This window comes from Eleutherodactylus coqui, chromosome 8 (assembly GCF_035609145.1).
Source record: "Eleutherodactylus coqui strain aEleCoq1 chromosome 8, aEleCoq1.hap1, whole genome shotgun sequence".
Taxonomy (NCBI): domain Eukaryota; kingdom Metazoa; phylum Chordata; class Amphibia; order Anura; family Eleutherodactylidae; genus Eleutherodactylus; species Eleutherodactylus coqui.
In genome coordinates this window covers 9,036,950-9,181,128 of record NC_089844.1, presented here as the reverse complement: position 1 = coordinate 9,181,128, position 144,179 = coordinate 9,036,950, and positions in this window count along the sequence as shown.

Here is a 144,179-nt window from a genome sequence, read left to right as displayed (position 1 = left end):
GTTCACTATACCCAACCAACGTCCCGATGAGAAGGTACTCTTTGGGCGTGTGCTCCACAGCGGCTCTAGTGGAATGGTTCAAAAATTATGTATTTTGGCTGAACAGACATTGTGTGGTACGTTAAAAAAAGTGTGCCCACAGCATGTGGACCCGGCAGCAGCGTGGTACTTTGCACCATGTGTTCAGTGGAGCGGATGTGACCAGGCCTTCTTTCACCAATACAGCCGGCAGGGGTTGGTTTAACACCTCTACGGCATTCCGATGCCACCGATACAACTGGAGGAGAACGCTCTGCAACTGAAGGGAGTGGGGATTCCAACACAGCTAAATCAGAGTCTAATAAGCCAACACCTCACATTCTGCTCTGGCCTGAAGTGATACTTCACCACCACCTCCCCAGGTCACTTCACCAACACTAGCTAATAGTCCTGACCTGCTGCATCACACCTACCAGTGACCAGTCTCATGTTGGCTTCACACAGGGTGAAAAAAAAATCAACCTCCTAATAGCATTTCTCCAAAGGTCCACGTGAGCAACACGTAGCATCCGCCCCTGTGATCTTATGTTGGTTAAGGCTAAATAACCAAGGTTCTCCGTCAAGGCATCTTAGACTGTTCTTCTCTTGTATCATATGGGACAGGACACAGTTGAACTAACGCACTTGGGAACCACTGCAGTCCACAACATAATATTGGTCCCTATTACATAATATTGTGCCTGTGTAGTGGTCCGGGGGGTCCTCCAGGGTAGCCACACAGTCATCAGTCCTGAAGCACCTGACTATGTGCTCCTGCGGAGACATAGAAGGTGTTGTACATGAGAAAGACCTTGTCTTTCCCCATTCTTCACGGGCCTAAGCTATCGGCCTGGCAAGCAGCTTACTGCTGATTGGCTGTTTGTCATTCTATCCCTGATTGGTAGAGGGGGAAGGATGAGATTCCAGAGTGAGAAAATGGGCAGGGCAAGGCAGGATGGGAGGAGGGGTTTGGAGAGAGTGCAAGAGTTAAGACAGGAAGTGAAGGAGGAGTTAGAGGAAGTAGTGAGGAGGTTGTCGGAGGAGGAGCACGTGAGAGGAGGTGTTCAGTAGTGCTGCAGAGGATTAACGTTGTCCGGAGTAGGAAGCATGGCTATACAAGCTCCAAAACAAGCGCAGTGTGCGGAAAGATTAGGACCAATCTACACAACCGTGAGATGAATGAGCCCCTGCTAAAAGTAAAATCAGGGAAAGTGAGGAGGCTCACTTCTAATTAACTTCACCAACTGCATAGTAATCTTCTTGAAATCAACCCTCAGATAACTAGGACTGTGGGAATTCTTACTGAGTAACCTTTAAATGCAAAGAGAGAGAGCGTTGAAGTTAAAACTGTACTTTCAATGCAATGCCTCTTCATTACTGATGAACTGTACATGTTTTTGAGTGTTACACAAAGCTGCAGCAAACTGTGTACCTCCAGTTTGCAAGCAAAGCTAAAAAGACTTGTGTCACTTATATCTTGTTCCACAACTGGAGTTCATTAAGAAAGAGGTACTGGCATCACGTGACAAACCAACATTGATAATTGCTACCCGTAGTAAACCCTTTGTCACTGCACGTGGAGCCAGACTCTTTGCCGCCATTGCAGGGAGAGATCGCAGAGCCACCCATGACATCCATCTTGTTTCTCCGTGGTCTCCCCCACCTTGGCTCACCTTCGTGTGGCCACCGCACCAAGTGGGATAATCCGCTAAAGTTTTATTTCCCAAAGTTCTTCTGCAAAGAAGGAAATACAGAAAATGAATATTCAGTGTTGCATAAGAGGAGAGCAGCAGTCCTGTGTTCCCTCCACTACACTCGCAGAGCTGCGCGACTATTTCTTCTGGTCATCCGGCTCTCTGGCTTTCCTGAGAACAGATTTGGATGAGAAATGGTTGCTAAGGAATTTTAAAAGGGATGTAACGATTGTGGTTGTGGCCGCACCGGACTCTGGTGCCTGAAGGCGTCCAAGGACTTCCCTGCTAGATGAGAAGACCCCAGTATTAGGTGCTCACAGGTGTATTTTATGTCTGTATTAGGTCCATAGTTTTTACAGACGTAGCACGGACAGCGAGCAGCACCGCGGTGTGCAGCGGTGTATTCAGATGTGCAATATTACAGCCGTATTTTACATACATAAACCACAGCTTGTCCTGTCTTGATGCATATTCAGGTGTATTCATATTTCAGGTGTATTTACTGCGTTTTTTATGAATGTTGCTAGGAAACGGTGGGATAAAAGTGACATCAATTGGGCCGTCTTGCATTTTTATTTTTTGCACGTGTGAAAAATACAATGAATACTGATGCAACACGGATGTAAATGCGCCTAATAGACGCAAAAACGCACATCGACCGGTAGCGAAAATGAGGCATTTTTCAAAGACCCAAACTGCAAATGCCCGTGTGCATAAGGCCTTATACGTGGCACGTGGTCGGCGAACGCAGAGCTCTTACAAGCGCTGCATTGGAGTCCAGGCATTTTCAGAAATCATAGTAACATAGTATGTAAGGCCGAATGAAGACAATGTGCATGTAGTTCAGCCTGATTCAACCCCCTTGTTGATCCAGAGAAAAGCAAAAAACCCAAGAGGCAGAAGCCAATTAGTCCTTTTGGGGAAAAAAATTCTTCCCGACTCCCTAATGGCAATCAGACTGTTCCCTGGATCAACCCCTAATAGTTCTCACCTGTCTGTAAGACCCAAATCACCAACCCGCTAAAATGTTTATCCTGTAATATCCTTCCGCTCTAGAAAGACATCAAGTCCCTCTTAAACTACTTTATGGCAAACACCCCGAAACAGCTGTCTGTATATGGGCTGTGGTTTGGTTTCCTATTCCTCATTGTTTTACAGACTTGTTAAAAAGTCGTATATTCATTTGAAGGAATGCTGCCATCCAATAGGTGGCGCTGCAGAGGTATTGTTCCATCGTCCTTATTTGCATAAGTCCCCTACAGGTACATAAAAAATATTTAAAGAGCATAAAATTAGTGTTAGAAAATTAAAAAAAAAATGAAAAAATAGCGTTAAAAGTTTTGCGCACCGTCCTCTATTTGTATAAAAAATAATAAAAACCCCACATATTTGGAAACATCGTATCTGTAACAAACTGTACAATAGATTACACACACTATTTATCCTGCATGACTAAAACTGTAGATGAAATCTCTAAAAAAACAGGCAAAAAGCTTATTTTTCTTTGTTTTGCCTTAAAACAAAAATCAAAACACTCTGGGATTTGGAATGCAATGATGTGGAAAAAATAATATTTTCCAAATAAGGGGCTTTATTGTGCAAAAGTGGAAAAATCTAAAAAAAAAAATGTTGGTATTGTAATAATCTGCTGACCCACAAATAACATGTATCACGTCAATTGTGCTGCCTGATTAATGCTGTGAAAAAGGCATCATTGAAATGTCTTCTCTTCCTCCTCCAAAGTAATAAAATGTATTCTACACGTTCTATGTGCCCAAAAGATGGCGCTAATAAAAACTAGGGTTTGTCCACTTTTAATTTGCTATTCTAAGGGCGCCTACCCACTGGCGTTGCTGATTTTCGTGCGTGAAAAACGCAGCGTTTTTCACGTGCTTTCCGCGCCATTTTCGCGGCGTTTTTCGCGCCTTTTTCGCGGCGTTTTTCGTTAATTTCCATTGACAATCATGGGTGCATTAAGAGAAAAATAAGGAGACATATGCAACTGACAGTTCCTATGTGAAAAACTGCAACGAAACGAAAAAAAAAACACAAATGGACAAGAACACATTCTATGCTAATTGCTCTTCAGAAAAAACGCAAAACGCAATTTAGCATCGAAGGAAAAAAAATCGCCAGTGGGTAGGCACCCTAATAATGCGCTGCGTGTTTGCAGAGAAACGGTTCCGTGTTTTTCTTTCCCACATGCTTCCTGGGTTTCGATACGGATAAGCGGATTTCCCTTTTTTCTTTCTGTGCCCGCCACAAAATTTATAAATAAAGAATTTATACAAAAAAGAAAGAAAAAAAACTACACTTCACCCGGCAAAAAAACACCTCTTATACGGCCGTGTTGACAAAGGAAATAAAAAAGTTATGGCTTTAGAAAAGTGTAGATGAAAATCCCCCCAAAATGGTTGCATCCTTTGGGCCTAAGCAGGCTGCGTCCTTAAGCAATTAATGGGCACCTATCATTGTCGGTGTTGTGAACTGGAAAAGAGGCACTACATAGCACTGTTTAGTTATGGGGACCGGTAATATAATAACCGGCCCTAGGGGTTAATCTGAGTCAGTTTACACAATGGATGCAGCTAACCTAGCAACCAGTTAGGACGTTTTTATCCAGCTGCACAAGATAGAAAAAATGCCCAGACTCAGATGATGCAGGTAGCCTAGCAACCAGATAGGCTGTGATTGGCTGCAGAAAAACTGGTCAGGTGACAGAGGTTATAAGGAGCGGTACAATGGTTGCAGGAGGCAGTTAAGAGAGGAGATTAGAAACCGATAAGTATGATTAGATGATCGAGAGAAGAGAGATGAGGAAGAAGAAGAAAAAGTGGTGCCAGATTCAAGTAGACAACAGAGAGGGGAGAAGCCAGTGAGAAAGAAGTGAGGGAAAGAGCAGAACAAGCAGGAGCAAGAGAAGGAGAGAAACAAGAGAAGAAAGAGAGAAAGCGAGAAAGCAGAGAAACAGGGAGAAACAAGAGAAAAATCAGAGAAACAGTGAGTAACAGAGAAGGAGAGGCAGCTGTGACAGTGAGTGGAGGAACAATAAAAGAGATGTAAATATGAAGAGGGATGAGGAAGAAGAAGTGCCAGAGTAAAGTGGACAACAGAGGAGAGAAGCCAGTGAGAGAGAAGTGAGAGAAAGAGCAGAACAAGCAGGAGCAAGAGAAGGAGAGAAACAAGAGAAGGAAGAGAGAAAGCAGAGCAACAGGGAGAAACAAGAGAAAAATCAGAGAAACAGTGAGTAACAGAGAAGGAGAGGCAGCTGTGACAATGAGTAGAGGAACAATAAATGAGATGTAAATATGAAGAGGGATGGAGAAAAGAAATCCAGAGTAACCTCTAGGATATGAATATGCTAGACACGAGTATCATTAATGTGGCAAATTGTAAATCATGTATTGTTCACTGTGTGTGTTGAAGAGAATGAGCTCACCTCCCTGCCTTATTGAATAATACCGTGTTTACTATAAGGTAAGCAAAATATCTGACTCCGTGTGTTATTCCACACCTCACCACTCACAACTACAAATTGTGCCCAAGGGCACCGGCATCAGAACAAGACAAAAAACAAATCACAATCATCCCACTAAATAAGCCCACCATATTGGAAATCTGATGCCCCTTTGGGGACCCCAGTTCTATAACGGGGTTCAATGAAAAGCAAAGCTGGTACTGGATGAGACAAAGTGGCTGGAGGGCGGAAGATGCTTTGTTCAGTTACCAACTACCTCCTCCTTTTGCTGCGCCTCAACGTCTCTTCCCTTTGAACTTTCATCCAACATGTCACCATTTTTAACTCTTCGACAGCCGCATCCTACCCCCAGAAGCAGACACGCTGCCCCTAGAAGGTGATTTTCTGTCATTTTCTCAGCACATAACGCTCCAGAGCTATGATAATCGCACACTACTTTATAGACCTCGTCTTTCCGGAGGGTAGTATTACATGGTAACATTTTCTCAAGTGCCTTCCTTGTCTCGAATATAATCACTTCATACATTTTTCAACCTGGAACATCATCTGCAGTAAATGCGTATGTCAGAGGATAATTGTGAAGCTTCAGATACATTATGTGTAAAGGGAGACAGAAATCTTCCATTAGACCATGAGACAAAACATTGTTATTTCAGGTCAGTTGTTTTACATTCCCTCGTGTCAATCAATGAACTGAAGAGGGTTCACCAAGGCAAATCGGATGAGCAGAACTGAAAGAGAGATGGAACTGGTGAAACTGCTGATCATAAGCAGTGAGAAGAATGGATGTGTAACATTGTAGATAATGATGTATTCTCATTTGAGAAAAGTGGAGCTCCCTCTCCCCATTATGGGGCAAACGTGTGCGGCCCTAGTGCCCAGTACTTCCTTCCTTTCTATACTTTTTCCATGACCCAATAGCAAAGACCATGTAACCAAATATGACTGAGCCCCTCTGAGCCCCTCTTTTCACAGGCACGTTCTGTACGTTTTGCAGTTGCAGCTGCGCAGCACTTGTGTGAATATCGCCTATGTAACTGCAGCCTAAAAGTGATCCTCAGGTGTCGGAAAAAAATGGGGGAGTTGCATCAGCTGCCATCTATCCTCTGCACCGTTGTCCTTTGGATCTGATAGTTACAGGTCCTATTTTTGATCTTCCAACATGGCCATCTCAGTCTTCTGCACTGGGTATTAGCAGTCCAAGGCACCTAACTCTGCTTCCTGATTATCCAGTGCCGATCATGTGAGCAGCTCTGGCCATTCAGAGAGCAGATGCATTGCATCAATAGTTTAACAGGGTATCGATGCACAGTTTGCATTAGGTAGTTAGGAGATTACAATGGCCATCTTGGAAGACAGAACATGGAGCCTGGAATTGGCAGACTAGAGGAACAATGGCACCGAAGATGACAACGCTGACATAACTGCCCCTTCTGCTCCTTGGACAGAATTTTGTCCAGAGACCAGTGCTTTGCTTTAAGTGAAACTTGTCTAGCAGTGAACCAAATGGCACAATGGTTATCACTGCGGTTATGAGCTGGCATTTACATGTATCTTGAGATTTAGGACTTCATGTTTATCTTATATGATAAAATACATACAGTAGAGTAGGAGCTAGTAAATATCTATATACAGGGAGCATGAAAACTCCATCTAATGTGACAGCTTCAGTAAAGGGGTTGTACCAGTCAATAGACTGATCACGTATCCATAAATCCAATTTCAATCCAATACTATCAGTTCAGTCCTCTCTAGGCTACTCAATTCTCTATGACTGTTTTGAATTGGCTGATGTCCATTCCCATGTTCTTCTTGATGGTGTCCAGCCAACGTGTCTTTCGTCTTCCCTGTTTCCTTTTACTACTGACCATTTCAAGTAGCGTCTCTTTTTCCAGTGAATTCGTCCTCATCACATGTCCTAAGTAATTCAGTCTCCGTCTCGTGATTAAAGGGGTTGTCCCGCGAAAGCAAGTGGGGTTATACTCTTCTGTATGGCCATATTAATGCACTTTGTAATATACATCATGCATTAAATATGAGCCATACAGAAGTTATATACTCACCTTCCCTGCGCTGGCGTCCCCGTCTCCATGGTGCTGTCTAATTTCAGCGTCTAATCGCCCAATTAGACGCACTTGCGCAGAAGGGTCTTCTCCCTTCTGGTCGGTCCGGGCACGAGCGGTGTTCTGGCTCCGCCCCCTTCTACGCGTCATCACGTAGATCCGCCCCGTCAAGTGTGCCGATTCCAGCCAATCAGGAGGCTGGAATCGTCAATGGACCGCACAGAGCCCACGGTGCACCATGGGAGAAGACCGGCGGTGCATCGTGGGTGAAGATTCCGGAGGCCATCTTGGAGGAAAAGAAGGAAGAAATTGCAGACAGGGGATTCGGGTAAGTAAAATTTTTTTTTTTAATTTCAACACATCCCTTGGGTTTGTCCTGCGCTGAATGGGGGGCCTATGCAAAAAAAAAAAACAAAAACCCGTTTCGTCGTGGGACAACCCCTTTAACCTCCGTTTGATGGTGACTGAGACGGTGCTAATCAATGCTTTATCTCAGCTGGCAAGCTGTCACTATGGGGATCCCAAGAAATGTAAAACTGTTAAATACTTCAATCTCCTTATTGTTAACCTTTATGTGGACATCCTTGTTGCCGGCAGTCAGGATCTTTGTCTTCTTGATGTTCAGGTAAAGTCCCATCTTCTCACTTTCTTCTTCTAGCCTCAAGATCAGCATCTTCAGATGCTTTGCTGTCTCTGCTACCACAGTTGTATCATCTGCGTCCAATACCGTTCACTGACTCCCACTAGATCCACACTCACTTGTCCATTTCTCTTTTGATGCTGTCCAGCTTTGCAATGCTCATCCCTCTCACGTTCCATGTTCCAATTGATCGTACCATTATTTGCAGCTCAGGTGACCCTTTTCACCATGGACAACATCAGCAATTGGGATTGTCCTGGCTACTTTGGGTTCTTCTTCGCTCTTCCCCAATAGTGTTATTAATGCTGTTCCAAAGATAAGCTAACGCTTGTACTCAGCTATTTTTATCAGTCCCATTGAAATGATTGGAGGGGTGCTACACACATGTGACTGCCTCTCTACCCAATCTCTTCCTCACTGCAGGGGTGTAATGAGCCAGTACAGAGAAGAGGGGGATATGGCACCCCTACTTTCGTTACTGGAAGAGGTGTCAGTGGTGAGATCCTCATTGATCAGACTATCACCTATCCAATGTCTATTTTGGTAGAAGCCCTGTAATTAATTAGCATAGGAGTATGCCTATAAAGGATGCTGAAAGGTATATTCATACCTCCCAGCTTTACACTGAAGGAAAGAGGGCCAGGTAAGGTGGTGAGTGAAGTACCCTGCGGGACTTTTTCTAAGCCCTGTCCCCAACCAGTTTTCATCCCCGGCCACACCCAATCCCCACCATTGATCATGCCAAATCAGAAGGTGTTTTTAGGGGTTTATCAATACATTCCATACTAGAGTAATTAAAGGATGCACTTGAAATGGCCACAATATTTCACATTGCAAAAAAAGGATCCCCTGTAGTAATAAATAGCCATAATGTCCCCTGTAGTAATATATAACCACACTGTCCCCCATAGTCATAATAGGCCATACTATCCCCCTATAGTAAAATATAGCCATAATGTCACCTTGTAATAACAAAGAGCCATAACATCCACTTGTAGGAATATATATCCATATTGTCCCCCTGTAATAACATATGGCCATTCTGCCCCCCTGTTGGATATATAGCCATAATGTCCCTTTGTACCCATAATGCCCACCATAGTAGAATAATAAACGTCCTGTTCTCCCCCACGGTCCCACAACACGTTCTGGGCTCTTCCAGCTGATATCCTGCAGACCAACACAGGTGACATGATTGCATCATCGCGTCACATAGAAGGACTGGGCGGCAAAGCGGAGAGCCCATTGGTAGCGGGACAACAAGAGGCATGCTATGTTACCTCTGCTTGTGGGCTCATTAGTGGATGCTTCAGGCAAAGTCCCGGTTGCAGGCGCCTAGGGGGCATACAGGGAGGAGGTTATCGGCCTTGACCACATGACTCCGGACTTTGTTGCCTTCGGATTCAACTTTATTAAATTTCATTGCGCATCCGCACACTTCAAGGATGATGCCCAATCCCAAGAGACTTCCCTTCTTATCCCCTCCTCACACTCGATGAGAGGATAAGTCACGGCTCTGCTCCGCCTGCTGCATATTAGAAGTAACAGTAGTATTAACTCAAAAAACAATAAAACAACAATGAAACATCCTTAGAGGAAGATATCGGCACTGGAGCCATCAAGTCACCCATATAAAAAGCTCTCCCAATGGCGTTCCTGCGATATCCTGCTACACCTTCAACTGGCTGTGCTACTGAATGTGTGGGAAGGGTTTGGGGAGAATGGCTGTAAAGCAAAAACTCAAAAAATCAATTTGTTTTTTGTACTTTTTGAATATACTTAATACTTCAGAATGGAAAGTTTTCCAGGACTTCTACTATCCTCGGAATTTCATAAACAGTTGATGAGTGGGGGTCCACCACTCGGTATCCTCACCAATCCGCTGGTTCCCGGCACTGTTACCAGCGCAGACAGCGCTGTGCGTACTGCAGTGGCCCAGTTTGGTACTGCAGGTACAGCTAGCATTAAATTCAATACAATAGCACCTCAGGCCATCTACCAGGTCTACAGATTGGTAGATGTGAAAATCAAGGACACAAAACATTCTTCTGTCATTTTGTCTCATATACCCCTAGTGTTGACTACGGCAGAATAAAACTCTTTGGGTCTCATTTTCTAAAGCTGCCAGTAACATGTCCTTGTTGTCCAGAGCAACCAATCACAGCGCAGCTTTCATCTTGCCTCAGCAGCTTAAGAAATGAGAGCTGTGCTTTGGTCGCTAGGGGCAACACGGACATCTTACTGCCAGACATTTCTGCTAAATTAAACTTTTTGAGTTTCTGTTTCCATTGATATGAAATTTCTGTATCTGAGTGTCATTAAACGGAGTTCTGAGGGTTTCACATCAGGAGGATCATCTGTAATAATGGCGTACTTCTAGGCAAGACAAGTTTAATGCTCGGGGACAGCCAGCTTCTGTACACGATGAGTTTCACTGCTTGGACATTATGTATTGTGCCTCTCAATAGGTGCTTAGAGCAAAACAATGTTCTGAAGATCGTTAAAGAGCCTGCGGTCCACAGAAACGTGTCCCATCGAAAACACCTGACGATTCCCATAATTCTAGTAATTCTGCACATAATTGTAGTGAAACGGCTGCTCTGCAAAAGACAAATAACGCGCTAAGAATCTGTGTTTTGTGGATTGAAAATACTTAGATTTTCCAAGAATAAAGTTGTGTTTGAAATCTACGGATAGATATAGTAGAGCTGAGTTTGTCTGAGTTCTGTGTTTTAACTTAAAGAGGTTGTTCCACAGGAAGTGCTACAAGCCTGATTTGTGAAGGTCCTACCACGGAGTACCCTACTGACCCGAGAACGGGGACAGTGAACTGCATACTGGTCACACGGGCAGACATAACCTGCCTACAAGCAGGGCTATCACCCTGATAAGGACGACCCCGTGCTGGAACCTAGGGACTTACCTATCTTTGGATGGCAAATGATCCACAACAGGACAGGACGCAGCTCACACCAACTCACAGAACAGGACTGTTCACACCTGCACAGACACTGAACATGTCGCTGTTCACACCAACACACTAGGGATTGTATGCAACACAGAACAGGACTGTTCATACCTAATATCTGGCCACCTGCGCAAACCCAAAGAACATACTACTGTTTACACCAACACCCCAGGGACTTGCACACAGGATAGAACAGGACTGTTCATAAACCTTGTCTGGCACCTACACAGACCCAATAAACAGGGCACTGTTCACACACATGTCCAGCCACCTGCACAGACACACACCACACATCATGCATAAACACAAAACCCTAGGGTGACAGAGAAACCCAACACAGAAACCCCACTCAGAGCTCACATGCATGCAGATAAACCATTGCTAGTGCAAGTGTCCTTACACCAAGGGGAAAGAGTCAGACACCATACTGGCATACAGGGAACAGCGTCAGTCATCACCCATCTGACACACACATAAGACATCAGACGTCTGGAAGCCACACCTGTAAAAGGGAAGGGGAATGGGGGTCTGCACAAGATGCAAACAAGGACTACAGGTGTCCAGACTGTCCTTAGGGAAGTTGAAAGCCACTATAATAATAATAATCTGTATAGCGCCAACTTATTCCGCAGCACTTTGAGGCATGGGAGAACCCAGACAATACAAAAATTAACAATGTGAGATACAATCAATTTGAAACAAATGGGGTACAGGAGGTACAAGGGGGGGGGGGGAGAGCGAGGCATGGGGAACACAGGCAGTAGGGTATTTTATGTGGAAATCATTTATTAGAAAGCAAACCGGGTGGGGTGGTAAGGAGGTGCAGGAGTAGATGTCGTATGTGATAGGCAGGCTTGAAGGTGTGGGGAGCCATAGGGAGGGGCGGGGGACTAGGTCAGGGGATTTGGTATGCCTCCCTGAAGAGGTGCGTTTTTAAGGCACATGTGAAATTTCGTGCATCAGGAATTGTCTGGATGCCTTGGGGTAGAGCATTCCAGAGGATGGGTGCTGCTCTTGTGAAGTCTTGTAGACGAGCATGTGAGGTTCGTCTTAGAGGGGTGTTTAGTCTGAGTGTGTTAGCGGATCGGAGTGAGCGGGCTGGGTGGTGTACGGACAGGAAGGAGGCAATGTATGGTGGTGCAGCGCCATGCAGAGCTTTGTGGGTGAGGAGGTTAAATTTAGTTCTGCAGTGGATGGGCAGCCAATGCGGGGACTGACATAGTGCAGAGGTGTCTAAATAATGACTGGATAGAAAAATGAGTCTAGCAGCCACATTTAGTATGGATTGGAGCGGAGCGAGTGTGGTGCGGAGGAGGCCAATGAATAGCGAGTTGCAGTAGTTGAGTCAGGAGTGGATGAGGGTGACCACAAGTATCTTTAGCGTGTCCGTGGTTAGGAACTACTGTATTTTAGCAATATTCCTGAGGTGCATGTAGCATGTTTGGGCCAGAGACTGGATGTGGGGGGTAAAGGAGAGGTCAGAGTTCTTGTGACCCCAAGGCATCAGGCATGCCATCTGGGGGTTATGATGGTGCCAGACACTGTAATAGAGATTTTGAGGGGAGGTCGGTTGGAAGGCGGAAAGACGGGAAGGTCAGTTTTAGAGAGGTTAAGTTTGAGACTGAGACACTACAGACTAGACATGCATAACACAAGCAGAGAGTGGGAGTAACACAGAAGGCAGAACATGAATGAAATGACCACCATTCTCTGGAAAGAGAAGATGGTATTTATGTGTAGCAGACCAGGGAGGTTGGGTGGAGAATGCCACACCCAGCCAGCTCAATTATCCCTCACCTGTGAAGGTGTGCTCATGGAAACCTGTAGAACCACAGTTCCCAGCTGCACAACCTAATACCCACCCTGTGGTGTAGTGAATACCTTCTGCGAGGAAAATCAGGTGGCACCAATCTTCTCACGGCTTTTTTCAAACTCCTGTGCTCTGCTGCAGACTTTGAAAAGCCAACGAAGAGGAAAAAATTCCCCTCATTCAGTTGCAACTATGGCCGGCGGCACTGAGCGTAGTTGCACCTACAGTAATGTGCTATAGCCCTAAGACCGCCATTTCAAAGTCTGGTCTTAATTCTATTTCCATGGTGGCACAATGTGCCTAATATATGGAGGGGCACATCTCAGGGAGTCACACTAAGTACTCAGAAATCTACACTACTAGTTACTCGTGTAGACTTCTGGTATAATCACCATAAGGGCGCATTCAGACGACCGTATATCGGCCGGGTATTCGGCGTCTCTCTCTGCAGGGGGAGGAGGCTGGAAGAGCCTGGAGCAGTGCTCTGAGCTCCCGCCCCCTCTCCGCCCCCTCTTCGCCCCTCTGCACTATTTGCAATGAGAGGAGGCAGAACGGGGGCAGAGCTAAGTTTCGGAAATTAGCTCCGCCCCCGTACGGCCTCTCAACAATGGCGTTCAAGTTTGCCATGGCCTATTATCGCTAATAATAACAATAATGCATTGCAATACAGAAGTACTGCAATGTGATCGCAGGTTCAAGTCCCTTGCAGAGATGTAAAAAAATGTTTCAAAAAACGTTATAAAGTTGTAATAAAAAAAGAAAATTTTTTGTGCACTTTCCCCCTATTTATTGAAAAAAATCCATACATGCTTTGTATTGTCACATCTGTAATGACTTGTATCATAAATTGAGCACACTATGACAAAAACCGTAACCCCCCCACCTCCCCTAAAAAACAAAGCCAAAATGCTTATTTTGTTCATTCTGCCCTTCAAAAAAGTGCTCAAATAAGCCATATGCACCCCAAAATGGTACCAATAAGAACTACAGTATGTCACGCAAAAACAAGCCCTCATGCAGCCATGTTGACGGAAAAATAAAACAGGTTATGGCTTTTGAAAAGTGTAGATGAAAATCCCCCCCAAAATCGTTGTGTCCTTAGGTGCAGGTTATTTTAGTGGTGCTATGGTTTATCGCCGCCTCCTGCTAAGTCGACATTGGCTGAACAGCTCTTTTGTTTAATGTCACATTTGCAGGAATTTTGCACCTTCAGAATTCAGAAAAAATTAAGTAACTAAAAAGCCCATAAAAAAATGAAGTAGATGCCAGAATAAGCACATGAGGTGCGGGCTGCACGTTACTCCGGGACTTCTGTTCCTTGATGTTTGTCTCATTATCTGAAATGTACAACTCTCATCAGGAGTGTTCGCAGCATTCTGGTTAATAACGTTATCACTTCATTTATTTTACTGCTGCCGGTGGAGTGCGACACAATAAAGCGAAGTCTAACCTGCTCTTCACATGACATAATGACACCCTCTGGGGATTAACGGACCCGCTGCTCCTCTCACCGAGCTCTTACTGAATCATAGCCGGACTCTTACCTACATCAATGGCTCATTGCCTAAATGAATTTATTTCTATTTTGTTTGCCGGGGAAAGAATTACTTTCATAGAGGGCGATTACCGCCGCGTAGATGTGTGCAGATAGTGATTGTAATTATGGAAAGTGCTTTCACTCGCTCAGTAAAGATCCCCTAAGTAATGTGGAAACCATTTTAAGGCCATAAACACAACTGGCGGTGTACCGGGAAGCTGCAGAGTCGTCCGCGTTCTATTCAGAATTCTAGATGTCATCATATTAATTACAAGGTCTTAGTGGGCTTAATTTAGTTTTTTTTTGTTTTCTAGTAGCGCCTGATGCGCAGATATTAACCTTTAAGGCCTCTTTTCAAGACTCCAGATCACCAACAGCAATGTTCTCCCACTCGGCATTCTTTCAGTAGGCCTTGAGGGTGCCACTAATATCACAGGGTCCGCAACCTCTTGACATAGAGTGGGCTCCGGGACCTGTATCCAGATATCCGCTATAGGTCCGATAATGTTCTCATGTGCAGTTTTGCATTAATGTGGATAGTGGCTTGTGTAGGAACATAGCAAGAGTCTCAGCTAATATGCTACCTCCAAATTTCTGAGGTTTGCATAAAGAAACGTTGCTAAACAAGAGATGCAAAGTCTGTTTGCGAAATGTCAGACCCTTATTGATAAGATTGCTTCCACACGGTCCTGATTCATACCCAATGTCAGTCTTTGGTTGAACTTGAAGGCAGCAGTGGAACAAACAATGGAGGAAGAAGCCTAGTTGTGAGAGATTCTGAGGGCTAACCAGAGAAGCACGGATCCCAATGGCAGCAAGGACACATGCTGGTAGTCACAGACATCCTAAAGGGAAAAAAAAGGCAATTGACTAGACAGCAAAGGGGTAACCTGTTCATACAGTACAGCCTCTTTTGCAGATGAAGGTTTTTCAGGACAAAGGTGGTACCAATAGGCCTTATACATCACCAAACAGGTAGCCTAAACTGTACTCTTGCCTGGCATATACTACACCCTAATCATGTCCTTGCACACCTTTTATAGTCTGTGTAGTGACCTGGCCTGGCACTACAGAATAAAAGTACTTTACCTGCAAGTTAAGAGCAACTGGTCTAACTGCCAGTTCATTTAACAAAATGTAGTTAGGCTGGACTTCATGTAAAAAGAAGAGGTAGTCAGGAAACTAAAGTGTTAAGGTTGTTTAGGCACTGTCGTAAATCAGTTAAAACTGTGACAAGCCCCTGGAGTGAGGGGAAAAGGTGGGTGTTCTGGTTCATTTTGTATTGCCCACTTCGAAATTGATAACAGTGTTAGAAGATGGTAGAGAAGTGCAGTACATAGGGAGTATGGAGTGAGACAGTGAAGAGGTCACTCGGAGGGGAAAGGAGCGAAGATGTACATGAAGGAAGTGGATGTAGAGGAAGGAAATGTAAAGACCCAGCTTCTTCCTTCTCCTCTGCCCTGCTGTAATTAGAGACACGCTATGTAAACTTTCAAGAAATCCTCATAAATTACCCCGATGCTGAGAGAGACTGTTGTTTTTCCAAACCTGATGTCCGTTTAAGCCAGCTCTGCTTTCTACCAGACGACAACTTCAGACCAGAAGTAGAGAATCTTCATAGAAGTGTGTGAGTACTAAAGAACACTTGAGCACAATGTTTCAGGAATGGCAAAACTGTTAGTGGGGTTTATAAGGGATATTTTTGTCAGTTCTTTCATTATAGCTCTTCTTTAGCTTAGATGCTGTCTGCTTAAAGTTTGTTTATCTGTGTGTAAAGTGTTACAGTATATATGTTGTATATGCAATTTCTGGAACTTAATAATAATACAGATAACCACGGGTCTAAAAGTAAATGGTGTGCCTGTCATTTACATACATACGCGTGTTAGTCTTATTTCGCTACCAAATGCTAATAATCCAGGCACTGGCGTCATGATCACCAAATTCCATTAGTCATCCAGATCCTGTTATATACCTTCAATGAGGCACAATATTATAATGAGCGTGCTGCACTTTATGCCATTGTGACATGGCTCCTCACCCACATCTTAGAAACCGCTCAGAGAGTGCAGGCCTCTTCCCACTTGTTGCCCGTTGCATATGTACTGGGTGTCCTGACATTACACTTGACACCCTCCAGCCAATGGGAATGACACAACAGCAAAGTATGCAGGCCATAGAAAAATATATCGACCAGTAAAGGTCACCATTACACCAGCATCAGAGGACAAACAACCAAATAGAACAACACTCCCTAGGGTTTATAACTTCCCTAGGGTTCATTACCGCATGTGCTCTGAGAAGATAAAGCCCTCTACATATACATAAAAAAAATCAATGATCATTATAAGACTTGTATCATGCATTGATCATCAGTTTTCCCCTTTGCAGGCACCATTTCTAATTGTCAATTTGTAATGTACAGACATTTCTAGAATTTTCCAAGTGATCTATGTATGCCTTGTGCCTACATATTATCAGTGTCTCCTATGTGAGTGAATTTGATGTGTATTGCATAGCTGCAGCACTGAATGGCTTATGGTCATGTGACGTTGGTTGATATATGTGTTTGCAAGGTGCATGAGAGCAGTCTGTTTTTGAGTCTCTTCTCGGAGTGGAGAGTAGAGTCTGGCTGCACACAGACACCTTCAGTCTGTGTGTGGGGAAGATAGAAGAGGCCGAGTGAATGCCTTGTGTGTTACGTTCGTGTGGGCAAGTGAGCACCAGGCCCACATGAACATTACCGGAGATGGGAACTGCCAACGGGATCCAAACACTCACCCTGCATACCAGCACACATAACAGATGGAAATGCAATGAAAGTATGAGGTATTGGTTCGTGGATTGGCCAAGTCACTTAAGCCCACAAGACACTGCAATGCTCCTTGTTGTCTTGCGGGTCCCTACATTAGCAAGACAACTGACTCCAAGCTGCAGGGAGAATGGCAGAACCCTACCTGTAAGCAAGGCAATAGCCTCGATAAAGACGCCCCCACACTGGAACCTCAGACCTGACTATCCCTAAAGAAGTAATACACAGAACCAGACAGAACTGGCACACAGACAGAGCCAGACAGAGCTGGCAGCAGACAGATGTATGACAGAGCGGAGACAAACTGACATGAAAGTGACAGAAAATAAACATAAGAACAGATGTAGATATGTAGGAAGCCTCATACAGGACAGAAGGTCAAGAAACAGACCCAAGATAGAGGGGCAGACAGCTATAGCAAGCATGCAGGAAAACCAAACCAACCAGGCAGTGGGCGGATATTTATCTGTAAACAGACCGGTGGTGATTGGTTAGAAGGAGAACACCACACCCAGCCAGCTTAAACATTCCACACCTGTGGGGCTGTGCTGCTAGAAACCTATGTGGTACAACAGATCCCAGCCAGCACAACCCTTACGGTACCTCTCCCTTAAAGAGGGGCCTCTGGGGATACAGGTGCCTAACAGTGTGTGTGACCTGGGCACAGTCTACCCAGGCCTCTTTGCTAAGGACTAGGAGAACCGCAAGTGTGCGAGAATCCACTGTGCAGCGCTGAGTGTCCATTCTTAAAGGGGTTGTCCCGCGCCGAAACGGGTTTTTTTTTTTTTTTTAACCCCCCCCCCCCCGTTCGGCGCGAGACAACCCCGATGCAGGTGTTAAAAAAACAACCCGCACAGCGCTTACCTGAATCCCGGCGGTCCGGCGTCTTCATACTTACCTGCTGAAGATGGCCGCCGGGATCCTCTGTCTCCGTGGACCGCAGGGCTTCTGTGCGGTCCATTGCCGATTCCAGCCTCCTGATTGGCTGGAATCGGCACGTGACGGGGCGGAGCTACACGGAGCCGGCATTCTGCACCAGCGGCCCCATAGAAGACTGCAGAAGACCCGAACTGCGCAAGCGCGGTTAATTTGGCCATCGGAGGGCGAAAATTAGTCGGCTCCATGGGAACGAGGACGCCAGCAACGGAGCAGGTAAGTATAAAACTTTTTATAACTTCTGTATGGCTCATAATTAATGCACAATGTACATTACAAAGTGCATTATTATGGCCATACAGAAGTGTATAGACCCACTTGTTGCCGCGGGACAACCCCTTTAAGTGAGAGTGTTGACCGGTAGAGAGCTGGAGAGAGAGAAAGAGAGTGGCCGGGAGCAGAACCCCACAGATAACTTGGACTGTGGATTCGTCTGTCATTCTGTGATTCCTGCCTGTCACACCACTAATTTTCCTGCACCGGTGTCCTGACGGTGGATGTAATTTGTTGTGGATGGTTTCAAGTTATTCTCCAAGTAAACGGGCTTTACTGATCATTCCTGGTTCAACCTTAAAACATTAACATTAACTGTGCGTGTGGACTCTTCATTTACACCCAATGAATTCACCGCAGAAAACAGAACAGTGGTGTCACACGAGACAAGGACTTACGGTGTTCCACAGTTTGGGTTACCCTTTGAATAGCCTGGCCTCGGTTCCTTGGACGGGTCCCCACTCTACCCTCAGGGTGGGAGATGTTAGAGCCCCATGACATGGCCCAAACTCTACCCCGCTGAGGGCCCACTCCTCCGATGCTGAAAATTCTCTCAGAGCTGGTGGGTGTAGACTGCTGCTATGATGTCTCCATACACTGCACACATGGGAGAGCAGGATCTCTTCTATATCTCTGAGCTGATGGGTGTAGACTGCTGCTATGATGTCTCCATACACTGTACACATAGGAGAGCAGGATCTCTTCTCTATCTCTAAGCTGGTGGGTGTAGACTGCTGCTATGATGTCTCCATACACTGTACACATAGGGCACAAGGATCTCTTCTCTATCTCTGAGCTGGTGGGTGTAGACTGCTGCTATAATGTCTCCATACACTGCATACATAGGAGAGCAGGATCTCTTCTCTATCTCTGAGCTGGTGGGTGTAGACTGCTGCTATGATGTCTCCATACACTGTACACATAGGAGAGCAGGATCTCTTCTCTCTCTCTGAGCTGGTGGGTGTAGACTGCTGCTATGATGTCTCCATACACTGTACACATAGGGCACAAGGATCTCTTCTCTATCTCTGAGCTGGTGGGTGTAGACTGCTGCTATGATGTCTCCATACACTACACATATAGAAGAGCAGGATCTATTCTCTATCTCTGAGATGGGTGTAAACATATGTGACAATCAGAGAGCAAATATGCTCTCTGATTGATAGGAGGGGATAACATGAACAAAAATATTCATATCACCCCTTTGCTGACAGGGGGGATATACAGGAGGATCACAGAGCTATTCTGCTGCCGTTGGTCTCCCCTCCCCCACCCTCTCGGCTCCGCACACACTGAATGAAAACTGCTAGCTATAAATTCAGTATTCCTGACTCCACTTCACATGGCTGTAGCTTCGGTTCTGTATGGGATATTGACCAGAATGTTGGCTTTAAAATGACACCAAAAGCTTGTTGATCTCTCTTATTAAACTGGGGCTATCGTGAAATATTAAAAATAGAATACGCTCCATTCACCCAAAACTGTAATGTCCTTTTCCTGCAGAGCTCCGCCTAAACTGCTGGGGGTTAATGTAACGTATCATGTTAACGTCTGCTACATTTGTCCATTCAATCTGATTTCATCTTAAAATTGGATTCAGATGTATCAAAGTGACACAAATCAGTAGCAAAGAAGAAGTGGCATGGACCTAAGGTGTGAGGCTGCAGAGGTGGAGTAGGTAGAGGAGGCGGAGCTACTGTATCAGGTGCGGTGAGGGGGGGGGGCATCCACTTTGTGTCACAATTGTGTTTGTGCTCATGAAAATAAAGTATGTGAACCTGTAACTCGGAGCTGTGGGCAGGCACTGCAGTACGTCCTCCCACGGTGACCGTATAGTGGTGGGACCTCCATGTTCGGCCCCATTGACGCCCGTCTCTTGCCTCGTCCCTTTAGAATTTCATTACATTCTGATACAAATTGAAAATGCCATTCCTTCCGCAGGAAGAAACATCTTATTATTCGCTGCTCATTATGTGCGTCGGCCTCGGGACATACAATACACAACAGCGGCAAACACGGAAAAGTTATTAAAGCCGGGACTAGTCAGCGGCCGCGGTTTTCTTACATTTGGCATCTAATGATTGTAAGAATCTTCAGAGCAGCGCAGAAAATTAAAACGCGTCTTTCAGGATCTGAATTCGTCTTCTGTGAAATGCATTTGACTTTTTCTGTTATTGCTATGGATTGCAGTCGGCGTTACATCCTCGCCGACTCCTGTTCGCTGCATTGTACTCGCACAGAAAGGAAGAAGCCGCGTGGGGGAATCAATACGAACACAATGTAGCTTCTGACCGCCGGATACAAAATCATTCCCTGTGTGATTCTTTTAAATATTGCCTTTAGTTCCAGCTGGATGTATCACAGGGGAACAATACGTGTTTCTGTTATATTAACCTCTTCACGACCACCAAATGCATATAATCGTACAGCGGGCCTGAAGTGCGCATGGAGGGGCTGGGAGCAGCGACCGCTCCGTACCCAGCAGCTATCAGCAGTTTCTGACAGCCACAATTAACTGCTGTCATCAGAGTTAGCTCTGATTGTGACAGCTAACTGTCTAGAAGTCGCTGTCAAAGTTGACCCTGCAGCTAAACAGTTGGTGGGAGGGCGGCCCCTCTGTGCACCTGATCAACACCCCCCACAGTGCTATCGGAGGGTGTGAGGGGCTTCTACGGCAGCCCATAACCTACTGAAGGCCCCCAGGGCTGCACGCACAGGCACCTATCAATCTTTGCCCGAGTCATGGATGAATAGGCTACATAAAGAAGTTGCTATAAACTGCAATATTGAAGTACTGCAGTATATAGTACAAGCAAACAAATGATCATATGTTCCAGGCCTCTGTGGGAACGAAAGAAAAAATGTAAGTTATTAACAGTTAAAAAAAATAAAGAATATTAAAAATTCAACAATCCCCTTATCCTGTTTTCCCTTTCAAAAATCTCAACAATTGAAAAAAAAAAACTAAACATGTATTTAAAATCTCAGTGAAAGTCTCAGCTGGTGAAATATCACAATTTTTATACTGCACAGTGAAGGCCGTGAAAAAAAAAAGACGGAATGCCAGAATTGCAATTTTATGTTTTTTGCATCCTGAAGCATTGGATTCCGATGTATTCGTTCAGATGACCGATTATTAGCTCCGTATAAATGATGTGCCGCATAGGTCTTGCTCTATCCTTCGACTGATATAGGCTGGTGGCGCCCTTAGGCTTCTATTGGAGGGGGAGGGAGTTTAACAACGGACAACGCTGCAAAAACACGACCCGTGCCTCTGTTTAGGCATTAGAAGTAATTCGGAGGATGTATGCCGAACGAGGGAATTCTGTGCTGTGCCATATATAAATATATACTAGCTGATATACGCGCTAGAATTGAATAATCGAGTTGGGACCCATTAACTTTTCCTATTTATGACATAATCAATGCTTGTGCCAAATTTTAAGTTTCTATGACATCGGGAAGTGAGAGATTTAGATTATGTACATAAAATTTCAACGCTAATTCTTTTGTGCATAGAATTGAATAATCGAGTTGGGACCCATTAGCTTTTCCTTTTTATGACATAATCAATGCTTGTGCCAAATTTCTAATGTTTCTACGACATCAGAAAGTGGGAGAATCAGTCAGTGAGTCAGTGAGGGCTTTGGTCTTTATATATATAGATATGCTGCAGCGGGCGTGTAAATAGAAGAAAAAACGGTAATTAAGCTTGGGACTTTATCCACGCAATCTTCGGCTGCGATGCGGCCAGCGTGAAAATCATGTGCGCTCGTGTAAACCAGCCTTAACGTAAACCTTACTGGAGTGAAATAGGTTGTTTTAGTTGATGTTCAGAAAAGTCTATTTGTGGTATAATATGGCGCCTCTTCCTCCGTGTGTCATCTGCTGCGCCATTCTGTACCTGCCTCGCTGCCCCACCCGGGACACTGATCTTGCTCTAGAAACAAAGAAAACGTGAAACTCAACGAGAGGAAACTCAAGATGAAGAGAGCCGGGATGCGCTTGGCTTTGGAGATGTCCCGCATGAATTAAACGCTCGCTATCAGCTGCGCGCTTTACAAAGGATACCGTTTGCCGATCGTATACTGAGGCGCGGCTGCGGCCGGGGCCGGCGGGGAAGCTGCTCTCCAGCCGCCATATATTGGGGCGTGATAAGAATGTAACGTTCATTGACAAAACATTTGATTACAACATTTTCTGTCTAAAACCGGTTACCATAGAAACGTAATATCAAGCAGTAAAGAAGCTCGGCGGCCGGCGGTGACGAACGGCGATGGAAGTAAATGGGTTTAGGCGGATGTGAACGTGTTACATTAGATTAATTGAGTTATTTGCCTGTTTAGAGGGATCCGATTGCCGCGCCACAATGTAACGTTACTTGTCACTTGTTTGGCAACAATAGTTCTATATCCAGAATGAATGACATCTGAATCCGCGTCATTAAATATGATTACTGCTAAAATATCCGTCTAGATGACACGGCGGGGAGATTGACGGGCAAATCGCAGGAAGGGAAGCGTTAGAATTAATAGGCTATTAATAATCGCTCATTACACGAATAGCACCGCCGCCTTCTCTGCTCTTCATCATTTGCTTCTATATATATCGTAAAACGACTGCTTTATTTACAATCACCTTCAGTTCTCTACTCCACTCACATTCCAAGCTGCGCTGTGACTCCTGCTGCTTGCAGACCACAGTTACCACCGCACTCATTACTCAGCACTGACTGTATGGCGGCAAACATGGGAGACCCTATTACTGCACCTCCACCAGCCTGACAGGAAGGGGTCAGCGACTCATGCTGCTTGTGCCAAATTCTAACCCCCCCTCCATCAGCATGGAGTAACATAAATCTGGCCACATCTGACCAGGAGATGTTTTCCCGCTGCTCAGTGATACAAGTTTTGCGCTCTTTTGCCCGCTGGAGTCTTCCTGTTCCTCTTACACACAATGGCGCAGGAACTGGTCGCCCGCTGTTATACCATCCGTGCGGAGGAACGGCGAGTTGTGCATTCGGACACGTTAGTTGGAGCTCCAGCGTTGTATTTAGCTGACTGTGCAGCCTGTTTATCAGAACGATTCCTGACATCCTCCTCCGACCCCTTTCAGTGATGAGTTGTTTCCGTCTGCAAGATCCCCTTTCGCTGGATGTTTTCCCTCGATCGCGCCATTCTCAGTATACTCTCTGCACCGTTACACTAGAACTCCCCGCGGTTGGCGGTGAGACCCCGGCTAGTCCAGCACCGATGACCGGCCTCGTTAGAAGTCGCTCCGATCGCTGGATTTTCCCATCTAACGTGGATTCCCATTCTATCTGATCGAGTGCTGCACTGCAGGGATAATTTTCCTGCAGGAACGTGTGAAGTGTGAGAGAACCAGCGGTTCTAATAAAGGAGCCGAGGGCCATAGTAAAGGGACGGTTCACTGTGCATACCTGTAAACAGTATATTAATTGGCTGTGATGATGTCATTAAATCTGGTTGGCACAACTATTAGTTTTGCTTTAAGCTGATGATGTCACAATGTGTATTTATAAGCTGCGCTTTGCAGCAATCGGTCACAATAGTGTTTACTGTAAGGACCGGTTTGGCTCCGGTGTCACGGCTCCTTCTACAGCCCTGGATTGTGCCGTTGTCCGTCTAGTCTGTACTCCGTTATGATGATGTGTATTCAGGTACGTCCTCACAAGCAGCGCTCTCTGTGAAGAATCTTCAGTACAATGCAGTATTGATATGTTGACACCTTCATACTTTTTTCTTAAGAAATGCGGATCAATAATTCCCTCTGGCGTCTGATTTTCGCCGCCTCCATACAGAACCTTTCATTGCGCACAATTCAAAAATTAACTACAAACTTTTCTAATATAAAACTTTATCGACATAAACGCTGCAGACGTAACACCTCATCATTTGTGGAACTTCCATTAAATGCGATGAACGAAAACTTCTTGCTGAAAGCAGGGGCGCCCCGAGCCTTTATACTGCTTGAGGCGAAGCGTGAACCGCCACCCTCCCCCCACCCCCCAACAAAGCCCAACACATTTTACAGGCATTGAAAGCACCAATACACAAGATATCCAACACATAGCTGAAGCGGATATATTATTTATAGTGACGCCCACAGTGGCAACTTTAGTTATAGTGACCCCCATACTGCCCTCCATAGTGACCCCCATACTGCCCTCCATAGTGACCCCCCTCATTGGTCCTCAGTATTATAGTAACCCCCTAAGTGGCTATAGTAGTAATAGTGTCCCCAGTAGTCATAGTGACCCCGTCAGAAGTCCCAGTATTAATAATGACCCCGTAGTGGCCACAGTAGTCATAGTGACCCCGTCAGAAGTCCCAGTATTAATAATGACCCCGTAGTGGCCACAGTAGTCATAGTGACCCCGTCAGGAGTCCCAGTATTAATAATGACCCCCATAGTGGCCACAGTAGTCATAGTGACCCCGTCAGGAGTCCCAGTATTAATAATGACCCCCGTAGTGGCAACAGTAGTCATAGTGACCCCGTCAGGAGTCCCAGTATTAATAATGACCCCCGTAGTGGCAACAGTAGTCATAGTGACCCCGTCAGGAGTCCCAGTATTAATAATGACCCCCGTAGTGGCCACAGTAGTCATAGTGACCCCGTCAGAAGTCCCAGTATTAATAATGACCCCCGTAGTGGCCACAGTAGTCATAGTGACCCCGTCAGAAGTCCCAGTATTAATAATGACCCCCGTAGTGGCCACAGTAGTCATAGTGACCCCATCAGGAGTCCCAGTATTAATAATGACCCCCGTAGTGGCCACAGTAGTCATAGTGACCCCGTCAGGAGTCCCAATATTAATAATGACCCCCGTAGTGGCCACAGTAGTCATAGTGACCCCGTCAGGAGTCCCAGTATTAATAATGACCCCCGTAGTGGCCACAGTAGTCATAGTGACCCCGTCAGGAGTCCCAGTATTAATAATGACCCCCGTAGTGGCCACAGTAGTCATAGTGACTTTGAAGCATGGGATTTTCAGCAGTATGAAAATTCGATGAATGAGTTCAAGAGGAACTGGGGAAACCGGCTGAACTGGATGGTCAGATGTGGTTTTCAGCCTTACATACTAAGTTACTAGGAGATCTGGAAACAATATGGTGTTTATTGAAAGCAGTGCATCCTTCCACGGGCAAAATGTCAGAGCCGACGCTCCGTGCTGCAGCGTCACCGGCGCGGGTAAGTGAAATTATCCCCCAAAACACATTGGGACTTGTCTGAGATGACGGAGTAATAGTGACCTGTCGGTGGTCCTAGTATTAATAGTAACACTGTTAGTGGCCTCAGTGATAATAGTGACCCCCACAGTAATCCCAGTATTACTAGTATCTCTGTTAGTGGTCCCAGCAGTAATAGTAACTCCCATAGTGGCTCCAGTAATCTTAGTCAGTGCTTCCAGTAGTAATAGTAATGCCCCTGGGTGGCTCCAGCAGTAATAGTGTAGTGACCCAGAAGGGCTCTACAAAACACTGTTGTAACATAATGGTTGGTGCAGACGGGGACCTCGTACCCTTAGGCCTTATTCACATAACCGTATATATGTAGTGGCGCAGTACAACGGGGCCCCTCCATAAATGTACGCATGCATTTGTCTTATCAGTGTCTTCTGTGTTGCAAGAATTGTGTGTATTGCCTAGCTGCAACACTGAAAGGGTTAGCTGTCAAGTATGAGCTGACTGTCTGGAAAATGTATCCATTTGTTTGACATGTGGCCTTGTGAAATATGTGTGTGCAAGGCAGTTCTGAGTTGAAAGTGTTCTGTTCTGGACCTGCAGCAGAGAGGTCATCAGGAGTTCCACACAGGGACCTTCAACCTGTGTGATTCAGAATGGAAGAGGCAGAGAGAATAGCCTAACGACTGTCAGGGACTACTACCCCCCAAGAGTTCGTCAGCATGAACCTGACCGTGAGTGTGGACTGGGGGAGATTAGGAGAGAGAAGAGAGTGTAGTACCGGTAGGGTTGCCACCTTTGTAATGAAAAAATACCGGCCGTGGTGAAAAAAGGGGGCGTGGCTTATCACAGCATTTTTCCCCTCCTGTATCTCCTGAATCCCGTCCAGCGGCTGTTGACATGTGTGGGATCCCGTCTAGCGTGTTTTCACACATAGATGACGCTTAGTTTGAATCACACGTCATCTACTCGCGAGAACACGCTGTAGACGCTCGCATTGCATACAATCTACACATATATAATTATATACATGAGATACCCAGGTTATCCCAGCATGGTCCATATCACTATATACAGGAGATATACAGTACCTCCCCTGTATATAGTGATGCTGATGTAAGGTAGATATGTCCTGTATGTAATTATATGTACAGCTAGTATAATGTATACCACCTAAACATATAAGATTACATTAAGTACATGGTGCATACCTCGTACCGCATGTACTGCTCCTCCGCTCTCATCCTCGGGTCACGACACTGTCACTGCAGGGCCGGCCGGACGGACATGCACGCTGACCCCCACACATTACACATCACACACATCACACACACACACACACACAAATCCATTACATCCATCCTGACCCCACACATCATGCACACAACTCCACTACATCCATCCTGACCCCCACACACATCACACACACAACTCCACTACATCCATCCTGACCCCCACACACATCACACACACAAATCCATTACATCCATCCTGACCCCACACATCATGCACACAACTCCACTACATCTATCCTGGCCCCCACACACAACTCCACTACATCCATCCTGACCCCCACACACACACAGCTCCGCTACATCCATCCTGACCCCCACACACATCACACACACAACTCTGCTACATCAATCCTGACCACCACAAACATCACACACAGCTCCGCTACATCAATCCTGACCCCCACACACATCACACACACAGCTCCGCTACATCAATCCTGACCCCCACACACATCACACACACAGCTCCACTACATCAATCCTGACCCCCACACACATCACACACAGCTCCGCTACATCAATCCTGAACCCCACACACATCACACACACAGCTCCACTCACTCACTTAATCCATTCATCCAGAACCCCACAGCTCCAACACAGCTGCACTACATATATACATACACACACACAGCTGCAGAGTCCTACATTTACTTAGCCCCCCCTGGTCATGTGATCCCTGACTCGTCCCACACAGGGTATCACATGACATGACATCATCGGAGGCCCTGGAAGCTGTTGGCTCTGCAGGTCTCTGTTTTCCCTCCCGGAGGAGAGTTAACCGACACTAGGGGGCAGTGCAGGCTCTGAAAATACCGGCCAGTAATAGGGCCGGTAAAAAAAAAATACCGACACAGCCTGACAGGAAAAATACTGGCCAGGCCGGTGGATTACCGGCCAGGTGGCAGCCTTAGGTACCGGGTCAGGGCCTACAGATAGCTGTGGCTTCTCCTCATGTCTCGTGAGTTCTCCCTGTCGCACTGCCTGTCCAGGAAATTGCTGAACTCTATTTGCTGCTAAAGTTGAGTAAAACGACCGGTCACCTGTCCGTTTCCGGAGGCCGTGTCTTAAAAAGTACTGTGTGTGTGGATCTACTCCGACATCCAGGAATTCCCCCACGGAATCTGCGTGAGAGAGGATTTATTCCACCATCTAGAAATTCCCCCCTGTAGAAGAAACGGTGGCGTCACCCGTGACAAAAGAGACTGAGCCAATCCAATAGTGGGTTTCCCCCATTTAATTGGGTTTTCCACTCGGCCCTTGGACGTGTCACCAGCTGCCTCCAGGTGGGAGACGGTAGAGCCCTGTGACGAGGCCCAATCTCTACCCCGCTGTCTCCTAGGCCGCGGCCTGCTTCTTAGACGCTGCATATACGCCGCTATATAGCTGCACTCAAAAAACGGCCGACAAATCGCTACCATCTGAAGGCTTGGATTCCAATGTATTCATTTGGATTAGCAATTTTTAGCTACGTAAAAAAAAAAAACACATCAGCAAAAATAAATAATCGCGGCCGATTTTATATGGTGCTCGAAAAGATAGGATTTGCCCAATCTTTTGCCAAGATATGCTGGAAGTGTCCATAGACTTCTATGGGAGTTTAGCTGCGTCCAACACTGGGAAACAAAGTCTGCTTCTGCTATTTAAAGGGTTTTTTTTTTTTTTTCAATAGCCCCCCCGTTCGGCGCGAGACAAACCCGATGCAGGGGTTAAAAAAAAAAAAGTTTAGTACTTACCCGAATCCCCGCGCTGCGGCGACTTCTTCCTTACCTTACTAAGATGGCCGCCGGGATCTTCACCCACGATGCACCGCGGGTCTTCTCCCATGGTGCACCGTGGGCTCTGTGCGGTCCATTGCCGATTCCAGCCTCCTGATTGGCTGGAATCGGCACACGTGACGGGGCGGAGCTACGAGGAGCCGCTCTCCGGCACGAGCGGCCCCATTCACCAGGGAGAAGACCGGACTGCGCAAGCGCGTCTAATCGGGCGATTAGACACTGAAATTAGACGGCACCATGGAGACGGGGACGCCAGCAACGGAGCAGGTAAGTGAATAACTTCTGTATGGCTCATAATTAATGCACAATGTACATTACAAAGTGCATTAATATGGCCATACAGAAGTGTATACCCCAACTTGCTTTCGCGGGACAACCCCTTTAACTGTAATGGCCCGAAGCTGCAGGGTGTATGTGGATGGCTGCTGTAGGGTGTATGTATGGATGGCTGCTGCAGGGTGTATGTATGGATGGCTGCTGCAGGGTGTATGTATGGATGGCTGCTGCAGGGTGTATGTATGGATGGCTGCTGCAGGGTGTATGTATGGATGGCTGCTGAAGGGTGTATGTATGGATGGCTGCTGCAGGGTGTATGTATGGATGGCTGCTGCATGGTGTATGTATGGATGGCTGCTGCAGGGTGTATGTATGGATGGCTGCTGCAGGGTGTATGTATGGATGGCTGCTGTAGGGTGTATGTGGATGGCTGCTGCAGGGTGTATGTATGGATGGCTGCTGCAGGGTGTATGTGGATGGCTGCTGCAGGGTGTATCTATGGATGGCTGCTGCAGGGTGTATGTATGTATGGCTGCTGTAGGGTGTATGTGGATGGCTGCTGCAGGGTGTATGTATGGATGGCTGCTGCAGGGTGTATGTATTGATGGCTGCTGCAGGGTGTATGTGGATGGCTGCTGCAGGGTGTATGTATGGATGGCTGCTGTAGGGTGTATGTATGTATGGCTGCTGTAGGGTGTATGTATGGATGGCTGCTGCAGGGTTTATGTATGGATGGCTGCTGTAGGGTGTATGTATGGATGGCTGCTGCAGGGTGTATGTGGATGGCTGCTGTAGGGTGTATGTATGGATGGCTGCTGTAGGGTGTATGTATGGATGGCTGCTGTAGGGTGTATGTATGGATGGCTGCTGCAGGGTGTATGTATGGATGGCTGCTGCAGGGTGTATGTATGGATGGCTGCTGCAGGGTGTATGTATGGATGGCTGCTGTAGGGTGTATGTGGATGGCTGCTGCAGGGTGTATGTATGGATGGCTGCTGCAGGGTGTATGTATGGATGGCTGCTGCAGGGTGTATGTGGATGGCTGCTGCAGGGTGTATGGATGGATGGCTGCTGCAGGGTGTATGGATGGATGGCTGCTGCAGGGTGTATGTGGATGGCTGCTGCAGGGTGTATGTATGGATGGCTGCTGCAGGGTGTATGTGGATGGCTGCTGCAGGGTGTATGTATGGATGGCTGCTGTAGGGTGCATGTATGGATGGCTGCTGCAGGGTGTATGTATGTATGGCTGCTGAAGGGTGTGTGTGGATGGCTGCTGCAGGGTGTATGTGGATGGCTGCTGCAGGGTGTATGTATGGATGGCTGCTGTAGGGTGTATGTATGGATGGCTGCTGTAGGGTGTATGTGGATGGCTGCTGCAGGGTGTATGTATGGATGGCTGCTGTAGGGTGTATGTATGGATGGCTGCTGCAGGGTGTATGTATGGATGGCTGCTGTAGGGTGTATGTGGATGGCTGCTGCAGGGTGTATGGATGGATGGCTGCTGTAGGGTGTATGTATGGATGGCTGCTGTAGGGTGTATGTATGGATGGATGCTGTAGGGTGTATGTATGGATGGCTGCTGCAGGGTGTATGTATGGATGGCTGCTGCAGGGTGTATGTGGATGACTGCTGTAGGGTGTATGTATGGATGGCTGCTGCAGGGTGTATGTGGATGGCTGCTGCAGGGTGTGTGTGGATGGCTGCTGCAGGGTGTATGTGGATGGCTGCTGCAGGGTGTATGTATGGATGGCTGCTGTAGGGTGTATGTGGATGACTGCTGCAGGGTGTATGTGGATGACTGCTATAGGGTGTATGTGGATGGCTGCTGCAGGGTGTATGTGGATGACTGCTGCAGGGTGTATGTGGATGGCTGCTGCAGGGTGTATGTGGATGGCTGCTGTAGGGTGTATGTGGATGACTGCTGCAAGGTGTGTGTGGATGGCTGCTGCAGGGTGTGTGTGGATGGCTGCTGCAGGGTGTATGTGGATGGCTGCTGCAGGGTGTATGTATGGATGGCTGCTGCAGGGTGTATGTGGATGGCTGCTGCAGGGTGTATGTGGATGGCTGCTGCAGGGTGTGTATGGATGGCTGCTGCAGGGTGTATGTGGATGACTGCTGTAGGGTGTGTGTGGATGGCTGCTGCAGGGTGTATGTGGATGGCTGCTGCAGGGTGTATGTGGATGACTGCTGTAGGGTGTATGTGGATGGCTGTTGTAGGGTGTATGTGGATGGCTGCTGCAGGGTGTATGTGGATGGCTGCTGCAGGGTGTATGTGGATGGCTGCTGTAGGGTGTATGTGGATGGCTGCTGCAGTGTGTATGTGGATGGCTGTTGTAGGTTGTGTATGGATGGCTGCTGCAGGGTGTATGTGTATGACTGCTGTAGGGTGTATGTGGATGGCTGCTGTAGGGTGTATGTGTATGACTGCTGTAGGGTGTATGTGGATGGCTGCTGTAGGGTGTATGTGGATGGCTGCTGCAGGGTGTATGTGGATGGCTGCTGTAGGGTGTATGTGGATGGCTGCTGCAGGGTGTATGTGGATGACTGCTGTAGGGTGTGTATGGATGACTGCTGTAGGGTGTATGTGGATGGCTGCTGTAGGGTGTATGTATGGATGGCTGCTGTAGGGTGTATGTGGATGGCTGCTGTAGGGTGTATGTGGATGGCTGCTGTAGGGTGTATGTATGGATGGCTGCTGTAGGGTGTATGTATGGATGGCTGCTGTAGGGTGTATGTGGATGACTGCTGTAGGGTGTATGTGGATGGCTGCTGTAGGGTGTATGTATGGATGGCTGCTGTAGGGTGTATGTATGGATGGCTGCTGTAGGGTGTATGTGGATGACTGCTGTAGGGTGTGTGTGGATGGCTGCTGTATGGTGTATGTATGGATGGCTGCTGCAGGGTGTATGTATGGATGGCTGCTGTAGGGTGTATGTATGGATGGCTGCTGCAGGGTGTATGTATGGATGGCTGCTGTAGGGTGTATGTGGATGGCTGCTGCAGGGTGTATGGATGGATGGCTGCTGTAGGGTGTATGTATGGATGGCTGCTGTAGGGTGTATGTATGGATGGATGCTGTAGGGTGTATGTATGGATGGCTGCTGTAGGGTGTATGTATGGATGGCTGCTGTAGGGTGTATGTGGATGACTGCTGTAGGGTGTGTGTGGATGGCTGCTGTATGGTGTATGTATGGATGGCTGCTGCAGGGTGTATGTATGGATGGCTGCTGTAGGGTGTATGTATGGATGGCTGCTGCAGGGTGTATGTATGGATGGCTGCTGTAGGGTGTATGTGGATGGCTGCTGCAGGGTGTATGGATGGATGGCTGCTGTAGGGTGTATGTATGGATGGCTGCTGTAGGGTGTATGTATGGATGGATGCTGTAGGGTGTATGTATGGATGGCTGCTGCAGGGTGTATGTATGGATGGCTGCTGCAGGGTGTATGTGGATGACTGCTGTAGGGTGTATGTATGGATGGCTGCTGCAGGGTGTATGTGGATGGCTGCTGCAGGGTGTGTGTGGATGGCTGCTGCAGGGTGTATGTGGATGGCTGCTGCAGGGTGTATGTATGGATGGCTGCTGTAGGGTGTATGTGGATGACTGCTGCAGGGTGTATGTGGATGACTGCTATAGGGTGTATGTGGATGGCTGCTGCAGGGTGTATGTGGATGACTGCTGCAGGGTGTATGTGGATGGCTGCTGCAGGGTGTATGTGGATGGCTGCTGTAGGGTGTATGTGGATGACTGCTGCAAGGTGTGTGTGGATGGCTGCTGCAGGGTGTGTGTGGATGGCTGCTGCAGGGTGTATGTGGATGGCTGCTGCAGGGTGTATGTATGGATGGCTGCTGCAGGGTGTATGTGGATGGCTGCTGCAGGGTGTATGTGGATGGCTGCTGCAGGGTGTGTATGGATGGCTGCTGCAGGGTGTATGTGGATGACTGCTGTAGGGTGTGTGTGGATGGCTGCTGCAGGGTGTATGTGGATGGCTGCTGCAGGGTGTATGTGGATGACTGCTGTAGGGTGTATGTGGATGGCTGTTGTAGGGTGTATGTGGATGGCTGCTGCAGGGTGTATGTGGATGGCTGCTGCAGGGTGTATGTGGATGGCTGCTGTAGGGTGTATGTGGATGGCTGCTGCAGGGTGTATGTGGATGGCTGTTGTAGGTTGTGTATGGATGGCTGCTGCAGGGTGTATGTGTATGACTGCTGTAGGGTGTATGTGGATGGCTGCTGTAGGGTGTATGTGTATGACTGCTGTAGGGTGTATGTTGATGGCTGCTGTAGGGTGTATGTGGATGGCTGCTGCAGGGTGTATGTGGATGGCTGCTGTAGGGTGTATGTGGATGGCTGCTGCAGGGTGTATGTGGATGACTGCTGTAGGGTGTGTATGGATGACTGCTGTAGGGTGTATGTGGATGGCTGCTGTAGGGTGTATGTATGGATGGCTGCTGTAGGGTGTATGTGGATGGCTGCTGTAGGGTGTATGTGGATGGCTGCTGTAGGGTGTATGTATGGATGGCTGCTGTAGGGTGTATGTATGGATGGCTGCTGTAGGGTGTATGTGGATGACTGCTGTAGGGTGTATGTGGATGGCTGCTGTAGGGTGTATGTATGGATGGCTGCTGTAGGGTGTATGTATGGATGGCTGCTGTAGGGTGTATGTGGATGACTGCTGTAGGGTGTGTGTGGATGACTGCTGTAGGGTGTATGTATGGATGGCTGGTGCAGGGTGTATGTGGATGGCTGCTGCTGGGTGTATGTGGATGACTGCTGTATGGTGTATGTATGGATGGCTGCTGCAGGGTGTATGTATGGATGGCTGCTGCAGGGTGTATGTATGGATGGCTGCTGCAGGGTGTATGTATGGATGGCTGCTGCAGGGTGTATGTATGGATGGCTGCTGCAGGGTGTATGTGGATGGCTGCTGTAGGGTGTATGTATGGATGGCTGCTGTAGGGTGTGTATGGATGGCTGCTGTAGGGTGTATGTATGGATGGCTGCTGTAGGGTTTATGTATGGATGGCTGCTGTAGGGTGTATGTATGGATGGCTGCTGTAGGGTGTATGTTTGGATGGCTGCTGTAGGGTGTATGTATGGATGGCTTTGCAGCGTCTGCAGAGCAGGCCCACAGTGAAGGAGCCGGTGGGGTAGAGATGGTCACTTGTCACAGCAGCTCTACGTTCCCCTCCCCAATTTCGGGTAGCTTACTCTCCTGGAAGAAAAGCTCCCAGCACTGGCTTGCTCTCAATAACTCACAGGACACTTGCAGTTACATCCGCGAAGGCCGTGCATTTAGCAATCTCTCTGCCTCCTCCATTTTCTCCTTATCCAGACTAATGGTCTCTGACCGCAGACAGAGTCGCACTTCCACCTTCTATCTCCCTCTCATGTGACTCACAAAAGATACATTCCCAGGCAAAGCTAGACACTTAACCCTTGAGGGGCTGCAGACAAGCAATACGCATAACACTGATTCATGCTGCAAGCAAAACAAGGATCTACAAAAGCACCCCACAGACATAAATCATCCAGACAGGCTCCAGAACTTCCATTCACTTCAGGCTGCTGCAGCTGCTGTAGGGTGCATGCATGTGGCTGCTGTAGGGTGTATGCATGTGGCTGCTGTGAGTTCGGAGAGGTTCAGTAAGAGACATTTTGGACTTTTTGTTACTTTATTCTGCAGGATTCTGTCCAGAAAGGTTCGTTAATCTCGTTAGTAATGCTGCCGTTGTGCTGCAGTGTGAGAGGGGCGCTCTTGTTGAAGCCGGAGGTCCGCGGGAGGAGAGCGAGGGTCGAGCCGCTCACAGCTGTAATTTCCTAACCAGACGCCTAACATGTCCGCGACATTCTTATTCTTCACTGCTACGTTTATGTACTGCGGGCGGCTGAGCTGGCGCCGCTGGTAGGAGAGATCGCAGAGCCACCCGTGACATCCGTCTTGGTTTCCCGGTGGTCACCCCCGGCACGTCGGGCTCCCGCTAGGGCTGACGCATTACATAAGCATTAGCAGATTTCTGCCAATCAATGGCTTCTGCGCAGCAGCGTATTTTTCTGCCGGTACGCCGCAGCCGCCCATGTGAATGCCAGAAGGAACGTGGCTAAAGATTGGGGCTTGCATGCTACTATTCTTCATTCATGTGATTTTTAAGCACATACAGCTGAGTGTAAAAACGCACACGGTCGTGTGAAGGAGCCCTTAGTGGGGTTATTTCTAGTTCCCTTTAGGAATAGAGATAATCTGCCTAGCAACGGGGTGATGCATAAATCAGCCCCATTTGATTGGCTGCCGTCATTTTATTTCTTATTGGCCAGCCCGCCTGTGATCAAGTATATTGTGATTAGCTGGAGAAGGCGGGGTGATGCAGAGAGAGGAATGAGTGTAGCACTGTCATTGGCCGGTGCGTTGCTAAGGAGATGGAGGGAGCCCACATAAAAAGAGAGAGGAAGAGCGCAGTTAGAGATTGGTAGTTGGAAGAAGATAGAGGAGAGAGGCAGCCGGCGTTAGAGAGAGGCAGCGTCAGAGGAGAGCCATTGTAAATAGTGTGGAGGTAGAGAGAGCGTCTGCAAGAGGACAGGAGGCGGAAAGGAAAGCTGGTACCAGAGGAGTGCAGAGGGATCCTTCTGCCAGTAGGAGTAACTGAGTAACCATGAGTCAGACCGCTGAACGAGACCTTGAGTGGGTGTGCATACGTCATGGCAGTCTGAGGCCTTGTGAAGACCCGTTGAGGTATGCAATGAATCTCTGCTTATTACTCCTGCCTGTTGCCTGCGACAGGACTTAATAAAATACCTGCAGGAATATGTTAGACTGCAGTAGTAAAGTAATTTCAGTAGAATATAAACCAGACGGTCACAAGTTCACGTTCCTTATGAGGATTTAAAAAAAAAAAAGTTAAATTTTAGAGAAAAAAAATAATAAGAGTTCAAACTGTTTTTTCCATATAAAGAAATGAAAGTAGAAAAAAAATGCTAAATAGGTATTTCTGCATCCGTAAAATCCTGAATGTATTTAACTATTGCATTATTTATGGGCGATCTGGAAGAAGAAAAAAGTCCATAATGCTGAAATTGTAGATTCTTTGTAATCCTGCTACTAAAAAAAAGTGAATAAAAAGTGATCAAAAGCTGCAAGTAGCCCAAAATGGCCGTAAGAATGGTGGTCATAAATGGCTGCACATCCAAGTGGAAGAATGTATCAAGTGGGGAACCACAAGGCTCTGTCCTAGGCCCAGTGTTGGTCAACATTGTTATAAATGATCTGGAGGAGGGAATTGATGGGAAACTGATAAAATTTGCTGATGACACAAATCTAGGAGGGATAGCTAACACTGGGGAAGAGAGAGAGAGAGAGGATACAAAAAGATCTAGAAAAGCCTGAACAGTGGGCAGCAACTAACAGTATGGTATTTAACAAGGAGAAATGCAAAGTCCTACATCTAGGCAAGAAAAATGAAGAAAGCACATACAGAATGGGAGGAATTGGGCTAAGCAGCAGCACATGTGAAAAAGACGGGTGTACTAATAGATCATAGACTGAACATGAGTCAACAATGTGATGCAGCAGCCAAAAAGGCAAACACAATTCTGGGATGTATTAAGAGAAGTGAGGTCATTATCCCCCCTACTCTTCCTTAGTCAGGCCTCATCTGGAATACTGGGGCCAGTTCTGGGCACCCCACTTTAAAAAAGACATAGACAAACTGGAGCAAGTTCAGAGAAGAGTTACCAAGATGGTGAGCGGTCTGCAAATCATGTCTTATGAGGAACGGGTAAAGGATCTGGGAATGTTTAGCAGAAGAGAAGGCTGAAAGGAGACTTACTAGCTGTCTACAAATATCTGAAGGGCTGTCACAGTGCAGAGGGATCAGCCCTATTCTCATAGACTAGAAGCAATGGGATGAAACTGAAAGGGAGGAGACACAGATTAGATATTAGACAGTGAGGGGGATCAATGAGTGGACCAGGTTGTCATGGGAGGTGGGGAGTTCTCCTTCAATGGAAGTCTTCAGAGGCCGGACAGACATCTGTCTGGGATAATTTAGTAATCCTGCACTGAGCAGGGGGTCGGACCAGATGACCCTGGAGGTCCCTTCCAACTTTACCATTCTATGATTCCATGACTACTGGGGACAATGTGGAGGAAACTATTACTACTAGGGCCACTATGGGGGAAACTATACATGCTGGTACTACTAAGGGGGTCACTATTACCACTGGGGCTGCTAAAAAGGACACTATTACTACTGAAGCCACTGGGGGGGGCACTATTACTGGGTGACACTAATGGGGTCACTATAGCTACTGGGGTCATTTAGGGGGTTACTATCAATATTAGGGCCACTAAGGGAGATACTTATCATTAGGGCCACTACTGCGTCAACTATCACTTGTGTATTGGCACTTTCAATACCTGTAAAATGAATTAGGGCTTTAGTGAAGCGGGGGAAGGTAAGCAAAGCTTCCCTTTTCTTCGCCCGTTTGTGTCTCCCATCGGTTAGTGTTTGTTTGGTAACGCGGGGCCGCGTTGAGTTTTACAATCCAACATCTAGCCGTGAAGTAGGATGCGAGACGCTGCAGATATCGGACATTCCTGGTGCATTTAGATGTAGCAGAACAGAACAAACAGCATTCGTTTAGCCATTCATAGATTGATCATTCCAGAAGCGAAGACATTTGCATTCTAAGCGCAAACCTTGAGAAAAACACACAAAAAGCAACAAAACGCTCTGCAGAAGCGGCCTCACAACAGTCCTGTGATTTATCTGCATGTCGGCGCGGTATAAATTATAATTATTATTAAGAGTGCAGCAGATGGCGGCCCGCAAATCTCCGCTCGCTGCTGATGAAGTCGAATTAAAGATCCATCCGTCGTTTTTCTTTAAGAAGGAGCCGGAATTTAACAAGCATTTAATTTCCATTGTCTATGAGATAAACCCGGTAGTGAAGATTAAGAGCCCCGTCCGTGCGGAGGCGCCCAGCGCCGTCCGGCAGATATCACCCAGCTGGTAAATCTGGTAGGAGGTGAACTTCAATGCCGGAGTGTAAGAGTCAGCGATATATAATGGCAGTAGAACGAGGGTCGCTTGGACCTCCACCCTCCCGCGGTCCCAGGAAACGGCCTCTTCGCTGAACCCAACCCATGACTTCTTCCAGCACGCACCATGCTTGAGAAACTATTCACGCTTTTTGGGATGTTCCTGCTGCACTTTATGTATGAAGATTCCCTAGTAACATAGTAACATAGTTTGTAAGGCCGAATGAAGACAATGTCCATCTAGTTCAGCCTGTTTTATCCTCCTGTGTCGATCCAGAGGAAGGCAAAAAACCCCAAGGCCAGAAGCCAATTAGCCCTTTTGGGGGAAAAATTCCTTCCCGACTCCCTAATGGCAATCAGACTGTTCCCTGGATCAACCCCTAATAGTTCCTACCTGCCTGTATACCCGGATTAACAATTAACCTAAGATTTATATCCTATAATGTCCTTCCTCTTCAGAAAGACATCAAGTCCCCTTTTAAACTCCTCTATGGATTTTGCCATCACCACTTCCTCCGGCAGAGAGTTCCACAGTCTCACTGCTCTAACATTAAAGAACCCCTTTCTGTGTTGGTGATGAAACCTACTTTCCTCTAATCGTAGCGGATGTCCTCTTATTACCGTCGTGGTCCTGGGTGTAAACAGATCGCGGGAGAGATCCTTGTATCGTCCCCTCATGTACTTATACATGGTTATTTGATCGCCTCTTAACCCTGGAAGCAGCGGTAACTCTTACCGCACGGCCTGTACATCCCCTAGTAAGGGACATCATGGTGACCTTATCTACAAGTACCCCATTCAGTCACACAGGGCATCGGCCACTGGCTTGTACGGAGTGGGGGGCCAGGCAGATGTACGCCGGGGGCGATCAGCCTCCTTGGGTTCTCCCCGCCAGATGATCTTCTTCCTGTGTGCAGCAGAGTCTTGTGGAGCTATATGAATCATTGTCCTCCTCCCCTCTGATGTTCTGAGGTGCTGCTGCCAGCCCATCAGCACCCCAGCAACACAACTGCTTAGTTCTGCTACTGTATTTATGTTATAATCTTGATGCTAGTGCCATGTCTATTTACTGAGCTTGGTTCTGGTACTACGTTAGAGTTCTAGTGCCATGTCTATGTTATGAGCTTGGTTCTGGTGCCATGTCTATGTTATGAGCTTGGTTCTGGTGCCATGTCTATGTTATGAGCTTGGTTCTGGTGCCATGTCTATGTTATGAGCTTGGTTCTGGTGCCATGTCTATGTTATGAGCTTGGTTCTGGTGTGGGGTTTTTGCAGCTCTCTGCACAAGCAGAATACAATTACACTGCAATTTGTGCAATATTTTTTCTCCTTATGACGAGGGCACGCCAGAAAACTTGTGCCCAAGATGCCATCCTATATGGGTGCGACTTGTGTCTGATATCATACTCACTTCTCCAAATCCGCTGCGCAAGTCCTGTCTGGCGAGCTGGCAGCGCATTTGCAGTGCAGCGCATGGCATGCCAGTGGTGGGTGGTGACGCGTAATCACGCGATCCGTCCACTGTGCTCACAGCGAAAGTATCGCGTGACAGGCGGCTTCCATTGACTATAATGGAAGCCGGATGCTCGTTTTTCCGCGGCAATTAGAACATGTCGCGATTTCTTTCACGCTGCGGAATGCGCAGTACAATTCCGCAGCGCGAACATTTTAAGGCAGAAAGCTCTCAGGTTCAATAAGACCTAATAGCTGCGGGATAACGGCGCGGACTTACACCATGTGAAACGCAGCAGAAATCCGTCCGTGAGAATTAGCCCCAACAGAGAGCAGATGCTGCAGCTGGCCGCCGGCAGGAGAGGAGAAATAATGAGCTCTGTGGCCTCCAGCGGGGGAGAAAGAGACAAGATGGCGGCTGCGACAGCAACCTGTGACAGGCGATTGTAGAAGCAGAAACCAAAAATGGCAACAGCACGTAAAATACATGTACTATCAGGGGTATACAGACCTATAATCAGTATGCTAACCACATTAATAATGCACGGCTCTTGGTATGTCATTAAATCAAATTACATTGGCCCATCTACCAACATCCAGGTGACCGAGCTCAGATGGGTCCTAACGCTGATACCAGGTGGTATGATCTCAACCTGGGAAAGTTGGGTTCCTCCCTCTCAAAACGCTCTTCTCTTGAGACTAAGCCTACAAATAAAACCAGGGAGGGTAGGATACCATTCATATGCTCCAGTAGGAGGGACAGAGGGTAAACGGGCAACTGAATGGGAGGATGCAAAAACCTCATAAAATTTGACTAACCTCTAAGAAGTTAAAGGGGTTGTCTCGCGCCAAAACGTTTTTCTTTTTTTTTTTCAATAGGCCCCCCGTTCGGCGCGAGACAAACCCAAGGGATGGGTTAAAAAAAAATATATATATTACTTACCCTAATCCCCGCTCTGCGACGACTTCTTTCTTCCTTCTCCAAGATGGCCGCCGGGATCTTCACCCACGATGCACCGCGGGTCTTCTCCCATGGTGCACCGTGGGCTCTGTGCGGTCCATTGCCGATTCCAGCCTCCTGATGGGCTGGAATCGGCACACGTGACGGGGCGGAGCTACGATGACGACGCGGTACCAGCTCTCCGGCACGAGCGGCCCCATTCACCAGGCAGAAGACCGGACTGCGCAAGCGCGTCTAAAAACGCCAGAAGACAGCAGAATTAGACGGAGCCATGGAGACGGGGACGCTAGCAACGGAGCAGGTAAGTGAATAACTTCTGTATGGCTCATAATTAATGTACGATGTATATTACAAAGTGCATTAATATGGCCATACAGAAGTGTATAACCCCACTTGCTGCCGCGAGACAACCCCTTTAATGAGCCCCATGTAATGCCTCTTCTGCCCTGCAGGGCAATTGTACACTTGCTGGCAGTCTTCCCCAAAACCTACAGTTGATTATGGGCGATCACTATAGATGAGCGAGCACCAAAATGCTCGGGTGCTCGTTATTCGGGACGACATTATCGCGATGCTCGAGGGTTCGTTTCGAGTAACGAACCCCATTGAAGTCAATGGGCGACCCGAGCATTTTTGTATTTCGCCGATGCTCGCTAAGGTTTCCTTGTGTGAAAATCTGGGCAATTCAAGAAAGTGATGGGAACGACACAGCAACGGATAGGGCAGGCGAGGGGCTACATGTTGGGCTGCATCTCAAGTTCACAGGTCCCACTATTAAGCCACAATAGCGGCAAGAGTGGGCCCCCCCCCCTCCCAAAAACTTTTACTTCTGAAAAGCCCTCATTAGCATGGCATACCTTAGCTAAGCACCACACTACCTCCAACAAAGCACAATCACTGCCTGCATGACACTCCACTGCCACTTCTCCTGGGTTACATGCTGCCCAACCGCCCCCCCTCCCCCCCACAGCGCACACCAAAGTGTCCCTGCGCAGCCTTCAGCTGCCCTAATGCCACGCCACACTCATGTCTATTTAGAAGTGCGTCTGCCATGAGGAGGAACCGCAGGCACACACTGCAGAGGTTGGCACGGCTAGGCAGCGACCCTCTTTAAAAGTGGCGGGGCGATAGCCCACAATGCTGTACAGAAGCAATGAGAAATAGAATCCTGTGCCACCACCATCAGGAGCTGCACACGTGGGCATAGCAATGGGGAACCTATGTGCCACACACTATTCATTCTGTCAAGGTGTCTGCATGCCCCAGTCAGACTGGTTATATGCACCTTAACAGTAACCGCGTTGGTGGTAATGTGGTGGTGACTGCAGACCTAGTAGCATGGTTGTATTTTGTTGTTTTTCGGAATGTGGCCAGGATTAAGTGGGCCGTGGCGGGGGGATGGTGGGGGGTCTCTCTTGTAGTGTCGGTAAAGGTGAAATTCTTGGACTGCCACCAGACGAACCAATGCAAAGGCATTTGCCAAGAATGTTTGTTTTCCCTGTTGGAGGAGGAGGGGGATGTTTTTGAGGCACTACGTGTCCTCTCCACGTGTCCGTGGTTATATGCACCTTAACAGTAACCGCGTTGGTGGTAATGTGGTGGTGACTGCGGACCTGGTAGCACGGTTTTATGTAGTTGGTTTTCGGAATGTGGCCAGGATTAAGTGGGCCGTGGCGGGGGGATGGTGGGGGGTCTCTCTTGTAGTGTCGGTAAAGGTGAAATTCTTGGACTGCCACCAGACGAACCAATGCAAAGGCATTTGCCAAGAATGTTTGTTTTCCCTGTTGGAGGAGGAGGGGGATGTTTTTGAGGCACTACGTGTCCTCTACACGTGTCCGTGGTTATATGCACCTTTACAGTAACCGCGTTGGTGGGAAATGGCCTCGCCGCCATCATGTCTTTGGGAAGCCTCTGTTTCCACACCCCAGAGACATACCATTAGCAGCGGTATAGGCAGAGCCCAGAATTCGTAACATTTCAGCCGTAGCATTAGGACAGGCCCCACTAAAATATCACTAGCAGCATTATAGCGGGAGCGCAGTCTTCGTTCCATGTCAGCAATAGTAGCACTCAAGACAGGCCCCACTAACATATCACTAGCAGCATTATAGCGGGAGCGCAGTCTTCGTTCCATGACAGCAATAGTAGCACTCAAGACAGGCCCCACTAACATATCACTAGCAGCATTATAGCGGGAGCGCAGTCTTCGTTCCATGTCAGCAATAGTAGCACTCAAGACAGGCCCCAGTAACAATTCCGAAGCAGCAGTATAGTGGGAGCGCAGTCTTCGTTCCATTTCAGTAGCTGCAGTATAGCCAAGGCCCAAGTTACATTTATGTAGCTAAAGTGTAGGCCAACCTCACACACACTTCTGTACCATGAGTGCAGGCGAAGAACATAGAAATTGCTATGATTACACTGTAGGTGAGGGCCCAAAAAAATTGGTGTACCAACAGTACTAATGTACCTCAGTAAAAATTGGCCATGCCCAACCAAGATGGCAGGTGAAACCCATTAATCGCTTTGGTTAATGTGGCTTAAAGGGGTTGTCCCGCGCCGAAACAGGGTTTTTTTTTTTTCAACCCCCCCCCCGTTCGGCGCGAGACAACCCCGATGCAGGGACCTAAAGAAAACTTACCGGAGCGCTTACCTTAATCCCCGCGCTCCGGTGACTTCTATACTTACCGGTGAAGATGGCCGCCGGAATCCTTCCTCCGTGGACCGCAGCTCTTCTGTGCGGTCCATTGCCGATTCCAGCCTCCTGATTGGCTGGAATCGGCACGTGACGGGGCGGAGCTACACGGAGCCGGCATTCTGCACGAGCGGCTCCATTGAAGAGAGCAGAAGACCAGGACTGCGCAAGCGCGGCTAATTTGGCCATCGGAGGGCGAAAATTAGTCGGCTCCATGGGAACGAGGACGCTAGCAACGGAGCAGGTAAGTAAAAAACTTTTTATAACTTCTGTATGGCTCATAATTAATGCACAATGTATATTACAAAGTGCATTATTATGGCCATACAGAAGTGTATAGACCCACTTGCTGCCGCGGGACAACCCCTTTAAGTGGTAACTAGGCCTGGAGGCAGCCCAGTTTAACGAAAAATTGGTTCAAGTTAAAGTTTCAACGCTTTTAAGAGCATTGAAACATATAAAAATTGTTTCGACAAATTATATGAGTGAGCCTTGTGGCCCTAAGAAAAATTGCCCGTTCGGCGTGATTACCTGAGGTTTCAGGAGGAGGAGCAGGAGGAGGAGGAGGAGGAATATTATACACAGATTGATGAAGCAGAAATGTCCCCGTTTTGGATGGTGATAGAGAACGATGCTTCCATCCGCGGGTGCAGCCTACGTATTGTTTAGGTATCGCTGCTGTCCGCTGGTGGAGAAGAGAAGTCTGGGGAAATCCAGGCTTTGTTCATCTTGATGAGTGTAAGCCTGTCGGCACTGTCGGTTGACAGGTGGGTACGCTTATCTGTGATGATTCCCCCAGCCGCACTAAACACCCTCTCCGACAAGACGCTAGCCGCAGGACAAGCAAGCACCTCCAGGGCATACAGCGCTAGTTCAGGCCACGTGTCCAGCTTCGACACCCAGTAGTTGTAGGGGGCAGAGGCGTCACCGAGGATGGTCGTGCGATCGGCTACGTACTCCCTCACCATCCTTTTACAGTGCTCCCGCCGACTCAGCTGTGACTGGGGAGCGGTGACACAGTCTTGCTGGGGAGCCATAAAGCTGTCCAGGCCCTTAAAGACTGTTGCACTGTCTGGGCTGTACATGCTGCTCGATCTACGCACCTCCCCTGCTACCTGGCCCTCGGAACTGCGCCTTCTGCCACTAGCGCTGTCGGATGGGAATTTTACCATCAGCTTGTCCGCCAGGGTCCTGTGGTATAGCAACACTCTCGAACCCCTTTCCTTTTCGGGAATGAGACTGGGAAGGTTCTCCTTATAGCGTGGGTCGAGCAGTGTGTACACCCAGTAATCCGTAGTGGCCAGAATGCGTTGAATGCGAGGGTCACGAGAAAGGCATCCTAACATGAAGTCAGCCATGTGTGCCAGGGTACCTGTACGCAACACATGGCTGTCCGCACTAGGAAGATCACTTTCAGGATCCTCCTCCTCAGGCCATACACGCTGAAATGATGACAGCCCAGCAGCATGGGTACCCTCAGCAGTGGGCCCAGCTGTCTCTTCCCCCTCCTCCTCCTCCTCCTCCTCCTCCTCCTCCTCAGGCCATACACGCTGAAAGGATGACAGGCAATCAGCCGGTGTACCGTCAGCAGTGGGCCGAGCTGTCTCTTCCCCCTCCTCCTCATCCTCCTCATCCTCCTCCTCCTCCTCCTGAACGCGCTGAGATATAGACAGGAGGGTGCTCTGACTATCCAGCGACATACTGTCTTCCCCCAGCTCTGTTTCCGAGCGCAAAGCGGCTGCCTTTATGGTTTGCAGGGAAGTTCTCAAGATGCATAGCAGAGGAATGGTGACGCTAATGATTGTAGCATCGCCGCTCACCACCTGGGTAGACTGATCAAAGTTTCGAAGGACCTGGCAGATGTCTGCCAACCAGGGCCACTCTTCTGAAAAGAATTGAGGAGGCTGACTCCCACTGCGCCGCCCATGTTGGAGTTGGTATTCCACTATAGCTCTACGCTGCTCATAGAGCCTGGCCAACATGTGGAGCGTAGAGTTCCACCGTGTGGGCACGTCGCACAGCAGTCGGTGTACTGGCAGATTAAAGCGATGTTGCAGGGTGCGCAGGGTGGCAGCGTCCGTGTGGGACTTGCGGAAATGTGCGCAGAGCCGGCGCACCTTTACGAGCAGGTCTGACAAGCGTGGGTAGCTTTTCAGAAAGCGCTGAACCACCAAATTAAAGACGTGGGCCAGGCATGGCACGTGCGTGAGGCTGCCGAGCTGCAGAGCCGCCACCAGGTTACGGCCGTTGTCACACACGACCATGCCCGGTTGGAGGCTCAGCGGCGCAAGCCAACGGTCCGTCTGCTCTGTCAGACCCTGCAGCAATTCGTGGGCCGTGTGCCTCCTATCTCCTAAGCTGAGTAGTTTCAGCACGGCCTGCTGACGCTTGCCCACCGCTGTGCTGCCACGCCGCGCGACACCGACTGCTGGCGACGTCCTGCTGCTGCTGACACATCTAGATTGCGAGACAGAGGTTGAGGAGGAGGAGGAGGAGGAGGGTGCTTTAGTGGAAGAAGCATACACCGCCGCAGATACCACCACCGAGCTGTGGCCCGCAATTCTGGGGGTGGGTAGGACGTGAGCGGTCCCAGGCTCTGACTCGGTCCCAGCCTCCACTAAATTCACCCAATGTGCCGTCAGGGAGATGTAGTGGCCCTGCCCGCCTGTGCTTGTCCACGTGTCCGTAGTTAAGTGGACCTTGCCACTAACCGCATTGGTGAGGGCGCGTACAATGTTGCGGGTGACGTGGTCGTGCAGGGCTGGGACGGCACATCGGGAAAAGTAGTGGCGACTGGGAACTGAGTAGCGCGGGGCTGCCGCCGCCATCATAGCTTTGAAGGACTCCGTTTCCACAACCCTATACGGCAGCATCTCAAGGCTGATAAATTTGGCTATGTGGACGGTTAACGATTGAGCGTGCGGGTGCGTGGCGGCGTACTTGCGCTTGCGCTCCAACACTTGCGCTAGCGACGGCTGGACTGTGCGGTGAGAGACGTTGCTGGATGGGGCCGAGGACAGCGGAGGTGAGGGTGTGGGTGCAGGCCATGAGACGGTTGTGCCTGTGTCCTGAGAGGGAGGTTGGATCTCAGTGGCAGGTTGGGGCACAGGGGGAGAGGCAGCGGTGCAAACCGGAGGCGGTGAACGGCCTTCGTCCCACCTTGTGGGGTGCTTGGCCATCATATGTCTGCGCATGCTGGTGGTGGTGAGGCTGTTGGTGGTGGCTCCCCGGCTGATCTTGGCGCGACAAAGGTTGCACACCACTGTTCGTCGGTCGTCAGGCGTCTCTGTGAAAAACTGCCAGACCTTAGAGCACCTCGGCCTCTGCAGGGTGGCATGGCGCGAGGGTGTGCTTTGGGAAACACTTGGTGGATTATTCGGTCTGGCCCTGCCTCTACCCCTGGCCACCGCACTGCCTCTTGCAACCTGCCCTGCTGATGCCCTTGCCTCCCCCTCTGAAGACCTGTCCTGAGTAGGCGTTGCACACCAGGTGGGGTCAGTCACCTCATCGTCCTGCTGCTCTTCCTCCGAATCCTCTGTGCGCTGCTCCCTTGGACTTACTGCCCTTACTACTACCTCACTGCAAGACAACTGTGTCTCATCGTCATCGTCCTCCTCACCCACAGAAAGTTCTTGAGACAGTTGGCGGAAGTCCCCAGCCTCTTCCCCCGGACCCCGGGAACTTTCGAATGGTTGGGCATCAGTGACGATAAACTCCTCTGGTGGGAGAGGAACCACTGCTGCCCAATCTGAGCAGGGGCCCGAGAACAGTTCCTAGGAGTGTTCCCGCTCCTGAGCAGGTGTCATTGTAGTGGAGTGAGGAGGCTGGGAGGAAGGAGGAGCAGCAGACAGAGGATTCGGATTTGCAGCAGTGGACGGCGCAGAACTGTGGCTGGACGATAGGTTGCTCGAAGCACTTTCTGCCATCCAGGACAGGACCTGCTCACACTGCTCATTTTCTAATAAAGGTCTCCCGCATGGACCCATTAATTGGGCGATGAATGTGGGGACGCCAGAAACGTGCCTCTCTCCTAATCGCGCAGCAGTCGGCTGCGACACACCTGGATCAGGAGCTCAGCCTGTGCCCACACCCTCACTTGGGCCTACGCGTCCTCGGCCACGTCCACGTCCACGTCCTCTAGGCTTACCCCTACCCCTCAGCATGCTGTATTACCAGTGATTTGATTTCCCAGGCAGGAAAGAAATTGGCGCAAGGCTGCACTCAACCGTAGCTGGTTGCGTCTGATTTTTGTACGTTCTCCACGCAGCACACACGTACACGGAGACCTTAGGACTGACACAGGCAGGCCAAATATAATTTCTTTTCCTTTTTAGCTTAGGGAAGCCCCCACTGCGTATATTCAATGAACAAGAAGTTTAATATCTGTGGTGTGGCCCTCAAAAAGTGTCACACAACTATAGTGTAGCAGAGTTATTAACTCTAGCAGAGCAGGTATTTGCCAGTCAGGAAAGACAATGGTGCAAGGCTGCACTCAACCGTAGCTGGTTGCGTCTGATTTTTGTACGTTGTCCACGCAGCACACACGTACACGGAGATCTTAGGACTGACACAGGCAGGCCAAATATAATTTTTTCGCTTTTTTGCAAAGGGAAGGCCCCACTGCGTATATTCAATGAACAATAACTTTTAGAACTGTAGTGTGGCCCTGAAAAAGTGACACACAACTTTAGTGTAGCAGAGTTATTAACTCTAGCAGAGCAGGTATTTGCCAGTCAGGAAAGACAATGGCGCAAGCCTGCAGTAAACCGTAGCTGGTTGCGTCTGATTTTTGTACGTTGTACACGCAGCACACACGTACACGGAGACCTTAGGACTGACACAGGCAGGCCAAATATAATTTATTTTCCTTTTTTGCAAAGGGAGGGCCCCACTGCGGATATTCAATGAACAATACGTTTAATATCTGTGGTGTGGCCCTGAAAAAGTGACACACAACTTTAGTGTAGCAGAGTTATTAACTCTAGCAGAGCAGGTATTTGCCAGTCAGGAAAGACAATGGCGCAAGCCTGCAGTAAACCGTAGCTGGTTGCGTCTGATTTTTGTACGTTGTACACGCAGCACACACGTACACGGAGACCTTAGGACTGACACAGGCAGGCCAAATATAATTTCTTTTCCTTTTTTGCAAAGGGAAGCACCCACTGCGTGTATTCAATGAACAAGAAGTTTAATATCTGTGGTGTGGCCCTCAAAAAGTGTCACACAACTATAGTGTAGCAGAGTTATTAACTCTAGCAGAGCATGTATTTGCCAGTCAGGAAAGACAATGGCGCAAGGCTGCACTCAACCGTAGCTGGTTGCGTCTGATTTTTGTACGTTGTCCACGCAGCACACACGTACACAGAGACCTTAGGACTGACACAGGCAGGCCAAATATAATTTTTTGTCCTTTTTAGCAAAGGGAAGGACCCACTGCGTATATTCAATGAACAATAACTTTTAGAACTGTAGTGTGGCCCTGAAAAAGTGACACACAACTTTAGTGTAGCAGAGTTATTAACTCTAGCAGAGCAGGTATTTGCCAGTCAGGAAAGACAATGGCGCAAGCCTGCAGTAAACCGTAGCTGGTTGCGTCTGATTTTTGTACGTTCTCCACGCAGCACACACGTACACGGAGACCTTAGGACTGACACAGGCAGGCCAAATATAATTTTTTGTCCTTTTTAGCAAAGGGAGGGCCCCACTGCGGATATTCAATGAATAATAACTGTGTTGTGGCCCTGCCTACACAATTCTGTCCCTGTAGTATCAATGGAGGGTGCAATGCTCTGCACAGACGATTTTTAGAAGAAAAAAAATATGCAACACAGCTAACAGCAGCCTGCACAGTACTGCACACGGTTAAATTTGGCCCTAGAAAGGACCGTTGAGGTTCTTGAAGGCTACACTCACTCCTAACACTCTCCCTGCCTAAGCACCACTTCTGTCCCTAATACCGGGTGCAATGCTCTGCACTGCCGATTTTGAGAAAAAAAAAAACACTGCTAGCAGCAGCCTGCACACAGGTAGATGTGGCCCTGAGAAGGACCGTTGGGGTTCTTGAAGCCTACACTGACTCCTAACGCTCTCCCTACAGCAGCACCAGCATGATAGCACTTTCCCTCAGCTAACTCACAAGGCATCTGAGGCGAGCCGCGGGAGGGGCCGACTTTTATACTCGGGTGACATCTGATCTCCCCAGCCACTCACAGCAGGCGGGTGGTATAGGGCTTGAACGTCACAGGGGGAAGTTTTAATGCCTTCCCTGTCTTTCAATTGGCCAGAAAAGCGCGCTAACGTCTCAGAGAGGAAACTCAAAGTAACCGGAACACCGCGTGGTACTCGTTATGAGTAACGAGCATCCCGAACACCCTAATATTCGCACGAATATCAAGCTCGGACGAGTACGTTCGCTCATCTCTAGCGATCACCTCCTCACCAGGTTATTTTCTGGGGGTCCTTATCTTAAAGGGATTGTCTAATATGGAAAACCCCCTTAAGAAGTATCCTCATTCTACCGTTCTCACTATTTATACTAGTAAAAACCGGCAGCACTAAAATAACGGCCGTTCGGGATGTAAATGATGCGCCTGTGCCCCTCAGCAGGGAACCGGCGATGCCGCACCTCGCAGAAGAATAAAGTCTCTTAAATTGTAATCAATGTAGAACTGAAGGTTTCAAATTGGGATTAATTTTCCCCTCGGAGGATTCTGTGTCGGCCGCGGGGAGAAGATTTAAGGCGCATCTCATAATAATGATATCCCGCATCCCTCCGCAGAGCGCCACATCACTCGCCATTTGGGCAGAAATCACTTTCTATCTCCGTCTGACAAACCAATAAATCCGGCCGGCGGATGCAGATTGGATTTCGGATCGGCTCCTGCCGCGTCTCTTGCAATTAGCGTCAGTTAAACGTACACAAATTCAGTCGATGGCCAAATAAATTGTTAATAGCGCGGGGATAATTAGACAATGCGGCTAAAGAAACCGCCAGCGACCGGGAAAGGGAAGGGAGAAAATAAAGGGACGCTTCTGATTCTGAATTCACCTTTTGACTTTTGGATTCTTTTAGCAGCAGCAGAAAGGAAGAGAGGCGTTCCTATTGGGCGAAGGCCTCCAAAACGATACATTGTATCCGGGGGGTCGGGGTCAACGTGATGGAGGAAACAAAACTAAAGCCACCATAATGTAACTCTTAGGGACGCCGTCAGCAGCCGTGGCCGGTCATTCTGTGTGCAGATCCTCTTATAGTTCCAGCGCTGCCAGACCGGAGCAGGACGCACATTTGTCAAGACCTAATTAAACCTAATTAGGGCCAGATTAACAATGGTGCCAATGGAGCCCTGGCTCCACGTCCCACGCTCCCTCTATGTTCAAAGGGGCCCCAGCTGCCTGCGGTTCAGGGGCCCCAAACACTGGATCTCATTGGTTCAGCAGAAAAGGCAGCATTATTAATAAGAGGGACAGAAAACATGGTGTTGGTAATAACGGGGACAGAAGAGGTGCCATCGTCTCCTACAGGGGCAAAAGTGGTGGCATTATTTATTACAAGGGGCAGAGGAGGGGCAGTATTATTTACAGGGGCAGCAAAGACGGCATTAATAATTATTGGGGCAGCAAAGGGGCATTATTAATCACGGGGGCAGAAGAGGCAGTATTATTACTAATAGGGGCAGATAAGATTCTACCGGGTGGCTGCACTAAAAGCAGCACTTCCTGTGTGAGGCCTAATTAGTATCTGGGGATCTATGGATTGTGCGGATAATGAAGGGAGGCAGAAGGGAAAGCAAGGAGACAAAGATTCCTGTTCGTCCAATTCTGCATTCACAAGTTTTGGTGGGAGGAGCCATCGGGCGCAGACAGAGAAAGGGGGGTCGAATGACACCAATCAGAGACGACGCCACCTGTGATCACTGGAGGTAACTGCACTGTAATCACTATCACTGAGTACAGCTGCTGAGTGACTATTATTTGCAGATATAGTATTACTATGAAGGGGTCACTAGTGAGCGATATTACTGGGAGGAGCTACAAAGGGCGTGGATTAGCATGAAAGGGCGTGGTCTACAAACTTGGCATGGCATGTGTAGCTTGCAGCACTCACAAGGGTTAACATGCGGGGGAGGGGGGGTTGCATCACAGAATATAGCACGGCTGAGCAACCCGGCCCAAAATCCCGCTTGCCTTCGTGTGTTTTTCCCACGGATGTGAGGAGTTTTTCATGCAAAAATGCCTCCCATCACTTTTCTGAAACTCCGGCGCTTGTTTCGCGCACACCGAGGGATCGGCAAACGTTTGCCATTGATTTCATTGGGAAACATCTCACATGTGGTGATCTTGGCAGACCCATGGAAAACAATGGGCGATGCGTTCCAAGGGACGTCAAAAATAGGAAAAGTAGCGATCTTTTACCCCGCGGCATCGCTCATGGGGGCGAGTCCCTTCAAAAGAATAGAGGTCATGTTGTGCAGCTCGCAACATACAAAACCCGTGTGAGATTGGCGCCATAACCTTAGATCAGTCTCACACAAGTGGATTTGAATGGCGGATTCTGCGATTGGCACCCGCAGGTATGATACATGGTAATTCGCTGGCATTGGGAGACATTAACTCTTGAAGTTTCGCGCAGACTCGCGGGTAGAAATTGCAGATTCTGCAAGCGGAAGAAAAAGTGCTGCATGCTCTAATTTAGCGTGGATTCCACTGATATTTGTGGATACGTGCGACCGGCAGTTCACACGCAATTACCATACTGCATGGTCGCGGATTCACTCGCACGTTGCTAGGAGACCAAATACAAATGGAATAAAGCAAGCAGGAGTTTGTGGGCAGACGATGCAGGAGAGCCGGGGGAGCGGCACAACATCAGACTGCCTGCAGCCGCCGCTTGTTCTTCCTCCACAAGAATTTCTTTTAAAGTGGTTTCTACTACCGCATTTCCCCGATAATAAGCCCTAGCTGCTCTATGTGGGGAAAAAAGCAATCCTCACCTAGCAGGCGCCGTCCGGGTCCCACCCGCTGCTCTCTGGAGCTCCGGACTGGCTTGCTTGCAGTCCTCAGCGCCAAACGTAACACCTCAGCACTCCATGCGTCATTGCGGGGCTGTGATTAGTGCGTTGAGTGCTGGCTCTGATTGACTGAGCCGAGGTGCGCAGCCAATCAGAGCAATCTCTTGCTGTTACCAGCAAGAGGTGTTTCGTTTGGCGCTGAGGACTGCAAGCAAGCCTGCCCGGTGAGCAGCGGGTGGGACCCGGACAGTGCCTGCTAGGTGAGTATAAGACACCCCTGAAAATAAGACCCTGTGCTTCTTTTGGGGCAACGATTAATATAACACAGGGTCTTATTTTTGGAGAAACATGATACTTCCAAGAAAAGTATAAACCAGCCAAGCTGAGAGAGCAGCCCCCTCATCCTGAAGGCTCTCAAGACACCTGACCGCGACGGCACAGGAACATGTCACCTGGGCGGTTACCTGGGCGATGGGAGGGGGTTTTCAGGGGGTCAGGCTACTCTGATGTCATTCCCTGCTTGTGACCTTTCTTCCACGCAGGCGACACACTGTCATATGTAGTTCATCCGCACGGAAAGCTGAACGCATATGTGATCATTCGCAGGTCTTCCGCTGTGGATATCTGCAGAATCCGACCTGCTCGTGTGAGCCCGCCTTAAAAAATCAATATAATAAAAAAAATACTGTCTAAAATATTTCATCATTTATCCCTCGGGAAGAAGACAATGCTGAATTGTGCTTTTTTTTTTTTTTTTGTCACCACTCAAAAAACATTTTATCGAAAGTGATCAAAAAGACTTCTATGCATCATAATGATACCAATAAAAACTACTACCCCCCCTCCCCCCCTCCCCCGCAGTGGGGAAATAAAACAGTTATTGTGGCTCCGAATGTGGCGGCAAAAAGCAAAAGCAGTGTTTAAAAAATCAGTTTCTAAAATAGTGAAACATAATGAAACGATATTAATTTACTATCGCAGTAATTGTAGCGAGGACCAGAAGAACGTTCACCCGTTTACTGCCCCGCGGGCGCCAAACAAGGGCGCAATGGTTTTTTTTTTTCTATTTGACCTCACTTTGAATTTTTTTCGGTACATTTTACATTAAATGTTACTATTAAGGAACACAAATCCCCCGCGAGCGACAAACCCGCAGGCAGCATGGCGGAAAAAAGGACAACTGGCCGTGCCCTCGGGGGGTTGGGGGGGTATCTGGAAATGTTCAAAATCACAAAGCCTCTCTTAAAGGGGTTGTACCACAATTGTCCATAGGACAGCGGATAAAGTCTGATCATTGGGGGTCTTATCGCTGAGACCCCACTGATCCTGAGAATGGGGGTCCTGTCTCCGCCTCTTCCCATCACTACTGGCTCGCTGCACCCCCCTCAGACAGGGAGAGGCGGTCACACGTGTGCGGTGCAGCACCATTCATCTTCAGTGAAATAGCCGAGTACAAGCGCTTGGTGGTCTGAGATGAATGGAGCCGCACCGCGCACGTGTGACCGCCATCCAGTCTCTTCCTCTGCTGTGAGGAGATGATGGCGACGCGGGACCCTTGTTCCCATGATCTGTGGGGTCTCACCCGCTACTGATCAGACTTTTAGCCTCTAGTGTATAGGTAATAAAAGCTTCTGGTCCATCCCCTTTAAGAAGAACTTTCCCCCTTAACTCGCCCATCCAAAGCAGTTTTAGTTTTCAGTCTGAAGGGTATATTCTCTGCGGACCCTAGACCTCCCGCCGCCGCACACTCCCCTTCTCCAAGTAACTACATTGTGTAGCGACGGCCTCCTATTTGCCCCGTTAATCTCGCGGCGTCCGGAGAGGTGAAAGCAATTATGTGAAGGGCAGAAAGAGCGTGAAATCCCCGAGTCCCGGGATGGAGAGACGTTAATGTCAGACTTCACTTGCTTCATGCAGACCCTGTATGTGCATCACTAAAAGCCCCTCTACTTCATGTGGTCCATCCCACTGCCCCCCATCACCGCCATCCCACCGTCATTCCAACCGCCCCCCACCATCATCCCACCGTCATCCCGCCGCCCCCCCCACCGTCATTCCAACCGCCCCCCCACCATCATCCCACCGTCATCCCGCCGCCCCCCCACCGTCATTCCACCACCATCCCACCTCCATTTCAACAGCCATCCCACTGCCCCCCCGCCATTAACCCACCGCACCCCCCACCATCATCCCCCCACCGTCGCCCCCCCCCCACCCACCCACCGTCGTCCCACCGCCATCCCACCGTCATTCCAACCGCCATCCCATTGCCCCCCCACCATCATCCAACCGTCATCCCGCCGCCCCCCCACCATTATTCCGCCGCCGGCGCCCCGTCATTCCAACCGCCATCCCACCTCCATTTCAACCGCCATCCCACTGCTCCCCCCCCCCCCGCCATCAACCCACCGCACCCGCCACCATCATCCCCCCAACCCCCACCGTCCACCCGCCACCATCATTCCACCGCCGGCCCCTGTCATTCCAACCGCCATCCCACCTCCATTTCAACAGCCATCCCACTGCCCCCGCCGCCATCAACGCACTGCACCCCCCACCGTTGTCCACTCCACCACCCACCGTCGTCCCACCACCATCCCACCATCATCAAAACTGCCATCCCACTGTCATTCCAACCGCCATCCCACCGCCCTCCCACCATCCTCCCACCGTCATTCCGCCGCCGGCCCCTTGTCATTCCAACCACCATCCCACCTCCATTTCAACCGCCATCCCACTGCCCCCCCCCCCCCGCCATCAACCCACCGCACCCCCCACCATCATCCCCCCAACCCCCACCATCGTCCCCCCCACCGTCGGCCCACCGCCATCCCACTGTCATCAAAACCGCCACCCCACAGTCATTCCAAACGCCATCCCACCGCCCCCCCCATCATCCCGCCCCCACCCCCCCACTGTCATTCCAACCGACATCTCTGCCGCTGACCGAATGACCACTGCGGTGCGTACGAATAATGCTGAGCAATCCAAAGACCGATATCTCAGCCGCACTCCACAACCTGCGGCTCTCCAGCTAAACAGTAAATAGGGTGGGGCACAGTAAGGGCAGTTTCATACGGGCGAGAAAATTGCGCAAGTTTCGCCTGATGCGACAGTCAGTAAAATAGCAGATTATGGAACCAATGATTTTCCGTGGTTTCCTTCCCCCCAGCGATGTTTGCACTGATGCGATGCAGGGCTCCTGCCCATGGACGGGTATTTGCTGCGGAATCCGTTGCCGGCGTCCGCACCGCAGACCTGCAGCAAATAGCGCCCAAAGCAGCTATGGGAAATTCACCTTTCCTGCGCACGAGCGGAAACTAATTGTGGTTTCCACAAGTGGAGGAAAAATCACGCGTGCTCCATCTCTCTGTGATCTTTTTATCTCCCCCGTATCCCTATAGAGCCGCGTTTCTTCGCATCGCGGGCGCTACAAACATGCGGCGGCAGCGATGCAATGCAGGTCATTCTCTAAGAAAAGCATTGTTGACACTCAAAAATCGCAGTGAACAAAGACGTGATTTTTCTGCAGCAAAATCCCGAGCGCCCGTGTAAAACAACCAAATCCTGACAACGAGTGCCGCAGCTGCTGCAGAATTCTTTTTAAAAAAATAAGTGCAAATTCCTATCCATCATTGATAGAAAAACACTGCTATGTATAAAGTAGGCCAGCAGCAGCTGAGGTGTGTGTTATGAGGTTCTGCAGCAGCTGAGGTGTGTGTTATGAGCTTCTGCAGCAGCCGAGATGTGTTATGAGGTGCTGCAGCAGCTGAGGTGTGTTATGAGGTTGTGCAGCAGCTGATGTGTGTTATGAGGTCCTGCAGCAGCTGAGGTGTATTATGAGGTTTTCTAGTGTATGTTCCCCCAAGAAAAACCACACAGCTTGTCCTCCCAACAAAACGAGGCGTCATACAGAAGTTATCGGCTCAGAAACAAAGGGAATTTTTTTTAAGGTTTTTTTATTTTTTAAGAGTGCTTGTTTTTGTTGTTACCGTTTAGTCATTAAAAGTGGCAAAACAGGACAAAAACCATAACTTTGGTATCGCCGTAATCGTACTGTCACATCATAAAGTTATCGGTTTGTTTGTACTGAACGTTGTTTGTTTGTTAACGCTGTTAACCCCTTGAGGGCCGGCCCTTTTCTTTCTTTTTTTTAATTATTTTACATTTTTCCTCCCCATCTTTTACAAACCGTTGCTTTTGGATCGGCGCCGCTGTCGTAGGGCTCGTTGTTTGCGGGACGAGTTGTGTTTTTTAGTGGTACTATTCAATGTTCTGAAAAACATGTAAAAATTCTAAAGAGGAGTGAAATGGGAAAAAAACAAGATTTCACCATCTTTGGGGGCGGGAGGGGGGGGGGGGAGTCTGCGGTTTACACCCTGCAGCAGATAATACCACGGTCACTTTATTCTGCGGGTCGCTCCAACCATCACGATGCTACATTTATATAGTTTGTGTTGCTGCACTACTCTTAAATTATAAAATATCTTTTGGAAAACATACAATTATTTTTGCCGCCGTCCTCGGGCGGCCATAACGTTCGTACTTTTCCATCGGCGTAGTTGTTGGGGGACGTCATGCAGCTTCTATTTAGTAGAAGATACGACTTTTTGATCTGTTTTTACTACATTTTTTCTTGTAGATGGGACGACCAAAAAAGCACAATTCTGCCGTTGTGTATTTTTCTTTCCGGCGACGTTCGCCGTGCGGACTAAATAATGCGATACTTTCACAGGTTGGACTTTTAGGGACGCAGCGATACCAAATATGTTCAGTTTTTTTATTTATATTATTTTATTATAAATATGGGAAAAGGGTTCTTTTAAACTTTTATTACCTTTTATTTTTTTCTTACGAATTCCATAAAACTTTTTAAAGCTAATTTTTCCATTTTTTAGTCCCATAAACTTGTGGTGGTTTGATCGCTCCAGCAGTATGATGTGATACCACAGTGCAGCGTCCAAGGAGATAGCGGGGTAGATTTGGGCCTTGCCACAGGGCTCTACCATCTCCTTCCTTCGGGGTAGCACATGTTACTGCTAGGGGAACTTTCACGGGGGTAACCTAAAACGTAGATTACCCTAGAAAGTCCTGTTACTCGTGACGCCACCATTCCTTCCTCCGTGGTGAATCCAGATGGTAAAATAAGCAGTCCACACACAGGGAAACGTTTAAGGAGCAAAGCCGGGAGCGGTCGGCAGGGCTCGTTTACTGGAAGAATTAGTTACAGCCCAACAGTGGTACAAACTCACGCCAGCGGGATAATGGTGCAAAACACAAAGTGGTGCAAAGGGGAGGAAATCCCAGGATAGCAGAAGAATCCACAGTCCATGTTATCTGTGGGGTTCTGTTCCCGGCCAAACTCCTTTACTCTCACCAACGCTCTACGGTCAGTGCTCACATTTGGCAAACAGGCACTCCACACTGCATGACGGTTCCTCTCTCTCTCCCACAGTGTTTAGGGGTAACACTGGCATCTCCTGGGTACAACGGGGCTGGGGCAGACTGGTGGATACCTCTCAGCCTCTTCCATTCATTTGCAGAACTCCAAAAGCTCCTCTCTCTTGCAAGACCAGATTGAAACTCTTCTTTCACACACCTTGCAAACACATATATACGAAGCACAATCACATGACAAACAATAAGATACATTTTCCAGACATACCACATACCAGACAGTTAACCCATTCAGTGCTGCAGCTATGGATACACATCATATTCATGCAACATAGAAGACACTGACACATAGGCACAAGACAAATGCATGCATACAGCATGGAGAGGCCCCGTTAACTCCGGTGTTTCTCAGCTCCAGTCCTCAGGGCCCCCCAACAGGTCATGTTTTCAGGATATCCTGTAGTAAGACCATCTGTGGCAATGTCTGAGGACTGACAATAATTACATCACCTGTGCAACACTGAGGAAATCCTGAAAACATGACCTGTGGGGGGCCCTGAGGACTGGAGTTGGGGAAAACTGTGTTAGAACATCAGAGCTGAGGGAGACAGCCAACTCCAAACAGAGCATGATAAAAGGGAGCTCCTGCATGGCAGCTGCACTCACAGGTGCGCATGCGCGGCATCGCGCACCACCAGCACCACCCTGGCCAGGCACCCCCGCCCCCAGCAGCCAGACTACAAGCCGGGGGGACGCGCCCCGACTGGGGGACCCTGCACCCCGCCGCCCCAGGAGGACCAGCAACCGCCGCATGGCAACAGGTGGGGAACAGAAAGAAAATTTGTGCTGCGCCATTGCCTCTCAATATGGCACCTGTTTGTCTTCTCCACCTCCTCAAAAAAAAACAAAAAAACTGAATTGTTGGTGCCAAGAAAAGCCCACTAGCAGTCTAGAAAAAGTAGGGAGGCATGAATCCCCCACAGCAGAGAATGGCATGAGTTCAGCCAAGACTTGCCCCTGGTAGTGGACTTCCCTGAGCACCGCATGAGGGACAGAGGAGGAGAGAGTGAAGGAGGAGAGTGTGAGACAGGAGATTGAGCAGAGCTGCGCCACATCACCCAAGACCTGATGGCTGCAATGGGTGTTCCTGCAGGCTACCACCCAGCAGAGTCCCGCTAGTTCTTCGGAGACAAGAGGGAGGTCCTGGATCTGCTGCCACATCCGGTGAGCCCCGCTGTAGTCTCCCATTCTAGAAGGAGACCCAGATGCCGTCTCTGTAGCCACCACTGGACCCGCTATTGCTGCTGCCTGGGACAACCGGCATGCCCTAGCTATGGGTGAAAACACCTGCCATGACCCATCTGCCTTTCCCAAGACTCCCACAGTCAACTGTTTCTCCAGCTATGGCTAGCACCCCCAGCGCACTGTAAGGACTGTGGATGTTGAACCACTGTGTCAACCTACCAGGTAGGTAAAAATCAGATCCAGCATGGCTGACAGCCAACCCCAGCGTGGGAGGTAAGATACCAGATGAACAGCCCCATATACGGATGGAAACTAGGGAAGGTATCTTGCCCTGAACTGATAACCAGGAGAGTGAGACCCTGCCTATAAATATCCCGATAAAGACGACCCTATGGTCTTCCTCTAGGTGCTGACTTACCATGACGGGCCAGAACACCTATAGGATAAAGATAGAACAACACCAGGGAGTACAGAAACAAAGGAGGAACAAGCAAACAAGGATAAACAGAGAAGCGGACAATGGGAATAACAGACCACTGAGTACACGAACGAAGAACACAGAGCATAAGCAGAACACAAGGTAGCAAGGTAACTGCCGAAGCAGCAGCTGGACATGAAGTGAAGGGAACAAACTCTCATCAACACTGCAGCAAGGTCTGAAAGGCCCAGGGCAGCTATATAGAGCGGTGATTTGAAAAGGTGCATCAGCTGAATAGGAGGCCTGAGGCCTGAGCTATTAACCATAGGAGTGCTGGAAGAGAGTGAATATAAGCTCAGGGAACAGATAGAATGGGATGACAGCCATGTTTGCCAGACACAGAAGTAGAAGATTGTGTCTGAACAGTGCACCTAACAGTACCTCCTCCCTTATTCCCCCTCTTCCTCCCAGTTCTTCACAGACATTCCTGAATCACACAAGGAGCGTTGATGTTCTCAGATGGCTCCCATGACCTCTCCTCCGGTCTGTAATCCTTCCAATCCACTAGGTAAAAAGTTTTGTTTCTGACCTTCTTAAGATCAAGAATTTTTTTAACCTCGAAGATGTTCTAAAAACTAACCTGAGGTGCATCTAGTCTGGGATTTTTGGAAAACCTATTGAGCACAAGTGGTTTGAGGAGACATGGAAGGAGTTGGGGATACACAGGGAGGGTGGGATTCGCAGCCTGTAACAAACAGAATTAACTTTCTCCAACACTTCAAACGAACCCAAAAATCGTGGGGCGAGCTAATAAGATGGAACGTATATGTTTGGAGGAAAGCCACACTTTATCCCCTGGGACAAACTGTGAGGAGGACCGATGCCTGCAATCAGCAAACCTCTTCATGGAAGTGATTGACCTCTCCAGATTCACCTTGGTCTCCTGCCTAATCTTTGCAAAACTCTCTGCTGAAGAAGCTGCTTCTGGAACTGCGGAAATCATGGAGACTGGCAGGGGAACTCTGGGTTGATGCCCATATACTATGAATAAGGGAGAAGGCTTCGTGGAGTTGCTCATGTGCTGGTTATTAGAAAACTCCACCAAGAACAGTAGACTGACCCAATCATCCTGGTGGGCATCAGTAAAATGGCAGAGATATCCAGTCAGGATCTGGTTGGTACGCTCCACCTGCCCATTAGACTGAGGATAATAGGCAGAAGAGAAGTCTAATGATATATCCATTAATTTACAAAGAGATCTCCAAAATTTATATGTAAATTGCACCCCTCTATCTGACACAATATGCTTAGGAAAGCCATGGAGGCGAAAAATGGGATCAATGAACTTCTCGGTAAGTTGACTTGCGGATGGCAAACCGGGCAGAGGCACAAAATGGGCCATTTTAGAGAATCGGTCCACTACTAACCATATAACAGTACAGGCACTGGACGGAGGTAAATCTGTAATAAAGTCCATGGCAATATGCTGCTATGGAATCTCAGGTATTGTTAATGGACACAAGAGGCCTGCAGGTCTCAGTTTCTGTGGTTTATGCTGGGAGCAGGAGGTACAGAAGGACACAAAATCGCAGATATCCTTCATCATGGACGGCCACCAGTACCGACAGCGAATTTAGTCTTGCTTTGCCCAGAATAATCAGCTACTCCGGAACAGTGACCCCAGGATAGGACACATCTCATCTTGGCCTCAGGCACGAATGTCCTCCCTGGCGGGATATCCTTAACCCAAACAAGAGCTACGGTCACCAATCTGGGAATTCAATGATGAATTGTGGAGCCTCCTCAGTGTCTGGATAGTGTGTCAGCCTTAATATTTTGGTCGGCAGGCCGAGAATACAAAATAAAGTCACAGGGTGAAAAATAAGGCCCTCCAAGCTTGACAGGGATTGAGCCGTTGTGAGGTCTAAAGATACGTTAGATTTTTATGGTCAGTGTAAATCACGATGGGATGTGAAGCTCCCTTCAGCAGATACCACCAAAATTCCAGAGCCATCTTGCTAGCCAGGAACTCACGGTCCCCTATAGAGTAATTCTGCTCTGCCGTAGAAAATGACTTTGAGGAAAAAAACATGTCACCTTCTTGCCAGATGCCTCTTTTTGCAGTAAGACTGCCCCTGTACCCGAGAAAGAAGCATCGACCTCCAGAAAGAACTGCTTTGTACCATCTGGTTGGTGGAGCACAGAGGCAGACCACAAGGATACCTTTACAGCTTGAAAAGCAGACTCAGCCTCCAGGGACCACTGCTTGGCATCAGCTTCCGTTACATGTGAAAGCAGAGATGAGAGAAGTCAGGGAGGAGAAGTGTGGGATAAACTGTCGGTAGTAGTTTGCAAAGCCCAGGAATCGCTGGATTGCCCAAAGGCCGGAGGGACAAGGCCAATTCAGCACTGCAGAGACATTTTTTTCAGGATCCACCTCGAAACCCTGTTTGGAGACAATATACCCCAAAAAGGGACGCTACTCGCATTCAAAAATGCATTTGTCCAATTTAGCGAGCAAACGGTTCTCCCTTAATCGCTGGAGCACCGTGTGAACCTGTCTCCGGTGCAAGGGTATATTTGGGGGAAAAAATGAAGATAACGTCCAAATACACAACAACACATTGCTGAAGGAGATCTCTGAAAATGTCGTTAACAAATTCCTAAAAGACATCTGGAGCATTAACCAGACCAAAGGGCATCACAAAGTATTCGTAGTGTCTGTCTTGGGTATTGAAAGCTGTCTTTCACTCATCTCCTTCGCGGATGCGATTCAAGTTATAAGCACCATGCGGGTAAGCTTGTTGAAAATCTGAGCGTCCCGCAGGCGATCAAATAACTCAGGGATCAAGGGTAAAGGGTATTTATTCATAATCGTGATCGCGTTCAGACCCCGATAGTCAATACAGGGCCGTAGCGACCCGTCCTTTTTGACAAAGAAAAAAACTGCTCTGGCAGGAGATAAAGACTTACAGATAAACCCATCTGTCCAGGTTCTCCTTAAAATATTTGGCCGTGGCCTTGGTCTTGGGCAGGGAAAGAGGATATATTCAACTTCAAGGAGGCACGGAACCAGGCATGAGGTCAATTGGGCAATTGTAGGGATGATGTGGTGGCAGACAATCAGCTTCCTTCTTGTCAAAGATGTCTGCAAAACCATGATAAGGTTCCTGTAGACCCTGGAGGTTAGATGGTAAAGTAACCCGGTAAACAGGATGCAGGCACTTGGTAAAGCAGGTGGTACTCCCAACTTAATACCTCCCTGGTACTCCAGTCCAAGGTGGGGTTATGTAATCGGAGCCAAGGCAAACCCAGAATAGAGAGCTAGTCGCCCCAGGCATCAGCAGCAGTGAAATCCTCTCAGAATGGAGAGCGCCAATCTTCAACTCTAGCAGCTCTGTGACAAACTGGATTGTCTCAGGGAGAGTACTACCATTAACAGTAGTGACCACGAGTGGTTTCTCGAGATGCCGAATGGGAACCCGGAAGCGGTCCACCAAAGCCTGTTGGAGGAAGTTGCCGGCAGAGGTGGAATCCTGGAGAGCCACCACTGACATCTGGGCACCGGAAAGAACCATGGTTACAGGCAAGTTCAGCCTGGGAGAGGAGCAACTAACCCTAGGCGTAGGAGTTTCCTGGTTTCAGGCAACAAGCGCAAACAAGGTGACTTGGAAATCTGCAATGCATTCAAAGGTTCCTAGAACATCTGTCTGTTCACTCCTCCTTGGATAGTCTCAGCCAATCGACCTGCATTCGCTCAGGATCGCTAGACTGGGTAGTGGTCAGCGGCAAGAAGAGTGGTCTCTGGAAGCGAGGAGCCAGACGGATTGATCTCCTCTCTTGCATAACCTCCCTGGATCTCTCTTGGAACCACAGGTCAATCCTCGTAGCCAGAGAAATCAGGGCACCCATCTTTAATGCAAACTGCTAGTACCTCCAATAGCAAAATGCTGCCACCAGTGTATATATTGAGGAGAATCTACCTCACCTCTGTGTGTATATATTGAGGAGAATCTACCTCACCTCTGTGTGTATTTACTGAGGAGAATCTACCTCACCTCCATGTGTATATACTAAGGAGAATCGACCTCACCTCTATGTGTATATACTGAGGAGAATCTACCTCACCTCTATGTATATATACTGAGGAGAATCTACCTCACCTCTACGTGTATATACTGAGGAGAATCTAACTGACCTCTGTATGTATATACTGGGTGGAATCTACCTCACCTCTATGTGTATATACTGAGGAGAATCTAACTGACCTCTGTGTGTATATACTGAGGAGAATATAACTGACCTCTGTGTATATACTGAAAGGCTGTAAAGTACATAAGGAAGCGGACATGGACTGCAGGGATGGAGCCTTCAAGGGGCTGCAACCTCTAGTCTGGGGTTAAATTTTAATAAAAAGGGGCGTTACCTTTAAGGGTATAAAGTGAGGACAGTGGCAGGGGCGGCATAAGAACTGGGGTGCAGAAAAATGGCAGCAAGTACTATGGACTGATGAGTAACAAATGTCTGTCTGCAACTAAAAGCAGTTTGTTTGCTGAAAGGCTGAAGAGTGCTACAAAAATGAACTGCAAGGATCAGTGTAGCACAATAACACAATAAGAGCGGTACGATAATAAGTGTCTGTAGACAGCAGTGAAGCATAGAGGAGAGTGGTACAATAATGAGTGTCTGCAGGTAGCAGTGAGGCATAGGGGGAGTAGTACAATAATGAGTGTCTGCAGGCAGTAGTGAAGCATAGGGGAGAGCAGTACAATAATGAGTGCAGGCAGCAGTGAAGCATGGTGGAGAGCGGTACAATAATGAGTATCTGCGGGCAGCAGTGAAGCATAGGGGAGAGCAGTACAATAATGAGTGCAGGCAGCAGTGAAGCATGGTGGAGAGCAGTACAATAATGAATGTCTGCAGGCAGCAGTGAAGCATGGTAGAGAGCAGTATAATAATGGATGCCTGCAGGCAGCAGTGAAGCATGGTGGAGAGCGGTACAATAATGAGTGTCTGCGGGCAGCAGGAAAGCATGGTGGAGAGTAGTACAATAATGAGTGCAGGCAGCAGTGAAGCGTGGTACAATAATGAGTGTCTGCAGGCAGCAGTGAAGCATGGGGAAGAGCAGTACAATAATGAGTGTCTGCTGGCAGCAGTGAAGCACAGGGGAGAGCAGTACAATAATGAGTGTATGCAACAAGCAGTGAAGCATGGTGGAGAGCGGTACAATGAGTGTCTGTAGGCAGCAGTGAAGCAAGGGGAAGAGCCGTACAATAATGAGTGTCTCCCGGCAGCAGTGAAGCATGGTGGAGAGCGGTACAATAATGAGTGTCTACAGGGAGCAGTGAAGCATGGTGGAGTGCAGTACAATAATGAGTGTCTGCAGGCAGCAGTGAAGCATGGTGGAGAGCGGTACAATAATGAGTGTCTGCAGGGAGCAGTGAAGCATGGTGGAGTGTGGTACAATAATGAGTGTCAGCAGGCAGCAGTGAAGCATGGTGGAGAGTGGTACAATAATGAGTGTCTGCAGGCAGCAGTGAAGCATGGTGGAGTGCGGTACAATAATGAGTGTCTGCAGGGAGCAGTGAAGCATGGTGGAGTGTGGTACAATAATGAGTGTCAGCAGGCAGCAGTGAAGCATGGTGGAGTGCGGTACAATAATGAGTGGCTGCAGGCAGCAGTGAAGCATGGTAGAGAGCCGTACAATAATGAGTGTCTGCAGGCAGCAGTGAAGCATGGTGGAGTGCGGTACAATAATGAGTGTCTGCAGGGAGCAGTGAAGCATGGTGGAGTGCGGTACAATAATGAGTGTCTGCAGGGAGCAGTGAAGCATGGTGGAGTGCGGTACAATAATGAGTGTCTGCAGGCAGCAGTGAAGCATGGTGGAGTGCGGTACAATAATAAGTGTCTGCAGGCAGCAGTGAAGCATGGTGGAGTGCGGTACAATAATGAGTGTCTGCAGGCAGCAGTGAAGCATGGTGGAGTGCGGTACAATAATGAGTGTCTGCAAGGAGCAGTGAAGTACGGGGTAAAATAAAACAATAATGAGCATCTGCAAGGATCAGACCTAAAACATTTGCACAGTATTGTACTTTTTGGGGGCATCCCTCTGCATAGACTTAGTCTTCTACTCTATTGTAAAATATACTGTAAATTATATTTATATGCCCACTTAATAGCGTAAGAACAGTCACCAACTGCACCGTGATAAGCAAAGCAGTAGATTTGGATTTGAGCTCCAAACACTATAGAGGTATAGTACAAAATCTTTAATGATGTTTTGGTCCTTTTTAGGTGAAACAAGATGGAATTATACAGCAGCTACGTCATCACCTTTACTGCCCTAAACTGCTGCCGGTAATCCCATTAACCTTTTTAGCCTCTATCCCACCTCTTACTTCTATAGATATTAGGTATCAAGGCATAACTCCTCTAGAGCACCAGGAGTAGTAAAGGGGTTGGCCCACCATAGCAACTTATCACCTGTCCACGGGTAATACCATTAATCTTTTCATTGCCATCAAGCTAGAATTTTAATAGGTTAACCTGTATCCAATCACATACTGCTAGAGACATTAAGTACCAAGTCATATCTTTCCTGGAGCATCAGGGGTAATGCAGTAAATGTGTTAGCCCACCATAACAACTTATTACCTATCTACCATAGAAGATAGGTGATAAGACTCTGATAGATGTGGGTTCATTTGCTGAGAGCCCCATGTCAGCATGCCCCACCTCTGTCCCTGATTACTCATGGATCGACTATTGCGAGCGCACTTGCAGCTTCCAACCGTCACTTCAGAGCCTCGATCGATCACTCTAGTGGGATTGCAAGCTTAGTCATTATAATACAGGCTGATTTGTATCCAGCTTTCCCGAGCTTCTGCAAGCATGCAAATCAAGAGCACAAATCACCACCTGGTCTGGTCCAGCACACTCCACGCTCTACAATGCTGCACACAATACACCCGCTGCTATCACCAGCTATTAAGGGAACTTGAGACCCAGACTATGAATTATGAACACAATCTTCGGAATTATGATTCTTTTTAAAATGGACAAGGCTAACTAATAAATTGTAGATTTAGTCTAGAAAATAAAAAGACTAGCAGTAGAATATATATATTGTACTAAAGTATACAGAAAAAGATGTTACATGGGAGTATAAGGATATACAGGTATATACAAAACACGACAGTATTTTTAAAATAAACAGGAGAAAATAAGCAAAACTTACCAGATTTTGGGATACACGGCCCAAAGGGTCTCATTGGCGGCATTCCTCAGTTTTAAAGCCTCTGCAGAGTTGCACCCCTGCCGGCCTTTTCTTGATGTCATCAAGGCGGGGTTGAGTATATACAGGTAAGATCTATATAAAAAAAAAACAATTTAATATTTCAGCTCCAATGGGGAAGATATGGCCGTCATGTTTGATATCAGCAATTTACCAATCCGTAGCCTAGCAGTCTCTCGCTCACACCCTAGTGATCACTAGAATTGGGGTCTCAAGCCGCAACATATGATGGAGCGGTGAACACTCATGCATGCCGCTGCTTCATTCATCTCTATGGGACCATCAGAGGTAGCCAAGTACAGTGCTGCACGTGCCTGACCACTGCTCCACTTGTATGGAGACTCCGGACCCCAATTCTTGTGTTTGGTGTGTTCCAGCCTCCATTCACAGAAGACAGGCAGTCGTTCATAGATGAATGATTGCCCGTTTACACAGGCAGATGCAGTGGCAGACCAGTGATGATTTTATGATCTGCATGAAGGTCCGATCAGCGGTTTATCCCTGATCGTTCTTTTACTGCACGCGTTTACACTGCACAATTACCATGCAGACCGCTTGATCTAACGAGGGGTTAGCACAATAGTCTTCCTATGTACAAGGGGCTTTAGTGCCCTCCCCTGCTCTAAATATTCTTCGCTTGCCCTTGGGAGAGAAAGTTGATTGTTCATAGGTGGACTTTCTCTATGACCACCTGATTGCATAAAGCAATCCCACAGATCGGTGTCGCGCTGGTGCCGTCTGTCTAGGTCTATCTGAGCAGATCTTATACATGACGGATCCGGATCGGCTCTACAATATACTGAAGTGAAGCAACAATTAAATGGCTGTTGGATTATTTAGACATTTCTTTGTGTGAATGTTTTAGGATAAGAAGATTCCGGGGAGAATATACAGATTTGTGAGAACTTTGCTGGCGATCAGCCGCTAAATTCTCGCCGTTTTGTTGGTCTTCGCTAATGTTCTATTGGTAAATTGTGCATTCTATTACCTGAGCTCATCTCTGATTGATGTTATTAATGGGGCTGGAGATGTGAAGGAATGATGGGTAATGTGATGAATATGAAAACTGGCAGACGCTGGAGAGAAAGAATTAAGATAAGCAGGAATGACAGGAGCATACAAATATTTTTAAATAGTTCTATAATGACACCTAATTTATACAGGGGGGAGCGGGGAGCGCGCCAGGAAGACGGGGGCGGATATTAGCTTTGCAAATTACACTCCTAACTACTTTATAAAGTTTTAAAAGTTGCTCCTGAAAGTTTTGTTTCACAATGGTAAATATTGTATGGAAAATTCCAGGATGTTAATACAAAAGGAGAAAGGAGGGGAATCGGAGGTGACAGAGGAGGATACACAGCGGGGACAGGAGGGAGAGAGGGAGGAAAGGAAGATAGAAGTGGTTAGTGAAACGGATAGGACTCCATGTTCTATCCTATGCGCAGCCATTTGTAAGCCCGCAGCATCTTCTGTGTCTCTTTACATTGTATTCTCTTGTCCTCTTCTGGAGGATTTATGGATATTAAATGGTTCTTTAATAAGCCTTGAGTGAATCACTAAGACTTTTGCTCCAGAAGATAGCTGTATGGCCTTTAGACTGGCCGGCGGGTCCAACTGACATGTTCACACATGTCTATAAACATTCTATGTAAACATGTTATAGTTTACATTTACTGTTCCAAGAAGTTAATCCTGTATGGTCGGCTCTGCGCCTGCGGGCATTTGGTTGGCATTTTAGATGGTAAATCCTTTATTGTGTATGTATTATATATTGTTTATGTTCTTTGACCAATGGTAACAAATGAATTATAATAGATTTGAATTATTGTAATTGAACATGGGACCCTAAAAACGGGTCGATTGTCTCTCAAATAAACATTACTTTGGATCACATCCCATGCTCTGTGAGTTGATGTTGGTCTCCTGAGCTCAGCTTACCTCTAAACAATTTATTTCGTATAGCAAATATTAGTTTGCACTAACAAAGTGAAGGCAAGAGAAGGAGCCTGACATGTGGTGGACAGCTACTTACACACTGAGGGGGGATGGGTGGAGATTATTGGGAAATGTACAGTGTAATGCCCCATGTACACGGGGTGGCTGTCGGCTAAACACGATGTCACCACTAGTTGTTTGCGCTCGTGCAGAATGTTTAGATGAGCAGATCACCGCTGAGAATCACACACTTCTAGGTTCTGTTCTATGTAAAACACTGAGCTGGGAGCATTTACACGCAGCGAGAAGTGAACGAACCAGAAATGATTTCCATGCTGATTGAAAGCTAATGACAAACCAAAAATATTCACATAGCAAACATTGGCTTTACATTTAGACATAATGATTATGATGCATTTTCATTCATTTGAGTGAATTTTACGTGACAATTGTTACGTGCAAATAGGCTTTAAGAATCAGACTAGAAAGGCAGCAGGATCTTAGGGAGGTAAACAAGTGGCTCCGGAGTTGGTGCAAGAAGGAGAGCTTCGGGTTCCTGGAGAATTTGGCTGACTTTGCTGTTGGCTACAGTCTCTACCGTAGGGACGGGCTGCATCTCAATGGGGAGGGTGCAGCTGTGCTGAGGCAGAAGATGGCTAGAAGGCTGGAGGAGTGTTTAAACTAGGAAACAGGGGAGAGCACAGAGAGAAATAGGGGGGTAGATAATGTAGACAGCAACCTGGACCAAATAATGGGAATGGGGGTCAAGCAGGAGGTGGGGTTATTACAGTTAGAACTGGCAGTATAGCTAATAGGACCAAAGATAGGACAATGAAAATAAAGAATAACAACCACCATATAAATTGTATGGCAAGAAGTCTGATCAGTAAAGTGGGTGAGCTCCAAGCGAGAACGTCTGCTGAAAATTACGATATAGTGGGAATAACGGAAACATGGCTTGATAAGTGCGATTGGGTGGGCAATTTACAAGTTACAATCTCTTCAGAAGAGATCGTGGAAACCAGAAAGAGGGAGGGGTGTGTCTGTACGTTAAATCGTACTTAATGCCAAGGCTACAGGAGGATATAGGGGCAGGAGATGAACACGTGGAATCTCTGTGGGTAGAAATACAGGGAGAAAAAAATAACAAAATACTGATAGGGGTTTTCTATAGACCACCAAAAGCAACAGAAGAAACTGAAAACGTATTATTAACGAAGATAGAAGAGGTGTAAAACTGCAACAAAGTAATTATCATGGGGGACTTTAATTATCCGGATATAATATGGGAAAACGAAACCTGTAATTCTCACAAGGGTGATAAATTCTTGAGAACAATTAAAGATAACTACCTTACCCAACTTGTGTGGGAGGCAACTAGAGGGAGGGCCACTCTGCACTTATTTTTAACTAACAGACCAGACAGAATCACGGGGGTGCAGGTGCAGGGACACTCTGGACTATAGTGACCACAATATAATTAAATTCCAGCTGTCATTCGATAGAAAACCATATCAGGGATCGACCAAAAGCTAAACTTCAGAAAAGCAAAATTTGATCAGCTGAGAACTTCTATCGGTAACATTAATTGGGACAGCATCCTCAAAAATATCAGTACAGAGGACAAATGGGAGAAGTTTAAAAACATCCTAATCACCTCATGTGAGCAGTTCATACCCTTTAAAAATAAAAAAACTGCAAGTAGAAGGAAACCAATGTGGCTCAACAAGACGGTAAGGGGGGCAATAAATGAAAAAAAGAAAGCATTTAAACTACTAAAACAAGAAGGCAGTGAAGAAGCGCTAAAATCATACAGGGAAAAAAACTAAATATGCAAAGAAAAGATCAAAATTGCCAAGGAAGAGGCAAAAAGACTGATTGCCAAAGAGAGCAAAAATAGCTCTAAACTATTTTTCAACTATATTAACAATAAAAGGATTTGCACTGAGAGCACTGGCCCTTTAACAAATAATGCAGGAGAAACCATAGAAGTCGATGGGGGGAAGGCAAATCTATTAAATAGCTTTTTCTCAAGTTCACGAAGAAAAAAGAAATGTTACATGAGATGCAGGGGAATAAAATAAATCCCCCACTAAATATTGCATACCTAACACAGGAGGAAGTGCGGAACTGGTTAAAGAGGATTAAATACATCCAAGGTTTCTAAGGGAACTAAGTGACCTCTATTTCTTATATTTATAGACACTATTGAGATCGGGGTTGTACCATTGGATTGGCTCATTTTTAATGTAGTCCCAATATACAAAAAGGGGTCTAGAAGAGAGCCTGGTAACTACAGGCTGGTAAGTCTCACTTCAATAACTGGAAAAATTTTCAAGGGGTTTCTGAGAGATGCCATCCTAGATCAACTCAAGTAGAACAACAGAATAACTCCTCACCAGCACGGGTTCATGAGGGGTCGATCATGTCAGACCAATCTGATCAGCTTCTACAATAAAGTAAGCTCAAGGCTGGACCTGGGAGAGTCTATTGATCTCGTATCTCTGGATTTCTCTAAAGCATTTTACAACGTGCCGCATAATAGGCTGATATATAAAATGAGACAGCTCGGTCTGGGTGAAAGCGTGTGTATCTGGGTAAAGAACTGGCTTAGAGATAGACAGTAGAGGGTGGTAATAAATGGTTCATACTCTGATTGGGCCCCCGTCGCTAGTGGGGGGCCACAGGGGGCAGTATGAGGCCCTCATTATCTTCAATATCTTTATTAATGACCTGATAGAGGGGCTACACAGTAAAATATCAATATTTGTAGACATTCCAAAATTAGAGAAGATAGTTAATACAAAGGAGGACAATGTACGGCTACAAGCGAACCTAGATCAGCTGGGGGCTTGGGCAGAAAAATGGCAAATGAAGTTCAATGTTGATAAATGTAAGGTTATGCACATGGGCAGGAGAAACGGATGTCACCAATATATACTAAATGGGGTATAGCTAGGGAAAAGTGATATGGAAAAGGACCTGGGGGTACTAGTGGACTGTAGACTAAACTGGAGTAACCAATGCCAGTCAGCTGCTGCAAAAGCTAATAAAGTCTTGGGGTGTAGTAAAAGAGGTATAGGGGCGAGGGCCGAGAACATTATCCTCCCCCTATATAAGGCACTTGTCAGGCCTCACATGGAATACTGCGTACAGTTCTGGTCACCGGTGCTCAGGAAAGATGTTACAGTGCTTGAGGGGTACAAAGACGGGCAACTCATCTAATAAACAGAATGGGAGGACTGGAATACCCAGAGAGGCACCAAAACTGGGATTATTAACCCTGGAAAAAGATCGCTAAGGGGCAACCAAATAACTCTGTATGAATACATGAGGGGACAATACATGATCTGTTTATACCCAGGACTGCGACGGTAACGAGAGGGCATCCGCTACGTCTAGAGGAAAGCAGGTTTCATCACCAACACAGAAAGGGGTTCTTTACTGTAAGAGCAGTTAGACTGTGGAACTCTCTGCCTGAGGACATGGTGATGGCAAAATCCATAGAGGAGTTTAAGAGGGACTAGATGTCTTTCTAGAGCGCTATGATATTACAGGATATAGATATTAGGTGACCAGCGGGGTGGGTGATCCGGGTGTTGGAGTCGGGTAGTCGGTTGATCGACAGATTTTTCTGATTTCCATTATGGAGTCAGGAAGGAATTTTTTCCTCCAAATGAGCTAAAATGCCTCCTTGTTTTTTTTTTGCCTTCCTCTGGATCAAAAGGTGAGTGTGTGTGTGTGTGTGTGTGTGTGTGTGTGTGTGTGTGTGGTGGGGGAAGGGGGGGGGGGGGAAACAGGCTGAACTAGATGGACATTGTCTTCATTCAGCCCAACATACTGTTACTATGATGGTGGAGAAAGAAAGAGAAGGCAATTAAATAAATGAGTGTTTGGCCGTCTATGGAGTTTTCAGGGGTCTCAATTGGAACCTTGTTCCCACGCCTGGGGGGACCAAGGGCTGCCCGCACCACAGTCACAGATCCTCACTGCAGCTCTGACCAGAGGATTACATTGGGCCCCGGGCCCAAGCTTCACATCCTATAGCTACACACCCTGGAGAGAGAGGATACATACGTACAGTAATTTCCCTTCAAGCAGCCTCATTGTTACATTGTGTTTCCTGCAAGATATCAGCGTGTTAATGAAGAAGGATCCGCGGAGTATCAATGAAGATGTTTCTGTTCCTTCTTCTCTCCGGCTGCTATTACAGCACAAGTCCCATCTATCAGGAGGATGCAGAGACGGAGCGCTGATTAACAATGCAGAGCAGATGGCGCACAGCAAAAGTGGACGTCTTAAGCTCCTAAAATCATATAGCCATTATCGTCACTGTCACCCTCCAAGTCCTAGGAAGCCGTGGAGGAAGAGACTCAGATCCTGCAGCCATGCACTTCATCTCACACGGCCTTTCAGATCGCATTTGTTTATGAAAATTAAGTGGCGGAATAACAGCGAGTCTTCCCGTTTCTGAAGATGTGATTTACATAGTTTTACATAAGCAAAAAACAAGTATGTGTAGTGGGAGTCGCGGTAATCTAATAGAGCCAGATGGAAGCTGAAAATCCAACTTCAGACAGTCAGAGAGGGAGAGCACGGATACAAGCGGCGAATGTAATTGGCTGGGATTCTGCAAGGCTTTAATTGTCATAATTTAGGAATGATTGCATTACCCAGAAGTGACAGCGAATTGTGTTATTGTGATTGAAACATTAGCGGGATTCAATCTTCCAGCGCATTCAGACAATGTTTGCACGCAGCCCGCTATCTGATATCATCAGTACACAGGGATCATTTACATAATCAGCTGTAATGATGTGGTGCCATCGTGACTAATACTCCACTAATGTCTGGACTGGCTAAGGACATCCATACACACATCAAATGATCCGGAATGGCTGATTCACTTCAGCTGCTCCATTAAAGGGATTCTGAGCAAATGTTGTGCTGATTAATTTTATGACACATCTCTCTTGTGGCCAGAACTTTGGTTTTTCTGGTGCAGAGCTCCAAATCGCCTTCATAGACAGAGATTCTAGATAATTTCACAGACTGCAGCGACCACCAGGGGGAGCTCAAGAGCTTGCTGCATACAGTGCTATTTTTTTAAGCGGTTTTGGCAATTTTATGCATATCCCCTTTCTATTGCATAGGGCATAAGTGTCTGATTGGTGAGGGTCCATCTGTTGGTATGCCCACACTCATGTGAATAGAGGTCTCATGTTGTGCATCTGCACTGTTGTGATATTCATTTCTATGCGACCACCATGAGATTGCTGACTACAGAGTTTAGTTATCACCAATAATCTCATAGAGATGTATGGACAGCTCACGCCTGACTGCCCCTTCCATTCATACAGGAGGCCAGAATACCTCTGTTCACAGGATTGGTGGGGTTCCCACTGACCAAATGAAAGTCCACAAAGGGAGGAGGTGACTTGACCCCCAGTCCAAGAAAGGCTCAGAGGGCTTGTCTACGGAAGCAGGCATGGGTGAGCCCCACTTGTGGGATATAGGATGTTGCAACTCACCTCACGACTTCGGTTGACACCACTGGTGATAAGGCTGGGCTCGCTGAAGGCCATAATGGAACCTGTTGCAGGATGCACATTGTTAAGTTCACTGGAAAGACTCACGGTCTCACTGCATGTATTAACTCTAGAACAGCAATAACCACTCAATGCGATAGGGAACGCTTGTGCATTACACCATTCAGTCCAAAATCAAAGGAACACACCATAATCACACTACACCAAAGAAGCGATGGGGTACACAGCTGAAAGAATAGTAACAGAGTAAAACAAGTAACATAAACCCTTCCTCCCTGCTACAGACCCCAACTGATCAGACGCATCCCATCCTCACCAGGAATGTTGGGTTTGGCCGTATGGCACGGCATTTATGTTCTGACATACAATAAGGTCCTGGATACTGGATTCTCCATGCTACAATCCATGCCCAATCCTTGTTTCCTTCAGTCCCTGCCATCAGGGGCCATTTGTGAGGCTGTTGGGAACCCAGCCAACCACTAGAATGGGGGACTTCAGTCCTCCATTTTTCCCAGCTGCAGGATGGTGATTAGGAGTTTGAATGGAGTGGTATTAGGTATGTTCCCTATTGCTAAATTCAAAGTCTCTGATACTGACAAAAACCAACCTTGACCCCCAATCGATCGATTATCATCTACAGATGTAGCAAAGTTTAACTTGATACTTAATGGGTAAAGAAAATGTTCGGTGCTGCCCTTTATTTGCCCTTTCAACGGCTTGTGTTATAATAACTTTCTGCAACAAGTTATCTAGTCTTATCACAATTCAGCTAAACTTTGCTACATCCGTACCCACTGGAGAGGAGATATCAATCCCTGCTGTTAACTCTTTACATGCCATGATCAGCATTGATCCCAGCATCTAAATTGCTCACAGAGGAAAGCCACTCCCTTTGACGTTGTCGCCCCTCTGGCATGTAATCACGGAGGACTGATGACTTGCTATGGCAGCTGGACGCAAAAAAAATGGCACCCGCTTCTACCATGTCCTGTGATCAATAAGAGTAATGATAGGATCACAGGTTCAAGTCCCCTACAGGAACATAAAAATGTGAAAAAATAGTAAAAGAAATGTAAACATTTTGTTAAAAAAGGCTCCTCCCCTCCGTCTCTTTGCAATGTCTCGCCCCGCTCTCTCCCATTGCTGGCTGTGGACATGGGCAGGTGCTTAGCAAATAAACAGCCAGGCTGTGCATGTGATACGCAGCCATATGCAGTCTCTGCCGACTTTCTGCCAGCAGAGACGATATATACTAATTAGTGAAGCGCTGCGGGGTTACGCATACGCCCGTGGACAAGAGTTAAACTACAGCTCGCCCAACAAACAACAAACCTTCATACGGCCGTGTCGGTGGAAAAACAAAATAGTTATGGCTTTGGAATAATGGAGAAAAAAATCCCGAAGAAATTGCCACGCCCTTTGATCCAAAATAGGCAGCGTCACTAAGGGGTTAATAGCATCCCTTGAAGCCTACTTCCATGTACCCAGAATGTTTGATTAGGAGTGATCAAATAATGTAAAATGTGTTTCATTGCACCAATCAGAAGAGACAGACCCCACCAAATATAACTGATCTACCCTCATAACTCCTGCTGCTCTCCTTAGGGCGATAAGAAGCAGAGACACCTGGGAAAGAAGCCTTCTACAAATTAATTATAATATTTAAAGGAGCTATTCCATAAACATGCGCTATGTTACATTAAGGGATGGAGTCACTCCTTTGGTGGTAACAATAAATTGCGCCCCGTGTGTCCATTAATCATCATCTGGAGTTCTATGTGACTTTTTTGATGATCATCCCTTTAGCTCTTTACTTATGACGTTATCTTACATTAACAGTAATAATTGCCTATGACAAGCTGTATGCACGTTCCTGAGTCTGCTGAACCACCCAGCAATTGTCAGGCTTGGTGAAAGGGTATTCAGGGCTTCTTTAACCAATGACCTATCCCATGGATAGGTCACCGGTAGTTTATGGACGAGGTCCACTGCCTGGGACATCACTGGTCAGAGGAGGACCAGCTTCACTCCCATCGAAATCAATGAGAGCACCGTGACGCTCAGGACAGGAAGTGACATCCTGACGATGGTCCTGGGCGGAAGTGTAAGAGCAGCGCGGCACTCACATTGACATCCTCTTCTGACCACTGATAACGATATCCACCACAGCGGGCTAAGCGATCAGCTGATGGACAGGGGACCTGAGCAGTGGACCTCCATCCACCAAATACTGATGGCCTATCCAGGGAAAAACTCATCAGTTTAAAAAGCCCAGAATACCCCTTTAATTTTGCCGGCTTCTGCTATCATCTCTTCTGTCAGCCCTCTCTTACAACCCTGCAGAGGGTCTGTGCATCTCTGATTGCGAATGACAAGCAGAACATCCGTCTGACATATTCAGTGGAGCACAATTTTGAGCCGTGGTAGGAAGCCATGTACCCTGAATGGAATGGCGCATCAATGGAAGAAGAAGAAGCCTAAACCTGAGGAAGAACCCTGAGTAGGTTGGAAGCTCGCTGTAACATCATGTATCTTTGTTGGCCATTAAAAGGTCTCATATCTACAAGATTACTTGGTGCCTCTTGCTGGGAACAATCACATTTTGGAAGAAGAAGAGTCACGGGGAACGGGATTACGTGACTGGGTGCCGCAATGCAAGAATCACAGCTTTATTGAACGGCAAGGATGTTACTCATCACTTTGTCTTATGATGTAGGAAAAGATGGGCAGGAGTGAAGAACAAACCAGAAACCCCCTTTAATTATGTGCCCCAGATATGTACAATACGCCTTCAATATGAACAGTAACGAGAAAAATGAACCAATCAAACTAAAAAACAGTAAAAAAATTCTCCACGATGCCTTAGGAAAAAAATGGAAAACATATCTATATGTCTAGGAGGTGAGAGAACATTTGACAAGGTGACAACTAAGACATAACTGTGATATAGAGAGGTTGATAGTGTCCCCCAGCTGTCCATTATCAGTCAGCTGCCGTTCAGGACACTAGGAAGGTTGAACCTACATCCTTGCCCCTTGAACTCCCCGTTTCTAGGCGACAGGGATAGGCTTTGGAAGTGATCTGTAGAGATTAACCACCGCCGCCCATCTAAAGAGGGAAGGTGCGATGTAGTGCCTTTAGTTGTCAGACGTTTTGTGCGTGCCAGGCCCCCGCCATGTCTCAGCATCGATTTTATGTTAGCCCATTCAGTATGCTGGCCATATGGCGGTCATTGTGCGTAGTTAGCATTTGTAATTTGTCAGGACCCTGGGAAAGCATGATGAATTCATTGTTCTAATCTCACTCCCCTCGCTGGCATCTGCCAGGTCTATGATGTACAGGAGGCCTGGGAATCCTGTTCCACTGGGAATAAAACCAGCCATTAACATGGAGGGGCTAAATGACCCCCCAGCAAGGTATTGGGTCGCCTCTGCTGGTTCACGCAGACAAAGCAGTGCCGAGAATCTTTTAATAAAGGTTATTTGGTCGTGAGAAGGTCCTAGCCCGACATGAAATATATTTTCAGAATCAGGCGGGCCAGCTGAACAAAACGCATGTTGTGGTACGAGCTGAGTAACACCCGACATGGCATATCTGCAGAACAGGGCATAATTTATGTATCATGCTTAGTATCTGTGGATTGGGAAATTCCTGATAATAACCCCTTCCCGCTGTATCACATACAGTTACGTCCTGCGGGGCCAAGGTATGTATGAAGAGAGATTGCTTGGCTATCACTCATCATACATCGTGGGTGCAGGCTGTTTATTACAGCCAGCACCCAGCAGTAACAGCTCCGATCGCCACAATCAGGGATGGTAACCCTTTAAATGCAGCCATTTGCCCCCCTCCCCACCCTTCCTGCCGATGAGGTTGCAGGGAGCTGTGCGGGTGTCATGGCAGCCGGGGGTCTTCTGAAAGGCCCCCAGTTTGTTGCAGTTTGTGCGCCGTAGAAACAAGATGCATCGAAAAATGGCAGAAGTTCTTTTTTTTTTCATTTCACTCCACTTAGAATCTTTTAAAAAGTGTTTCTGTACATTATATACAATTGTAATAGTACCATTGAAAAATACAACTTGTCCCGCAAAAAAACAAGCCCTCTTACAGCTACAGCGATGGATTAATAAAGAAGTTACATTTTTTTTAAAAAGTGGGAGGAAAAAGCTAAAATGGAAAAAAAAAGAACCGCCTCATTAAGGGGTTAAACAGGCCATATTGTCCCCATTGGAGCACACTCGCCCACACACACACACGGGCTTTAAGACTGAGTGGGTTCTTTATCCAAATTGTCAGATCACAGAGATATCCTGCGGTATATGGACTGTCCCATTTGGTTTCTAGGAACTCCATCAAACAGAACTTTTTGGACCGTGCATCCCAAAATCTGTTAACCTTCTTTTAATTTCTCCTATTTATTTTAATATACTGTCCTGTTGTGTATTAATACTATATTTCCTTATACTCCTGTGTAACATCTTTTTCTGTATATCTTTTGCACATATCTATATTTTGCACTACTTGTCTTTTTCTAGAATAAATCTACAATTTATAAGTCAACCTTGTCTCTTTTAAAACGAATCATAACTCCAAAGATTGGGTTCATAAATCATAAGTCTGGGTCCCAGCTTCCCTTAACAGCTGGTGGTGGCAGCGTGTGTATTTGTGTGAGTATTGTAGAGTGTGGGAACCGTTACAATGGATCAGGTGGGGGTTTGAGCCTTCACTTCACATGCGTGGAGAAGCACAGGGAAGCTGGGTACAAATCAGCCTGTATTCTACCAACTCCAAGCTTGCAATATTGTTAGAGTGATCGATCAAGGTTCTGCCGTGACGGTTGGTAGCGGTAAGTGCGCTCAGAGTAGTCGATCTGTGAGTAATCAGGGATAGAGCTGGAATGGGTCGGGATTCCCCCTCTCTCTGTGACAATAACATCATGGAGTTTTTCTTCCCCGGCTTTCAGTGTCTCCTGGATTGATGACTGGTTTTAGCTACATGCAACCCATGCTGTTACGGAAAGGGCAACAGCCACTAACTTGTAGGAGGGAAGGGGGCAGCAGGTGGATGTAGGCTCTTCCTCCTCAGTCTTTCTCCACCGCTCAGATATTCTGAGCTCTTTTGCAACATGTTATGAGCAGGATTCTCATAGAATGGTCGAGTTGGAAGGGTCCTCAGGAGTTATCGGGCCCAACCCCCTGCTCAGTGCAGGATCACTAAATCATCCCAGACATGTCTGTGCGGCCTCTGAAGACTTCCATTGAAGGAGAACTCACCACCTCCCATGGCAACCTGTTTCATTCATTGATCCCCTCCCTGCATAATATCTAATCTGTCTCCTCCCTTTCAGTTTCATCCCATTGCTTCTAGTCTTTCCTTGTGCAGATGAGAATAGGGCTGATCCCTCTGCACTGTGACAGCCCTTCAGATATTTGTAAACAGCTATTAAGTCTCCCCTCAGCCTTCTCTTCTGCAAACTTAACATTCCCAGACTCTTTAACCGTTCCTCATAGGACATGATTTGCAGACCGCTCACCATCTTGGTAACTCTTCTCTGAATTTGGTCCAGTGTAGTTTACCAAGTCTTTTTCACATGTGCTGCTGCTTAGCCCAATTCCTCCCATTCTGTATGTCCTTTTTTCGTTTTGCTTGCCCAGATGTAGGACTTTGCATTTCTCCTTGTTAAATACCCTTCCGTTAGTCGCTGCCCACTGTTCAAGCTTTTCTACATCTTTTTGAATACTCTCTCTTCCCTAGTGCTAGCTATCCCTCCTAGCTTTGTGTCGTCGGCAAAGTTGATCAGTTTCCCATCAATTCCCTCCTCCAGATCATTTACCAAAATGTTGACCAACACTGGTCCCAGGACAGAGCTTTGTGGTCCCCACTTGATACATTCTTCCACTTGGATGTGCAGACATTTACAACCACTCTTTGAGTACGATCACTTAGCCAGTTGTAAATCCACCTAACAGTTGTCTTGTCAATCCATATTTGGTAATTTTTTCAATAAGTATGGTATGAGATACTTTGTCAAATGCTTTACTAAAGTCAAGATATACTATATCCACCGCATTTTCCCGATCAACCCAGTGGGTGATTTTGTCATAGAAGGAAAATAGATTTGTCTGGTATGACTTGTTTGTTACAAACCCATGCTGGCTCTGGTTAATTACTCCATTTTTATCCAAGTACTTGCATACATGCTGTTTAATAATTTGTTCAAAGATCTTTCCCAATATAGAAGTCAGGCTCACAGGCCTGTAGATTCCTGGATCCACCTTCTTCCCTTTTTTGAAGATAGGGACAACATTTGCCCTTTTCCAATCTTCTGGGACTTCTGTTCTCCAGAAATTTTCAAAGATTATGGCGAGTGGTTCAGCAATTACCTCTGCTGCTTCCTTTAGTATCCTAGGATGTAATTCATCTGCATGCAGTTGGTACTAAGTATGCTGAAGAGGCACGCCCTCTGTCTTGATGACACCAGCTCACAGTAGCTATAATCTGAGATAACTTGGATTGCAGCCATTAAAGGAGATGTCCCGCGCCGAAACGGGTTTTTTTTTTTTAAACCCCCCCCCCGTTCGGCGCGAGACAACCCCGATGCAGGGGTTAAAAAAACCACCCGCACAGCGCTTACCTGAATCCCGGCGGTCCGGCGTCTTCATACTCACTTGCTGAAGATGGCCGCCGGGATCCTCTGTCTTCATGGACCGCAGGGCTTCTGTGCGGTCCATTGCCGATTCCAGCCTCCTGATTGGCTGGAATCGGCACGTGACGGGGCGGAGCTACACGGAGCCCCATAGAGAAGAGGAGAAGACCCGGACTGCGCAAGCGCGGCTAATTTGGCCATCGGAGGGCGAAAATTAGTCGGCACCATGGAGACGAGGACGCCAGCAACGGAGCAGGTAAGTATAAAACTTTTTATAACTTCTGTATGGCTCATAATTAATGCACAATGTATATTACAAAGTGCATTATTATGGCCATGCAGAAGTGTATAGACCCACTTGCTGCCTCGGGACAACCCCTTTAATCATTTAGATGCTGTTGTCACTTTATTTTTTTCCACCCCAATTAGAAATGCATAAATATTTCCCAATATATTACAGTACGGGTGTATTAAATGGTAATATTACAAAATACAACTTGTCCCGCAAAAATCACGCCCTTGTATAGATGAATTGATTGCCAAATTTAAAAGTTATGATTTTAAGGAAGCAGGAGAAAAAACAAAAATAAAATGTATAATTGCATCCTATCAGGCTCAGCCGCCTCCGCCCTGGTGTTAATGTTTAGTTCTGGCAACAGATCTTTTACGATTGGTCGCCCTTGGAGAATTTGAAAAGTATCAATAGAACCCCCTTCTAAGGGTGATTTTGAACCGACTCCTCCATGATGGCGACTCGTCCCCTCCCAGTGCCAGGAGAACTTATTTTCCTACTCCTGGAATTTACTTTGAAGCTCACCGTCTAGCAGGATATCATTCTCTGGAGCATGAAATATGAGGCGTTTATCAGGGACCCGTGTCTGATGGGTAATTTTATGCAGTCAGGATGAGATCCCATTATTTCTGACTGTGAAACTATGTGCCGAGGAATAGAAGTGAAGGAGCCGGTTTATACAGAGGAAGCCCGCCCCTCATGAGCGTCCCCGTCCTCTACAGGCTTCACAGCACGAAGCCAACCAGAATGCCGGTACCCTGTACATAATAATACAAGCAGTGTAAGACAAGACATGTGTGTAGACATCTAAAGTCATATATATATATACTCATTGTCAGTAACATCCTCCCCTAAAAGCAATAATAATAATTTTTAGGGCTAATTCCCATGGGCGGATTTCCGCCGCGTATTTCCGCCGCGTAATATGCGGCGGAAATCCGCCCATGGGAATTAGCCCTAAAAATTATTATTATTGCTTTTTCTATTGAACCTAATAGCGCAATGCTCAAGGTGCGGAATTCCACCGTGGAATTTCGCCACGTGAATTCTCCCGTACTCACCCACGGCATGTTCTATTTTCCACGGGCGTACATGCGGACGGCTTCCATTGCACAGTGGAAGATAGCGTGAAAACGCTTCCCCACTTACCGCCGGCTGCGTCATATGACGCTGCCGGCACGTCACATGACACTGTCGGCACGCCGGAGCGTTATGCAGGAAGTCGGGCAGTGGATCCGGAGGTAAATATGGGGTCTCTGGGGGCGGCACCGTGATGGGCTCCGCTGTGGTATTCCGCTTGCGGAGCCCGTCACGACTGTGGGCATTAGGCCTTATTTGTATAGCGCCAACTTATTCCGCAGCGCTTTTATGCATGGAGAACACAGATAACACAACAATTACATGTGAGATACAATCAGTTTGAAATGAAGGGGGGGGGTTGATACAGGAGGTACAGGGGCGTGGGTGAGGCATGGGGGGGACACAGGCGGTACGGGAATTACATCTGGAAATCAGTTACTGGAAAGTAAACAAGATGGGGCAGTAAGGAGGTGTAGTGGTGGAGGTCGTATGTGATAGGCAAGCTGGAAGGTGTGGGGAGCCATAAGGAGCGGTAGGAGGCTAGGTCAGAGGATTTGGTATGCATCTTTAAGGTGCGTCTGAAGTTTCGTGCATTGGGGATTGTCCGGATGCCTTGGGGTAGAGCGTTCCAGAGGATGGGTGCAGCTCTGGTGAAGTCCTGGAGGCGAGCATGTGAGGTTCGTATTAGAGAGGTGTTTAGTCTGAGTGTGTTAGCCGATCGGAGTGAGCGGGCTGGGTGGTGTACGGACAGGAGGGAGGCGATGTATGCTGGCGCAGCACCATGCAGAGCTTTGTGGGTGAGGAGTTTAAATTTAGGAAGGGCAGCCAATGCAGGGACTGGCATAGTGCAAGGGCGTCTCAGTAACAGCTGGATAGAAAAATGAGCTTAGCTGCCACATTTAGTAGGGATTGGAGCAGAGCGAGGCTGGTGTGGGGAGGCCGATGAGTAGCGAGTTGGGAGTGGATGAGGGCGACAACGAGTGTTTTTAGCGTGTCTGTGGTGAGGAACGGACGTATTTTAGCAATATTCCTGAGGTGTAGGCGGCATGTTCAGGCCAGAGATTGGATGTGGGGTGTGAAGGAGAGGTAAGAGTCAAGTGAGAGAGAGAGAGAGAGAGAGAGAGAGAGAGAGAGAGAGATCGATCCCCCATATCCTCCTATATCTATCTATCTATGTATATATATATATATATATATATATATATATATATATATATATATATATATATATATATATATATTATATATATATAGTAGGAGTGCAATATACAGAATGGCCTGCAGAGGGGGATAGACAGACATTCTGGAACCTGAGAAGTGAGAGAACACCTGTGGGTGTGGCAGGAACTAGGGGAAAAGATCAGTTCCTTCCACACTCAGCAGAAGAAAGCTTGCTGCTAGCCAGAGAGGCTGTAAGAGCAGCTATCAGGTCTGGAAGCAGTTTGGGCCGTCCCCTGACTGATAGAGGAGGACACCAGGAAGAGATAGTATAACCCCCAACAGGGAACTCTAGCATTGGTCTAGATGTAATGTTGGTTCGGCGCGGTCAGAAATGAGTTGCTATTCTGTGCTATTTATAGATTTAGAACTATTTTGGACTATTTGCTGGTAAGCACCCAGAGATGTTCTGCAGCAGCACTTCTTGTAAGCCATTTTAAATGTTTTAAAAAAAAATGTTTGGAGCGTACATGGTAAAATTGCCAGTTTGGCGAGTGGTGCTCATCTCTGACACTTCGCTGTTTGGTGTTATGTGGTTTGCAGCCGGATTTATTGCAACTGGTTATCGAGTGGTGCTTATATTTGTGTGTTCTTCATGGTAGAAAAGGGGGTAAACCTGAGGATCTGATTGATCACCCCAATTGTCATAGAGAGCAGCAGTGGTAATGTCGCTATAAAGTTTTTCTAGAAGCCATTTAGTAGTTGAAGTTTTTTAGTTCCTGACTTTGCTGATCCTTGCAGGTGAATATATGACTGGTAGTTCCAGCAGCATGCAGTATTAATCCCTACTTGTTGCCATCATGCCTGGATACATCCCTGTGAGTCTGAAAGGTGCGTTTCCAGAAGCTTCTGTTGACCCATTCTTATAAATAACTTGCATGATCTTGTTCCGCCTCAGATCTGCATCCTCCTGCACCCATCTATAAGGCATGATCACACTCGCAGATCTCTAGAAAAATCTATTGAAGCTGATTTTTTTTTTCTTACAAACAAGTACATAACCCCCGAGACGCTTTAGCATTGTGTACGTGGCTATATACGGCCTTGGTTAGGAGGCTGGAAGTTATAAAGGTAGAATCTGAAATTGGTGCTTAGATTAATAAGACTCTGAAGCTCCTAGACTTTTAGCACCCTACAAAAACTGCCCAAATTTACACTTCAGAACCGGACTTGGAAGATTGTTAGCACAATAAAAGCATCATGAATGCAGAATGAATATACTGCCATCTGGTGGCGAATTAGAAAATGACGTGTGACAATAGAAATTCATTTATAGTTAGAGTTCATGCAGAAAAAATGGTTAGATGACAAATTCATTTCCGCTACAGCCGACGTAAAAACTTTAGGACTGGTTGTTTATAGAAACAGTAATGGGCTTTGAGGGTCCGGTGACCACCTTGTCGTGTTTTCTTGCTCAGTAGTAGCAATAAGGAAATGCAGATGAATATGAGCATCATGAAGCACCTGGTGGTCTATGATTTAAAGGAAACACCCACTTTTTAACATGTTCCGAGGCGTTTCTTAATGTACCTTTGTAGCAGTTGGACGTCCATTTTCCTGATCCAAAGCTCCAAATCTCCTCCAGAGACAAAGTTAAATTAGAAAATTGTAGTTGCTTTCAGTCTCCACTAGAGGGAGCTTACTGCATGCTGTGTTATTACTGTGTTCAGCTCCTGAGCTCCCTCTAGTGGTGGTCCCAGGCAATCTGAATTTTATTATTTTAAGGGGTAATCCAAAAACACACTTTTTGCCAAAACTGGCTTAGCATAGTAACATAATAGAAGACACCCTCATCTTCCCCATTCCCCTGCAGCTGCCTTTCTGCTACCATGACATACTCACCAATCTTGCCCTCCCGGAGAACAGTGATGACAACATGCCTCCAAGTCATGTGATCCCTGCATTTAATGGAGAATGGCAGCAGTGGTCACATGACCTTGGTGTCAGTGCCATCATCGCCAGCTTCCAGCACCCAGATGCAAAGACCAGTGCTGGCAGAACAACGGTAGCATGGGAGGTAAAAATATCTTCTGTTAAGTTACTAGGGCAGGCTGAGCCAGCAAAAGAAAGTTTGTCCCCAGGTGACCCCTTTAACCCCTTCAGGATGCAGCCTATTTTGGACTTAAAGGGGTTGTCCCACGGCAGCAAGTGGGTCTATACACTTCTGTATGGCCATATTAATGCACTTTGTAATGTACATCGTGCATTAATTATGAGCCATACAGAAGTTATAAAAAGTTTTATACTTACCTGCTCCGTTGCTAGCGTCCTCGTCTCCATGGTGCCGACTAATTTTCGCCCTCCGATGGCCAAATTAGCCGCGCTTGCGCAGTCCAGGTCTTCTCCTGTTCTCTATGGGGCTCCGTGTAGCTCCGCCCCGTCACGTGCCGATTCCAGCCAATCAGGAGGCTGGAATCGGCAATGGACCGCACAGAAGAGCTGCGGTCCACGGAGGCAGAGGATCCCGACGGCCATCTTCACAGGTAAGTATAGAAGTCACCGGAGCGCGGGGATTAAGGTAAGCGCTCCGGTGAGCTTTCTGTACGTCCCTGCATCGGGGTTGTCTCGCGCCGAACGGGGGGGGGGGGGGGGGGGTTGAAAAAAAAAAACCCGTTTCGGCGCGGGACAACCCCTTTAAAGACTAGAGATGAGCGAGCATGCTTGTCTGAGCTTGATGCTCGCTCGTTTCACCCTCTCCTCCCCACATGTTTTCAATGTAGCCATGGCTGCTGCCGGCACCCCTGAATTGTTTTTTATGGAAGGGCTTGAAACATAAGCCCTTCCCTGAAAAACAATAATTGTAGTGTAAAATAAATAAATAAACTTACCTCTCTGCCACTGCTGTGTCCCCCGCGGGGTTGAAGAACACATCTGCCGCATGTGGCAGATGTGTCCTTCATCCCCAACAGGAAGAAGAATTCCCTGCTACACCTGCCACATTTGTGACAGATGCAGCAGAGGAATTCTTCAATTCCCTACCGCAGTTGTCACACATGACTGCTGTGGTAGAGGATCCTGCTGCTGGCACCCGGTAATTGTTTTTCAGGGAAGGGCTTTAAATATAAGCCCTTCCCTGAAAAACAAGAAGAAATGGTGAATAACATAAAAAAACCCTCACCTTTCTTTAGCTGCCGGGACTCAGCCATGTCCAGTCAGCTCTTCTCCCTGCACTGCTCTCAGTAGTATTCAGCAGGCGGGGATTTAAAATCCCCGCCTGCTGAATGGGCTGCCTCTGATTGGCTGAGTGCAGGGACCAATCAGTTGCAGCTCTCAGCTGTCATTCAATAGCTGAGAGCTGCCTCTAATTGGTCACAGTGCTCATCCAATCAGAGGCAGCCCATTCAGCTGCCTGCTGAATACTACTGAGAGCAGTGCAGGGAGAAGAGACGGCTTGACGAGGCTGAGCCCTGGCAGCTGAGGAAAGGTGAGTATTCTTTTACCATTTCTTCTTGTTTTTCAGGGAAGGGCTTATGTTTAAAGCCCTTCCTGGAAAACCATTACCGGGTGCCAGCAGCCAGATCCCCTACCGCAGCTGTCATCTGTGACAGCTGTGATAGGGAATTATTTATTCCCCACAGGGATGAAGAATTCCTTTGCTGCATCTGTCACAGATGTGGCAGGTGCAGCAGGGATTTTTTTTTCCTCGCGGGGATGAAGGAAACAACAGATGTGTTCTTCATTCCTGCTGGGACATGGCAGCGGCGGACAGGTAAGTTTTTTTTTTTTTTTTTAATATATATATATATATATATATATATATATACACTAAAATTATTGTTTTTCAGGGAAGGGCTTATGTTTAAAGCCCTTCCCTGAAAACCAATGACAGGATGCCGGCAGCAGGATACTCTACCGCAGCTGTCATGTGGGACAGCTGCGGTAGGGTATTAAAGAATTCCTCTGCTGCATCTGTCACAGATGTGGCAGGTGCAGCAGCAGGGAATTCTTTTTACTAGTGGGGATGAAGGAAACATCTGCCGCATGCAGCAGATATGTTCTTTATCCCTGTGGGGGACACGGCAGCGGCGGACAAGTACGTTTATTTTTTTTACACTAAAATTATTGTATTTCAGGGAATGGCTTATATGTAAAGCCCTTCCCTGAAAAACAATTGAACAAACTCCCATTGACTTCAATGGGGTTTGTTACTCGAAACGAGTATTACAAAAAGCTTGGCTCGAGTAACGAGCACCCGAGCATTTTGGTGCTCGCTCATCTCTATTAAAGATGCAACTATTTTTGGGGATTTTCATTCCCACTTTTCAAGAGCCATAACTTTTACATTTTTTTTTACGTCGACGAGGCCGTATAAGGGCTTGTTTCTTGCGTGGCGAGCAATAGTTTTTATTGGTGCCATTTTTGGGTGCATATGATATACTGTAAAACTTTTATTATTTTTTTTTTTTGACAGCTGGGATAGAAAACAGCAATTCTGCAGTTGTTTTTTCATTTTTTTTATAGCATCAATCATAAAGCATAAATGACCCAATCCATCTTTTCTGCGGGTCAGTAGGATTACAACAATACCAAAAACATAATTTTTTTAGGTTTTTCCACTTTTGCACAATAAAAACCCTTTTTTTGTGGAAATTATAATAATTTTTACATCGCTGCATTCAAAGTTGCATAACGTTTTTTTATTTTTCCATGAATGTAGTTTTTATTAGTTCTATTTTGGGGTACATGTGGCTTTTTTATTGCTTTTATTGCACTTTTTGGGAGGTAAAGCAAATGTTTGTTTTTTTCTATTTCTCTTGTTTTTTTGCACTGTTTGTGTCCCTGAAGGGGACTTGCACCATAGCAGCTATCATCGCTATGTTAAATGCCTTATTGCTTGTAATGGTGATCATAGGCAATGGCAAAGCAAGACGCCTGTATCTTGTGTCTTGTTGCCATGGCAATCTGTCAGCCCTCCGTGAATACATTGCGGGGGTCCGATGATGTCATAGAGGTAGCATCCTCCCTCTGTGAACCGTTTTCATGCTGCAATCTACATAGATTGCGGCAAGCAGGGGGTTAACAGCGGGCATTACTGTCTCAATCCACTACCGATATTGCAGCTATATTGGAGGCTGGCTATCGATAACAGCCGTCTCATGCTGCCAGATGATGGGGGCTCACTTCTGATCCCGCACCATCCACATGATGTAGGGTTATATCATGTTAGGTTGAGTACCCCACTGCCAGGACATAACCTTACGTCATATGGCGTTAAGGGGTTAAAGATATTCACCATATCACTATGTCAGCTGACCCACTCCATTGCTTTGCAGCCATAGTCCCGCTGACCCCAACAATGTCTTCATTTTGTTTATACCCACCCCCGTTCCCCTCATACCGCCTCTTCTCAGATTCGGATTGTGAATGTGACAAGTGGGCGGTTCCCACCGCGTTTACTGCAAATATTGGATGTCAGACTGACGGCCGTGAGGACTGCTCACATGATACATTCACAGCGTAGGAACCAAAACTAAGAAGAGCCGATGCGGGGGGGGGGGGGGGGGCTAAACAAAACACATCATTGCAGCCAGTGGGGCCGCAGAAGTTAAATGTCACTTGGCTCTCTGTTAAGTTGTGCTCCTGGGACCTGTAGTTCTATGGGTTCCCACAAGCACACCTGCACAAGTAAGGGCTGATTGGCTGGCTGGGAGTGTTTTGCTTCAGCAGACCAATCCCCACCGTTCTGCTGCACATAAATGCCGGCTGCTCTTGCTGGAGGGTGCTGGTCATTTATCCTTCTCCTCATTCCTCATAGACTCCGGGTGGATGGAGTCAGGCTTGTGTTGCTCCACTAGGTTCTAGGTGGGATTCCCTCGTCTGTTAGTGTGAACAGCGTCCTGTTCGGCTTGTATGCCGTTTACTATCTAGAGCGAGTTTGGCCCTGAGGTTCCTGCGTGAGCCTTTTGGGATGATCGCCCCACTTGTAGGCAGGACTCCCGGGGTTTGAGTTGTCTTGTTAGAGTAGGGACTCACGAGAGAACGAGGACCCTTGTCGTGGCTCGTGAGCTTAAGTATCTTGGCCAAAATACGGCCCAACATCTCGAAGTACCTCAGTCGTTTCATCTGCTGATGCATAGCGGTATTTTAGGTGTTTTGGTGTTTGCCAGTCTTCGGATATTGGCACGCAATTCCTGTTTACTGTTCAGTCTGTTTCGGAGTTTGTTTGTGTACCTCCCCTTCTATTCGCGTTTGTCCTGGGCGCGGTGTAAATTACACTCAGGTTGGACATGGCGCTCTCACCGCGTTATAACTTCCTCATCGCAGATTATTTGGCCTTTTTACGTAACTTTGTTATGTGCAGATAAGACAATGTTTCCCACCTCCGGTCCTCAAGGCCCCCAACAGGTCATCCCATAGTAGGAGCACCTGCGGCAACGCCTGAGAGCTAACAGGAATGACCTCACCTGACCTGTTGGGGGTCCTGGGGACTGGAGGGGTACCACTGAGGGTAGAGAACAATCGCTTTCTAGTGGTGTTTGATGAGATAAGTTGGCGCTCTGTACCAGATAAATGGCACTCTGACCCCCATTATGAAGTAAATCCTGATGCTGTTTAGCGCCCAGTTTTGGTCCTGTTTAAATTTACTTTGAATGGTTGTCAGCTTAATTTTCCGCATGCAAATTATGCAATTCTGACCCGCTAATGTGATCGGAACTGTGGAGGTCAAAGCATTTGATTGCCTCTGTGTTGAGGAGCGGCGTTCCAGCGGTGAGGACAATAATTGTTTACAGTCCATGAATAGGGTCAGTAAACAAATAATTACCCGCTGGGTGGCAACTTACCTCCCTGCATGGCAGGGACAACCTACGGTGAGCTATGCCAAGTGATAGCCCATCATGTTACTGTGTAAGAGTGCTGCCCCCTGGTGGCTGTAACGCACGGCCAACCAGACACTCTATAATATACTTACAAAAACATGCAGTTTTGCAGGATTCCCAGAAGTGAGACGCTCGCCGCACGAGGAGACGACTGGAGCGGATACAAAAGGGCAAATCACTTTATTTACCTAGAATTACATTTTTGTGTAGAAAAATCACTCTAAGGCTGACTGCCCACGGGCGAGTGTGATATCAGGCCATGAATCCCGCCCTCTAATCGCGCTCCCCACCACGTGAAATCCCCGAGGATGCGAGGCCTTTCCATCTCAAAACCGCCTTGCATCCCTTTGGGGAAGAAGCGATCCTCTGTGGGAGACCTCGCGATGCTGCCGCTGGCCCCGCTAACAGCAATGGGTGGTGCACTGCAAGGCCACGCCCAAAGATGGGCAGACCGCGATTTGTTTCCTGCATTGCGGCGCAATGCAATTCGGTTAAAAAATCGCCCCTGTGTGTGACCCTGATCTCACACAATTTTATCGGCTGTGTGTAGTCGGCACAATAGGGCCGGCTTCACATAGGTGCACACCTTAGGCGAACTTCACACGGGCGAGTGTGATATGGCGCTCGCCAACATGTGATTTTGCCACGGATGCGAAGCGCTTTTACATCCAAACTGCCTTGCATCATTTCGGGGAAGTAGCGATTACGGAGTCTCCCATTGTTTTTAAAACGACTATAACACAATATTTTTTTGAATGAATGGATGATTCTAGAAAAGATTCACCCAAAAACAGGACCTGCTGCGATTTTTCTATCTTGAACTCTCGGCATGAGCGAGAGAAATGGTTCCTGTAAATGAATGGCTTCTTTTTATTTGCAATTTCTGTGTTTCTTGCGATGCACAGAGATTGTGTTTGAAAATCACCAGTGTATTCTCTGCCACTAGGGGGCTCCCTTCCTTCTGACCTGCTGTCCACTGCCTGTTGTCATGTGAAGTCCAGCACTAATAACAGAAATGACGAGATGGAGGACAGGAAGTGGAAGAGAGTAATAACTCATGCTGCCTGTCGATGTCTATGGAGAGCAGAGATGCCTATGGGGAAGGAGAGACCAATGCGCTGCTGGAATCAACTGAAGATGATAGCTATAGCCTGCAGAGAGGAAAACGGGGTGATACATGCAGGATACAAGCCATAATTGTCGTATACAGTGATACGCCTCATGTGCACAAAGGGCAGCTTGTACTGAAATGGCATCTGAAGGTGTGGGGACTCTTTAAGGGCGCTTTCACACGAGTCATTTTAACACTAATATACCCGCGCTAAATCAGCACATGGCGGCTGCTATTAGTATGCTGCTGCCCCGCCCCCTTCCTTTACCAGACGGCTCCCACAGGAGTCTATGGGAGCCACCAGCAATGTGCCGTCAAAAAATGTCATGTCCTTTCTTTTGATAGAGAGAAATCTTAACGTGCCCAGTGTGCCATCTATTGAAGCGCAATTTTTTTTTTGGTGTTTCAAAAAATCGTTCATCTGAAGGAACCCACAGGAAACCATATTTCTGTGTGAAGTACCTCTTGCTCACATCTCAGGATCTATACTCCATGTGAGCGCTGCTGTTACAATAAGCAAGAAATATTTCAGACATAAACCTTGTCCCCGAGCTGCTATGTATTCTTCACAGGATTCACCACTACGGCCGGGTGCGGAGGGCTGGGGGGGGTGTTCCTGCAGGCCGCCGGTGGAGAGCAGCAGGTCAGACGCTTCTCCTTTATTTAAGACTTGCATAGGAAACCATAGATTGTTTTAGATGCGATGCAGCTACTCAGCGTCAAAACAACATTTGTGTCAAAGAGCCGAAGTCAATTTTTTGTAAAATGGCCTATTTTAGGGGTATCCAAGGTAGAGCACAAGAATGCTTAAAAAGTCTGATTATTTGGTTTTCGGTGGTTGGTAAGGGCGCTGTGATCACTGCTTAACTTCCATCATCCGGTTGCAGGACTGTTAGCAGCTCTCAGCGACCGGCTGCATTTGTGATGGGTCATTACAAGGATACAAGGGATCCAGAGATGCTCCAGAATGTTCTTGGAAGTTGTTCTGAGGCAGTCGCCATTAATCCCTTTAACCCCATAGTCAAGTAATAAGAGCAGCATCAGAGGTGTAACTTGACAATCCATACAATCAAGATGACTTCAAAATCAGATAGCAATTTTTTTTTTATTCCAAAGTCATGACAGCAACGTTTCGACCCACCCTCTGGGTCTTTCTCAAGCGTGGATTTCTTTGGGATACGAGTCTAGTCCCGCTTTGAAGCCTGCATCATTCCACTCCACCCACAGTATTGGGAATTGGTGAGTGCCGCTGGCTGCTAGTTTTTATTGTGTGCAAGCCTTTAACCCCATATTTATACAATATATATGGTTTCGGATTACCGGGTGCATACGGCGACGGTTTTGTTTGGCGTTAGTTTTGGGTCATTTTCTTTTTTATATATATATATTTTTATTTCATAATGTAATTTCTCTTACTTATTACTGTAACTATTTTTTTACTATCTATGTCCTCCATGACGTCATATAATACCTCCTGGGGTCCCCCCAGTTACAGAAGAAAACATCCTCCCCATAGTGACAATAGTCACTGGTAGAGCTTGTCAGGGTCTGCTAGGACCCTGCAGCTCTGCTGTAACAGGGGGGACCTAGTAGTCACATGATCGCCGGCTCGAATAGTGGAAACTTCTTGGTACATAGCGCTCATTGAGTATTACATACCCGAGGAAGGAGAAGGCAGAAGCGGTTAAACAACAAGCTTCTCCCTTCTCCTCCAGGTTCTCAGCTGTGACTAACAGCTGCAGACCCAACCTGCTCATGTTTGATTGCAGAGGCTTTAGTCCTGCTATCGGTGGGGATTAAAGCCCAGGACTAAGTGCCATATATTTATCGTGCTTGCTCCTTAGGGCTCGGTCAGACAAGCGTGTTTTAGGTCCGTGTACAATGAACGCTTCTAAAATAACCAATGGGTTCCTGTAGAAGTGCTCACATGTGCGGACTTTGCCTCACAAAACAGCGCACACCTAAAAAAGAGATGGAGCATAGGTGCATTTTGCAGGAGTTTGCATTGACTCCTATGGAAGCAGGAGTTAATAAAAAAACCCTGCACTGGAATAGATACCCGCCGCTCACAGCAGGGCATTTAAAAGGCTTCTGAAATAACACATTTTAAAAGGTTTGAAAAAAAGTCCCCATTTTTGCACCAAAAATTATTTTTTTAAAGTTTAAAACAAAAATGTTAAAATTGGTATCGCTGCATCAGCAAAACTGTTAAAAGTCCAATTTTTTACAATATCATATAAATTTATCCCATACAGTAAACAAGATCCAAAAAAAAAAAGTGTCAGATTTGCGTCACCCCATCTATAAGAAAAAAATTCAATAAAAGGAGATGAAAAATTTGCATGTAACCCAAAAGGGTATCAATAAAAACTACAGGTCACCTCACAAAAAACAAGCCCTCACACTGCTGCAGCAATAGAGAAGTAAAAAGTTACGGGGATGAAAAGTTAGCGGCAGTGTTTTTTAAAAATATTTTTAAGTAGTAAAAAAAAAAACAAATATGTCGCCGTAATCGTAGTGACTCACGGAACAACGAACGCATCATATTAACTTCACCGTGAATGCAGTAAAAACAACCACGTAAAAAATGGTGCAAGTGAAAAATAAGACTCTTCCTGCAAAAATAAGCCGCCAAGCAGCTCAGTCAATGGGGAAGAAAAATCTTTTGAAGTGGTGAGGAAAAATGACTATGAAAAAAACATTAAAGGATGCAGCAGGAAGGGGTTAACAGCGTCCACTGGAGCCACTGGAGGACTAGAACGGTCCGTAGGAGCCCACAAGGTCACCTGTCATATAAGAAATAAAAAGCATTACAACGGCATATCATAAGTCCTGGAGCTTCTAATCGCACGCAGAGAGCGAGTTCGCCATATTCCCTCTGTTGGATATCACAGCATATGCTATGATGACAAACATACCCCCCCCCCCCTACACACACACACAGAAGATCCCAGTACAGAAACCATTAGATGTCACTAGGTGTAGAGCTGACAACGGGGTCTGGCGGGGGGATGTCACCAGGTGTAGAGCTGACAACAGGGTCTGGCGGGGGAATGTCACCAGGTGTAGAGCTGACAATGGTGTCTGGTGGGGGCATGTCACCAGGTGTAGAGCTGACAATGGTGTCTGGCGGGGGGTGTCACCAGGTGTAGAGCTGACAATGAGGTCTGGTGGGGGGATGTCACCAGGTGTAGAGCTGATAACAGGGTCTGGTGGTGGGATGTTACCACGTGTAGGGCTGACAACAGGGTCTGGTGGGGGCATGTCACCAGGTGTAGAGCTGACAACGAGGTCTGGTGGGGGGGATGTCACCAGGTGTAGAGCTGATAACGAGGTCTGCTGGGGGAATGTCACCAGGTGTAGAGCTGACAACGAGGTCTGGTGGGGGGGGGATGTCACCAGGTGTAGAGCTGATAACAGGGTCTGGTGGTGGGATGTTACCACGTGTAGGGCTGACAACAGGGTCTGGCGGGGGGATGTCACCAGGTGTAGAGCTGACAATGGAGTCTGGTGGTGGGATGTCACCAGGTGTAGGGCTGACAACAGTGTCTGGCAGGGGAATGTCACCAGATGTAGGGCTGACAATGGTGTCTGGTGGGGGCATGTCACCAGGTGTAGAGCTGACAATGAGGTCTGGTGGGGGGATGTCACCAGGTGTAGAGCTGATAACAGGGTCTGGTGGTGGGATGTTACCACGTGTAGGGCTGACAACAGGGTCTGGCGGGGGGATGTCACCAGGTGTAGAGCTGACAATGGTGTCTGGTGGGGGGATGTCACCAGGTGTAGAGCTGACAATGGTGTCTGGTGGGGGGATGTCACCAGGTGTAGAGCTGACAATCGTGTCTGGTGGGGTGATGTCACCAGGTGTAGAGCTGACAATGGGGTCTGCCGGGGGATGTCACCAGGTGTAGAGCTGACAACAAGGTCTGGTGGGGGGATTTCACTAACCAATCAATATGGACATCGCAGCTTCTGGACCTTCTAGAGTCCACTGTTGGCCATGTTATTGGGAGATGGAAGCCATCCGGTGTGTGCGGTGCTGCCATGTTCAGGGAAACCTTGTAAACTGACAGAACGTGGACACCGAAGACTTGTCCCAGCTGTGAAGGCATCACACACATCGTCTGCCCTCGCTCAGGGCGTCTCACAGGCCATTGGAACATCCATGAGCACCAGAACCCTCCGTAGGGAACAGCATGTGAAGGATTACCACGGATGAGGAGCTGCAGCCTGCATCACAGCAGTGACTGCACAGTGGCGTCTGCGTTGGTGTTTGGAGTGACGGAGTGGAAGCAAGTGTTGTGGATGAATGACAGTATACCATGTTCTAATCGGATGGCGGCAATTGCGTGTGGTGGTTGCTTGGAGGGCAGTTTCTACATGACTGCATCGTCCCAACAGTGAAGTTTAGAGGAGGGTCTGTTATGGTATGGGGGTGGTGGTGGTGGTGGTGAGGGGGTTCTGCTCGGAAGGGCTGGGACCAGTGGTTATAGTGAAGTCTACCCTCAACACCAATGGGTGTCATACGGCATGCAGTGTGGGGAGTAGAACGTCTGTAGAATTCATTGGCCGCCTAAAGTCTGGATCTCAATCCCACCGAGCAGGACGAAGTAGAACGCCATATCTGTGCGCCCAACACACCCATCATCCCCTGCATCACTATCTGAAATTCTCATTGAAGAATGCAGACAAATCCTTCCACACATCTATGGGAATTTGAAGGAAAGCAGCGGCAGTCATTGAGGCCAAAGGCGGCCAACACTGGGAAATGTGTAGAAAATCCAACTTCATCTCTTACTATGTGCGACGCCATACTTCTGTCAGTGTAGTGTAGATATGTCCAAAGAGCAAATCTTTATCTGGACCATTTAATCACATTGTTGCAGAGTTTGCATGTTCTAATTGTCCCGCTTGGCGCATAATTGTTCTGGCTGCTATTATTATAAGATCTGACTTGAAGATGGACAAAAGAGTCGGTGCAGCAGGAGACGTCAGATCACTCTCTGCAGCAGCTTCTTCCTCTCCCATACAGACGTGACACTCGATGCTCCACGTCATACCTGAAGTTTACTTTTTTCTTCGTTCTCGTCGCCGCGCTCATAATTGTTGGTTTCTCAAAGAAACCTCTGACATTTCTAGAATAAAAACACTTCAATTGATAAAAGCGTAAAACCAAAAGCAGAGTGCGACAGGCGACAGGATGTATGGGGATGACGTGCCGATCGGGACGACTTCCATCTTGATAATTGCTAATGTTGAAGATTGTTCCAAGGAGCGCACTTTAAAATAAAGGTCAGGGAGGCCCCAGAGGGCGCTTACTTTGTACTACTGGATATAAATGTTGATGCCGGATAAACCACAACATTTCAGAGGCGGAGCATTCTGAGAGCAGAAATCGCCATCCAGGCATCTCTTCAGTGGGATAATAAACTTCCTATTTATACCGAGCACCAAAAAAAAATCAAACATAACGCAATACAGGTGAATGAATACCCCGCCTCCAGCAAGCGATTGCTCTGCTTCGTTTATCGAGCGTTGCCTCTACCAATCAGAGCTGGCGCTCGATTAACCAATCATAACCGTTCAATGATGTTATTCAAAGCCCGTTACCAGGAAGAAATGCTCTATTGGTGTTCAAGAGGACACGGAAGCCTGCAGCAGTGGCGGAGGCCAGCGCAAGGGACCCGAACGCCGTCTACTAGGTACGTATTATAAGACACTGTGCCTCTTTTTGGCCAAAAAATAACATGACAGGGTCTTATTTTCAGGGAAACACAGTAACACAGCTGTGCCACTCATCATCTACAGTGCAGGGAGGAAATGACCCTCTATGTAATGTAACTAGTAACACACAGAGAGCAGTAAGGCTAATCATCCACAGTGCAAAGATAAAGGTAAATAGAATCTTAGATTTATAGAGCTGGAAGAGACCACAGGATCACTAAATCGTCCCAGACAGATATTTGTCCAGCCTCTGAAGACTTCCATGGAAGGAAAACTCCCCACCTCCCATGGCAACCTGTTCCACTCATTGATCCCCTCACTGTCTAATATCTAATCCGTGTCTCCTCCCTTTCAGTTTCATCCCCTTACTTCTAGTCTTTCCTTGTGCAGATGAGAATAGGGCTGATCCCTCTGCACTGTAACAGCCCTTCAGATATTTGTAGGCAGCTATTAAGTCTCCTCTCAGCCTTCTCTTCTGCAAGCTAAACATTTCCAGATCCTTTAACTGTTCCTCATAGGACATGATTTGCAGACCGCTCACCATCTTGGTAACTCTTCTCTGAACTTGCTCTAGTTTGTCTAGTTTTTTTATTTTTTTTTATTTGGGTGCCCCGAACTGGACCCAGTATTGCAGATGAGGTCTTTTTCTTCCCTAGTGTTATCTATCCCTCCTAGCTTTGAGTCTTCAGCAAATTTGACCAGTTTCCCCTCAATTTCCTCAGTTAGATTTGCCAAACAGTTGCCTTCTCGATTCCATATTTGGCCATTTCTTCAATAAGGATGGTATTAGATACTTTGTCTAATAGAAGGAAATTAGATTCTTCTGGCATGAGTTGTTTGTTACAAACCCATGCTGGCTCTGGGTAATTACTCAATTTTCATCCAAGTACTTGCATACATGCTGTTTAATATTATGTTCAAAGACTTTCCCTAGTATAGCAGTCAGGCTCACATGCCTGTAGTTTCCTGGATCTATCTATCTTCTCTTTTTTTGAAGATAGGGACAACATTTAGGAATTTTCACAGATTATGGCAAGTGGTTCAGCAATTACCTCCGCTGCTTCCTTTAGTATCCTAGGATGTAATTCATTTGGACCTTGAGACTTGAATTCATGTAAGTTAGCTAAGTGTTCTCTCACCATCTCTCTGCTTATAGATAGCCTGCATGCCTTTATACCTCCAATAGCACAGGGAAGATCAGCTGATGTTCCATCTACTACAGATACAAAATGGAAATGAAAAAGTTTGGCCTTCTCAACATCAATTTTAACCAATTCACCATTCTCAACTTGTAAGCATCCAATAGCATTAGAGATGAGCGAGCACCAAAATGCTCGGGTGCTCGTTATTCGGGACGAACTTTTCGCGATGCTCGAGGGTTCGTTTCGAGTAACGAACCCCATTGAAGTCAATGGGCGACCCGAGCATTTTTGTATTTCGCCGATGCTCGCTAAGGTTTCCTTGTGTGAAAATCTGGGCAATTCAAGAAAGTGATGGGAACGACACAGCAACGGATAGGGCAGGCGAGGGGCTACATGTTGGGCTGCATCTCAAGTTCACAGGTCCCACTATTAAGCCACAATAGCGGCAAGAGCGGCAAAAACTTTTACTTCTGAAAAGCCCTCATTAGCATGGCATACCTTAGCTAAGCACCACACTACCTCCAACAAAGCACAATCACTGCCTGCATGACACTCCACTGCCACTTCTCCTGTGTTACATGCTGCCCAACCGCCCCCCCTCCCCCCCACAGCGCACACCAAAGTGTCCCTGCGCAGCCTTCAGCTGCCCTAATGCCTCACCACCCTCATGTCTATTTAGAAGTGCGTCTGCCATGAGGAGGAACCGCAGGCACACACTGCAAAGGTTGGCACGGCTAGGCAGCGACCCTCTTTAAAAGTGGCGGGGCGATAGCCCACAATGCTGTACAGAAGCAATGAGAAATAGAATCCTGTGCCACCGCCATCAGGAGCAGCACACGTAGGCATAGCAATGGGGAACCTATGTGCCACACACTATTCATTCTGTCAAGGTGTCTCTGCATGCCCCAGTCAGACTGGTAATATGTACCTTAACAGTAACCACGTTGGTGGTAATGTGGTGGTGGCTGCGGACCTAGTAGCGCGGTTTTATTTTGTTGGTTTTCGGAATGTGGCCAGGATTAAGTTGGCCGTGGCGGGGGGATGGTGGGGGGTCTCTCTTGTAGTGTCGGTAAAGGTGAAATTCTTGGACTGCCACCAGACGAACCAATGCAAAGGCATTTGCCAAGAATGTTTGTTTTCCCTGTTGGAGGAGGAGGGGGATGTTTTTGAGGCACTACGTGTCCTCTCCACGTGTCCGTGGTTATATGCACCTTTACAGTAACCGCGTTGGTGGGAAATGGCCTCGCCGCCATCATGTCTTTGGGAAGCCTCTGTTTCCACACCCCAGAGACATACCATTAGCAGCGGTATAGGCAGAGCCCAGAATTCGTAACATTTCAGCCGTAGCATTAGGACAGGCCCCACTAACATATCACTAGCAGCATTATAGCGGGAGCGCAGTCTTCGTTCCATGTCAGCAATAGTAGCACTCAAGACAGGCCCCAGTAACAATTCCGAAGCAGCATTATAGCGGGAGCGCAGTCTTCGTTCCATGTCAGCAATAGTAGCACTCAAGACAGGCCCCAGTAACAATTCCGAAGCAGCAGTATAGTGGGAGCGCAGTCTTCGTTCCATGTCAGCAATAGTAGCACTCAAGACAGGCCCCAGTAACAATTCCGAAGCAGCAGTATAGTGGGAGCGCAGTCTTCGTTCCATTTCAGTAGCTGCAGTATAGCCAAGGCCCAAGTTACATTTATGTAGCTAAAGTGTAGGCCAAGCCCACACACACTTCTGTACCATGAGTGCAGGTGAAGAACATACAAATTGCTATGATTACACTGTAGGTGAGGGCCCCAAAAAATTGGTGTACCAACAGTACTAATGTACCTCAGTAAAAATTGGCCATGCCCAACCAAGATGGCAGGTGAAACCCATTAATTGCTTTGGTTAATGTGGCTTAAGTGGTAACTAGGCCTGGAGGCAGCCCAGTTTAACGAAAAATTGGTTCAAGTTAAAGTTTCAACGCTTTTAAGAGCATTGAAACATATAAAAATTGTTTCGAAAAATTAGATGAGTGAGCCTTGTGGCCCTAAGAAAAATTGCCCGTTCAGCGTGATTACCTGAGGTTTCAGGAGGAGGAGCAGGAGGAGGAGGAGGAGGAATATTAGACACAGATTGATGAAGCAGAAATGTCCCCGTTTTGGATGGTGAGAGAGAACGTAGCTTCCATCCGCGGGTGCATAATACGTATTGCTTACGTATCGCTGCTGTCCGCTGGTGGAGAAGAGAAGTCTGGGGAAATCCAGGCTTTGTTCATCTTGATGAGTGTTAGCCTGTCGGCACTGTCGGTTGACAGGCGGGTACGCTTATCTGTGATGATTCCCCCAGCCGCACTAAACACCCTCTCCGACAAGACGCTAGCCGCAGGACAAGCAAGCACCTCCAGGGCATACAGCGCTAGTTCAGGCCACGTGTCCAGCTTCGACACCCAGTAGTTGTAGGGGGCAGAGGCGTCACCGAGGATGGTCGTGCGATCCGCTACGTACTCCCTCACCATCCTTTTACAGTGCTCCCGCCGACTCAGCCTTGACTGGGGAGCGGTGACACAGTCTTGCTGGGGAGCCATAAAGCTGGCCAGGCCCTTAAAGACTGTTGCACTGTCTGGGCTGTACATGCTGCTCGATCTACGCACCTCCCCTGCTACCTGGCCCTCGGAACTGCGCCTTCTGCCACTAGCGCTGTCGGATGGGAATTTTACCATCAGCTTGTCCGCCAGGGTCCTGTGGTATAGCAACACTCTCGAACCCCTTTCCTCTTCGGGAATGAGACTGGGAAGGTTCTCCTTATAGCGTGGGTCGAGCAGTGTGTACACCCAGTAATCCGTAGTGGCCAGAATGCGTTGAATGCGAGGGTCACGAGAAAGGCATCCTAACATGAAGTCAGCCATGTGTGCCAGGGTACCTGTACGCAACACATGGCTGTCCGCACTAGGAAGATCACTTTCAGGATCCTCCTCCTCCTCCTCAGGCCATACACGCTGAAATGATGACAGGCAAGCAGCATGGGTACCGTCAGCAGCAGCCCAAGCTGTCTCTTCCCCCTCCTCCTCATCCTCCTCATCCTCCTCCTCCTCCTCCTGAACGCGCTGAGATATAGACAGGAGGGTGCTCTGACTATCCAGCGACATACTGTGTTCCCCCGGCTCTGTTTCCGAGCGCAAAGCGGCTGCCTTTATGGTTTGCGGGGAACTTCTCAAGATGCATAGCAGAGGAATGGTGACGCTAATGATTGCAGCATCGCCGCTCACCACCTGGGTAGACTGATCAAAGTTTCCAAGGACCTGGCAGATGTCTGCCAACCAGGGCCACTCTTCTGAAAAGAATTGAGGAGGCTGACTCCCACTGCGCCGCCCATGTTGGAGTTGGTATTCCACTATAGCTCTACGCTGCTCATAGAGCCTAGCCAACATGTGGAGCGTAGAGTTCCACCGTGTGGGCACGTCGCACAGCAGTCGGTGCACTGGCAGATTAAAGCGATGTTGCAGGGTGCGCAGGGTGGCAGCGTCCGTGTGGGACTTGCGGAAATGTGCGCAGAGCCGGCGCACCTTTACGAGCAGGTCTGACAAGCGTGGGTAGCTTTTCAGAAAGCGCTGAACCACCAAATTAAAGACGTGGGCCAGGCATGGCACGTGCGTGAGGCTGCCGAGCTGCAGAGCCGCCACCAGGTTACGGCCGTTGTCACACACGACCATGCCCGGTTGGAGGCTCAGCGGCGCAAGCCAACGGTCCGTCTGCTCTGTCAGACCCTGCAGCAATTCGTGGGCCGTGTGCCTCCTATCTCCTAAGCTGAGTAGTTTCAGCACGGCCTGCTGACGCTTGCCCACCGCTGTGCTGCCACGCCGCGCGACACCGACTGCTGGCGACGTGCTGCTGCTGCTGACACATCTAGATTGCGAGACAGAGGTTGAGGAGGAGGAGGAGGAGGAGGGTGCTTTAGTGGAAGAAGCATACACCGCCGAACATACCACCACCGAGCTGTGGCCCGCAATTCTGGGGGTGGGTAGGACGTGAGCGGTCCCAGGCTCTGACTCTGTCCCAGCCTCCACTAAATTCACCCAATGTGCCGTCAGGGAGATGTAGTGGCCCTGCCCGCCTGTGCTTGTCCACGTGTCCGTAGTTAAGTGGACCTTGCCACTAACCGCATTGGTGAGGGCGCGTACAATGTTGCGGGAGACGTGGTCGTGCAGGGCTGGGACGACACATCGGGAAAAGTAGTGGCGACTGGGAACTGAGTAGCGCGGGGCCGCCGCCGCTATCATAGCTTTGAAGGACTCCGTTTCCACAACCCTATACGGCAGCATCTCAAGGCTGATAAATTTGGCTATGTGGACGGTTAACGATTGAGCGTGCGGGTGCGTGGTGGCGTACTTGCGCTTGCGCTCCAACACTTGCGCTAGCGACGGCTGGACTGTGCGGTGCGAGACATTGCTGGATGGGGCCGAGGACAGCGGAGGTGAGGGTGTGGGTGCAGGCCATGAGACGGTTGTGCCTGTGTCCTGAGAGGGAGGTTGGATCTCAGTGGCAGGTTGGGGCACAGGGGGAGAGGCAGCGTTGCAAACCGAAGGCGGTGAACGGCCTTCGTCCCACCTTGTGGGGTGCTTGGCCATCATATGTCTGCGCATGCTGGTGGTGGTGAGGCTGTTGGTGGTGGCTCCCCGGCTGATCTTGGCGCGACAAAGGTTGCACACCACTGTTCGTCGGTCGTCAGGCGTCTCTGTGAAAGACTGCCAGACCTTAGAGCACCTCGGCCTCTGCAGGGTGGCATGGCGCGAGGGTGTGCTTTGGGAAACACTTGGTGGATTATTCGGTCTGGCCCTGCCTCTACCCCTGGCCACCGCACTGCCTCTTGCAACCTGCCCTGCTGATGCCCTTGCCTCCCCCTCTGAAGACCTGTCCTGAGTAGGCGTTGCACACCAGGTGGGGTCAGTCACCTCATCGTCCTGCTGCTCTTCCTTCGAATCCTCTGTGCGCTGCTCCCTTGGACTTACTGCCCTTACTACTACCTCACTGCAAGACAACTGTGTCTCATCGTCATCGTCCTCCTCACCCACAGAAAGTTCTTGAGACAGTTGGCGGAAGTCCCCAGTCTCTTCCCCCGGACCCCGGGAACTTTCGAATGGTTGGGCATCAGTGACGATAAACTCCTCTGGTGGGAGAGGAACCACTCCTGCCCAATCTAAGCAGGGGCCCAAGAACAGTTCCTGGGAGTGTTCCCGCTCCTGAGCAGGTGTCATTGTAGTGGAGTGAGGAGGCTGGGAGGAGGGAGGAGCAGCAGACAGAGGATTCGGATTTGCAGCAGTGGACGGCGCAGAACTGTGGCTGGACGATAGGTTGCTCGAAGCACTTTCTGCCATCCAGGACAGGACCTGCTCACACTGCTCATTTTCTAATAAAGGTCTCCCGCGTGGACCCATTAATTGGGCGATGAATGTGGGGACGCCAGAAACGTGCCTCTCTCCTAATCGCGCAGCAGTCGGCTGCGACACACCTGGATCAGGAGCTCGGCCTGTGCCAGCACCCTCACTTGGGCCTACGCGTCCTCGGCCACGTCCACGTCCTCTAGGCATACCCCTACCCCTCAGCATGCTGTATTACCAGTGATTTGATTTCCCAGGCAGGAAATAAATTGGCGCAAGCCTGCAGGCCAAATATAATTTCTTTTCCTTTTTAGCAAAGGGAAGACCCCACTGCGTATATTCAATGAAGAAGAAGTTTAATATCTGTGGTGTGGCCCTCAAAAAATGTCACACAACTATAGTGTAGCAGAGTTATTAACTCTAGCAGAGCAGGTATTTGCCAGTCAGGAAAGACAATGGCGCAAGCCTGCAGTAAACCGTAGCTGGTTGCGTCTGATTTTTGTACGTTGTCCACGCAGCACACACGTACACGGAGACCTTAGGACTGACACAGGCAGGCCAAATATAATTTCTTTTCCTTTTTTGCAAAGGGAAGACCCCACTGCGTATATTCAATGAACAATAACTGTGTTGTGGCCCTGCCTACACAATTCTGTCCCTGTAGTATCAATGGAGGGTGCAATGCTCTGCACAGACGATTTTTAGAAAAAAAAAAAATATGCAACACTGCTAACAGCAGCCAGCACAGTACTGCACACGCTTAAATTTGACCCTAGAAAGGACCGTTGAGGTTCTTGAAGGCTACACTCACTCCTAACACTCTCCCTGCCTATGCAGCACTTCTGTCCCTAATGCCGGGTGCAATGCTCTGCACTGCCGATTTTGAGGAAAAAAACAAAACAAAACACTGCTAGCAGATGTGGCCCTAAGAAGGACCTTTGGGGTTCTTGAAGCCTACACTGACTCCTAACGCTCTCCCTACAGCAGCACCAGCACGATAGTACTTTCCCTCAGCTAACTCACAAGGCATGTGTGGCGAGCCGCGGGAGGGGCCGACTTTTATACTCGGGTGACATCAGATCTCCCCAGCCACTCACAGCAGGGGGGTGGTATAGGGCTTGAACGTCACAGGGGGAAGTTGTAATGCCTTCCCTGTCTTTCAATTGGCCAGAAAAGCGCGCTAACGTCTCAGAGAGGAAACTGAAAGTAACCGGAACACCGCGTGGTGCTCGTTACGAGTAACGAGCATCTCGAACACCCTAATATTCGCACGAATATCAAGCTCGGACGAGTACGTTCGCTCATCTCTAAATAGCATGTTTAACTTTTCTTTTGCTTTTGACCCCCAAATCCTTTTTATTGCCTTTAGCCTCTGTTGCAAGCCTCAATTCATTATTAGCTTTTCTGACCCTTGCCCTACAGTTTCTGCAGACCCCATTATATTCTTCTTTAGATATTCCCCCTCTTTCCACTTGATAAACATATGTTTCTTCCTCTTTAACATGTCTACAAGTTCTGTGTTCATCCATCCGGGTCTCCTTAAATGCTTCCCATTCTTCCTTCTTTTAGGGATTGTTAACGATTGGGCTTTGAGAATCTCATTTCACAATATTTCCCAACCTTCTTGGACATTTCTGTCCTTAAGAACATCCCGCCATTGGATTCTTCCTCTCCTCTTTCTGAGTTCATTAAAATCTTTTTGAAGTCCGAACTTGAAGATTAAGTTTTCTTAGGTCTCCCCCCCCCCCCCTTGTTATCCAATGCTAATCCCATAATGACGCAGCCTTTTTTTTTTATCTTTGCTTTTTCCTCCCCCTGTTAAAAAAAATCGTAACTCCTTTATTTCTATCGCCGTGCTGTATGAAGGCTTGTTTTTTGCAGGACAAGTTGTATTTTTTAATGGTGCTATTTAATGTACCATATAATGTACAAAAGAACTGTTAAAAAAATTCTAAGTAGAGTAAAATGAAAAAAACGACATTCCACCATCTTTCAGTGCATCTTGTTTCTATGGCGCACAAACTGCAACAAAAATAACCCGATAACTTTATTCTATGGGGCAGTACGATTGTTATGATACAAAACTTATATAGTTTTTGGGTTTTTAATTTTTTTTATTATTTTCTGCCGCCATCTTCTGCACACAATAACTGTTTTATTTTTCCGTCGATGTAGTTGTTTGAAGGCTCATTTTTTGCGGGATGTCTTGTAGTTTACGTTAGTGTCAATTCAGAATACATGCAACTTTTTGATCGCTTTTCATTGCATTTTTTTCTGGAAAACAGGGTGACTGAAAAAGTGCATTTCTGGCGTTCTTTATTTTTTTTTCGAACAACGTTCACCGTGTTGGCTAAATAATGCACTACTTTTATAGATCAGACTTTTACGGATGCGGTGATACCAAATGTGTATTTTTCTTTTATAATTTAGATTTTTTAATTATAGATATGGCAAAAGGAGGGTGATTTAAACTTTTATAAGTATCTTTTTACAATTAATAAAACTTTATTGCTCTTATTTACACTTTATTTTTGTTAAGCCCCCCTGGGGGACCACAACATGCGATGCTTTGATCGCTCCTGCAGTATGACGTAATGCTATAGCATTACGTCATACTGCGATTTGACAGGCAGTCTATTAAAGGGGTTGTCCCGCGCCAAAACGTTTTTTTGTTTTTTTTTCAATAGCCCCCCCGTTCGGCGCGAGACAAACCCGATGCATGTGTTGAAAAAAAAAAAACGGATAGTACTTACCCGAATCCTCGCGCTTCCCCGTGACTTCTTACTTACCTTGCGAAGATGGCCGCCGGAATCTTCACCCTCGGTGGACCGCAGGTCTTCTGTGCGGTCCATTGCCGATTCCAGCCTCCTGATTGGCTGGAATCGGCACACGTGACGGGGCGGAGCTACGAGGAGCAGCTCTCCAGCATGAGCAGCCCCATTCAACACGGGGAAGACTGGACTGCGCAAGCGCGTCTAATGGGGCGATTAGACGCTGAAAATTAGATGGCACCATGGCGTCGGGGACGCTAGCAACGGAACAGGTAAGTGAATAACTTCTGTTTGGCTCATAATTAATGCACAATGTACATTACAAAGTGCATTAATATGGCCATACAGAAGTGTATACCCCCACTTTGTTTCGCGGGACAACCCCTTTAAGCCATGGCCATCCACTGGGAGGATGGATGAGAAGACCACCTGAGCTCTTAGTTCCTTCAACCTCTTTCCGAGGTCTTCAAAGTCTCTACAGATAGTTTCAAGGTCCTTTTTGCAGTGTCATTTGTCCCTACATGTATTAGTAGGAATGGGTGATGTTTTGTAGGACTGAAGAGTCTTCATAGCCTATCAGACACATGTTTGATTTGTGCACCTGGAAGACAGCACACCTCTCGTTAGGAGTCAGGTCTGAAGACAGCAGTCTCTGTTCCTCCCAATAGGGAATCCCCCACAACCACAGCTCTCCTCTTCTTCACAACAGTGACACTTCTTTGGCACCTTTTCCTCCAGTAGACACAAGCTTGCATTTCTTGCAGGTGAAGTTTGGCTTTTCCTCAGCTCTGTCTGTAAACATGTAGCATATGTTGCAGCTCTCCATATGGCTCGTCTCCCCTTACATGTTGTCAGTTGATGTCCACTTCTAATAGTAAAGAATTTTTTTTTGATGATGTTTAACCCCTTAACGGTCCAGAATGTACAGCTATGACCTGGAGGTTGGGATTTTTCTATGGAAGAGAATTGGCGGTCGATCCTGCTCCATACAAGGTGGGTGCTGTTTCAAACAGCCAACACCCACCCACAACAGCTGTGAACAGCTCCACTGCTGAGTGGATCCGTTAACCCTTTAAATGTTGCCGTCAATTCTGACTGGCATTTAAATGCACCGATTGATATTTGGGGGTCCCGGGTGGCCCCCTGTGATGAGATTACGGGGTGATGTGGGGTTGCCATTACTTTCAGATGTCAATCAGCTGCCCCCAGAGCTGTCATTGCTTGAAAAAGGAGCTTGCTTTTTCTCCGAAATGCGTCGCACTCCATTGGGTTTCCCTCTTGCTGCCTGTGTCTGCACGCTTGTCTCTCCTTACTATGGATGTTCCTGAATTGAGAGGAGTCCTGTATGCATTTAGGGCTCCTCAACGAAGTAAGTCATACCCTTCACTAGACCGGTATCATTTGCACTATCCTAAGTGCACAGAAGCGCGGGGTTCTTTTCTATGTTGTCCACCTTTATCATTTGTATACATACAATTTACAAAAAGACAATTATTCGTCACTAAACTCGATTATCACTCAATTCGAATAAATTATTAGTGTAAAGCTTTCCATATTGCCTTACTCCATTTAAAGCTGAATCTGAACCTAAGTCTTGCTCCTTAACCCCTTAATGACACGGCCTATTTTGGGCTTAAGGACCAAGCCTTATTTTTCCAATCGGACATCTGTCACTTTATGTGCTAATAACTTTTGAATGCTTTTACTTATCAATGTGATTCTGAGATTGTTTTTTCGTGACATATTGTACTTTATGTTTGTGTAAAAATTGCATCAATAAATTTTGTCTTAACTAGGAAAACAAATCGAAATTTACAGAAAATTTGGAAAAATTGACAATTTTCAAACTTTGAATTAAACTTTCTGTAAGACAGATAGTCAAACACCACAAAATAGTTAATAATTAACATTTCCCGTATGCCTGCTTTATACTGCAATAATTTTTTAAGCCTTATTTTATTTTTTTTAGACTCCACAAAGTATATAAATTTAGCAGTCATTTTTCAAATTTGCTAGCAAATTTCAAAATCTGAATTTTTAAGGGCCAACTCAGTTTAGACGTGGATTTTAAGAGCCTGTATACCAGAAAACCCCCACAAATCACCACATTTTAAAAACTGCACCTCTCAAAGTATTTAAAATGGCATTTAGAAAGTTTATTAACGCTTTAGATGCTTCACAGGAATTAAACAAATGTGCATCAGAAATTAGAAAAATTCAATTTTTCTACAGATTTTCAATATTTAAAACCATTTTTTCCTATAAAACAGCAGGAGTTAACAGAGAAACAAAACTCGGGATTTATTACCAGGATTCTGCAGTTTTTAGAAATGCCCCATATGTGGACGTAAACTGTTGTTCAGGCACATGGCAGGGATCAGAAGAGAAGGAGCGATATTTGGCTTTTTGAATGCAGATTTTGCTGGAATAATTTTCAGACCCCATGTAGTGTTTGCAGTGCCCCCGAGGTACCAGTACATTTGAAACCCCCAATAATTGACCCCATTTTGGAAACTAGACCCCCTCAGGAAATTTATTAAGGGGTGTAGTGAGAGGTTTGAACCCACAGGTGCTTGAGGAATTTTTTTAACAATTTGAGTTGAATACGAAAAATTCCATTTTTTCACATAATGTTTAGCTTTAGGCCCAGATTTATAGCTTTTACCAGGAGCAGAAGGAGAAAAGGTACCCCATGATGCATTACGCAATTTCTCCCGGGCACGGAAATGCCCCATATGTGGGCATAAATTGTTGTTTGGGCACATGGCAGTGCTCAGAAGGAAAGGAGCACCTTTTGAATGCAGATTTTGCTGGAATCATTTTCAGCCCCCATGTAGTGTCTGCAGTGCCCCTGAGGTACCAGTACATTTGAAACCCCAAAGAATTGACCCCATTTTGGAAACGTGTCCCCTCAGGGAATTTAGAAAGGGGTGTAGTGAGCGTTTTGAACTCATAGGTGTTTCAGGAATTTTTTTAACAGTTTGAATTGAATACAAAAAAATTCTAATTTTTCCAGCAATGTTTAGCTTTAGGCCCAGATTTATAGCTTTTACCAGGAGCAGAAGGAGAAAAGGTACCCCATGATGCGTTACCCAATTTCTCCCGGGCACGGAAATGCCCCATATGTGGGCGTAAACTGTTGTTTGGGCACATAGCAGGGCTCAGAAGGAAAGGAGCGGTTTTTGAATGCAGATTTTGCTGGAATAATTTTCAGACCGCATGTAGTGTCTGCAGTGCCCCCGAGGTACCAGTGCATTTGAAACCCCAAAGAATTGACCCCATTTTGGAAACTTGTCCCCTCAGGGAATTTAGTAAGGGGTGTAGTGAGCGTTTTGAACTCATAGATGTTTCAGGAATTTTTTTAACAGTTTGAGTTGAATACAAAAAAATTCTAATTTTTCCAGCAATGTTTAGCTTTAGGCCCAGATTTATATTTTTTACCAGGAGCAGAAGGAAAAAAGGTACCCCATGATGCGTTACCCAATTGCTCCTATGTGCAGAAATGCCCCATATCTGGGCGTAAACTGTTTGGGCACATGGCAGGGCCCAGAAGGGAAGGACTTGGCATGTGGGTTTATGTACAAGCTGTGCGAAGTACATCGGGGTAAAACGTCAGGGCAACAGTCAAATTAAAATTTCAGGGATGTGTGGTATGTCTTAAAACAATTTTTTATACACAGGCCGGGTTGTGTGGGGCACGTTTCGCAATGATGTATGGTGTCTAGAGATGAGCGAACGTGTTCTTAACGAGTACTTACGCACCCGAACACCGGCTTTTCCGAGGACTTCAGTGTTCGCGCGTAAAGATTCGGGGGGCGCCGGGGGGCGGGGAGAGGCGCGGCGGCACGGGCGGCAGCAGCAGGGAACAGGGGGGAGCCCTCTCTCTCTCCCTCTCCCCCCCACTCCCCGCCGCACCCCCCCGCGCTGCCACGGCGACCCCCGAACTTTTTTCGCCCGAGCACGGAAGTCCTCGCAAAGTTCGGTGTTCAGGCAAAAAGGGGCGGGGCCGAACACGTTCGCTCATCTCTAATGGTGTCCTTTCTTATCCCTTGTTTGTAGCACACTCTGCACTTTTTTTGGGTCCTTCCCTTCTTCCCAGTGGAGGGAATTTCACTGGGAAAGTGCTGCCCTGGTACAATCCTCGTGGCCTCGCTTCCAGAAGTACTGGGCTGCTCTCCCAACTCCTGTTCCCCAAATATTAGGGCCTTGATAACGTCTTCCTGAAACTCGAGGAATGTCCCCCTGTGGCCTGCACCCCGATACAGCACGTAGGCATTGTACATTGCCATCTGTACGAGGTGCACAGCCAGTTTTTTGTACCACACCCGTGTTTTCCGCATGGCATTATACGGCTCCAGTACCTGGTCTGATAGGTCCACACCTCCCATGTTCTTATTGTAGTCAAGGACACAGTCTGGTTTGGGGGTTTCTGTACTGGTACCTCGTACTGGGCAGGGGGTACTACTGTGGCCGTGGATTGTGGTCAATATAAGGACATCCCTCTTGTCCTTATACTTGACACACAACATATTGTCGCTGCATTGGGCCCGGCTCTCACCCCTTCTGAGCAGTTGCCCAAGCAGCGTCTTAGGGAGGCTTCTCTGATTTTTTCGGATGGTACCACATGCCACTGTTCCTCTGGAAGCGAGGCACTGAAACAGGGGGACACTGGTATAAAAGTTGTCCACATATAGATGGTAACCCTGGTCTAATAGTGGGTGCACTAGTTCCCACACTATTTTCCCTGTTACTCCCAGCACGGGGGGGCATTCTGGGGGCTCAATTTTGGTGTCCTTTCCCTCATAAATGCGGAATTTATGCGTGTACCCCGATGTACTTTCGCACAGTTTGTACAATTTCACGCCATACCGTGCCCACTTACTGGGCAGGTACTGGCGGAATTTAAGCCTCCCCTTGAAGTGCACCAGGGACTCGTCTACTGCAATATTTTTTGGGGGGGTATATGCCTGGGCAAATTTAAAATTAAAATGTTCCACTACTGGCCTGATTTTATATAAACGATCATAATTGGGATGATCACTTGGGGGGCACTCTGCATTATCGTTATAGTGCAAAAATTTTTGGATCATCTCAAACCGTGTCCTTGACATTGCCATGCGGAACATAGGAGTGTGATACAAAATGTCAGTACTCCAGTACGCCCGGATGGTCGGCTTTTTCACTAGACCCATGGTTAACACAAGACCCCAAATTTTTTTATTTCTAGTGGATCCACAGGGGTCCACATATCGGGTCTTGCGTAGCTGGAGGTGGGATTTTGCTGTATAAAATGCTGGGCATACAAATTCGTTTGGGTCACTATGTGGGCAATAAAATCATTGGGGAAAAAAACATAAAAAAGTCCCTCGCTCTGAGCCCTTCAGTATCAAACTGAATCCCTGGGTTGCCATGGAAGTCAGGGATCTGGGGTCTAAAATTTTCAGGGGTACCCCAACTAACATCAGGTGTATTGGGGTCCACAGTAGTGGCGGTCCTTGGACGCCTTCTTGGGGGTACAGGTAGTTCAGATTCACTAGATGAGGATGAAGATGAGGAGGAGGAGAATGCGAGAAAAGTCGCGTCATCCCCACTAGCAGAATCTGAGTCAGAGGCAATAATTGCATACACCTCCTCAGCAGTATATCTCCTGCGGGCCATTATAAAAGTGTAATATGCACTTCAGAAAAAAAAATTTATTGTATAGGACACTGCGGGTTCACTGGGATGGGGTGACCAGCGAACGGGGGCAGAAATGCAGAACAAACTTTATTTATTTATTTATTTTTTTAGACTGACAGATATGCTGACAATACACGAACACACTACGCCGACTAACTATACGCTACGCTGACAAACTATACACTACGCTGACTAACTACACAGTACACCGACGGACTACACACTACGCTGACTAACTTCACACTACGCTGACTGATGACGGGAAGGGGACTATAAAATGGGAACACAAAAGGAACTTTTTTTTTCTTTTCTTTTTTTTTTTTTTTTTACACCGACAGATACACTGACTAACTACACACTACGCTGACAAACTATACACTACACTACACTGACTAATGACGGGAAGGGGACTATAAAATGCGAACACAAAAGGTTTTTTTTTTTTTTTACACAGACAGATACACTGACAAACTAATGACGGGAAGGGGGACTACAAAATGCGCTACACTACTATACTAATCACACTGCACTTCAAATCCCAGCTACACTACACTACAGATCACACACTGCACTACAAATCCCAGCTACACTACACTACTGATCACACACTGCACTACAAATCCCAGCTACACTACACTACTGATCACACACTGCACTACAAATCCCAGCTACACTACACTACTGATCACACACTGCACTACAAATCCCAGCTACACTACAGATCACACTATTGATCACACCTCACTACACTACACACTACTGATTACACTCTCACTACACTACAGATCGCTATGATATTTTATTTTTTACACCGCTCTATCGCTCTCTACAACCGCCGGAAGCACTGTGAGGCGATTGCAGAGAGAGACTATACTATAAACAGCGGGCTTTCTGCTGCCGAGCTGTGATTGGTCAGTGAGTTCTTCACTGACCAATCACAGCGATCGCTGGGCCGGGACCACTGTGATTGGTCCCTGGCCCGCACGTAGTGATTGTCTGCTAACGATGTTAGCAAACGTCACTACTGTGTCGCCGCGATAGTCACCGCGGCGACACTGTAAGTGCAGGGCGTAAGTTTACGTCCAATTGCGGGAAGTATCCCGCTGCCAGGACGTAAACTTACGCCCTGCAGCGGGAAGGGGTTAAACCAAAGCAGTACTTGGCGCTGTGAGCAGGGAGCGCTGAGAGTAAAGATGTGAACCGTGGAATGGCGTGTTAGAGTGGAGAGCCTGCGGATGTTGTCAGATGTTTGCAAAGACTGTAGGTGGAAAAGGGCTTAGCGTTTGCCTCTGTGTGCCGACAGGATGCACATTGTTGATACACGACAAATATCAGACTGCGTGGCAGATTTTTTTTTCAAAAATTGAAAAAGAAGGTCTGGGATGTACATAGTTGTGTGGGGATGGTACAATGCCACAACGGGTTACTTGTGGATAAAGCAGGTAATTACAGCTGTTAGGTTTGCACAATATAAATTCAAAAAGCACAGAAGAAGAATAAATGAGGAAAGGTTCATATCAAGGCGGGAGTCTATTGGGATTCAGATAAGTGGGACTGTCAGGACTTGAACCCGGGATCTCTCGCACTCCAGTCAGCAGCTCTTTTTTTTTTTTTTCTTGCTCCTGCTAAATCCACTTCCTGTCTCCCGATTCTGGCTCTGCCCTGCTATTAATTGGGACTTCCTATAAAATCCTGGCCCTGCCTTAGATCCAGCGTGTGATTATTGTGCTTCACCACCTTGATCAAGCTCCTCTTTCTCCTGCTCCTGCTGCTGACCTCTGGCTTCTATATGACTACGCTTCTGTCTTATCCCATTGTACTGCATGTATTTCCAGAACTAAGACAGAAGCCATTCAGACAAGTAAGGGGAAGCCCTCCCTACTTATTCAGTTCCTGGAGAATTTATCTGTTTTGGCACTGTTTAGAAGTTGGCTTCTCTGGCTGCAGTTATAGAAGTCAGATGATGCTGCCCTAAAGTGATGTCATGTAAGTTGTAATTTATATATATATATATAAAGGTGAAAGGACTGACTGACTCACTGACTCGCCACTAATTCTCTAACTTCCCGGTGTCATACAAACATGAAATTTGGGATGATCATTCTTTAGGTGCTAAATAGGAAAAGTAAAGGGGTCACAACTGAAAATTCAATGCTAAGTGCAAAAGTATTGGCGCTCCTCTGTAATGTACCAAATCTAATTCTCTAACTTCCTAATGTCATACAAACATGAAAGCTGATTGGTTATTATATATTATACTGCTGAGGTAACATGAAAGCTGTTCTGTGTTTGTTTGTTTGTTATATATTATACCACTGAGGTAACATCAAAGCTGCGCTGTGATTGGTTGTTATATATTATACCGCTGAGGTAACATCAAAGCTGCTCTGTGATTGGTTGTTATATATTATACCGCTGAGGTAACATGAAAACAGAGCCAGTGAAGGATGAGCTAGCCGTAGTTGAGATCCCTGACAATTTGGAGAACTTTATTCAATTATGCATTTGAGTTTTTTTTTTGTTTTTTTTTTGTTTTTTTTACCTTCCTCTGGACCAACAAGTAAGGGGTTAAAACAGGCTGAACTAGATGGACATTGTCTTCATTCAGCCTAACATACTATGTAGAGACTTACAGAATGAAAAAAAGGAGAAACCACAAGTATTTGCAAACCACCCTGTCTATTCTTTCAGTCAACCAGCATTGAACACCCAGCAAAGGACTGAAACCGTACCAGAACCAATGCAGATTGATGTCATCCGCAAACACCTTTCCTTAGCAGAGAAGTAAAGGCGTTGTATGGAGAATCTATGTCTCTATTGCAGGGGATCGGGACATTATGCTATTAACTGCCCCAACAAGTCCCAAAAGACTATTACGTTTACAAGTGTTAAGACCATAGTCAAATCTCCCAAACAGCCGGGCTCTGTGTCACAGGTCATCCCATCCATAACAAGGTAAAGATGGGATATGTCCTCCATCTTTTCACTTCGTCATTCCCATACAGGTCCTAATTGGGGGCCATAAATTGCAAAGCTTCACTATGTTAAATTCTGTGACGGTAACAAGAGGGCATCCTCTACATTTTAGAGGAAAGAAAGTTTTTCATCACCAACACAGAAGGGGGTTCTTTACTGTAAGAGCAGTGAGACTGTGGAGCTCTCTGTCTGAGGATGTGGTGATGGCAAAATCAATGGAGGAGTTTAAGAGGGACTAGACATGTTTAAGAGTGCTAAGACATTGCAGAATATAGACATTAAATAACCAGAGGGGTTGTTGATCCGGGTCTTGGAGTCAGGTAGGAATTTACAAAGGTTAATCCAGGAATTATTCTGACTGCCATTATGGAGTCGAGAAGGAATTTCTTTTCCCACAAAATAGGATAAATTGGCTTCTGCCTCATTTTTTTTTGCCTCCCTCTGGATCACCAAGGTGGGTGTAAACTGGTTAAACTGGATAGACATTTGTCTTTTTTCAGCCTTGCATACTATGTTACTATGTAAATAAAATTACTGTCAAAAATCGCTCCCCTCTCCCCCTAATCCCAGAATTGCTGGAAAGACTCCAATCTGCCAAGATTTTTATCAAACTAGTCCTAAGAGCGGCCTATGACCTCACACAGATCCGCCCAGGCGATGAGTGAAAGACCGCCTTAAGAACAAGATATGGACATTTTGAATACCTGGTTCTACATTTTGGCCTTCGCGATGCCCCTGCCACCTTTCAGCATTTTATTAATGACGTGTTTTGAGATTTCTTGGATCAATTTGTTGTTGCTTATCTCAATGAGATTCTTATATTTTCCTGACAGCTCGATAGAACATGTAAGGCCTGTCCGGCTCGTCTTGGAATGTCTCTGAAGGAATCCTCCTTATATCAAACTGGAAAAATGTAAGTTTGATCATTGAATGCAAAATGATCTTTAGATCCCAGCTTCGCTGCTGTTCTTCACGCTCCTCTTGTCCGTTGCCAGTAATACTCACTTGCCTTCACACCACCCAGTCATCGTGGTCAACCTTGCCAACAAATCCTTGGAATGGGAGCAAGGCTTTAACGTGAAGTACACCACTTTTATTATTCATACTCCTATACATGTCCTGAAACGTAAGCACTATACATAATAAAAGCTGTGTACTTCACGTTAAAGCCTTGTTCCCATTCTGATAATTTGTTTATAGGTTTGATCAAACCAAGATTATGGTCTGATTATGAACCCTAGCGAGATCCCCGCCTGCTGAAAGAGCTTCAGAGCAGTACAGGGAGAAGACAAGCTGGACGCGCCTGAGCCCGGCAGCTGAGGAGAGGTGACTATAATTCTTTTTTTATTTTTAACACTTCTAGGGATGATTTTTAGGGAAGGGCTTATATTTAAAGCCCTTCCGCGAAAATCCCGGCAGGGCTCTCCAGCAGCCCATTGCTTTCAATGGGACTGCAGAAGTGCCGGTCCCATTGAAAGCAATAGGAGAACATCGCAGTCCTTTGCCACAGCTGTCACTGTATTTACACAGCTGATAGTATGTTGTGCCCAAGATCCTCAGGCATATCTTGCATCACACAGCACACGGATACCCCATCTGTGTGCTGTGCGATGTACCGCACATTGCAAGTTCTATGCTCGAACGAGTCTTACAAGAAATAGGACCTGCTTCAATTTTTCTGTCTTGCACTTTTGGCATGAGAGGAAAATCTCCTGTGTAAATTGACCCATTTGAAATATTTGCACAGAATTCGAGCATTTTTCTGCCCATGTAAATATGGCCTAACTCAGATTTTCAAATGGTTCATTTAGCATTATCTGCAATTTTTAGGCATTTTGAGACGTGTTAGCAGATTTTGCTATGAAGGGACTGAAATCCGTGTCCTTTCAAGGTGTTGTGGGTTTATGTTCCTGCTTGCAGGGTTCCTTTAGCATCTTTATTGTATCCTTCTAGCTCGTACCTGGATTTTATTAAGTGAGTCTTCAAGCTACCGTAGTGCATCGTTATCAGCAATTATGGCACAATAGCACTCGGATTTTCTCAGTCATTGAGTGAACCTGCTCAGAATTTAAACCACTCGAAACCTCAAAGAAATCATTTCCTTTCTTGACATGAATGAGGTCGTATTTGATAAATCAGTCTGAGAAGCCGTTGTGACTACTGTACACAGATGAGGCAAGAGGCGAATGAATGGCAGGATGATTAATATGCAGTACAATGGCTGATTGCATATTGTACCCCAGCGCTGGAGCCCCGGGTCCCATCCCTGCTCCTCTATGAGGCTTCTTTGCCTGGCACTTCACTGTGGTTGAATAAACTGATAACAGTATATTGTTAATTGTTTTATGATTGTTCATGTAAGAATATGGCTGGGGGACAATGGACTAGAGATTCTGCAGTCTACTTACCAGGGTGGGGGTGGGGGAATGCTACTTTAAGTTCACATTTGAGCAAACATTTTGTGACCCATGTCACCCAACAGGCAGCATGTAAGAGGATGCTTGCACCACAGTAGACCACTTCAGCCATTGGAAGATATGGAGGAACTCTTTCTACATCAGATGGCCAAGCTCTCAGAGAAGCCCAACATAGTGATCATGGGAGATTTTACCCATCCAGACATTTGTTGGGAATCTCTCAGGTAAAAGTAATGGATCCAACAGATTCTTATCTGCTCTTGCTGACAACTTTATCTTCCAGAAGGTAGAAGAGAAAACAAGGGGATCTGCTATCTTGGACCTATTTCTTACCAACAGGGAGGGAAGGGTTGAGGAAGTAAGGGTGGCTGGGACCTTAGGAGGCAGTGATCATGATATCCTTGGATGTTGGATAACAAGGGGAGGAAGACCTGAGAAGACTCAGACCTCAAGGATGGATTTCAGAAAGGCAGATTTTACTGAACTCAGAAAGAGGAGAGGAATAATCCAATGGCTGGATGTTCTTAAGGACAGAAATGTCCAAGAAGGTTGGGAAATATTGTGAAATGAGATTCTCAAAGCACAATTGTTACCAATCCCTAAAAGAAGGAAGAATGGGAAGCATTTAAAGAGACCCGGATGGATGAACACAGAACTTGCACACATGTTAACCCCTTAATGACCAGCCCATAGTGTTTTTACATCCTGCCCAAGTGGGCTTTATTCTCTGAGGACGTAAAAACATGCCTCCTGCAGAGAATAAAGCCCCGTGGGCTATGGACGTGACAGCTCCATGCTGTTGGTGCCCGCAGGTAGCCGACAGCATGGAGCTGTCATCCTGGGCTGCAGGGACTCCCCCCCCCCCCCCCCCCGGCATTGCGATCGATAGCGCTGATCGCAAAAAAGTAAATAAAAGTGCTTGAAAAGTTAAAGATTCAGCTGCCCTGTTGGATCGGATCCATCAGGGCAGCTGAAAGTACTTACCCAGGTTCTCCGATGTCTGCCTCGGAGAAAGGGTCCTCCGGGACCCGGCGTGGCTCTGCTGCGCATGCGCGCCAGACGAATGACGTCACGCGCATGCGCAGAAGAATGGGAACCCCGGGGAGTTTAAAATCTCCTGGTTCCCGGCTCCTGAAGGTAGCCGGGAACCAGGAGATGTCCCCGGGGACCGCGGCGAGCGGCCCCCGGACCCGCGGTCGCCGTTATCCAGTGGCGATCGCGAAAAAGTTTTAAAAAAGTAAAAACCAGCTTAATTTCACCTCCCCTCATGGATCGGATCCATGAGGGGAGGTGAAAATACTCACCCCCGATCCTCAGCGGCGTCCCGGTCTTCCGGGTCCCGAGTCTCCTTCTGCGCATGATTGACATCGGGCGTGTGCACAGAGGGGCTCAGGACCCGGGAAATTTAAAATCCCTCTGCTCCAGGCTGCCATGTGTAGCCAAGAGCAGAGGGATGTCCCTGCAAAGATGATCACTGTTATCCAATGGATAGCAGTGATCATTTAAAGTAAAAAAAAGTGTAAAAAAGTAATTAAAAAAAGGGTAAAAAAGTAAAAAAAAAAAAGTTTAAAAAGTAAAAAAAAAAAGTTTAAAACACTTACATTTCATCTCCCCTCATGGATCATATCCGTGAGGGAGGATGAAATTACATACCTAAGGCCCCCGGATTTATCCGCGGACCTTACCACAGCTTCTGCGCACGTGGCCGTCGCCAAAGCCGCAGACGCATGCGCAAAAGCCGTGGATTGCCAGGATAACTTAAAATCTCCCTGCTCTTGGCTACAAAACTTAGCCGAGAGCCTGGAGATTTCACGGGGGCCGCGGTGAGCGGTTCCTGATCACGTGTTCACCGTCATCCATTGTATAACGGCGGTCACGTAAAAGTTAAAAAAAAAAAAGTTAGTTTCATTTCCCCTCACCGATGTGATCGGTGAGAGGAGCTGAAACTTTTTAACGGAGGCCTCCGTATTTGCACCCCGGCGCGATCTTCCTCCGTGAACTTACCCGGATTCTGCACACGTGACCGCCGGCAAAACACCGGGCACATGCGCAGGAGTCGGGGAGCCCAGGAAACTTAAAACCTCCTTGCTCTCAGTGACCAACGGTCGCCGAGAGCCGGGAGCAGTGACGGGTGGACTTGTTGAGCGGTCCCCGGTCACATGATAAAAAGGTAGCGATCTACCTTAGGTCGGTCTCACATGACCGGATAGGAATTACGGATTCCGCATGCGTCTGATCCGCAGTAATACGCAGATCAATCGCATTGGATTACACAATTCCGCTCACATTAGTGGGTTAGAATTGTGTAATCCACTCGCAGAAAAGAGAACGCAGCAGGTTCTATTTTACCGCGGATATCCGCAACATAGAGCCCATTGTGCTCCATGGTCGCGGATATACCCGCAGCCCATACGCAACTACGTTGTATACGAGCTGCGGGTACCCACGTCATCGCTAAGCGACGGTGCGGGAAATACAAACAAAAAAAAGTACTGCGCATGACCGCCTGTGTGAATAGGCAGTTATGCGCGGTACATTACGTGGCCGTACACAGGGTCACAGCCGGGCTCACAGCTGGGATCTGCTGCAGACCTCTGCAAGCGGATTCCACCTATGGCTGCGTGAGCCCGGCGTTATTCAGACCGCTACCTGTAATACGTATTTTACAAGAAGCCCCGGGAACGCTCGCCTTCCTGCAGTTCCAGGAGCAGCTTGTTGAGCGCCTTCTGTGTGATACCGCCGCACTGCAACAAGATTACAAAGCCTCACAGAGCGCCACTTTTTACACCCCATCCCCACCGCTGACGTCACGAAATACCCCCAAGCGAGAGAGGAGGGGGGATACCCGTTTTTCTTGCCCCATGTGCCCAACCAGCCTCCGTAATTACCCCTTCTTCGGACATAAAACGCGGTTTATATTATCACTTTTATCTAATATTTAGGGAATGCCAAAAAATGGGGATGGCGGGGGTGGGGGTTATTTTTAGGAAGTCAATTTTTTTTCCGTATAAGTGGGCAATGGGGCCTTGAATTTATTTAGTTGTACCCTGAAATCCAGCGGGCATTCCCTCCATTATGGGCCTAGCCATGTGTCCTGTAAGTAGTTTAGGGCCACAATGGGTATGTTTCTGAACAGAGGACAAACAGGGGTACTAATTTTGGGGTGCAAGTCTTTATTCATATATGTGCTGTACAAAAAAAAACTGCTTTTAAAATGACAGAATTACCAAAAAAATGAAAATCGTAATTTTTTTCCTTCAGCTTGGCTTAGATTCATTCGAAAACTGTGCAGTCAAAAAAGTAATTGTACCCCTAGACAAATTCGTTAAGGTGTCTACTTTTCAAAATGGGGTCACTTGTGGGGGTTCTCCATCGTTTTGGTCACTCAATGGCTCTACAAGTGTGCAATGGGGCCTAAATCTCCTTCAAGCAAAATTTCTGTTCCGAAAGCCACCGGTTGCTCCTTTCATTTTGGGCCCCATTGTGCATACAGACGTAATACTAGGGCCACAATGGGTATGTTTCTGAGTACGGGACAAACAGGGGTATCCATTCTGGGGTGTAAATCCTCATTTTCATGTGTGCTATAAAAAAAATTCTTGTCTTTAAAATGACATATTTGCAAAAATATGAAATTTTAGTTTTTCTCTTCTAAATTGCATTGACTCCTAAAAAAAAACTGTGGGGTTAAAATACTCATGACACCCCTCAGTGAATACGTTAAGGGGTGTAGTTTTTAAAATGGGGTCACTTGTGGGGGTATCTATCATTTTGACTCCTATGAGCCTTTGGAATCTTGGCTTGATGTAGGAAAACAAAGTGTTCCTCAAAATGCTGATAAGTAATGTTAAATTTGTACGTCTCCTAAATGGTTAAAAAAAACACTAAAGTTTTTCCAATGTGCGCCCAAAATAAAGTAAACGGATGGAAATATTTATCTTAGCAAAAATTTCTATATTATGTTTGCACATATTTGAGATATTGCAGTTGGAAATGTGAAAAAATGACAATTTTTTCAAAATTTTCCCAATTTTGTCGCTTTCTATAAATAAACACAAATTTTATCGGTCCTTTTTTTCCGCCTAAATGAAGTACAATAAGTGGCGAAAAAACAATGCCAGAATCGCTTGGATATGCAAAACCTTTCTGGTGTTTTTCCATGTTAAATTGACACATGTCAGATTTGCAAAATTTGGCCGGTCATTAAAGGGGTTGTCTCGCGGCAGCAAGTGGGGTTATACACTTCTGTATGGCCATATTAATGCACTTTGTAATATACATCGTGCATTAAATATGAGCCATACAGAAGTTATTCACTTACCTGCTCCGTTGCTGGCGTCCCCGTCTCCATGGCTCCGTCTAATTTCGCTGGCTTCTTGCTTTTTTAGACGCGCTTGCGCAGATGGGTCTTCTCCCTTTGGCTCGGCTCGGCAGCAGCGGCGTTTTGGCTCTGCCCCCTTCTACGCATCATCGCGTAGCTCCGCCCCCGTCACATGTGCCGATTCCAGTTAATCAGGAGGCTGGAATCGGCACATGTGACGGGGGCGGAGCTACGCGATGACGCGTACAAGGGGGTGGAGCCAAAACGCCGCTGCTGCCGAGCCGAGCCGAAGAGAGAAGACCCATCTGCGCAAGCGCGTCTAAAAAAGCAAGAAGACACCGAAATTAGACGGAGCCATGGAGACGGGGACGCTAGCAACGGAGCAGGTAAGTGAATAACTTCTGTATGGCTCATATTTAATGCACGATGTATATTACAAAGTGCATTAATATGGCCATACAGAAGTACTTAACCCCACTTGCTTTCGCGAGACAACCCCTTTAAGGCGCAAACAGGCTTGGTCACTAAGGGGTTAAAAACAAAGAAAAATATGTTTATCAAATGGAGACAGGGGGAATATCTAAAGAAGAATATAATGGGGTCTGCAGAAACTGTAGGGCAAGTGTCAGAAAAGATAAAGCTGATAATGAATTGAGGCTTGTAACAGAGGCCAAAAGCAATAAAAAGGATTTGGGGGTCAAAAGCAAAAGAAACATTTAAAAAGATGCTATTGGATGTTTACATGATGAAAATGGTGAATTGGTTAAGTATGATGTTGAGAAGGCGAACTTTTAAAATACCTATTTCGTATCTGTTTTCTCTTAAAAAGTAGATGGAACATCAGCTGATCTTCCCTGTGCTATTGGGGGAATACAGGCATGCAGAATTTCTATAAGCAGACAGTTGGTGAGGGAACACTTAGCTAACTTAAATGAATCCAAGTGTCAAGGTCCAGATGAATTACATCCTAGGATACTGAAGGAAGCAGCGGAGGTAATTGCTGAACCACTTTCTGGAGAACAGGAGAAGTCCCAGAAGATTGGAAAAGGGCAAATGTTGTCCCTATCTTCAAGAAAGAGAAGAAAGTGGATCCAGGAAACTACAGGCTTGTGAGCCTGACTACTATAGCGGGAAAGATCTTTGAACAGATTATTAAACAACATGTATACAAGTACTTGGATGGAAATGGAGTAATTAACCAGAGCCAGCATGGGTTTGTAACAAACAAGTCATGCCAGACAAATCTAATGTCCTCCTATGACAGAATCATCAACTGGGTTGATCAGGCAAATGCGGTATATATAGTTTATCTTGACCTTAGTAAAACATTTGACAAAGTATCTTATACCAGACTTATTGAAAATTTGACCAAATATGGGATTGACATGACAACTGTTAGGTGGATTCACAACTGGCTGAGTGATCGTACTCAAAGAGTGGTCATAAATAGCTGCACATCTAAGTGGAAGAATGGATCAAGTGGGGTCCACAAGGCTCTGTCCTGGGCCCAGTGTTGGTCAACATTGTTATAAATGATCTGGAGAAGGGAATTGATGGGAAACTGATCAAATTTGCTGACGACACAAAGCTAGAAGAGATAGCTAACACTAGGGAAGAGAGAGGGGGTATTCAAAAAGATCTAGAAAAGCTTGAACAGTGGGTGGCGACTAACGGAAGGGTATTTAACAGGGAGAAATGCAAAGTCCTACATCTGGGCAAGAAAAATGAAGAAAGCGCATATAGAATGGGATGAATTGGGCTAAGCAGCAGCACATGTGAAAAAGACTTGGATATACTAATAGATCATAGACTGAACATGAGTCAACAATGTGATGCAGCAGCCAAAAAGGCAAACACAATTCTGGGATGTATTAAGAGAAGCATAGAGTCTAGATCACATGAAATCATTATCTCTTCTACTCTTCCTTAGTCAGACCCCATCTGGAATACTGTGTCCAGTTCTGGGCACCCCACTTTAAAAAAGACTAGACAAACTGGAGCAAGTTCAGAGAAGAGTTACCAAGATTGTGAGCGGTCTGCAAATCATGTCCTATGAGGAACGGTTGAAGGATCTGGGAATGTTTAGCTTGCAGAGGAGAAGGCTGAGAGGAGACTTAAAAGCTGTCTACAAATATCTGAAGGGCTGTCACAGTGCAGAGGGATCAGCCCTATTCTCATCTGCACAAGGAAAGACTAGAAGCAATGGGATGAAACTGAAAGGGAGGAGACAAATTAGATATTAGACAGTGAAGGGATCAATGAGTGGAACAGGTTGCCACGGGAGGTGGGGAGTTCTCCTTCAATGGAAGTCTTCAGAGGCTGGACAGACATCTGTCTGGGATGATTTAGTAAATCCTGCACTGAGCAGGCGGTTGGACAAGATGACCCTGGAGGTCCTTTCCAACTCTACCATTCTATAACCAGTACACTTTCTGAAGAAATACTATGTGTTATTACTGTTTTTGCACCAGTGAAGCCCACTGGTCAATCTTTTCATGCTCACTGCCGTGTACCGCTAACATTAGTTCTTTAGCAGATATTGTGCTTTTTATTAGTTGTCCTAATGTTTGTAGGTGGGTATGTGGAAGGGCTGTGTCTCTGATCAAGAATGCAAGTGCGGTAGTGTAGCAGCGAAGGGCTGTACTAGAGTGGAGTCAGACTGTAAAAGGAGATGGCTGACACGTCATGGTCAATCTGTCAGGCACAGTGAGTGAATTTTGTCAGAAGTAGCAAGTGTCCCTGGCCTGAGCAATAGTGAGCAGTGAGGATGTCCTGTGGAGGGAGTTGGGTTAGCCAAGGAGAAGTGACCCTGAGGTCCATCTGAGCAGTTGTGGACCACTTCCAGTGGCTTCGACCCACTTGGTAAACGCCGAGCTGTTAGTGGCATTATTGTTGCTATCATATTTATTGCCCCCAATCAGAGTAAAGTTCTGTTGCATTGACTGTCCTAAGTCCAACTCCAGTACTGTGCCATGCAGTAGTGAGGTTCGGGTTAAGAGCCATACACAAAAAGTGTCCCTCTTACAAGGGACAAAATTGACTCTCTTTTGAGTGGGTATAGTCCACAAAAAGGTAAGCGTACACCTGAAGGCAGGTACACCAATTTTAGTAAGTCTCCCCCTGCTTATTGTGTTACGGCCTGTTTACATTTAAAAAATCATTCAAACGAGCAAAAGTAAACGATTAGTCGCTCAGTGTAAACGCTGCGAACGACAAAAGATAAATCGTTCACTTTTTGCTTGTCATTCATTCTATGCAGGCATAAAAATCCTAGTTTGCTCATTCATTTATCATTCAGCTTAACCCCTTAGTGAACCCCATACGTGTTTTCACATCCTGGGTGTCTGGGTTTTATTTTACAGGGCTGTAAAAACATGGCGGCCCTGTAGACTAAGCAACGGGGTCTGTGCACGTGACAGCAGAGGTAGCCAAGAGCCTGGAGCTATCATCGAGGACACGTGATCGTCAGTCATGTGATCGTCGTTATCCAATGGATAATGGCAATTGCATAAATGTTTTTTTTTTAAAAAGTAAAAATTTCATCTCTCCTCACAGATCGGATCCGCAGAACCCGGGAGCCTGGAGATGTCACAGGGGGTTGTGGTGAGTGGTTTCCTTTCATGTGATCACCATTATCCAATGGATGACAGCAATCACATGAAAGTTTAAAAAAATGTTAAAAACTTAAAGGGGTTTTCCAGGGAAAATGCTATTTATGACCTATCCTCAGGATTGGCTGGAGTCTGTCGCTTGGGACCCTATATGATCAGCTAATTGGGCGCCCACTGACAGCTCCACAATTAAACAGGGGTCAGAGTGGAAGTAGCAGAAGTCTGTGCTCCGACCCCTGTGTAGTGGCCGTTGCTTATAATTGCAGGCTCGGCTATCATTGATTCCAATGAGCGCTGCGCTTGCAATGAAACCCATGCATCTCATGGTATAAAGAGTTAGGGATCTACCTTATTTAGATCGCTACCTGTGATACGTAATTTACAAGAAGCCCCGGGAAGGCTCGCCTTCCTGCAGTTCCAGGAGCAGCTTGTTGAGCGCCTTCTGTGTGAGACCGCCGCACCACAGCGAGATTACGAAGCCTCACAGAGCGCCGCCACTTACACCCCATCGCTGCCACTGAGGTCAAGAAATACCCCCCAAAAAAGTGTTGGGTTTGCAGCAAGCATGGGAGGAGGAGGGATACCCGGTTTTATTGCCCCATGTTCCCATCCCAACCGACCTCCGTAATTCCCCCTGTCTTCGGAAATACCACACAGTTTACATTATTACTTTTATCTAAGATTTAGGGAATGACAAAAAGGGTTGAGGGATTATTATTAGGGAGTCCAATGTTTTGGGTTTTTTTCCGTACAAGCGGGCAATGGGGCCTGGAATTTATTCAGTTGTGCCCTGAAACCCAATGGGTGTTCCCTGCATTATAGGCCTAGCCGTGTGTCCAGTAAGTAGATTAGGGCCACAATGGGTAGGTTTCTGAACACGGGACAAACAGGGGAATCCATTTTGAGTGAAAGTCTTCATTCATTTGGGTGTTGTCCAAAATAAATTGTTTTTAAAATGGCACAATTGCCAAAAAAATGAAAATCATATTTTTTTTCCTTCTACTTTGCTTAGATTCATTCAAAAACTGTGGGGTTAAAATACACAAAACACCGCTAGAGGAATTCAGTAACGGGTGTATGTATTTAAAATGAGGTCATTTGTGAGAATTCTCTATCGTTTTGGCCGCTCAAGGGCTCTACAAGGGGGCAATGGGGCCTAAATCACCTTCAAGTAAAATGTCTATTCTGAAAGCCACCGGCTGCTCCTTTCGGTTTGGGCCCCATTGTGCATACGACCATAATATTAGGGCCACAATGGGGATGTTTCTAAACACAGGACAAACAGGGGAATCCATTTTGGAGTGCAAATCCTCATTTCATGTTTACTATAGAAAAAAAATGTCTTTAAAATGTTCTCCTACTAAAGTTCATTAGCTCCTGAAAAAAACTGTGGAGTCAAAATACTCCTGACCATCCCCCACCCCCAGTGAATATATTAAGGAGTGTATTTTTTTAAATGGGGTCCTTTGTGGGGGTATCTATCATTCTGACGCCTATGAGCCTTTGCACTCTTGTCTTGTTGTAGGAGAACAAAGTGCTCCTCAAAATGTTAATGTTAAATTTGTACATCTTCAAAATGGTTTGAAAAAAACCTAAAGTTTTTCAAATGTGCATCCAGAATAAAGTAAACAGATGGAAATATATATCTTATCAGAAATTGTACAGTATGTTTGCCTATTGACAGTTGACATATTGCAGTTGAAAAAGTGAAAAAAAATGTAACCATCTAAATGAAGTACAATATGTGCCGAAAAAACAATGTCAGAATCACTCATATATATTAAAGGTAATAAAACCTTTACGGAGTTATTCTATGTTAAAGTGACACATGTCAGATTTCCAAAATATGGTCGTCATTAAGGCGCTTGTTCAGTCATTCTTATTCTCTTATGTGGATGTAAATAACTGAACAATTTCTCGTTTGAATGAGCCAACAATCTATACACTGATCTATATCTGTAGAAACTCCTGTAGTGTCCCAGGACCTGAGTCCCTGTTACACCCCGCTGCAAAGTGGTCATGCGGTTGCATAAGGCTTTCATAGGGCAACAAAATGGTGTGATTTTTCTCACAATCCAACAGCGCTACAAATCGCATGTATGTGAAGCCGCTGCTCTCCATTGGGTTCCTTCACATTGTTGATGATTTGTAGGCGGCGACATTGCGAGAATACAAGATGGCAGCGCGCTCTATACAGCCACGATTTGTGTTTTGTAGCCTATGTTTCCCTATGGAGTCATCCTTTCTGTTGCATCGCATCACACAAAAATGCGGTTTTTGTACAATGCAATGTAACTTTGACAGTAGGAAGTTCTACTGTTTGTCTCTAAAATAAGCCCTACCTGCATTTAACCCCTTAAGGACATGGCCTATTTTGGACTTAAAGGGGTTTTGTCATTAAAAAAAAAATTCTATACTCACCAGTTCTCCCCCGAGTCTCCTTACCACATCTTCTGGCTGAGCTTCTACAGTGTCCCGGGTCACCTCACCACACGCCGGCTGGCTTGCTATGAAGACTGCATTCCTCACATTCCTTCCGGCCGGGTCAGTGAAGGTCAGCTCCCTGTGCTGTAATGTTCACAGCCTTGTAAGGAATTCTAATTTATTGCCAAGACAGCTCGCATGAGCAATCTCTGAAGCAGGTGGGCAGTCCCCCTGCTGGCCTGTGACGTAATGTGACTCCTGTCTTGATGGTAGACCATCAAGACAGGAGTTGCTGTTCTTTCTCTCTTCTTCCCACTTTGCTCTATCTCTAACCGGATTGTTTTTTTTTTTTTTTTGTTTTAACCTTTTGTTTTGGAGCACCCTCCATTTATTGTGGAGACCCTGTTCTGTTTGGGATATTGTTTCCAGGATATCACTTTATCCTAGCACCTTCTAGTGAGGAATCAGTGTAACATTTTTAACGCTCATTTCTCCATAGGTGTTGCAATCATCCTGGTTAGTTTTATTTCTATGAGCATACTCCTTATTTTTCTGGGAGTCTTTCTATTATTGGGGGAAGTGGTATTTTGGTACAATTTTTCTCTTATGGGCAATTTATCATCTATTCATTTGCCCATACGGATAGGTACCCCCTATTTTACTATATAACAGCATAGCTTACAGCATAGGGCATCTGCTTAGGTTAATCCAATTATACATGAGATAGATATTTTACTATCAAGGACAACTATTCTTTTTCCGTGTCTTATGACACTATCAAGCATTAAGGTTCCTGATGAGTCTGTATGAGACAGAAACGCGTTGAACCAGTCTGAACCAACCTTGAAACAATTTTTCAAAATATCCCTTTTTTTGCTAGGAGAACCCAGTCTGACTGTCCACTGGTGTTCTGAACTTGTCTTTTATTGGTCTTTGAAACCACACGTTGCATGAGAACCCATCATATCGTTGAATGTGGTTCTCCTGCTGTTTCATTAGAATCTATTGTATTTCTGGATTGATAACCTGTGGCTTATAGTCTATCAGCCACTTGTGTTTATCTCTCGGAGGTACTCAGCGGAAGCATTGATTGGTGTCCGTGTATTCAGAACTAATTTTCATCTAGTTCTGTGGATAGAGGCCAATCATAGACTTCTGCTGGTTTCTCGTTCTGGGATTACTTCTTGCCCGCTACTATTACTTGAACAGGGCATTCCTCTGGATAGAACCGCACTTGTCTCTTACCGGGACATCATTTTCAGAGCTCTGGGGCATCTACTGGGTCGCTTGCTCATTTTGCTCCTGGTCTAGCTTATGGGACATAGGACGAACCCAGGGGCTCGCCACCACTAGAAGCTGACTGTAAACCACCCACTTGGTGGAATTTTTTTCCGCTTCCACCCTTTCCATAAGGGTAGACCTCGATATGGTCCACTAAATAGATTTTAATTGATTTTGGAGCGGTTGATATAGTGAGTCGGTAGTGTCTTATCCATCAGTACACTCCTGTACCACCTTGGAGGGATCAGCTTCGTAGATTTTTTATCGGTTCTTTTCCAGGGTTCTATCTACTGCTCTGTTTCTGTTTTGTTTTGTTTTGTCTGTTTTTTGTGAGGCCCAAACATTTTATATATATTTGTCAATAAAAGTTATATTTTAAGGGATACACCCAGTGAATATTTGTTGAAAAGCCTTTCCTTTGTATCCCTCTGCCTCTGTGAATTATTGTAATGTACATTGGGGAGCAGGCAAAAGACTGCCAACCAATATGCGTAACCTCACAGGAAGGAGAAGAATCAGGCAGCTGGAGGTGAAGTGGCCCCCCCGGACTGCAGGAGACTAAAGAAGATGGGGGAGGTGAAGATCTGATATGTAGACTGCCGAGGGAGGAATTGATAACTATAGAATTTTTTTTCTTTATTGCAGAACCCCTTTAAGGACGCAACAATTTTTGGCGGATTTTCAACTCCATTTTTCAAAAGCCGCAACTTTTTAATTTTTTTATTATTTATTATTTTTCTGTCGACGCGGCCGTATAAGGGCTTGTTTTTTGCGTGGCAAACTGTAGTGTTTACTGGTCCCATTTTGGAGTACATACAACTTTTTTGATCACTTTTATACCATTTTTTGGGAGGCAAAATGAAAAAAAAATAAGCATTTTGCCTCATCTTTTGGGGGGGGGGGGGGTACTTTTTTCCTTTTTGCCATGCAGGATAAAAAGCATGTTCAATTTATGGTACGCGTCATTATGGATACGACGATACTACATATGTGGGATTTTAATAAAAAAAAAAAATGTTTATGCTAACATGGAAAAAGCACAAAAAAGGGTTGGTTTTTTTTACATTTTTCTTACATTATTTTTATTCGTATCTTACACTTTTTATGTCCCTGTAGGGGACTTGTACAATAGCACCTTTGATCATTATTTTAAAGCATTGCAGGACTTCTGTCCTCTGTCCTGCAATGCCTTATCGCTTGTTATAGTGATCATAGGCAATGGCAATGCAGGATGCCTGTATCTGGTGTCCGGTTTCCATGGCAACCCGTTGGGCTTTCCGCAATTTCATCGAAAGATTCTGATGATGTCACAGAGGGAACACGCTCCCTCTGTGAACCCTTTATGTGCCGTGATCTACATAGATAGCAGCAGGGAAGGGGTTAACAGCGGGGGGCGCTGTCCCAATGCACCCACGCTGTTGCAGCGGGAGATTGGCTTTCGGTGACAGCTGGCTCCCGCTGCCAGATAGTGCAGGATCTCTCACCCTACTATCTCATGCTTGGAAGACAAGGACCCCACTTCCAAGAGACCGAGTGTTAGGAATTCAAGTACCTGATACCATCAACCCCTTTCCAAAAACAGATTAGGTTGCAGTACACCAAAGAAGAAGAATTGAAGCTCAAGCAATAGTAGGTCAGCGCATGGATGAAGCTCGAAGACAACAGGATGACTACAAGCTCCATGCACAAGCCAAACCTCTTCAAATAGGAGACAAGGGATGGCTTAAAAATTTCCAGCGCTCAGGAAAACTTGATCCTTTCTGGAACCCTATACCATCACAGCTATAGCCTATCCAGAAACTGACGTATGTGAAGAAAACCGGCAGGGCTCCCCAAGTTGTGCCCCATAACCGCATGAAATGATGAGCTAAAGAAGACATCCCAACTCTTCACACACCTCCACAGAGGATTACCAGTCCCGCCAGATCCTGTGGAGAGACTGGTACTGGACAACCAATGTTTGCTACACCAGTACTTGTACCAGGACTATACCAATCGGTACCTGCTGCCAGTCCAACACCTTCACCAGTAATGCCTACTGGACCCAATACATATCCAATACCAACAGATTTCGGAGACGGTGTGATCGCTGCTACAACAGAAGATCCTTTATTGCGAAGATCCGAACGAATCACTAAAAGAAGTGCTACCAGCGTTCTATAGAGAGTAAAGAACTAATAACCTTTTATCCTACAATGCCTTAACCCCTTAGTGACCAGGTTTTTCTTCCATTCTCGCTTTTTCCTCCCCCTTTTAAAAAATCTTAACTCCTTTATTTCTCCATCGCCATCGCTGTATGAGGGCTTTTTTGCGGGACAAGTTGTATTTTTCAATGGTACCATATAATGTACTGAAAAACTTTTAAAAAGTTCTAAGTGGAGAGAAATGGGAAAAAAAATTAAATTCTGCCATCTTTCGGTTCATTTTGTTTCTGCGGGGCACAAATTGCAACAAAAATGACATAACTTTATTCTACGGGTCGGTACGATCACTACGATAACAAACATATAGTTTTTGTTTGCTGCACTACTTGTATTTTTTTTCAAACATATTTAATATTTTTTAATTCTGTTCTGCCGCCATCTTCTGCGCGCAAAAACTTTTTTTTATTATTCCATCGACCTAGTTATACAAGGGCTCGTTTTTTGCGGACATCCTATAGTTTGCTTTGGTGCCATTTTGAAGTACATACGACTTTTTGATCCCTTTTTATTCCAAATTTTTCTTGGAGACAGTGTGACCAAACAAGCACATTTCTGGCGTTCTTTCTTTTTTTTCTGACGCCGTTCATCGTGCGGGATAAATAATGCGTTACTTAGATAGATCAGCCTTCTATAGACACAGCGCTACCAGATATGTATTTGTTTTATTTAGATTATTTTATTATAAATATGGCAATGATGTGATGGGGGGGAGGCGTACAAGATCCCAAACATCATTCAGGGGATTTAATTGCCACTGTAAGGCCTCATGTCCACAGGGAATATCAGGCCCGCCGCGGATTCTCCATGCAGAATCCCGCAGCGGGTCTCTCCTTTCCCGCGGACATAAGGCCTAAAAAGAAGAATTACCTGTCCGGACGCTGCGGATCTGCCCTCCATCGCGGCCAGATCTTTTTTCTTCTTTTCATGCGATGTGCACTCTTTTTTTTTTGAACTCCTGCTCTCCCGCACCGGAGAGCAGGAATTCAGCTGCGGGTGTCCCGCGGATCCGGACGGTTTCCATAGGCTTCAATAGAAGCCTGTGGGAGACCAGCACTAAAATGGAGCATGCTGCGGGTGTTTTCCCGCACACGCAATCCGCACCTTAAGGGAAAATGACATCCGCAGGTATTTAAATACCTGCGGGTGTCCAATGCATCCCTATGGGGCACAGATCACGCGTGCGGGTGATCCGCTGCGGATCTGTCCCTGTGGACGTGAGGCCTTAGGGTGTCAGCTGTAAGGAATAGCCAGCTGTCATGATGTATGGAGGAAGATGACCATACGATCTCTCTTCATACATAGCCCGGCGATAAAGGACATAAAAACACAATAGTCCGGTCACTAAGGGGTTAAATTATTAAATGTACATATGTTCACCTGCATGTAAGTAAATACCAACTGCAAAATCCAGTTCAAATCTTAGTACTTGGCTGTGTAGACTATTGCCTTTGGATTGTTTTATAGACTTTAATACTCCTTACCTATCATGGATGAGTATTTGTAAGTCTCTGGACCACCGTCCAACAATATCACCGAGGGCAGCTTATCTTAGGTGGAGGAGTTTGTAGTGTATGAGAGTCCCTGTTACACCCCAGTGCAAAGTTGACATGCGGTTACATAAAGCATATTTTTTGCATGCATAATAATATATATTGTTTGCACCTTGCATTGCACGGCCTCATACTTACAGGACCTTGCATGAGCTCAGGCCCTGCAGAGATATAAGGGTTACATTGTACAGACCAGATGGGATTTAGGTTATCAAGCAGACCCTCGGCAAATTTTGCAGAATTGCATCAGTTTTGCATAGCTAAATTCTAGCAGGTTTGCAGGCATCCCAATCCCCGGTAATGGGGGAGGGGCCAGACAGCCAGAGTGGGGTCACTTCTGGGATGAGAGAGGGAGAACAGTAACCTGACAGCTGAGTGCAAAGACCAGAGAGAGAGCCCAGAATCTTCACCCACCCTGCCATTTGGGCCATGCGGATTCTTTGTGTGCCAGTCCTCGATGTGAAGGGGATTACAGTGTTATGAGCTCTGATGAAAAGGAATAGAGCTGAAGCTATAGGCAGACAGGATAAGTTGGACAAGGACCTCTGCGTACGCTGTTGTCCTGTAGGGACAGTGCCAGTTCTGTACCACACTGAGCACTCGTCCCCACATGCATCCTTCCAGATACCGCGTGACGGAACTGAATTGTGAGTAACCAGTGGACGGTGTGATGCGATGTGAGTGGAGCCCCACAGCAGAGGTTCATCTGAATTGGACTGTGCATGTTAGGAACTAAATCAATAACTGTTAGCAAGGATATTCCTGATACCAATGCAGCGACCAAGAACTGAGAGGCATTTAGGCAGCGGGGCAGAAATAAGATGGTAGTCACGGTGGTTCTACTGCTCCTCCTAGCAGATAGCAAAAATGGTGTTCTGTTGGGCCGAGCTACACCAGTGGTATAAACTAAGAAAAAAATAATGAAGTAAACAATATAGTCAGCTGCTATGGCCTGCTAGCCACAGAGTCAGGTAGGAGAAGATGTTACTTGTCATGACGCCAGTCCGTATACGGGTAGGGACCCATTCCAGACAAAAACTAAAAATACAAAAAGTGGAGAACTAAACAATAATGGGGGTAGTAGTCCCTGCACTCCTGTAGTGTTGTGTGGTACCTCAGTGCAGATGTTGTAGGTGATGGGAAGCACTTCAGGAAGCAGACAATAGATGAAAAACAATTTCAACTTTTTAGGCGAGTTCTTCATATCAACAGCAGTTACATCATTCTCCTTACGATGATATTATTTAGATCACAGAATCCATGTACATCATTCACTATGGATTCAGTTAGCTGACTTGGACTGTAAAGGGTTAACCAGTGACTTGCTTGCTGACTTAAGACTACGTGTTTCTGGCTGTCTCCCCTACGGGCACTCTAGCACAAACTTGATTGTGTACTTAACCTTTAGATATTCAAGCTCCCCTCCACACTGGCTGTTAGTCAAGATGGTCTCCTTGCTCCTCACCGGTCTCTATCTTTGGACTAGATTTCCTCCATAACTAGGCTCCAAGACTAGACTCCAAGACTAGACTGACTAACCCCACCCATTCTCTGTCTTTTATATCTATCCTGTCCACCAATCCTGAGCTAGGGGAAAACGACTATCCAATCCCAGGCTAGCTTGGAGTAAATGACAGGTTTAAGAGCAGGATAGGGTGTATTCTGCGCAGTCATTCAGTGATACGTGTTAGGAACACTAGTAATTAACACTTAACTGACCATTTAAGTCGCATACACATAATTACACACATTTACAATTATATATACAAACTTTAGATGAGGTAGCGATAGCAATGCTGTGGGACCCCAACTCTGGAGTACTGCACCAACCAAGTAGGAGACATTCCCAGAAGCATTATAGGCTGTCACTCCAGTAACTCCACTTTTAAAGGCACAATAACCAAATGATCATTCATCTACTGCGGCGTTGTAATACCTCACATTATGCTATGATTGACTGTTGTAACCTGAATGTGCAGAACCCGTCGCAGTAAATTTGTCAAAGTTGTTTCACGAAATCTCAGTGTCAGAAGTCAATCCTGCTCTCCGTATAACTGAAGGAGCTCCCATGACAGAAGGGTATGGTGTGGAGCCCAGGACCCTCAGGTTAGTGAAGGCACCCTGCCATGTGACATGAAAACTACAGCCCCTGCTAGCCTGCTGTATTAACCCCCAGTGCACCACACTCTGACATCACCCATTTAAACAATATATCATTTAGTGTAAACAGTTAGTTAGTTCAGAGCTGACAACAGGGTGGAGATAAACTGCTGTCTGATTCTAAGGGCAACCAGCAGAATTATGAAAGCAGCTACAGATATGACTGGAGATCAGCACAGATATCCAATGGGACAGGAAGACCCCATTAGTACTGCTCAGAGATCTCTTCAACTGAAAAGAGGAGAACTGGACTAGGATGAGATACTTGGAGCTAGAACAAGGAATTCTGGATAGAAGAGATGTTGTCGCAGCTATCAACCGCACTGCAGAAACCAAATGTATGTATGGAGGATAACCAGAACTCCTCTCTGTGATGAGGCTGTGCAGTGCGGTCCGCTGGTCTCCACCAACCAGTCATAGCTACTGCCCCAACAACCACTGGGAGAGCAGGAGATAGTGATGCAATGTGGCCTATAACAGACGGAATTAATTATAGTGGACAGAATCAACATTAGACATAATAGAAATAATCAGCTCCGAGGCATATTACAACTTTTCTGTCTGCATCGTTGTCTTTTCAAGATCAAGTGAAAACTTTCCTAGGCATTTAGTCAGCTCCATACATCTCCAGCCACATGCATCATCAGCATCAGCATATGGCCAGACATATGGTCACTGCTTAGTAATCATGAATCATAGGTTATTTAATGGACTTTTTTACAGGCCAATGATTATTTAAAAAATGTACTCTAAATGCACAGAGAAGAGAATGTTTACCGCTGTTCTGTATGTTACTCCGTAAATGTGCACGATACAGATGGATAGCACAGGATCTGCCCTAAAAAACACAGCTTATTAATATAGGGAAAATAGTGAAATGAATGGAGGGTGATTAATGTGTAACGCTTTTTGGGTCTTGGGACCTGGAATGCTATCTGAGAGCACTGAACCTCAATAGACCAATGATTCTTAATGGATCTCCTTTGACTAGTGATGGGGTCCCTCAAGTTGTCGTCAGAGTTCCATTATTAACACTAAAACATGTGCTGAAGACTGCACAATTCTTGCCATCAAGAACACCAAGAGGCCAATAGAAAACTGAAGGAGGGACTGAACAGCAGCACATGTTCACTAACATGCCAAATGTCATGGGACAAGAACTAATATTGTGTAGGATGCCTCTAGCTTGGCGATGTGCAGCAACTCATCATGGCATCAATTCTAGACATCGGAAGGGATGTTGGCTCAAGTCATCTGGATTGCCTGCCACAGCTCCGGGTTATTTGTAGGTGCAGGCTCTCTCGTGTGAATGGACCTCTCCCTCATATCCCATAAATGCTCATTTGGGCTCATGTCAGGTGAATGTGCCGGCCACACCATTCATAGGAACTCTCCAGAATACTCAAACCAATTCCGGACAACTTATGCTTGATGGCATGGTCCATAATCCTGCTGGAATAATCCATCATTGTGGAGGTGCATGAAGTCAATGAAGGGCTGCAAATGGTCATCAAACAGTGAAACAAAGCAGGTACTGGTTAATGAGGTGTATAGATTGACCAGTGGACCCAATCCATGCCATGGGAACACACCCAATACTAGTATGAAACTACTACCTGCTTGCATAGTGTCTTGTTTACAACTGGGTCCATGGCTTCATAGGGTCTGCTCTGCACACAACCCCATCATCAGCCCAAAACAATTGGTACCGTGACTTATCAGACCACGCTGCATGTTGTCAAGCCTTTAAGGTCCAGTTAGCAACCTCACAAACCCAGGTGAAGTGCTGTGTCTGGTCTCATAGTGGTAATAGGTATTCTGCTCCCACATCCCATGGAAGCTAAAGAAGAAGGCAGTGTCCTGTGGGATATGGGTGTGGTGCCGCCTGCAGTGAATGTGGATGTGATTTCTGCCAGAGTCACTTGTTTGTTTGCACAGACAATTCTGCGGGTGGTAATGCCTTTTATGATATATTCCCGGTACACATGACACTGTGCATGAAGGAATGTTAAATGGACACACAACTTCAGAAACAGAATGTCCCATCTGTCTGGTGCCCACTATCATGCCTCATCTGATAATTAACATTGACTTGCACAAGCACACTGGCCAGTGTTCAACCTCATTCCAAAGATAATGCCTGACAACAAATACAGGTGTGGGCATTCTCAGGCCGTCCCTGGAGGTAACACCACTTCATCATCAGTTTACATATTGCTAGCCCAGGACTCTAAGTGCAACAGGCCAGAACGTGGAAGGTGCAATGGCGAGGGCAGGGAATGATGGTAGTCACTGTGGTGCCACTGCTCCCCTTCGATGAAATATAGATTGGCGCGGCTTTACACAGTGATAAATTCATGTTACACCCTGGTAGTTCTCCCTAAGGTGCGACCCACAAAGTCAGGTAGGGTAAGATGGTAATTCCTTGTGGACAAAATGATAATGAAAAAGAAAAAATAAATTAAAAATGTCCTTTTCCTCCTGGAGTGTAGTGTGGTACCTTAGTGCAAATGTTGTAGGTGGTGGGAAGGTGCTCCAGGAGAAAAGATTAGATGGTAAAACAACCGGGCGCTTTATTTGGCAGGGAGAGAGGGCGTTCCTTACTTTGCGTCAGTTACACAAATTGCATTACATTTGCTTGAGACAGTTGCTGAAAATTGCAATAAGAAATCACTTTTCTTAGATTGGAAAGTTTGGGCTTGAAATTCCCATTTGTGCATTTGACTTTACACTCAAGCTTCACTGTTACAGTACTAGTAGTGTGCACAGGTGTACACGGCGCGGGACTCCCTGACTCTCCCCCATGCCAATGTTCCTTCCTGGAGGTAGCCCCAAAAGTGGACAGGTCCAGGCCGCCAACACTGACCCTATGCTGCCTAGTGGCAGGACAGGAAGGAACCGCCATACCAACGCAGAGGACAACTTACTAGTACTGACAGGCTAGGCAGATGGAATAACCAACACGACAGGAAAACCACTGGACCAAGGCAGAGCTGGAATGAGCCAAGGTAACCTCCACAGGAGCAGGACAGAAGACAAACACGCAGGGAATGGCACAAAGTACCAGGGCCAGACACTTAGCAGGTCTGAGCAGCAGGACTGCTCAGGGATCACTGGAGAATAATCGGCAACTCCCAGGCAGCAGAGGCTGGCTCTTATAGGGAGGCAGGAGAAGCTGATTGGCAGACAGACATGGCAATCACCAGCACACCTCTCAGACCCTAGCAGGGTAATTAACCTAGACTAGGAAGCACAGGAGCTATTAACCCTGGTTTGTCTGGATAGAGCCTACAGAAACAAGGTGTGCTGGCAAATAATTAACTATGTGCTGACTGAAACATGACATACTCTCTGGCATTGACTAAAACAATTTCCTGCTTCCCTCTTTCTTGCTTTTTGGCTCGATCGTCTTGTTGCTGGCTCTTCTTGCTTTGCTTCTCTCTTTCTCCCCTTCTCTCCTCTGCTGACCCTCTGGCCCATGAACATAAATTTGCTTTTGGTACTCGCACTTTTCTTTTCCTCCTTTCCACCGCACTGGCTCTTCCTAGATGTTCCTTTCTCTTCTCCTTCTTTACTCAGATTGACCTAAGCTCCTCCCCCTCCACCTTTTACATTATAACCCAACCCGTACAGAGGAAGCATTAACCAATCACAGGCCATCTTTCTTCCTCATACCTGCTAACCACTCCCCAGGCTGTTGTTGCTAGGTGACCTGAAACCCAATAGGGATGGGGGAAGCTGCCAGTGAACAAGATACAGTGGTGAATGGAAGAACACATTAACTTAACTTTTACATCCACAATGATATACATATCACAGAAGTCCTGTAGTGACCCTAATCCAGGCCACTACATAAGTATGTTAGTATAAAAGCAAACTGGACCCAGTTCTGGTGGCAGTTTTTCACCTTACTCCCCTTTTATGAATCTCCGGCTACCCTCCCTCCCCTGTTTGCTAACAATGCATTACCTCTGCAGAAGGGAATCCTGCGAAGGTTCTCACTACCAAATGGCTAATGAGATGGGATGAACTATTGCTGAGCCCGTAAGAGGGAGGTGCTGCGCTGTGCTCCCTCTTACTTCGTCGGTCATATATGTGTCCCGAGGTGTCTGGCAGCAGCTTCTTCCCGCTCCCCATTGAGAAGTCATGCACATGCCACTGAAACGAGCGTGCATGTGCATGGAGGAACTGAGACGAATAGTTGTTGGTTGGATGTCAAAACAATTAAACTTTCTGTGTGTGATTGTAAAGGGGTCATTTAGGGCTCCGGCACACTAGCGTTTTTCTTGCACGTTTTTTTCACGCAATATCGCTGCGTTTTTTCAGTTTGATACATGATTCATGAATGATTGATCTGTGAGAGACTGTGGAGAGAGTAAACCCAATTCAGGAGGAATGGGGCGTTCGCCCGAAATAACCGCAAGGACACCAGATTTAACCAAACATAATAGCCATTTATTATCATGCGGGTGACTCGGCGTTTGACCACAGCTTTAGAGCTCTAATATAAAAGGAGTTTATAGAGATAAGGACCCGAATGGCAGCGAGCTCAGGATCTGCATGTGGGCCAAAACATTAACCAAAACCGCCCCCAAAGAGGTCGTGTACCCCACCTCGGGTGTGGATGGTGTTTTTGGTGTTTTACGTGGGACTTACGGGTGTTTCTTTGTTCTGTGTGAACATTGCCTTACGTCTTGTCTAGGCATGGTGCGTAAACCAGTTATCAGCCTGACTTTTTTTCAGCGGGGTCTTTAGAGTTAAGTATCATTTTGGATCCCATTGAGGTATCGTCCAATCAGCTTAAGGCTTTTTCGCTTGAGGTTGCTGATATTAAGCAGAAGATGGTTTGGTCGGTCTTTTGTAAGAAGCCCAAGTTTGACTTGCCTGATCATTTCTCTGGCAACAGGCAGGTTGTCAGGTAGTGCTGCTGGGATCTGTTGTACTACAGGGTTCCAGGAGCACACCTTCACAGGTGTAGGATATTTGTGCTGGCTGGGTGCGGAGTTCCTCATGCCACCCACTTCTCACTGGTCTGCTGCATATATATATACCAACCCCTCTGCAAGGAGAAACTGGTATCCCTTTACTCTAGGGTATGTTGTCCTGCATATGTGTTATGTTGGTGTATGTTGCAATATGTTATCCATTATGTTGTATGTTTGCAGGCTACTGTTCGGAGGCCTTTTGGTGTAAGGCGCAGTGCTTCTGCTATGTTGTATGCATAATGTGTCAGTTCTGCCTGGTTGCGAATATCCCCCTTTCAGGGAGAGCAGGCCCGAGGTACCAGCATGAGGCCGCCTTTATTGAGGCGATCTCCCCGCTTATTATGTAGGGACCTGCCATCCTCCCGGCAGCCTAGGGTCAGTCTCCATGTCTGTTTTCTGTGTTCCAGTTGCGCGTCCCGTGGGAACGCGATATCACTCCCGCATCCGTGCTGCGTCGAGGTGCGCCCAGCGGGCGTAATTTAATGACCAGCCTTTCCATTTGCTGCAGACCCCTGCGTGGTATGTACCTGAGCTTTTTCCCTTCCCCTGCTGACTGGCATCCACATCAGGCCCGTAGTGATAAGTCCTGTGTACACTATGTCAGTAGGGAGGGGTTCCTTTGTGTCCCTCTGGACTGGTGGATTTTCTGTGGTCCTGCTTAGTTGTTGCACACTATTTTTTCTCCCTCCTAGTCAGGATATGGTGGGTGATTGCGGCAGGCCGGTCGGATAAGTCCTGTGCTACACCTATCCTGGTAGTGACATTTGTGGGGCAGTACCGGGCCGTTGGGTAAGTCCTATACTGCGTGACTGTCTTTTGGAGGAGTTGAATAAATGTTATTTTTTGTTTATGCCTTAAGGGTCTAGAGGCCCTCCTTTTTTTTAAAGGGGAGGTACTATCAGGTTGTGCTGCTGGGATCTGTTATACTACAGGGTTTCAGGAGCACACCTTCGCAGGTGAGGGATAATTGAGCTGGCTGCGTGTGGAGTTCCTCCTGACAGCCAATTTTCACGGGTCTGATGTGCAAATATATATATATTACACCAGCCCCTATGTGTTATGTTGTGAACAGCGTCTTGTCCAGTGTGTGTGAGGGTGGCCAGTCATCAGGTGTGGACAGTTCTGTTCTGTGTTGTTCCGTCTTGTACGCTAGCCCTCGTGTGTTTGGTGTCCTGTTGGTTCATGTCCATTTGTATGTTTATTTTCTTCAGTTTTATGTCAGTTTATCTCTGCTGAGTTTGTTTGCCGTATCTGGTCTAGGGCGGCCCTTAGGGTCCTCTGGTACATTTTGTCTTGCTAGTGTAGGGACCCCCAAGACAACGAGGAGCCTTGATCGTCGCTTGCGGGCTTAAGTATTTTGGCCAATATCTGAACCAATTCCTCCTACTTTTATAGCTATATCATCTGCATATGTGTACAGGTATGTATGGCGAGTGTGTTGTCAGTTGGTTCCTGTTTGTGTCTTATTCCAGTAGGTCCAGTCTGAGTCCATTTCCTGACACTGTTCCGGTGGTCCCCAAACTCTTTCTGGGTCACCTTCATGTGGGCCCAGTGTTTGTTTGCCCACACAAACATAACATAGGAGTTTATCATTTTTCATGAGTCCTGCAAGTCATAGCTTAAGGTACAGGTGATGAGTCACAAAGGGTGGTGATCATAATATCCTGGTTACAGTGGGACCCTCAGGCTTGGGCTTTTTCTACCGTTGTTCTCTGAGGCACTCTGATCTAGAATAGAATAGAAGATTTTTGTGCATTGTTCCGCTGGTGGGCTACAGAGACCAAATAGAATGAACTGGCACTAAAAAGTCACCTTTTTTTTAGTTATCTAACAAAATTAAGGGTTAATGATTCAGGGTCCCATTCCTAAGACTCTTGATGAAGCTATGAATTTGGCCATTCGTATTGGTCGTCGGGTGAGAGAGAGAAATAGTGAGCATTTAGAGGTCACCTCTATGGTGACCTCTGATTCAGAGCAACCCATGCAATTTGGTGCACTGTCCAGGAAGAATAAATGGCGGGGAATCGGTTGTCCGTGAACTACTGCTTTTACTGCGACCGGACAGGTTATTTTTTCAGGTGCGCCCATTTCAGAACTCTCAGCCACAGAGGCTAGCTGGCCTGGAGTTTAAGGGGGAGATTCCTCTGGGTTCACAAATCACCTGCATGTCATCTTCCAGGGTGGTTTTTTCCTGCTGAGATAATTCTGAATTTTCTGGATTTCTGCATTTCTGGATAGCGGTGCCGGAATTCATTTGATTCTCAAGGTGTGGTGATGATTGTTTAAACCTTTAGATTATCCCCTTCATGTTTCAGCCATTGATTCTGCTCTTCTCGCAAAGATATTACAATTCTTGTGTTCCTGATCTTCATCTGAAAATTGGAATGCTATGTTGCTTGTTATAGAGGCTCTCCCTACACGGGTGGTGTTGGGGTTGCCATGCTTGATGCTACACAATCCTGTAGCTGACTTGGACAGGGGGGGGGGGGGATAAATAAAAAAAGAAGTGGCAGCATCAATGGTGTAAGCAACAATTTATTTCATCCCATTCAGGTGTGATGTTTCGGCCTTATGGCCTTTTTCAAGATGCGGTGGTTCTGGGAACGCTGCCTTGCTGACACTCTGGTGCAAGTTTGTTAAGTTTTCTCCATCTTCTTGTTCTGATGGGAGTGCTATTAGGTGAGACGTCCTTGGTCTCACCTGAGGGTATTTGTCAGGGCTATTTAGCCTGTGCTGATGCTGAGCTGAAGTGCTGTTTAATCTTAAGTCTCTCTCTGGCTCTCATTGCAGTTAGAGCTGGGTCCTGGATCTCCCATTTACCTGCTGCATCTCAAAGCTAAGCCTGTGCTTGTTTTCATTCCTATATTCTTTCCTACACTATTTACCTGTCCCACATAAGGCCAACTAGTGCTCGAAGTACGAAGCCAGGTTCTTCCTTATCAGGAAAGGTTGTCTTCATTCAGGCAGGTCCCTTCCCTATGTTAGTTTACATAGGGATAGTGTTTCCCCTGTTTTGGTTAATAGTTTTGTTTTGACACTGTGCCTTTGTGTGAGATCTGCAAGTAACTGATCCAGCACATCCCGGGTGGATGTGACAAAAGGATTTGGTCTGCGACCTTGTCTTGATCTTAGAGAACTATAACATTAGCAGGCACAATGACTCTCTGTTATCGCTCATTCCCGACATGTTTAACCATTTAACTGGAGCCAGCTAGTTTTCTAAGGGCTCATGCCCACGGCCGGGTCGGATTCCACCTGCGAAATTATGCAGCGGAATCACGCAGCTCTGTCCTAGGTACCACTGGGCCTAGGACAGAGCCTTGTGGTACCCCACTTAATACATTCTTCCACTTGGATGTGCAGCCATATATGACCACTCTTTGAGTACGATCACTCAGCCAGTTGTGAATCCACCTAACAGTTGCCTTGTCAATCCCATATTGGTCATTTTTTCAATAAGTATGGTATGAGACACCTTGTGAAATGCTTTACTAAAGTCAAGATATACTACATCCACCACATTTCCCTGATCAACCCAGTCAGTGATTCTGTAATAGATGGAAATTAGATTCATCTGGCATGACTTGTTTGTTACAAACCCATGCTGGCTCTCAGCATTACTCCATTCTCATACAAGTACTTGCATACATGCTGTTTAATAATTTGTTCAAAGATCTTTCCCGGTATAGAAGTCAGACTCACAGGCCTGTAGTTTCCTGGTTCCACCTTCTTCCCCTTTTTGAAGATTCTCTGAGAATCTTATTTCACAATATAGCCAACCTTCTTGGACATTTCTATCCTTAAGAACATACAGCCTCTTTCCGAGGCCATTAAAATTTGCCTTTCTGAAATCCAACCTTGAGGTCTGAGTTTTCTCAGGTCTTCCTCCCCTTGTTATCCAAAATTCAAGGATATCATGATCACTGCCTCCTGAGGTCCCAGCTACCCTTACTTCATCAACCAGATCCAGAGGAGCAGATTTGTAAGGCTCAGGATTTGGCTGCTTCAGGTCTTCCAGATGGAAAGCTGTTTGTTCCATTACACTTAAGATTGTAATTACTATCTGAAACATATAATTGTTTTCTGGCAGGACAAGTGGGGATTAACAATACCAGGAGACTGATAACGGGAACCTACTGGTGGTCTTTTATGAGACATGATGTTTATAGTTATGAGTCGTCTTGTGATATTTGAACCAAATCCCCTTGGAATCTCCAAGCTGGGAGGTTATTGCCTTTGCCTATACTGGCAAAACCATGGACCCACTTGTCGATACATTTTATCATTGATTTCTCCCTCTCCGAGGTGGATACTATTGTTTGTGTGGTGCTGGACCGATTTATCAAGATTCTCCCTAGTCTTCTAAATGCAAAGGCTCTGGCTAAACTATTCATAACACATTATTTGTCACGTTGTGTGAGTTACCATTTAATATTGTCTCTGATCGGGGTGTTCAGTTTGTGTCTAAAAACTGGTGCTTCCTGTGCCATCGGCTGGGCATCCAGCTGTCTTTCATAGCATCCTGAGACAAATAATCAAACAGAAAGATGTAACCAAAGTCTTGAATAGTACTTAGTGTTTTGTTCCTGACAATCAAGAAGACTTGTTGTGGTATTGGCCTTTGGCAGAGTTTGCCCTGAACATT